The sequence below is a fragment of the Eriocheir sinensis genome, chromosome 63 (genome assembly GCF_024679095.1).
Source record: "Eriocheir sinensis breed Jianghai 21 chromosome 63, ASM2467909v1, whole genome shotgun sequence".
Taxonomy (NCBI): domain Eukaryota; kingdom Metazoa; phylum Arthropoda; class Malacostraca; order Decapoda; family Varunidae; genus Eriocheir; species Eriocheir sinensis.
Window position 1 is genome coordinate 4,169,905 of NC_066571.1, and position 144,179 is coordinate 4,314,083.

Sequence of the window (144,179 nt, forward strand, 5' to 3'; positions counted from 1 at the left end):
CATTATTAGGTCTCCTCTTTTTCATCTCCAATTTTGGCCCCATGGGCGAGGTAATGGTAGATGCCACATGAACAGTTTGAATACTGGCTGGGTTATTTCAACTCCTCATATGTTGAGCCTGTCAAACTTGGATTATTATTATTATTATTATTATTATTATTTATTTTTTTTTTTTATTTATTTATTTATTTTTTTTTACTATTTTTTCTTTTAGGGGACCACAAAATGACTACATATTCCACTTTTGGTCTTATCATTGTTGTCATTTTCTCATGTCCACATAATGAAAAGCAACCCTCATAATATGTAAACATTTTGTACGTGGTTCTGAATATGCTATCAATATATTTACCCAATGACAGTGTGTCCAATACTACTGAAATGCCAGACTTTTTTCTTTACTCTACTCCCACACGACCACCGTGTGTAACGAAACACACAAGAAATTAATCCAGACAAGGAAAGGTTTGCCAGCGCCGGGGATCGAACCCACGACCAGCGTAACGAGAGAGCCACTCCTTTACCAGTCGGCCAAAGAGGTACCCCCTGGCTAAGTGGGTTATGGGAGGCTCGCCCATCAGGCAAGTCGTGTCACTACACAGCTCCCCATTCCTATTTAGATTAATTTCTGTGTGTTGAGTTCCCGTTTTCTATGAACTTAGGAGAGCATGGGCCATCACTCTACCTGTTACCCTCTCGGGGTGACACAACAGAACCACAGGAGAAGATGCCCACCGCTCTTGCCACCAATGAAAAACCAAACTTTTTTCTTTACTCTACTCCCACACGACCACCGTGTGTAACGAAACACACGCGAAATTAATCCAGACAAGGAAAGGTTTGCCGGCGCCGGGGATCGAACCCGCGACCAGCATAACGGGAGAGCCACTCCTTTACCAGTTGGCCAAAGAGGTACCCCCCTGGCTAAGTGGGTTATGGGAGGCTCGCCCATCAGGCAAGTCGTGTCACTACACTACCACTCCTCAGTCTCCTTCTTCACTAGCTTTCTTTACTACTTCTACTACTAGTGTGTAGTTCCATCCAGGCCAGTATTTGCTCTTTCCCAGTTCTAACACATGACCTTTCTTTGAATTAAACTTCATATCCTACTTTGACTATTTAAATATCTTGTCAAAATTCCCTTGTGACTCTTTACAATCTCTTCTGTCTTTCACTCTCCTCATTAACTTTAGGTTTTCTGCTAATAGGTGGATGTAGTGACTTCCTTTGTCCATCATATCATTTACATTAATCAAGAACATCATTGGGGTCAACACTGACCCCTGAGAGACTCAGTCTATGACTTCCCACCATTTAAACTGTTCATCCCCAATGTCCTCATTTACCTTCCTTGTACACATTTCATCCATACATCTCATTCCTGTATATCTGTCACTCGTATAAAAACACAATAAGTTTACCTGACCTCCCTGTGTGTGTCTATGTGGGTGTGGATGTGGTGGACACTGAGCATGATGATGACTAGTGAAAATGTAGTTGAACAGGTGAATTTAATCCCTTCACTACGGCCGGGCCAAAACAGCGCCAAATTTCAAATGTCGCTATTGAATATAACAAGTTTTCAGCCATAAACTCAACATAATCATCATGTATTATATATGAAAACATGTAGAATTAAATGGTGCACATAAAGAAACATAAATTAATTGATCATTTTGAGATGTAAGCATAAATATAGATAAAATAACTTGTATATTGGCTAAAGCGAGCTAGGATGCAATATGCACGTCCTCGGATATGGTACGAGGCATGCAAGGATGCAGTATACGCGTCCTCGTGTTGAAGGGGTTAATAAAGTACATTGAGGATAATTGATGTCCCAAGTTGAGTGACAACTGCTTGTGGAATAAAAGTACGAGAGTGAGAGTGATGACATACATGACTGAAATTGAAAAGAAGGTATTAAGATTTTTTAGGGTGATCATTGGTTTTCCTTGTTACTAATGCCTGTTTCTTGAGTCTGGATCCCCAGCCCACCTACATTGTAGGGAATGGGCCAGAAGATAATGATTCTATAGATTTGTATTGTATTCTTAGGCCTGGAGACATTGATTAAGCTCAAAGCAGAATCAGAACACCTAACCCCACTGCCATTAGGTGCTAAGTGTCTGTGAAGTGCCTTTTTTATTTTTTAACAGAAAGCAGATGACAGCTTTGTGTTATTGTCTATTAGGTGGTACCTTGTACATATTAAGGTAGAAACTCATTGCATGTGTGCATCACTGTATATTAAATTAATTTCAGTCCTTTGCCATTGTGTACATATGTTGGGTAAAAGTTAATGGTTTTATGTATTTTGCTGTAAAATATTTTGAGTGAAGAACTTGAGCATGACTGCATAAAAAACTAAATTGTTATTTTAAGTTGTGAATTTGAAATATTTTATCAGTATGCCATATATAGTTTTGATATTTTAAAGTTCTTATGCTTGCAGAGGGAGGCACTGAAGATCTTCTGCAGGAGAACATCAACTGGGAAATGTTTGCTCCCTCTCCCAATGCCTATGAAGAAGGCTCCTTTGAGTCTTCCATTCTAGATCACATGAGGTAAGCTTTCCATTTGTTCTCTGATATTTCTTTTTGGTTTCATCATACTTTGTTATTTTTTACCTTAGTATGTAACCCTGTTACTGGCTTGGGCAGATGTGTTCATGTTGAGGCCCATGCTGCTCACTCCACCTCTCTTGACATGCAGCCACAGTGGAAGGTACAGTGTGATAGACAGCATAGAGGTTTTCCTTGAAAGTATCATTTGGTTAGTATACTCTAGCCGATCCACATAAGGGATGTTGCTTTTTGACCTCATTCATCATTTATCTTCTTTTATTAATTTTTCTCATTTGTAAGAAATATTTCCTCCTTCAGTAAATGGAATACAGGAGACCCCTGTGATTCCACAGGGTTGTGTCAATAGAAAGTGGTCAAATAACAATATTATTGAATAACTAACTTATTTCTCCCTTAGTTAAAGGTAAATTTGAGGGCATATGCTATAGAAGCGCATGGCCTTGGTATTCCTCTCTTTTCAATGGCCCTTGAGCCTGTGGTGGGTGAGAACCCACTACCTTAGGTTTTCTTGAGCACTTTTGTGGTCAGCCAAATCACTTACGGCTCACCACACTTCCCACCATCACCCAACGCACCTTCATACTTGCAGTAACCATGCTAGTGGTTGCTGTAAGTATGTATCTACAGCAGATTTGCGCAGATCTCCAACATTCACGGGTGTGTTTGTTACCTAACCCTCACATATGTTGAAGTTTGACACACACACACACACACACACACACTCTCTCTCTCTCTCTCTCTCTCTCTCTCTCTCTCTCTCTCTCTCTCTCTCTCTCTCTCTCTCTCTCTCTCTCTCTCTCTCTCTCTCTCTCTCTCTCTCTCTCTCTCTCTCTCTCTCGTCAAGACGCAGATTCGTAAGGTGCGGTTTCCTATGACGTGGTATGGTTTCAAAACCGTATGTTCAGATCACGCGGGTAAAACCATTTATGACGCTGTTCATGGTCTCCCCTGCCAGGACCACTCTGGGTCCTCTCAAACGCGTGACGCCGCAGCCCGAGTTGCCAACTCGGACCGCCCACTGCAGCTCGGTTTGGAGAGGTGGAGCACTTCCATGCTGTGATGACATCATCAGCAAATATGGTGGCCCAACAAACACATATAAGTGCTTCCATTGCATTTCACCTCTCTCTGTGCCACCATAACCACTGCAGCTTCCTTTTCATCCTCGGCGTCACGCACACTACCTTTAAAGGTAGTATCACACTGGATGTTTTCCTCCAAACATTGTGGCTATGGCAGGAGAGAGAGAGAGAGAGAGAGAGAGGGAAAACGGGAAGAGAGAAATGGTCGTTTTGAAGCTGCAGTTTAAGGCGGCTGCCTTACGATTGGCTGACAGTTCTGAAAACACGCTTGTGATTCGCTGAGTCCGATGACGTCATCGCCAACGCTCACCCTATCAGTGGCTTCACTGCCTTAAGGCGGTGTCACAATGGCCGTTTTCGTCCAACTGTTAGGGCTACGGGCAATGCCCGTACCCCCAAAGAGGAGCGAGTTCACGGTTATCCATACGCAGGTGTCACACAGTGCTTTTCTCTTCCCACTGTGTTGGCGCCACCTAGGGCAACCAGCAACTCCAACTTTTCCTGGTGTGCATCACACACAGCCAAGGTCGGTTGCCTGTATCCACATCCACAACGTAAACAAACCACTTGCCTTGTTTCAACATGGCGTCATCTGCTAAAGTAAGGGCTGTCGCGGCTTGTGCTGCCATTACCCAAGTTATGGACTTCAGCATAAACAAATTCAATTTAACGGCGTGCTAATTCAAAAAATCCCTTGTCGACTGTTGTCGACACCCGAGGTTTAAGCTCAGACACCATCTGTCGACTATTGTCGACACCCGCATTTTAAGGGTAAAGGATTATTTCGCTTACTTTAACACTGTAAAGTTCCGTTTGGGAGAGAAAGAGATGTAAAGTTATTCCAGTTTTATTAATTATGTTTTCTGTGTCCCAGATTAATGAGTTTTCACTACAGTGCATGTAGGATAACTGTGATTCTTAACCACCATGATCCTGTCAGCCAAACGTCAGACCCACGGGGAAATACGTAGTGCAAATAGCACTGCGGCCTTCCATGCATGAATATGACACTTATATCGAATTTTGACGTTTAGAAAGCAAAAATAAGTAAGTTTCCTTTTGCAAGAGAGAGTCCCGTACATTCAGCCCAAGATCCAGCCCCGGGATGGTTTCTTTATTTACATTGTGCAACGTTCGAGCTGGGTGCTACAGACCGTGTATACGCGAGTTTTCATCCGCGTTCAGCGGGTGGTGTCGCAAATACCCTACCCACGTATAAGCGAATCCATGAACAGTGAGGCTGTGAACAGCGGGGGGCTTCTGTACTCTCTCCTCACTGATGTTCATCCTTCTCATGTCTTCCTCCACAGACCTTCTCCAAGTCTTCTTCAGACTTTCACCTGGTCTCCTCCCTTTTACCTCTACCTCCACAGCTCTTCTGTGTACATGGTCTTCCTCACTCTTGACATGTCCATACCATTTCAACCTGTGCCTTGTCAGCACACTCAGCATGTTCTCCACACCATACATTCTCATCACCTCGTTCGATACCTTCCCATATCCTGCTCCTCCATGTATCTCAACCTTTTGTAGTCACTGCTTCTTATCATCCTCTCCAACTCTATTTTCTAGAGTAATGAGTTGTAGATAACAAATAGAAATGAAATTGTTTAAAACTCCAAAAGTATAAGTACACACTAGACGCTTCCCAAAGAGGTACATAAGAAACACTGCATGGGTTAATTATGATCTTTCGCTAATGTCTGATGATGGTGACTGGAGCCTGAGCAGGGGGACGAAGATAGTGACAGTGTAGGCGCCACAGGTCTTCACACAAGTAGAGTCAGCTGGTGGGGAGAGGAGGAGGCAGCTCAGCTGATAAAACATACATATGCACATACATGACCATGTGCTGCCACAATTGTCCATAAAATACAAATATAGCTTTGTATGTAAATCAATAGACAGAGATTGCATCATGATGTACATATCCAGTCAGATCATACCACCAACCAGAAGCCAGTTGGAAGTTTGATGCATGGGTTGAAATGTTTGTGTCAAAATGGCAGAGACTTGAAATGGTGGACAGGTGTGTGTATTTACAAATGTCAAAATAATAAATGTTAAATAATGAACAATTGAATAACGGGTTTCCTGTGATAGAACAGTTTCAAATTAATATTTGCATGGAGGGGTCAAAGGGATTGCAGACTACTCTGATATCAATCCAGACCCTAGGAATGTATTTGCAACAAATTGCTAAAGATGTATCTAAACTTGTAATTTATGGTAACTGTCCTTGAGAGCATGTGAAGCACTTGTTTTAAACACAAGAATGTAGTAAATAAGAATCACTGAATATTGTAAATGAAGAAGAGCTTTAGCTCTCATCTGAGTATTTGTGTGTAGGGCATCTATAGTCTTTTGGAATTAATTTCACATTTTATGAATTAGAATCTTTATTGGTTGTGAAAGAATGATCCACGAAAGTAAATAACACAAGAATCCCTTACTGAATGAGCTTTTATTTTACAGTAGGCTGGATGAGAATGAATTGGGCATGATGATGGTGGACCATGGATCTGTGGACCAGCTGCTAGTGGACCAGGAGACAGAGGAGAGCTTCCGCAGAGACCACCGTACCACCTCCTCCACCACCACTTCAGGGCCATAGCCTCCATTCCCTTCTCTTTGGGAGGGAGAATGACTCGGAAGGGAAAGAGGAGGTAACCAATGGAGCCACAACTCCCACAGCAGCTGGTATTTTTGTTTTACTGATCACCTGAAGCTGCCACCCACCTGCGGGTTGTACAGTAAGCAGCTGTCGAACTCCTTTCCCGGTAAGCCCTCTGTGTTGGTGCCTCTGGTGGGTGCAGGAGTGACTCTGGTGCTGTGGTGGCAGCAAGCCAGCTATATCCTGAGAAGGTGGTGATATTGGTGACGTGTCATTTGAGCTCCTTCCAATACCAGCTCTTTTTGCAAGTAGACTGTATTCTAAAAAGGTAATTTTTTCCATCTTGTAGCAAGGAGAATCATTCATTCTTGAAGTGATAACGGTGCTTATTTTCCCCAATGCAATAACTTTTGACTACAAAATTAATTGTCGCTTGAGGCGTCCCTTGCTAGGTGGTGTCACTTTTACCTTATACTGTTAATAATGTTTCTCTTCTTATTTCTGTATGCTGCCAGTCATTTCTGTGTGCATAAGTTTAGAATTGTACTTCAGAGACACCCTAAAGGAAACTAGAAAACACTGTCTGCATTCACACACACACACACACACACACACACACACACACACACACACACTGCTCCAGTAGCTCAATCGGTTAGAGTGCCGCGCTGCAAGGTTTCACGGCCAAACAGGCAGCGGTTCAAGCCCCGCTCAGGCCGGATTCTTTCCGTCGACTAGGAGTGGTTGCTGTCCCCCCCTTGAGCAAGGGGGATGGGGTGTGTGGTGTGTGAGGTCCTGGCAGTACCCAGAGATCGACAATAATGACCACTTGCTCATGTCGTGAGGGTACCTTCTGGCGAAAGCGAGTCCAACTCGTGATTAGGCTGTAGTAAATTACACACATACACACAGCTGCTTGCACCAACACACTGTTTACACATTTAGTAAGAAATCATATAAAAATAGATTTTCAGCTTTTCTGGTCTTTGGGCTTCTTTGTCCTAATATTTCACAGTAGTTGTGATTCTCTTGAGAAAATTTTTCATACTTCTACTTGACCCAGTTTGAAGACAAGTTATCATTTTAGGATACTCATGTCTAGTGAGTGGTGATAACAGTACTAGTTGGTACTAAACTTGCTGACACCAGTCCTCCAGATCACCCTGGCTCAGCCTGGCAGTGGTAAGGCCCTGGGGTGGAATAGTTCCCCTTGTACACAACAGGTTTATGCTTTATTGGGAATGAACTGTACTTAATGGCCAATGCTCTCATTGATAAACTTTGTTTTAAGTGATATCAAAATCTTAGTGAATATATTTGCCTCTCTGTGGCCATATTTCTGAATTTGGATAGAATAATCCCCTGATTTTTTCAGATATGTGTTATAATCAAAATATTGTTAAAGTTTTGTAATTTTGTCTTTTCTCCATTAATTTTGGAGGAGCTAAGTACAATGAAATATGTTTGAGTGGTTTTTGTGATGTTCACAATGCTTTGGAACACATCACTTGCTTAGCCATTGTCGTAACCTATTTCTAAATTTCATTGAAAATATCTTTAGTTATTTTACTTGTGTTTTCAAATGAGCTCTTGTATGTTGACATGTGGGCTGAGGTGATGATGCCCTGGGGAGGAAATGACTTTTCAGAATGTATACATTCAACATTAACACCAATGAAGAGCTGCTCCTGGAGGCCACTGGCTAAGCAAAGTCATCAGGCTCGTTATCACCTACCCAAATTCAGTCTGTACCTAAGGTTGTAGCTCTCTTGAAATGCAAGTGTTTCAGCTGTTACTAGCACATCACTTTTAATCCTCAGATACTTATTCCTGTTCCTCACAAACACCGCACTGTCAAGAAGAGGCTTTTTGTGTAGCTCCCTTGCAACTCCCAAGTACCAGCTGGTCAACAATGAGGCCATTCGGCCACCAGTCACTATGGTTACTTTTAGCAAGGTGCCGCCGGTGTGTTGGGTGCTGTAGCTTTCACCTTCTCCTGTTAGAATTACTCTCAAGCTTTGGTGGCAACTTGACTCCATATTGTCATGTTTATCAATTTCTTCACTGTCTTCATGTATTTGAATGTGAAAGTTCTTAGTGTCTTATCACTGTGTTGACATTAAGTGTTAACTTACAATCATTCAAATATTTATAAAAGAAAACAGATCTCATGCAAGCCCCAGCCAGAAGCAGATTCACTAACAGAAAAATTGTTTAGTGAAACATTAGTGTGGCAGAATTATCTTGTGAACTTGGTTAACTCCCAGAAAAAAATCCATAGGAAGACAATGAATGCATAGACATTTGTCCCATATACAGAGAAATATGATTTTCCATGGAGCTGTGGTATTAGCTGTTTGTGTTCCCTTGTGATTGAGGTCATGTTCCTCATGGTTATATATATATAAATATATATATTCTTTTTTCCCTCCTCCCAAAGGTTTATACATCTTATGAGGGAGAAGTGAATCCCAGGCTGTGGTATGTGCTGTCTGAGGGTCCGTGGGTAGCTTTGCTGTCCCAGAACTATAACGAGGTGTGTGGCGAGTGCAAGGGAATGGCACCACGTGTGTTCTGCTTCTCCTCCAATACCTTACACTTGGGTGTTCCCATGCCCTCCTCCCTCACCCAGCAGAGGGCAGGGGAGGCAGTAGGTAGTCCTGCTGTAGACCTTCCCCAGCATTGTTGTTGATCAGGAAGTTTTATTGTCCATTGGTTGTTATAAAGTGACACTAGCACAAGAAATCTATATTAATTTTAAGCATGATAAGTACAAATTTCAGTAGATGTATATATTCCAGAGAAATACTATATAGATTATACTGTGTAGTGTGAGGAGGTGGTGGTGACCATGACCAATATCTTCTGCTGTGATGAGTGGTGGTGTCGAGTATTGTTCTTTTCTGTTCCCCACTGTGAGACCTTCGAGCACAGTACTGTACTACCTGCAGCACACATTGCATTGATTCAGCCTTGGCTGTAGATATTTCCTTTATTTGGTTTTATACCCTTTCTTCTTCAGATTTGAGCTTTTTATATATAAACTCCTCACCCATGCTGGTAACACAGAGGATGGCAGACAGGCAAGGTGGTACACATCACCTTCCCAAACTTCAGTATTAATGCGAGTGAAGCAGCGGAAGGCATTAACCCAAGAGATACCAAGTTTATATTAGGCTTAGGAATGTAAATGCTCTTAGATTCTTTTTATATTGTACATAAGAGAATTAGATAAGATAGTTGGGTTGTGTTTTGGGGTATGCATGTGTGCCTACTTGCATATGTATGCATGTATTCCAGTTTATTAGTGTATCTGTTTTTGTATGCAGTATGGATGAATGTTTTGCAGTACTGTAGCTACATTTAATTAGGTTGCCTCGTAATGAGCAACAGACCTTGACCTGCAACAAAAGCCAAATGCATTAAGTAAAGTTTAATACATCCTTCTGCATTAAACAAGAGAATCCCAAACTATTTCTCCTCATGATTAAGTATGTATTCTTAAGTCTAAAAAAATTGATCTTTTAATGTAATAAATTTTCAATTTATTAGAAAATGAAACTTTCATTAAAGTACAAATAGTAAAGTTCTTTTTCTGATTGTCCAGTAATGGAGCAATTAGAGAAAATATTTCAGCAATCTGGAGTTTCAGCGACATTGGATGTACTTTGTTTAGTGATAATTTTCTTGTAACTTTGCTGAATAATTTTACATAGACCTGCTTATGGATGCAGGTTCAACAGTTCTGTAAAAAAAAAAAACACAAACAAAACATATAAAGGGAAGAATATTCTTAGTTTTCATAAAGTGGCAAAGAAATATGAAACAAAATCTCATCTTGTCTAGCAGCCACTTACCAGCCAGCTGTGATCGTAAGGCCCATTTGACCACTCAGTTGGCTGCATGATTTTATTATATTTCTTCATTTATTTATTATCATTTTTCTTTGCATGTAGTTTATATGTTGAATACAGTAGCATTGGATAATGATGGGATCTACTAACAATATTTTGGCTAACAATGATAAAATCCAGTTTGGGTAATGATGGATTTAACATTAAGTCCACCTTCCAGCTCATTTCTCGTTCATGTGTTTACCATACGGTTGGCAAGACTGCGGTAGTCTTAGCATGCATCAGAGCATTTGTGTTATGCTCTTACCAGAGCTACTAAAGCTACAGGCTGTTATGTAATACTTATGCCAAATTTATAGTTACTCTTGTGGAACTTGAGGAATTTTACATTTATGATGAATTTCCAAAACTTACACATTAAAATGAATTAACTACATGAATTTTCACCTAATGGCCATCCCTTTGGAATGAATTTGGATTGTTTAACTAAGACCCTATTGTATTTGGTTAGGTTCAGAGTTTTATAAATAAGATTAAAATTTAAAATATATTTTCCCCTCTGCTACAAGGTAATTGTGACTTCATGCTTTTTTTACTTCAGTTTTTTTCCCCAAATTTTGACAGTATTTGTAGCATACAGTGAAGAATTTTTATACCTTACAGTGTTTTCATAAACCTTAATAAATGAACTTTTAAACAGAAGAAAATAAAGTAAATCACACAAGGTCAGTTATCCTATATTCAATTATATTATTGAACAGTAAGGCTCAGCTACTGAGACCAGATGAGAACTTTACTCAAGTGATGAAAGTTACACTATTCAAATATTTACTAACATTTTGTTAATCAAGTATGAATACTAATGCATCTTAAGAACACTTTTGCATTTAACTCATAATCCTGCCTTCTCTCTGTCAGTATGGAAGAGAGAACTGCTCCTTGTAGACTCCCATTCCAGACAAGACCCCCACTCCATTCCCCTCCATTACCACCCACATAATAATCCTGTACCACACTTGTGTATGTCCCTGGAGTTTAGTACTATGATATGCATTCATACTGGAATTGTTTTGCCATTTTATTTCAATTTTCAGTATTTAATCATGTTTTTAGTGTGTGTGTGTGTGTGTGTAAAGGTATGAATTTAGTTTTGAAAGGCATATTGATTAGAAGTGAATTTTTCCTTTTTTTTTTTTTTTTTACACATCATCCTTCTTAATATCATCACTATTTTGTAAATTATGAGTGCATGGAAAGAGGGAAAAAAAGGCACCAGTCATTTCTGTACTTCTCTCCATTTAAAGATATCAGATTGCCTAAATTATGAATAAAATTTAATATATAATAATATATATATATATATATATATATATATATATATATATATATATATATATATATATATATATATATATATATATATATATATATATATATATATATGAATAACAAATTATTTCAACTAAATATTGTTGTGCCTTTCCTTTCAAGATTGGCTAAAGTGTTTAATTTTTGTAACTTTTTTATCCAGTTGAATTTGGCACAAGCCTGAGGTTCCTGCCCATGCAGAGGGGAGGGTGCGAGCCTGCATGAACCTAGGACAAAAGTACAAAATTCATCCACATGACAATTCAGATTACAATACCTATGCTCAACTTGAAGCTGGATGTGAATTTTGGAGGCTAACGTTTTTTTCTTTTACAGTCTTTTTCAGTATACTTTACAACAGTACTTCTAGCTACTTATTTTTTGTTTGTTTTTTGTTTTGGCAAGTAGATGAATAATGATATTGTTCTACACAAATCAGGCTTGCACCATAGCTACTAGTGTAGCATTGGTAGAGGATCCGTGTACTTATGAGGGAGTTGTCTTAAAATCAAAATTGTCTTCTATAGCCCCATATTTTTCTCTTATGTAATCTACATCACCATAATAGCTGAGTCTCCTCACCCCAGAGCCCAGCACAAGATGCAGTTCAAACTTGTCCTCACATTTATAACTTCCATGTAAAGCTACAAATTAAAACTTATAGCTTTATCTTAAATTTAACTTCCTGTAAAGGCTCATTTTATGTTAAGATTTTTATATATTGCTGTCCTCTGCACTTATCTAAATCCTTCTTAAGCATCAAGTAGATACTAGTATGTAGAAAATACCTGTATGGTGCTTCCCACACCTGTGTGATGAACAGGTGAGGGTGCCGAGGGGGCAATGCTGTACGTAGAGGCTAAGGACACTGCACAATCATAACACACGTGGTGGCCATCAGGGGTGAGTGACAGTGGCAGGGAGTGGGAAAGAGTAGCTCTCCATATTTTGTAAACTTACATGAAATTTTCAGCAAGAACAAGTGTTTTTATGTCTGTAACACTGATGCTTCTACAGTTTCAAGAAATTAATTCATAGTTATAAATGACACCAGAATTACATACTTTAAATTCTGGCCGTCATAAAACACAGTTTCAAGTTCACATAGTTTAACTATGTTTGAATTGTCTCTGTGTTGGCTTATGACATTTGGAAATCACAATATTTACCTCTCTGGTTGATGTATGAAGTGTGTATATGAAAGATATTTTTTTATTTTTTTAATGTTGATAGATCTACGAGAGTTAATGTATCATTATTATCTTTGTTATTATCTTTGTTATTATCATTATTATTATTATTATTTTTATATACATATATATATATCAGAATTTTGAATTTGTTTGGTCCCATTTAAGATGGAAGGGCAAATGAAAGAAAAAACCTGTTACTGATTTTCATACTGGGTTGAGAATTTTGTCACTGGCTGCTTGTTATTAGTCTGTCAACAGACAATGATCTCTTTTACATACTAGAAGCACATTTTATTGTGGTCAAGTTGGTGGCAATGTTCAACAAGGGTCATAGTGTGTGTGACCCTTTCTAGTTCCTTTCAAATTTTCATGATAATTAGCTTGTATTCTCATGAATGGCTGACCACATTTCCATCATTTCTTTCGATGAGAGGTTTTAAGACACTGTTTAGGTCTGTGAGTATTCATATGGAATTTTATGTAAAGCATATATATATTTTTTGTGTGTTTGTGTGAGAGAGATAGAGTGTGTGTGTGTGTGTGTGTAAGCAAGGGACAATCCTCACCTTCATGTGTTCTAGGTGACTTTCAGGGAAGTGGTGTGAAGTTGATTAATTTCTAAATTTACTCAGTGCCGTATATTAACTTAAGGGTTATCTTATTTTGTCTTACAAAACATTTTTGATAAATTGCTACTTGTGTATAACTATAATTTACCATTACTGGTCTTGGTGAGGAGCATTTTAAACCTATGCCAGCATCAAGAAAGGCTGGATATGTGCTGTTAAGACAAAGTTTGACCCACATCTTCCCATAGAAACCCCTGTTGTAGTGGAGGCTATGGCTGCTGGACCAAACTACCTATTGGGCATTATGTGACTGGATTGTTGTCTTTACCAGTGTTTCTTACACGGCTAGTCATGCTGTTCTAATTTTGCATTGCTTTAAGTCTCATCATGGATACAGAAGCTGCACTGTGATTCACCAGCTTTGTGACTTGGCTTTTTCAGTCCAGTGTGAGTGAAAATGTGACTGACTACTGCTTAGTAAAACCAAAGAGCCACACAGAGCCATAGACCTCTTGTAATGTCCACGCCACACTCTGCCTCCCTTCTTGTGTCCACCCTCAGTCGTGTTCAGTATTTTGTTGGTGGCGAAGGCATCCTTTGCAAATTATTTTTCTTTTAAATATATAAGAAGTGTGAAAGATGTCTGAATCCATCGCAAAAATCCAGCAAGATTCACCAATAATTACACTAGGAGGTCATATATATATAAATATAAATACATAAGATATAGAATGATACAGCCAGGCTTTAGATGTCCCCCTCCCCCATATGTGTGTGTGCAATGTCATGGTGGTGTGACAACTGTCCCCTCGTCAGGCATGGTTTTGTATTTTCCTTCATGTAGGGAGTGATGCTTAGGTGACAGTGGCGAGGTGATTGGTGCCACCCCACCCAGGTAGAGTAAGATAATGACTGTAGTGTAGAGTAGATTCTCTAATGATCATTTTGTTCAGACATCTTTTGACATATTTGCAAATTTTATTGTTATGTCATTTTCAATAAAGATTTTCTTGTATTTTATTGAAATCATATTTTTACAGCACTGGGGGAGTTAAATTAGTCGGCAATGCTTTAGTTCCAACTGGACTTCTTCCTGAAGTATCATGCATGTGTGGACTTTTGGAGTTATGCCTAATCCTGAGGGCAGGCTGGTATGCCTTCCCATATGTTTGCCACATGTGGTGTCCCTGTAAGACAGGCAGACAGGAGTTAACCCTCACAGCGTCAGCGTCGTACATGTACTACACAGGCTGAGTCACCTTCCCAGCGTCGGCGTCGTACATATACGACGCGACAATTTACGACACACACCGTGACTCAGATGTCATTTTTGACACTTTTCATGACTTAAACCTGTTTTTTCAGCATTTCTGACATAATGGGAGAAAAAAAAAATTTGAAAAGTGCCGACGCTGGGGGGGGTCACGGGTGGGAAATGTTCCGACGCCATGGGGGTTAAGCAGGTTCAGCGATGCTGTAGTTGTATGCTGTGGCCAGCAACACACCTCTTTGGTCCCATATTTCAGCTGAGACAGGCAGCCTCTCCTGGTTCTGAGAGGTCAATCAGCTAGTCTGCATGACCATGAGCCAAGCAGCCACCACTATGTCAGGTGACTGCAAATACTCTCCTGCTACCCCTGGGGCTGTGGGGCTCATAAGCCCAACAAGCCTTCCCTTGTAGGGATTTGTGGTGGGTTGGGGGTTGGGAGAGTGATTTTAAACATCCATATATATGGCATTCAATACTTTTAAAGGTCTGGTCGGGGCAAGAGAGCACCCCTGCCCCAAACACACCCATCCCCTTTTCTTTGGGGACCACCAGGTTGGTGCAGAGGCAGCACAAGCTCATTGAGCTAGGCGGTTAACCTCCACCAGACTATGTCTGGGTGCCTGGAGCATCCTGAGCCTCTCAAAGGATTAGCAGCTATCCCATGTCAGATGAACTCAGGAGGTTGAGAGTGAGATTTGAGAGACAAGGGTACCTTGTAATGGAGAAATCAGTAGTGGGGATTGTACTTACTACTGGTCAGGCCAGAGCAACAGTGCTCATCGCAGGGGAGTAGCTGTAGTCATCTTTTGTTGGGGTTACTGGTTGATGAACATTTAATGCTGAAGAGGTTGAAGCACACCTTGGGCTTCATATCTTATTTCAGCGCATGTGTGAACTTGAGGAGAAAGGGATGTTCTATGCCTTGGAATCAAGCTATCAAAAAATCCTTCGAGCTGGTCAAACTGCATTGCCAAGAGGGGCTACATGCCAAATTACAGCCTTCTAGAGGCAATAGCAATGCCACACTAGACAAAAACGGCAAAGTGTCTGGAGTTTGTCAAAATCGCTCTCAAAAGGGTTTACGTTTTGAGCTCTAGCGACGAAACTACTGGGAGTAGGGAAATGTTATACATCATATTGGAAAGCACATTGGTAGGGCTAAATTATTTGTTAAATAAGTTTTTTGAAATTCTCAAAAAATGAGTGGGTTTCAAGGTTGGGAACTTAAAGTTTTTTTTTTCAGTCGTTTTTGTGCAAATTTATTAATTTTTTACCCTTTCGAGTCGGTTTTTGAGCACGGTCGCTTATTAAGATTAAATTAAAAAACGATTGATACCAAAAACATTTATGTAGCTCCAGAAATAAGGGAGTTGTGGTGATTCGCACCAAAGCGGTTGATTTTCCAAAATTCGCGGCTTAATGACAAGGGCACCGCAAAATCAAGAGTCCATTACTTGAGATGTCACTGTCTAGTATCATGATAGGTACTACATAGTTAGGAATTTCACATGCTTTAATTTTCATCACTTTAAACGATATGATTCATATTACTTTGAATACAAGTATATATTACTTAGTATACAGTATAGCCTTTGGTACCGCGGACGCATACAATACAGGTTTAGTAACTTCAGCGCGGGATTGGCGGAGCCCCTCCACTCGCCTCATTTGCCTGCCTCAGTCAGTCAGACAGTCGCCCCACAACGGGGCACGCTGGCAGGGCTGCCTAAATGTACGGCAATTAAGGTAAAGCTAACCTAGCTGAGTCAACTAGACCTCACAAGGCGCCTCCTCCCTCGCCCCTTGTCGAAACTCGGGGGTGGGTGTTAACACTTGGATTAACCATGCACTGTTGCCCCGCCGCGCCGTATAGGGTTAATATGCGCTTCCGTGGTGCAGTGGTCAGCACATCTGGCTACGAATCTATGGACACCTTTTTTCAGGACAGCACTGATTGCTTTTTTTTCTTCTTCCCTTCCATTGTGGAACGAGTAGTGGGTCTTTTTTTTCTTAACATTTGATATTGCCCTTTAGCTGCTGGAATTGTTATATATATAAAAAAAAAAAAAAAAAAATCAGCGCACAGGTATCGGTACAGTCAAAATTATGGTATTGGTACATCCCTAAAGGGGATGCCCACATAACAAATGGCTGAGGCATGCTGATCAATCCTTGGAGGGGCTTGGGATGGGAAGGGAGGATGCATGGAGGCTTACTCAGAGAGACCTTCAGGAGTGGAGGCAGCAGGTGAGTGAAATAATGCGGCTCCTGACGTATGCTTCCCATTAATTAGTTCTCAGTTAGCAGGGGCAGTGGGCTTTTTCTTTATATAGTTGTGCCCTCAAGCTACATCCTATGCTGTAAAAAAATATATATTATGGGTCATATTGATCAGAATATTTTGGACTTCTCACCTGTCTTCGTTAATTACCTGTTTTAATAAGATGAATTTTTCATGTCATGTCTCCATGATCAATGGCACCATTTTGAATACCATGAAATTCCGAGGCATTCCAGTCATATTCCATTATAGTCTATCGAATCTAACTTGAGCCTTTAGGCACGGCTCCCCTGAGCCGCACTCTTGCCACATCACCCCATCACTCTCCTCAGAGGAGCTTGCTATCTCTCTCTCTCTCTCTCTTATTTACATTATATATAATATATTTTGCTTGGCTGTCCAGGACGCGAGAGTGAGACCTACACGAGTCTTCCGTGGTGGCGGATGGGTGAATGGTACGGCCTGGCGCCTGTTGCCAAGGTCCCTCAGGCGGCACCGTCGCATGAGCCACGTTGCCAAGTGAAATGGAAGGTTTACAGAGTCGTCTTTCTCTCAAATCCCAAGCCATTCATAACACCATGCAGTCGTCTGATGAATATATATATATATATATATATATATATATATATATATATATATATATATATATATATATATATATATATATATATATATATTCCATAAATAGATAACATACAGACTAACAAAGAGACAGATCGCCATGCGCAGGTCACCGCTAGATGTGTAAACAATGGGGCGTTCTCCGGGCCAAGCCACAGGGCTCAAGTAAGATTCAATAGACTAAAGTTACATCACCATATACTGACTGACAGCATGACACTAACTGAAAAAATTGATGACAAGTGTTGCCATATGAGTGAGAGGTAAATTTTCATTAACTTTTCATAAAGCATCCAGTACATATGGTATGAAGTTGAGGAAATGCAACATATGTACCAAAAACTTCAGGTGTGAACTGTTCCATTATTCTAGTAAGAGGTTTAGTGATGCTGAAGCACACCTTTTAATAGCAGGAAAATTAAAAGCTCATTAAACTCATTCTACACATAAAGCAATATAAAAGCAACCAATACTTTAAATTTTTGTCTGCATAAACACACACAGTGCACAATTTGGTTCCATTCAGCTGCCTCAAAAATGTTTCCTGGCAGTCACACCACCACCCTGAGTGCAACACACAAACACTTCCAAGTTGCCCTCCGGAGGCTTTCTATGCCCAAGAGCACATGGGTTCACACCATCCCTTGCCAGATGCTTACCTGCAATGGTACATGCACTATTTACTTAACAATGAACACTGCAAATCAAATGTTCAAAGCAGAGAGGAAAACAACACGACTAAAAATGCTAAAGTAACAGGAAGTTACTTCAACATCCTCAGTCTTACACACAGCCATAGTGTGGAAATGCTGTGCGTCCTTTGACTGGGCCAAACAAATGCCCATTGCACCATTCTATGAATAAATAGATCACACCACAGTAAGTAGCAAAGGACAGTGCAAACCCAAGAGTTCCCAAATGTGAAAAGTTGATAAGTCAAGAAAAGAACTCTGTTAGTGCATTATGGAGTGACAGAGTGGTTGCCACCAAACAGCTGATGCAACCAAGAGGGAACATTTTGTGCCCCACATGGAACAATGCTAAAAAAAAAATCGGAAAACTACTAAGGATGGCTGCCCCAGTATCACTACTCAAAATGCATTTTTTAAACTTCAAATTCTTTGTTTTATATTTCCCTGCCCTCTCAGAACACAACCACATCTAATATTCTCATTTCTCATGGAAATATTAAATTTAATATAGAAAGAAAAAAATTGCATAAAACACTACTTTTAAAAATTTAAAGATCTTGCACATGAAGAAGCTTGATGCTAAGCTTATAAACACCGTTACTAATTTATAGGTCACCTGATTGAGAGAAGTGTAAGACTTTTCCTTTTATTCTAATCATAAAATGAGTGACAAGCTGGGGCCACAGAGGGTAACTCTTAGCAACCCCAAATGGCCTGGACCTGGCACTTGGCTATTGGGAATGATGGGTCCTGGGTAGCAAAACACAGAGTCAGAGTACTTGCTATTTTGTCTTATAAGTGTAATAAATATAATGCCTATGTTGGTGTGGCCAGACTGGTTACAAACTAATTAATTTGCTGCTTTGTACAGTGAATAAATTAATCCTGAACTTTAGAGGGACACACCTGACCACACACGGTGCATTATTTTGTCTTGGTGACCAATCTGTTTAGAGTACTGCAATGAAGACCCCATAGTGTGATGCACTAATACACCATACAAAAAATATAAACTATCTATGTATCACCTCCTCCAGTCCAAAAGACTTCAAAGAGACCAATCCATACCTATCCACTCTTAAGCTTAACACAACGAAGCTCTTTTCATGGACATACTTTAACATGAACATATCATAAAAACACATAGACCATCAAGATGAAATGCAGGTGCTTGAGAAACATTCCTACCAACTTCAAACTTAGAATCCTTCTCTATACTGCCTAGACTCAAATCTTGTGATGATGTTCTCCAGCTGTCTTCGGGCTTCACACTGAGGAAAGTTCTGCATGTCATAATAGTTGGGAGCCACTTTAATTAGCCAGTCAGCTGAAAAAAATAAAACAAAGATTATGAAAGTGCAAGGGGGAACTTGATAATTTTCTTAGAACTAAAGTCTTCTTTAAGAAAATAATGAGTATGCATGGTGCAGCACACAAAAAATATTTAAGTACTTATTGGCTGCCACCATGGTTGCTTTGAGTCTGGGAAACTTATCAAACAGTTAAAGGGCATCTTCAGCACTGGCTTGATGCTTATGTGGTACAGGTAAAGCTAATGTCACACTATCCACTGGTATCCCTGGGCTAGAGTCCAGGCCAGCCTTGCCAACTTAAAAGTGGTCAACCTGTAGAACTATATATCCAGTCCATGGATGATCCTGCCACCACCATCAAATCAACAATGAAGAGCCATTGACATCCTAGGGAGTGTGTATAATCATGTCCTGATAGGTGTCACAATCTCAAACATATTTTTTAAATATTTTTTCCATGACACTTGAATTAATGAGTTCCCTTAAATAAACTTCCAATGGACACTAAACTCAATACCTTCTTGCCACCCATGCTTAGTGTAATGGCACGGCATGCAAGGCAGCCAGCCCCTCTCCCTGCCACTATGCTAATCACAAAATGCTCTTGAGGTAGCCAAGCAGCTGTCTTTTTCCTGAGCAATGAGAAAAGCTTTCTATTTTTCACCCATGCATGTAGTCTGTCAAGTTTAGAGAGGTCACAGTGCATCATCGTCTAAGTTAAGGTAAATATCATATCTCCTAGGTGAGAGCTGTGTCACATGCTCCATGACTGTCTCTTGCCTTTGTAGAATAAATAGCCCTATTGAGTTAATTTTATGATTTTCAACTTTAGCCATGCAAGTCTAGTAAGTAGTATTTGTATTATATACTTAGACGTGAGTGATAGAGCTGAATATTGTACTATAATGAAATTACAGATCAAATTTGTAGAACCTACAGCAACTGCAATCTCTACTTTAGGTTCCTCCTGGGTCTCAATGCAGACACTAATGAACTCATGACTCACAGCACTTCATGTCGGTATGCCAGAGAACATGGTAAAACTTTATGTAAGTAGGGTGGCATGCACTAGCCAAGACCTAAGAGTACAGAGGCACAGCAGATGAGTCCATGGACACCAACTCCCCATGCACCCGACACCACACGCTGCTCTCCATCTTCGTGAATCCCTCACATAACCCATACGTTATGCTGATTTTTATAGTTTTGTGCATAGTTCACCCCACTGTGAGTTTTGCACATGTTTCAATGCAGATAATTGCACTGACAATTACACCTTATGACAATACAGTGACTGGTTTGTAGCTTCAAGTCCCCTTGTATATTATATTGCAGATGCGGATAACTGAACTTTTACTGTAATAAGATTTGATATAAATGTGGTAATCCAGAGACCTGTGTTCAAGTCCTGCCCACCAGTACAAGATGACAATTTTCATCTATTGCTGAAAGACTGACTACAACCCACATATCATCCTAATGAAGAACTATCACCCCAGACTTTAGCGAAACTCTCTCAGAAGAATCAAGTGGAACTCTAGGGGGGTAGAATGAGCCAAACATAAATGGTGCCACAATAAAGTACTTATCTGCACCATTAACAGGCCAAAGTCTATAGTGGACAGTATCTGTGGTAGCAATGAGGAAGGATATCTTGTAGTTTGTGTGACAATGACCTATTGCATAACTAGTTTGTTATACAGCCCACCCATACATAATTTGTTCCTAAATGTTGTTCTAAAATTATTTATTTGTAATCTAAAACTAATTTTCCCATGAGAAACAATGTAAAAGGAATTAATCCGTTCCTGACTCCCAGTAAACATCAACGAATCTAAAGAATGACCACTTCTTTTTAGAACACCGATCACCTCTAGATCACTGATCACAATGATAAGGATCTGAATTTGATCTGGATTCGCTCTGTGAAAATAGAATGCCTGAAGGCAAATAATCATATCAAGATTACAACAATGGCAGGGTAGGACTTGCGGATAATGTGACCGGCCGCATTTCTCCACTGGATCTGTTGCTCATTACCACTATTCTACATCTTTAGTGCCTACAAACACATTTCTGCAACTTAATCTCAGCTGAGCTGCTCCTCATACATTATGGGAGGCACTTTTGTGTGTGTGTGTGTGTGGGTGGGGGGCAAGCAAAGTGAGCATATCAGGGGATCCGCAAGAACAGCTGTTTATTAACAAGTCTTTTTGTTTGTTTATATTCACTTCTGAGCATACACAGTTCAGGGGAAGACACTCAGGGCGAGGATGCACAGAAACATGACACCGGTATCTCTGCTTTATCCATTTTTGTGTTTTACATTCTTTTGAAACTTCTCTCCTCATCCCTCTCTTCAAATTCAGAAAGTTTTCGCTTAATATTGTGTGTGTGTGTGTGTGTGTGTGTGTGTGTATGAGAGAGAAGGAGAGAGATTTTTGAGAACTGAAGTTTGACCTTCAAACAAGTTCAATCATGCAGTACAAGTCAGTGTTGCCACCTCTTCCATAGCACTTCCTGCAGACCTTGCCCACACAAGCATCCCGAAGTAGCCAAAACAGAGCAGGAAGCACAGTAATAAGTACCTGGAATCTGGCGGCCACTCAGAGAACTAACCTCCTACCACGAATTTAAGGTTAAGATTTGTTTTAATAAATGTGCTGATATCTCACCTCCTACTTCATCAACTGTTCTTCTGTTGTCATATATGCATTCTACTAACCTTTAAATTTCCTGGAAATCAATAGGAAATAGTGTAGAGATCAATACAACTGTGAAAATAACCATAAAATGTAAATGGGAACCCATGCTGTCAGAGGCAGCAAAGCCCATAGTTACCACAGGTATGCCTGGTTAGGTAGGTTAGGTTAGTTATTTTTTACGATAAGTACATGTGATAGGGGCTGCATAGTTGCTATTACTGGCAGCAGAGTGGGCTACAGTGGTGAGCAAAGTCTTGAAGCCAGCCGCAGATGCACAGGTTCCCACTCATACTTCATGGCTATTTTCACAGTTGTTTTAATCTCTACATTCTTACTGATTGTTTGTGAACCAAGATTTCATTAACTGGTGCATTTTTCGTTCAAAAAAATATGTTTGTGAGCCGATTTGTTTGAAAAGAGAGTGGTTCAACAACTGAGGTCTGTCTGTACATCTTTTCAATACAAACTAATACAAAACTTGGCAAGAGAGCGAAGAGAAGAAACCATTACATACGTTTGATGTCTGTGACAGTCCTGATGTAGTTCTTGGTGGTGAGGACGAACTCGTTGTACAGGACCCACTCTGGCTTGTGGTCTAGGCAAGTGGAAGGGTGGAGCTGCACCACTTGGTTGTCCTTGATGGTCATATAATGGCCTGTACGTTCCAAGTGAGCAACCTGGAAGGGCAACATTCTCAGAGTCCATGTCTCAAGCCTTAAATGGGCAAACAAGTCATAGTTTGCAATGAATGTTTTATGTGGCAAGAATTTTTTCAAATTTTACCAACATAGGAAGTCATTCTATAAATAACTTACTCAAAATATACCCAAGTTATTTGTAAGCCTGATGGACTGAGATGTCTGAAACTTCTTTGAGAACTATAGCCTTCCTTACCTGCATGAAGAACCCTGAAACAAGGGCTTTGCGGATGTTCATATAGTAGTCCCGAGAGTTGAAATCTGTGGAAGTACGCTTAAGGCTAAACCTGTCCATGATGCGCGACAGCTGCTGTCGTACATTGTCTGCAGACTTGAGTGAGCGATAGTTGACAAAGTTGTCGTAGCACCACTGGACATCCTCCATATCTACCAAAGTACAAAGGATCATAGGGGAAAAAAAAAGTGAGATTAGTATGGGTCCAAAACTGGAGTGAGGAGGAAGTGAAATCAATAAGAGAGGACATGAAGATCTTGGCCAACAACTCCATTTCTTCACTGGATGACTTGAACAAGTTGTACTTATTCTATCTATAAAGTATGTTTCCACTCTAAGCTCATAATGCCCAAACAAGACAAGAGGCAGCCAAACACTCACTCTGTTTGAAGGCGTGGTAGACGTTCAGCAGCGTGAGGTGGTCCCCATCAATGTGCGCAAATCTCATCTTGGCCTCGTCTGCAGCCTTCTTAGCCTCATTAGGGCGCACAAAGCACTGCGGTACTGTAGCGAGAATGGGGAAACCGACCCGGCCCCACCACAGCCGCGCATGACGGCGGGAGAGGGAGGGTACGGCCCGAACATTAAGCCTCACCCTCCTCACAGGGCGAAGGGCACTGGCCCTCCTGGCTTGCTCAACACTTTACTTCAGCCACCTAAGGGGAGCTACACCAGATTAGAACCACAGCCTCCAACCTTCCCACCACAGTCAAGCCTACTGGGCCATCAGTCTCCACGAAGAAAATAATAACGAGCAAAAAGGTGCCACCACTCGATGGGACTCTTGACATCTTAAGACACCGACTGGTTTCAAAGTTAACATCTCTACCTGGGAGGAGCGGTGGAAGGATGTGGTTCTAACATAGCGCTGCTCAGTGTAATGACACCCGCCTGATGGGGGTGTTGGTGTTACAAAGTGTACAGCTGATCCAGGAATTGTGAATCTGATATAAAGACTCTCCATTCAAAAGAATTAATTATTGTCCTCTTTGACACTACTCAGTATTACATAAGCTCAACATATGAAAGTTGTAAATCTGCTTAAAACTCATGAATTCAGATACCATTTAGGAGGATGAGAAAGCCTACATTGACAATATAACACATTGACAGCTCCAGCTACAAAGAAAAAGATTTATTACCTTCCTTAACTAACCTGAGAGCATAGCAGTGATGGACAAGATTTCATTGGAGCAATTGAAGTCACAAGAGGCAATCACCATCTTTGCCAGCTGAGGGTCAAGTGGAAACTCTGCCATGATTGCTCCAAGCTCTGTTAGGTTACCTGCAGAAGTGTGTGTTACCTTGAAATTTTACCAATTTAAGTATACATGGGGAAGTTTCACATATATCTCCAACAAATATAATCAGTTATATACCATGATATTACTGACATGCAACAATGTGGATAAATAGAATAAAAATGTGGTTTGTGAGCAGTACCATCATCATCAAGAGCTGCTAGGTAGTTGAGGAGCTCTAGGGCTCTCATGAGGGTCTCTGGAGCAGGAGGGTCCATGAAATCAAAGTGAACCAAGTCATCAATGCCCAACTTCTTGAGCTGCAGCACTACAGAGCCAAGATTGGATCGGAGGATCTCAGGGTAGGTGTTGTCCTGTGAACAGCAACAAACATAACTGAGGCTCCTATTCTCCCCGTAATGTTAATAACTGCAAAAACTAATATCATCACCATTTTCCTATATTAAAAAAAATAGGAAAGGCACAATTAGACAGAAGAATGGTGACAGTAAATCATTTGCACACAAGCAATTCTTTATACAAGTAAAGAATCAACAAAAAATATTCATGTCTACTGGTTGCCAATACCTGCATCTCATTCTTGAAAGCCTTTTCTGTGTAGAGGCGGAAACACTTGCCAGGCCTCGTTCTCCCTGCACGACCAGCTCGCTGCTGGGCTGATGCCTTACTGATGGGCGACACCAACAAGGACTCCACACGAATACGAGGATTATACACCTGTTGATAAAACCACATGTTCTATCACCATTGTTCATAAATGATACCTCAATAGAGCTAAGGTTAACATACCACTGAAACAAGCCTAAATATCTTAACAAAAATGAAAATAAGTTATCATGAATTATATAGCATAGCTATTATTTTATTCCAACTTACAAAAACACAGCTTCTGTGGAGAGATGTTACAACTAACCTTCTGTTTAGCAAAGCCTGGGTCAATCACAAAGACAACTCCATCAATAGTGAGGGAGGTCTCAGCAATGTTTGTAGACACCACAACTTTCCGTCCAATGGCTCCATTTAGCTTGTTGGGTGGTGGAGCTTCAAAGATGCGCTGCTGGAGATTGGGGGGTAGTGTGGAATATAAAGGAATGCATTTGAGGTCCCCAACATCAGGACCCAAAGCATCCACCTCCCTCTTGATGCGCTTACATGCCTCCTCAATTTCCTCTTGACCCGTCAGGAAGAGCAGTACATCGCCTTGTATCTCCTCACATATGTGTATCTGAAGAATGAACATGAAAAATCAATCAGGATATGGTACGAGAGGGCAGAAAACACTTAAGGTAGAGAAAGACAGTCACTCAGCAGAAGGAACAAGGAGTAAGAGGCATTCAGGTTCAGTACAGTGAAATGCTTGTCACTTGCAGAAATGGCAAGTGTTTCTTTAGTATTTTTGATATAGTAGATACTAAAAAGAGGACTGGAGTATGCAACAATTAGAATGTGTGCAGCTTCAGATAAAAACAAGCGACCCTATTCAGTAAACTCTTAAAAGACTACCCACATGCTGTCCAGAAGACCACCCATCAACCCAGACTCTAGAAGAAACCGTCCAGTGAATCAAGAATGAGTTCCGGGGGGCAGCATGAGCCAAGCATATCTGGCGCCACTATAAAAAATTGCCTGTGCCACGACGGGCATGAGCTGACCATCTTGCCCCTGAAGAAAGCCTACCGGTGCTAAGGCAGGAATAAAATAAAAAAATAAATAAATAAAAAGCACAGATGAACAAGGATCAGTTTAAATGTGTTTCTGGCTTCCTTGTCTTACCTGTATGACAGTCCTGATGGCAGCTTCTAAGTAATCCCTCTCTGGTTCTGGAGTGTAATAGATTTCAACAGGGTGAGTGCGGCCAGGAACATTGAGCAGTGGAGCCTTGTCAAAGTAGTGCTGAAACTTGCCAGCATCCAGGGTGGCTGACATCACCACCAGCTTCAAGTCATTTCTCTGTTTCAACACCTCTTTCAGCACCCCCATCAGGATATCTGTAGCTAATGTCCGCTCGTGAGCCTCATCCAGTAAGATGACCTATGGATAAAGGACAGTTTGGAATGAAGGTTCAAAGGTGATGCAGACACAGGCACTGCATACAACAAGGTCCTGGGGAAGCTCACCTGGTAGTTCTCCAGCATAGGGTCACTCATGGCTTCACGCAGCAACATACCATCTGTCATGTACTTGAGCACTGTTTTGGAGGAGGAGCAATCCTCAAAACGGATGGAGTAACCCACCTCCTGACCAAGTGCTACATCCAATTCCTGCAGAAGAAAAAAAAAGTTTTAGGAGTACCTTTACAAATTCAAACAAGCTCTATCACTGTACCAGCAAAATTAAGAAGCCACATCAACCTGCAGCAATTAACCCGTAAACGACAGCCACTGTTTATTCAAGTAAACTCGCAATGGTCCACTCAGCCAACCATCATTTATTAAATCAGACTCCTGCGTGCTATGTTTTGAATGTTTTACATGAATTTCACATCTTCCATGATTTGTCCTGTTGCATGGCATCATATCTGACCCTCATGGATGTGAAATAATGTCATTAGTCATAACTGAGCCACTACGAAAGCTACACCAAGCATTACCCCCCAACCTACATGCTTAACCTCCTACAACTGCCTCATGATCATCTAGGCAGCTTCCCATTATCCATCTCTATGGTTTCCACCTGAAAGCACCAACAGTACAGCATGCTTTGGTAAATGTATGCTGCCTAGTATTTACATCAGACAATTTTAGTGTCACACCATTAATGAAAACCCAGAGCTAATGCTCTGTGCAATTTACACCATGTTAAATTGTTGACCCGGTAGCAGTGACGGGCCAAATTTGTTGTTTTACTGTGTAGCAGCGACGGGCTAAATTTGTTGCTTTACCATGTAGCAGCGACGGGGCAAATTTGTGCCATGATATAAACCCCTAAAAATAGATGATGCATAAACTGATCACAAATGATTTGACATATATTTTGAAATGGTTTTGTGGGTGATTTTTTCTCATTTTTCTCACTTAAAGGGACCATTAAGAAACACAATCCCCGCTGCTACCAGGTTAAATTGTAGGGATGAAAGTGGTGAGGGATGGAAAAAGAAAAGGAAATTCATGGTGGACAGAAGAGATAAGGAGAATAGTAAAAGAGAAAAGGGAACTTTTTAAGAAAACTCAAGAAGGAAATGTGGCTGAGCAAGTAAAAAGGGAAAGGAAAAAGAAGTATGGAGAATGCAAAATGAAATTAAAACAAGCAATAAAAGAAAGTAAGAAGAGAGTTGATGAAGACTTTGGAAAAAGACTACAGTCAGTAAAAAATATTAAGGAAACAGAAAATCATATTGGAAAGAAGTAAAGAATGAAAGAAATGCAGAAAATATCTCCCCAAGTAAAATAAATTAAGTTATGGATGAAAAATGAAAGATGTTGAAAGACAGGGAAGCTGTGAAAGAGAGATGGAGAGAATAATTTCAAAAACTTAATGAATTGTGAAGATGGAGGTCCAGCAGTTGTAACAGCAGAAATTTTGAGTGGAGGTAGAGGAGGAGTATATAAAGAAGAAAGTATAACATATGAAAAAGTAAATCAAGCAATAAAAAGATTAAAAAATGAAAAGGCAGCAGGAACTGATGGAATTACAGCAGAAATGTTAAAGTGTGGAGATGTAGTTACTAAATGGATGGTTAAGATATGTGGAGTGGCATGGGAAGGGGGGGGTGCCAGCAGACTGGACAAAAGCCATCATGAATTTAGAAAAAGCTTATGACTGAGTCGACTGGCTGGCATTGTGGGACGTTTTAAAGATATATGGTGTGGGAGGAAAACTGTTTAATGCAATAAAGTCTTTCTATGAGGATGCATAGACATGTGTCAAAATTAGTGGAGAAACAAGTGAACATTTTGAGATAAAAGTGGGCTTGAGGCAGGGGTGTGTCATGTCACCATGGTTGCTCAATATTTATATGGATGGTGTTATGAGGGAAATGAAAGTCAAAGTTGGGGAAGTTGGAGTAAAAATGTACGCTGAGGGAAGGAAGTGGGTGCTGAATTCAATCTTATTTGCAGAAAATGAAAGTGACTTACAAAATGTGGTCAGTGTTTTTGATAGTGTATGTAATAGGAGAAAGCTGGAAGTAAATGTCAATAAAAGTAAAGTGATGCTTTATGAGTGGAGTAGAAATGAGGTTGTGAATTTTATATGCCCATATAGTGGGACTTGAATGTGAAAAAGAATGCAAAATAATTTTGAATGGTGAAGAAATAGAGGAGGTAAAATGAGTTTAAGTACCTTGGTTCAGTTATGTGTAGGCATGGTGGTACAGAAGGAGAGACAAGAGAAAGGGCATTGCAAGGAAGAAAGGTGGTAGGGTCTTTGGGACGTATCATGAATGGCAGAAGTGTGAGCATGGAGGTAGAGGGATTTGAGAAATACAGTAATAGTACCAACCCTCACATATGCAAGCGAAACATGGGCCTGGAATGAAAGTCAGAGGTCTAGAGTGCTGGCAGTGGAAATGAGTTATTTGAGGAGTGCATATGGTGTGAGTAGAATGGATGGAATGAGTAATGAAAGTGTGTATGAGGATTTTGGAATATGTCATGTGGGTGAAGGAAAGAAGTGAAGCGACAGACTTTAAAATGGTTTGGCCACATGGAGCGAATGGAGGAGAGCAAGATGACCAGGAGGGTGTATATGAGTGGGATAGAGGGAGGGAATGTTAGAGGACGACCTCCTGTGAAATGGAGGGATAGGGTGCAAGAGTATGTCAGGGAGAGGGGTGAAAGATCCTTGAGAAACTTTGAGCAAGCAAGGAGGGAGTGTCTGGATAGAGAGAAATGGAAACTCTTCTGCCGTGGCCATCCCCTGGCGGGAGCTCCTAGGAGCAGGCGTCAAAGATGAATGAATGAATGAATGAATGAAAGAATAAATTGTACCTAAGATAATCAACAAGGCCAAAAAGTTATATTTTAAAGTCATCATGGAAGATTCTCCATAACCACAAAGAAGAAAGCCAGCACCTCCCCTGCCTCACCTCAGCCACACGCTGGGCCACAGACATGGCTGCCACTCGCCTGGGTTGAGTGCAAGCAACAGCTTTCTTGCCTTTGGAGCGGGCAAACTCGACACACCACTGTGGCATCTGTGTAGTCTTGCCTGAACCTGTTTCGCCCACCAACACTATGGTTTGGTGGCGATCCAGCAAGTCAAAAAACTTTGTTCTGTACTCCCATACAGGAAGCCCAATTCTTTTCCTGTTAAAATAATTCACACATTAGATTATCTTACAAAAGTGTCTCAATTGCATTTTTCTCACAAAATTCACATCTATTCATAGGAGTAATAATTCTGTATAATCAACAACTCTGCTGTGAGAATATGAAGCAGTGATGATTTATAAATAAGTGAATGCATCTCCATTACCAAAGTACCGAACTGACACTTCAAACTGTTGCAGAACAACTTTACACAAAAGCTTTAAATTCTAATCAGATAATAAATAAATGTTATCCTTTACGATAGAAAGCCAACCTTTCACTCACCTATACAGCTCGTAGTATCTTGGGGTGTAGGGCAGGTTTGTGAAGGGGTTGAGCGACATGGCCACAGCCCCTCGCTGCTGATGAAGGCTGTTGCCCATCATACCCAGACCACCACCCATGCCGCCCCCACCCATACCACCCCCGCCCATGCCGCCCCCGCCCATGCCGCCCCCGCCCATGTTGCCCCCACCCATGTTACCCCCACCCATGTTACCCCCACTCATGTTACCCCCACCCATGTTACCCCCACCCATGTTACCCCCACTCATGTTGCCCCCACCCATGTTACCCCCACCCATGTTACCCCCACCCATGCCACCCCCACCACTACCAATGCTGCCTTGGTATGTGTCTGATCGCTGGTAGTCACTGTAATTCATGCGGCCTGAATTGTAGCTGTAATTGCTGGAGCCGCTGAGGTAGCTGCTCTCTCGGTCCATGTCACGGTCATTGTCAGGCATATATCTGGGGAGAGAGTTTCAAAGATAATATTTGTCTACCTATTTATCAAAAAATAAGAAAAGGCAGTAGAATATACATGACATTGCAATTTATTAACTCCATAAAAGTCATCACCATTTTGCTTCCTGCATAAGCAGCCATGGGGTATCGCTGAAACGACTTTGTCGAACCAGCAACTACTCTGTGAAACTGAATCTAGGTCTGTTTCCAGCTTAGTTCGTTAATGCCAACTCCAGCTTATGGGCATGTGGCACGACTCCCGGATGTCGATCCTGCTCACAAGGATGTTTCTGTACCAGACAACCCAGAATTAAGGAGACCAAGGGGACACGGGTCCATAGAACTCATGGCTGGGGCAAGTTAGCCAATCCTGCCGGGAAGGACTTGGGATGGATATGGAAGTTGTGTGGGAGTTTGCCTGGGAAGACCGTCAGGAGTGGAGGCAGCAAGTGAGTGAAGCGATGCGGCCTGGGCATATGCTCCTCATTAGTTGTGTTAGTAATCAGAATTGCATGAGGGTATATTCCGTTACAGTTTACATGGAGTATTAAAGATTAACCAGCCAAAGCAGTGACCAGGCAGCAGTAACTCACATAGCACCAGCTCCATAGATTACTTCTGCTGCAGAGATTGATGCAAAACTATTGTTATTAAAAAAAACAGCTGATGTGGAGCAAGAGGTTATGTAAATACAACTTTTTATATCTTTAAAAATAATTATGGTTTATAATAACCATCCTCATAGCATCTGAAGTAATAAACACAGAAGATACCATGTAGTTGAGATTAATAAATAGTATATATCAGCAGCAGTAGCCATTAATTGTTTACTAAAGGTGAAAGGCCTTGCCCAATGCCCTTCACCTTCCCAGGAAATGCTCTAATTTCAGTTCTATCTGTTTTTTGTTGCTCCTGACTTCTACAATTTCTGGGTTGCCAATCTGTAAATTTTTCTGTCCATCTGCTATCCATTGTATGTGTAGGTATGTGACGTGTGCTGGACCCCCAAGTTATCATTCAATAAATCAGTCAATATGGGCATACACTGGAGGTCACGTTACCTCACCCACCCAAGATGCCAAACCCAGGGGTTCCTTCGGGCAGGTCTCCATGTAGGTTCACTTCCCATTATGGTAGGGTCTATCAACTTGTTCAAGCCAGAAACTCTGAGGGTGTCCCCTTAGCCTCCTCAACTCAGGATTGTCTCTTAAAGAAACAAGCCAGACAGCAGGGTCAACTTTTTGGTAGCGTGCTACATGCCAGTGTAGCCAGAGTTGCTGTTCACAGACTATGCAGGTAATAGGACTTGACAGCCTCATGGAGTAATCGACAACATCCTATGATTCTACAAAGGCACTTATTACCAAATGCATCCATCCAGCTCTCCAGTCACTATTCAGTGTCCATGTCTCCCAGCCATAGAGTTGGCAATGGACATCATCAGGCCATGGAGGCAACAGAAGCTCAACACTCCTTATCTCTTGTGCAATGTCCTGTCACCTGCCCAGTGTTGACATACAGCAGAGCTCCTATAGTGCGGTGCTCAGTGTGTCACAGAACCACCGAAAGGAAGATCCAATACAGGTGCCACGCCAGTTGCTACCCTGTGTGCCTTCACCATAGCAAACCTCTATATGTGGACTGTACAAGATATCACAGGTACGAACTTGGCAATCAATCACTTAAATGTTCATTTACAACATTGAAAAAAAAATTTTTTAAATCCATTGCCAATATATATAAACATCTTATGTTTCACAATAAAAATCACCTTTAAAGTGAGCAAAAAGAGAGAAAAAGAAAAAAGAAAGACTGTGGCATAGGCAAAAAACAGATGAGGCAAGAAGAGCATACCAGGAGGCAAGAAACAAAGAAAATCGGCTTGTGATAAAACGGAAATGAGAATACTATCGGAATAAGGTTGTGGAGGCAGGGCCTAACATCAATAAATTATATAAGGTGCTTGACAGTTTTACTGTAAACAGAAAGGTTAACAAGTTTCCGGATGGTTTCTCGGATGAAGTGCTGGCAAATAAGTTTTTAGACTTTTTTGACAAGAAAATTGAGTTATCATGAACTTTAGAGGTTACCATGGATCCGCTGTGGAAACTCCAGTCCCTGAAATAAAGTTAACAAGCTTTCAACAAAAGGATGTGGCTGTAGTGAAAACTATCATACACAAGGTGAAACTGATGTACTGTGATAACGATCCCTTGCCGATACGTGACATCATTAAGAGTGAAAACTTTAGTGATTTCTTAAATATTATGACTGTGATGGTTAACATTAGTATCAAAAACAAGACTTTCCCTAAAAGTGAGAAAGCGGCGATCGTGAAACCTATCATTCAAGGTAAACTGGACCCACAGTATTTAAGTTCCTTAAGACCAGTATCCAACTTGACGTTTCTATCTAAGATGCTTGAAAATGTGATCTTAAATCAGCTAATAAAGCATTTGCTAGTGGTGCAGGCTTTACCGGATAATCAATCTGCCTACAACTCAAATGAAACTACTCTTTGTTTGGTGGTAAACAGTTTGCTTGTGCTTATGGATGAAGGGAAGTGTAGTGTTCTGATTTTGTTAGACTTGAGTGCTGCGTTTGACATGGTGGAGCACAGTCTATTGCTTCAGGATTGTAAGAATATTAGAATTGAGGGTGGTGCACTGGATTATCTGAGGAGTTACCTTGAGAACAGAACTTACTGTATGCAAATAAGAAAATCGTTCTCTACTCAAACTTTTGCAAAGAGGAGTCCCCCAGGGAAGTGTACTGGGTCCAATTTTATTCTGTTTATACTATCGGTCTTTCACATTTGCTAAGGCATGAAGTTGACTTTAAACTGTATGCTGATGATACACAGTTCTATTTGTTGCCGAGTGATGTGGAAAACACTGAAGATAAGCTGAGCAGAATTATGTATGATGTTGGGAAATGGATAAATTCTAAGCAACTGAAGTTGAATGAGGATAAAACTGAATGCTTGATTGTCAGGAAGAACAAGGATCTCAGGAGGCTAGATATTTCCACTCTTCGGATAAAAGATGACACTATGACTGTAAAAAAGTCAGTCAAAGATTTAGGTGTGATACTTGACTGCACTCTATCATTCAGAGAACAGATCAATCAGGTGGTGAGAATGGCAGGCTACCATCTGAGAAATATTGCATTTGTCAAGAAATACCTGGATGATAAGACTATGAAGATGCTTATATATAATCATGTAACTAGTAAGCTGGATTATTGTAACTCACTTTATTATGGTCTTCCTAAATATCTGCTGAAGAAACTACAACTTGTTATGAACAGAGCTGCAAGGCTAATAAAGGGTCTGCTCCCCCGTGAGAGAATAACACCTGCACTTATAGATGTGCATTGGCTACCCATTAAGGCACGAATAGTCTACAAAACATGTCTTGACTTATCAAGCAACGCGACTTGGTAAACCTGGATATTTGAGAAATATACTACAGGATTTTTATTTGGACACAACCATGTCAGTGAGACACAGTACAGAACGGTATAGACTCTATGAGCCCAGGGTCAACCTGGAACTGGGTTTCAGAGCAGTTGAGAAGAGTGCCCCGCGGCTCTATAATGAGTTACCCAGGGATGTTAAGAACAGTGACAGTCTGGCAATCTTCAGGAAAGCGCTGAAGACTCACTTATTCGCTAAATCCTACGACTTAACAAATATGAGGATTGAGGACAACTTTAAGTGCTAATAATACTGTTATGATGATAGCGGCCCTGTGGAGCGCTGCTACGGTGGAGGACCGGGGCCTGAAACCTCATCAATGGTAAACGGTAAATTTATTGTTCATTAACAGGGGTAAATATATTTGAAAAAAGTTCAAACATAATTTTTTGAATCGACATTAATGATTTCTGATCATCTAAATAGGTCATACAGACAGCGGCAAGTTTTTCTTTTTGTATTTATTGTATAAATATCCTAAAAATATACCTCTTTACAGGCACTCTCCCTGACAGTTCCAGGTGTTACCAGGGGCTCGTCCCGCGCTGCATATTTCTGCCGCCCACACCGGATGCCGAATAAATTTAAGAAGGCCTTAATAAATAATTGATGTGCGAGGCGGAGGCGTCTGCCCGTGCCAACAAGAGCCACTCGGAATTATTATGGCGATCGCCGAGCACCTGACCCCAGGCCGCCAGGCCCCGCTGCACGGCACCCACAGCCGCCACGCCCGACACGCGGCCCCTTGGCCCCTAGGTGCAGCAGACATGTTCGGGGCCCTGGTGACCCGTAATGGCGCCTGTGTGCAGGGAGGGCCTAAATAAACACTCCTGGCGGTGGTGAGCCCGCCGCCCCTCCCGCCCCGTGCTCCCCGCCGCCACTCCCCCCGCGGCCGCCTCCCACCTTTTCCTCAGCGCCGATGGGTTGATATCTATTTTCCGCTTGGACATGTTTGGCCGGGGCTCGTCGCACACACGTGGCGGCAGAGTAAAGCAGAAATGATGGCCTCCTCGCCGATGCTTCCTCCTCTTCCTCCTCTTCTGCCCACCAGCCAGCCGCCGCAAGGGAAGTTTGAGCCGGGACGTTGGTTCTTATCCACTTACCTGCTGGAACGTTTTAATAACGATATAATTATATATTCGGTATTCATATTATTTCCACTTGATGATTGGAGTTTTAGAGACGTTTATTTTATACCAGCATAATGAAAAATGCGAGTGAAATAGGTGATATGCATATTGAGGTGGTATAATGCAAACTAAATAAAGGATTTGTCGATGACCGAATGGGACAAATACGCCATAATAAAATGGAATATCATAAAATATTTGTTCTGCCTGAGTTATTTGCTATTCACAAATACTGCTACACCTCGAGGGCATTTTCCATTGTTCTCGAGAACTGTCAGTGGTGGCATTTATCCATCGGATGATATTATAAGAAAATTCCTGCTGGAACCATTACAATAATTAGTGATGACTCTTCTATGTGCATGAGACTAATCAATAACTTCTCAGTACATTAACCCGGGAACTCAAACCTTCAGTTTTTGTCACACAAACACAAACCTGGTGTGTAGCTAACCCCATTTTCGGATCGAGAAAAAACACGTTTCCTTTCAAACAATTTTATTTTTGAAAAATTCCACAGAAATTAGCCTCCTTCCTCTTCATTTTGGTTGTTAAAGTTACTTAACTCACTAAATTCTTCTGGTCTAAAAAAAAATAAAGGAAAAATACTGAAATTTCAAATGTTTTCCCAAAAATTCAAGATAAAAATTCAAATTAAATAAAAAAAATTTCTTTAAAGAAACAGGCTTCCTGCCATGGCGAAATGGGTCCTCTTGCCATCCCCTCATCAGCCCTCAGCTCTCTGGCACCACATCTCACTGTAATATGGAGATACAAATATGGGTCAAAATTTAGCACAGTAAAATGACAATATTTTGAGTTTATGTTTTTTTATCACTCGTTACTCCTCTGAATACTTATTAATTGATGTTCAGAGTATGTATTAAAGATGTGTGATGATATATATATATATATATATTTATATATATATATATATATATATATATATATATATATATATATATATATATATATATATATATATATATATATATATATATATATATATATATATATATATATATATATTATTACTGCAACCAGACTATCTCTGTTGCTAACTACTGAATTATCAATTATTGTACCTGTTGCTCCCTGAGCTAGCTTCGGCTAAGGCTTTAGGCTTATCAAATAGCCTTGGGCTATTTCAGAGGCATTGTCGAAACCTCCACAAAGTGTGAGAGTGAGTCTCATCTCAAAGGCCAAAGTGTACTCATCTCCTGAGGGTTCGGCTAGCAGCAACAACAACTCTCACGTCATCAGCCGAGTCAGTGAGTCAGTAACCACTTACAAAGTGACCAGTGAACTATAGGAGGTGAACAATACTATTTTTCTCATATCTCATCATTTCTGTGTCCATCTTATCTTTTCATTCATCCATTCATCAGTGATTATCATCCATTTATTCATTGGTGGTGGTTATTATTATCTATTATTATTGTGTGTCATTGTGTGGGTTTCTTGTTTTCTTTTTCTCATTGTTATCTGTCATTTTGTCTTTGGTTTAATCTTCGTTTTGGTATACTATTTTGTGCTTAATGACCTTCACACCATTTACTTGATTTAAACGACCATAAGGTCTTAAGAGCAAGTAACGTAATTACTCTCACTTGCTACAGGTGTTGTTAATATTGTTGTTTCTTACTTATACATTAAATTTATGTTAAGGACTATCTTCGTATTTTCATAACCTCATTTAATGTTCGGGTAACCAGTTTCTTAAATTATCACCCTAGACAAAACTACTGTCGCTCGTAACATTATTGGGGGCCTGTCCGGGATGATATGCAGTGGATTATTATAACTAATTCATTGTTATTTTCCACCACTTCATCTTCGCTAATCATTTATTGTTTCATGTATGTTCGTTCACCCCTAGTATCACTCCTATTACTTTTGTAATCACTGTGTCACTGTGTTTGTTGGTGCTGTTTCATGTGCAACGTGATTGAGTGTAGGGATTGACTGTGCCTTTAATAACTAACCACGCAAAGGCCTAGCGTGGAGACTTTATCAGTTCCTCATACTCTTAATTACGTTTTGCTCTGTTCGAATCTTTCCTGTGAGACACTTTCTCCCCATAGCCTACGAGACTCATTTTCTTTAGGAACCACTGACGTTCCGAATCAATTCAATACTTCACTCGACTCATAACGTGACCAGCTCAAACTCATACTAGTACTTAATGCCAGATCCTGTTTGCAGATGTGGGTATTGCATTCTATGGTCATTCTCCACTGGCTCGTTATCTTCGTCGAAGTGTTATCTCTTCAGGGGTCGCTCCCCTATCAATTAATCTCATGCCAGGATTGTGAACTAGTTAATAGTTCAGGAGATTACTGTGTCACATTCCAAGCATCACTTTTAACCATTAGTGGTTACTAACAACTTTCGTACAACCGTTAAATCGACTTGTACATCAATCAAAATGGTGTTCAACGTAGAAGAGTTTGTCGGTAATCCCTCTGTGGAGGAACTTAAAACAGCAACTGTAACTGTGGAACAACTTAAATATATTGCTACAAACTATAATATTCCCTTCACTAGTCAAACAAGAAAACCCGAGTTGATGTCCCTAATTCTAGCTCATCTGGGTGACCCTGAGGAGGAGGCTGACCACCTCATGGAAAGTCCTACCTCTTTGGGTTCTGCAAACCCCGCAATCGCCCTAGAGATAGAGAGGGTGAAAATGCAGGCACTCCAGATGAAACTAGAATATGAAAAAGAAGCAAGAGCACTTGAACACGAACGAAATGAAGAAAGTAAAACACGTGAAAGGGAAGAGAAAGCACTTGAACGCGTACGAGATGAAGAAAGTAAAGCACGTGAAAGGGAAGAGAAAGCACGTGAACGTGAACATCAACTCAGCGTGCTTCAGCTGCAGTCCTCAGACGGGGGGACTCGAACCCCTAATAGGTTGCAGATAACCAAATTTCTTCCTCTTATGCCTCAATTCTCGGATTACGATCCAGAAGCATTCTTTCGGGAATTCGAATCCTCTGCCATTCACTTCGATCTACCTAAGGAGGACTGGACATGGCTATAGTAAAGCCCAAACTCAACGGTAAGGCCTTGGCAGTCCTAGACAATATCGAAGACAACTCAGATTACGAGGTAGTAAAAAGCGCTATTTTAGCAGCTTATGCAGTCACCACAGAGAGATATCGACAAACCTTCCGCAACATGAACAAGACATCTGGTCAAACATACTTGGAGTTTGCATCAGAGAAACTCCGAGCTTTGAGACACTGGCTTAAGTCGGCAGCTGTAACCACATATGACGATCTGGTAAACCTTGTAGCTCTAGAGGAATTCAAAAGGAAGATACCATACTCAATCATGTTGCACATCACTGATAAGGATGAGACTGAACTCTTAAAAGCCGCCAAATTGGCGGATGTCTTTTCACTAATACATCGCTCTATGCCCTCAGGAGACAAGAAACTTCAGCCTGTGGGTAAGTCAGGTGCAAGCTATAGCAAGGATGTAAAACCCGCAGAGAGTAGTGGTAGTGCCAAGTCTTTTCTCTCTTGCAGTTTTTGTAAAAAGGTGGGCCATCTCATAAAGAATTGTCCTGATCCTAGGTGTAAAGTAGCAAAGACCTCTACATTCTCTAAACCAGTCGCCTCTCTCAACACTCCTTCAGTACTTCCTCCCACTGACCCTTTTCAACCCTTCAGGTCTCAAGGTACTGTGGCTCTCAACACGGACTCTGAAGGGCACCCTCTCCAGATTATGCGGGATACTGCCTCTGCCCAATGTATCATTTTAAAATCCGCTCTTCCAGGGATTGAGCAGCAGTACACGGGGGAGAAGGTACTCCTTAAAGATTTTCATCAAACCTTTCCCATACCTCTGGCTAGGGTGCACTTAAACTGTCCGTTGGTTGTGGGAGCAGTTACCATTGCTGTCAGTGAGGATAATTCTCTTCCTATCCCTAATGCTAATTTCCTGTTGGCTAATGATCTGGCTGGGGGACTAGTCGTTCCACCTATCATAACTAATGTCTCCCCATTGCATTACAACCCTACAGCTGACATGGAAAAGGAGCAGCCTAACATTTTTCCTGAATGTGCAGTCACTCGAGCACAGTCTGTTGCCGCTGCTCCAGAGCCACCTCAGCCCTTACCAACCACCCTCCATCCTACGCCTCACGTTGGGGTTGGTAAGGTATTCACTGACCACTTACTTGCTGAGGCTCAAAAAGACGATACCACCCTGTCTCGATTTCATACCCAAGCTATACCTAAAGACCAGATCACTTCCTCACCTTCTTTCTATTACCAGGATAAAATTCTTATGAGATTGTATAAACCACCTCAACTTTTAGATGATGCCACTTGGGCTGAGCTCCATCAAGTAGTCCTACCCGTCACCTTAAGAGAGCCAGTGATGGAGATCGCTCATGGGAACCTAGCCGGCCATCATGGAATCAGATAAACTTGTGAGAAGCTACTTAATGAGTTTTATTGGCCCGGTCTTAGGAAGGATGTTGCCTCATTTGTTAATTCTTGCCACACTTGCCAGGTAATGGGGAAACCCAACCAGAATATCCCTCCTTATCCTCTTCAGCCCATCCAGGTGCCTGAAGAACCATTCTCAAAAATCATCATTGACATCGTGGGCCCATTACCCAAAACAAAGAAAGGTAACCAATACATCCTCACTGTCATGTGCCCTACCACCCGTTACCCAGAAGGTTTCCCTATCAAAAACATCTCTGCCAAAACTGTTGTATCCAAACTTACACACTTGTTTACCACTTTTGGCATCCCCAGGGAGATTCAGAGTGACCGTGGCACTAATTTCACGAGCGATCTCTTCACGGCAGTTCTCACCGAGCTTGGCATCACACAAACTTTATCTACGGCGTACCATCCACAGTCACAGGGAGCTTTAGAAAGATGTCACCAAACACTGAAGGCTCTTCTTCGTAAATTTTGTCACGATCAGGACCAGGACTGGGACGAGGCTCTACCTTACGTCCTGTTTGCCATAAGAGAGACCCCTAACGAGTCCCTTGGAGTCTCCCCCTTTGAGTTACTGTATGGCCATAAGGTAAGAGGTCCCCTTAAAGTCATCAAGGACCAATTGCTTAATAACACCTCAAGCAAACTTGTCACTGTCACCCAGTATTTAGTTAAACTTAGACACACTAACCAAAGTTCGCTCCTTTGCCCGTGACAACCTCAAACAAACTCAAGGAGACATGAAGAAACACTTTGACACTAGAGCTAAAGTTAGAGAGTTCAAACCAGGTGATAAAGTCCTTGTCTTTATTCCAGTCCCAGGATCACCCCTGCAAACTAAATACCATGGTCCCTATACAGTCAATGAGAAGATCAGTGAACAAAATTACATTATAGACACTCCTAACCGCCGGAAAAGTACCCAGAAAATACACATTAACTTACTTAAATTATATAAAACTAGAGCTGGCCTTGCACCTGGCTCACCAGAGAGACCTGTATGTTCTATTTCGTTAGAAACCACCACCACTCATGCAGAAGGGACAAATAATTCATCCATATTATGTAACCCATCTAATTACCTGTCCCATCTCTCATCCTCTCAATCAAAAGACATCCTATCCATCCTTCACCAGTTTAATGTGTTCAATGATCATCCAAACCTGTGTAACCTCACCTCTCATGACATCAAGCTCCTCCCCGGCACCTCTCCTCTTCGTCACCCTCCATATCGCATAAGCCCCAGGAAACGTGACCAGATGAGGCAAGAGGTGGAGTATCTACTCGAGCAGGGGCTGGCGAAACCCAGCCAGTCTCCTTGGGCGTCACCTTGTCTACTCGTCCCCAAGGAAGATGGACAGTTGCGTCTCTGCACCGACTACCGCAGGGTCAACGCTGTGACAGTCCCAGACGCCTACCCCCTGCCACGGATAGACGACTTGATCGATGAGGTGGGAAGGTCCCAGTATATAACAAAGCTGGATTTATTGAAGGGCTATTATCAAATTCCCCTCACAGAGAGAGCACAAGAGATATCCGCTTTCATCACTCCCTTTGGGCTCTACCAATATAATGTAATGCCTTTTGGGATGAGGAATGCCCCTTCAACCTTCCAGAGAGCCATGGATTATCTGTTACAGGATCTTATTGGAGTGTCCGTTTACCTAGACGACATTCTAATTTTTACAGAGCATTGGGAGCAGCACCTTAAGGCGCGGCCACACTTGCCTAGAACATTGCCCGAAACACTGCTCGACGCATGAAGAAAACATGTTACACGCACGCTAGCAACATGTCACTGACAGTACTGGGACAGTGTTTCGGCCACTGTTTGGGGCAAAGTCATGGACATGCTGGAAACAAGAGGTGAAATAGTGAAGTGGTCCACACTTGCCTCAGTCACTACCCAGCACCATGGCGACGAGGGAAGACGCGCTACTGGCCGCTGCAGCTACGGTGATACTATTTACACAGCAGAGACAACGGGGAAGATATCGTCGCCGATTTTGGATGCGTCCAACGCTTAGAGAAAAAAACACTGGTGAAAGGAACAATATCCTCAATGAGCTGATGGGAGATGACGTTGGATTGTTGCCGGCTCAACTCGGGGACAGTGCATCCTTTTCAAATTTCTTCAGGATGTCGAAGGCAGACTTTGAGCACATACTCAACATAATTGGACCTACTATTACCAAAGTGGAAACCAGGCTCAGAAAACCAATTTCGAGCACTGATCGGCTGGCAGTAACACTACGATATCTGATAACAGGCGATTCATATCGCAGTCTCAGCTACCTTTTCAAAGTATCCAAGCAGAGTATTTCACAGATAGTGCCAGAAGTGTGTGAAGCACTTATGAGCGGCCTCAGTGAATACGTGAAGGTAAGGATAATGTAAGGAAGGAGTAAGTACCAATTTACTTATTACAGTGAAACAGGCAGGTGGTGCATAAGCATACTGTCCCATTAAGACATACCATATGCACGTACGAACAGTTGCCACCAGAATGTTTATTCCACCAATAGTAAATAACAATCTTGAGTAAATATGGTGGTGATGAATAAAACTAAATTTTTTTATTAGCATAAACATATCTTTAAAGGCACTTAAAAAATAATGAGGTCTCAGTGTACTAGTAAAATCTTACTAGAATACCTAATCACAAAGGGTAAATTTTCAATTAATGAGGGCGACTGTACTAACAAGTACTGATCCCATATAGTGTTATTCAGAGATCGTGCATTAGTTCATGTATTGCTGTTGAGTGGTGGGTGTTGGTTTGTCATGCATCCCTTGCTCTGCATTGTATAGTGTGTTCTGTATTATATTTTGAACCGTGTTCCTTGCGTGGTGACAAGAAAGTGCCCTTATTTTACATGCAATCAGTTCCCCAAAATGGTGATATTCGTCCCTGCTCTCATACCCCTGCCGCAGTGTTTTCATAATGTCATACGCCTCCTCCGCCATGGCGTCCTGTCTCCTTTTACGATTTACACGTACGCTTGTTGAAGTGCTCGGCCCTACGGTGTCTGCCCGTTCCATGATGGACACTTCTTGTTCTCCCTCGGGCGAGGATCCCGTGGCGGTGTCCTCCGTATTTTGAGCAACAGTGGATGTTGACGGCTCATTACCTTGAAACTAGAACAAAATAATAATAATAATAATAATAATAATAATAATAATACCGGTAGTAACTATATATGTACTAAAATTATTATTCTTATAGGAGTGGTTTTCTTTCAGTTGCCAACAACTGCAGATGGATGGATCAACATTTCACGAGAGTTTGAACGTTTGTGGGATTTCCCACAATGTGTTGGAGCGATGGATGGTAAACATATATGTGTGCAATGTCCTTCGTCAAGGGATTTTTTAGCATAGTTCTGTTTGCTGTTGTTGATGCTACATACAACTTCACATATATAAATGTTGGCTGTCAGGGTCGTATATCAGATGGTGGTGTATTTAACCAGACTATCTTCAAACAATCACTAGATAACTGTGCCATGAACCTTCCTACCCCTACTCCGCTTCCTGGTCGAGAAAAACCCATGCCGTACGTCTTTGTAGGAGACGAAGCATTCCCATTACTGGAGAACATTATGAAACCATACAGCGGCCACCATGATAGGGGGTCGAATAAGAGAGTTTATAATTACCGTTTAAGCAGAGCAAGACGAGTGGTCGAGAATGTATTTGGCATATTAACTGCTCGATTTAGAGTGTTACGCAAGCCTATGCTACTGAAACCTGACACTGTAAAAAGTGTAACTACGACATGTGTGTATCTACATAATTACCTTAGGAGTAGTACATCATCAAGAATAGCATATTCACCCCCTGGCACCTTTGATGTGTTCGATAATGACAGCGGTACATTCATCCCAGGTTCATGGCGCAATTCTCATAGTGAATCGTGTATGCAGCCTGCACAGGGAAGTACCCATATTTCAACAATGACTGCACAGGATATCCGTACAGAGTTCAAAGAGTACTTTGTGAGTAATGTGGGACGGGTGCCCTGGCAGGAGTTATTAACTATTGCTAAGTGCAAGCAATCTGTATAAACAAGTACGCCGGGGCACTACTGATTCTTCAAGAGTGCAAGTGATGAAGTTATGGTATATGGTAGTAAGAACATTTTAACATAGCATTTATAACTAATGTGATTGTCTCTATGTTAAATGAGTAATGCTACGATGAATCTTAAGTTTTATTCATTATTATGTGTTGTGTACAGTTTCATTATGTTGACATTTGTACAATCCTAGTAAGAAATTGATACTAGGATGCATGTTAACTATACATGTTATGTCATTCGTAAATAAACACCTCAGGACGTATATAGGAATATCACTGCTTACCCTGATACCACAGTCGTTTGTGGGATGTGGTGTGTTTCTACTTAACAGGAACTTCATGCTGTTGAAGGCAAACCATGTGCTTATATATGCATCGCCCGTTCCAGCTCCAGACTTCGTATTCATTTTTTTCTGCTCCCTCCGGAACTGGCCAATCAAAGTTTTCATCTTCTTTTCTACCTCGGCTCGTTCTACTGCCAGGGCCTGTGAGATGCTTCTCCAAGCGTCTAGTTTTTTCACTTTGTTCTTGTATGTTGGATCTGTTGGATCCCATAACACTGGGTGTGACTGATACAGTTCAATCAACACGAATGTCTGCTCCTTGGTCCACTCCATTGTCCACACCATGCACTGCCGTCGCTTGAATGGTGTGGATGATACATGTCAGCAGCTCGAAGCCTCGTCCACACCAGTGCTACCACCATGTCACAGGCAGAGCTGCCAACATGATGTGGACGCTAGTGCCTCGAACACGTCCGTGACAAAGTTAGAGACATGTTTCCTTCATGCGTCGAACATTGTTTCGAGCAATGTTCTAGGGCAAGTGTGGCCGCGCCTTTACGAGACTCAGGGATGTGCTGACAAGGCTGCAGGCAGCCCACTTCACCGTGAAGCTGGCTAAGACTACCTTCGGCCGAGCAACGGTGACGTACCTGGGCCACGTGGTGGGCAATGGCAGAGTACGACCCAAGGAAGCCAACATCTCTGCCATCCTTGAATACCCTGCCCCCACTACTCGGAAGGCCCTGCGGCGCTTTCTGGGCATGGCAGGGTATTACAGGAGGTTCTGCCCTAACTTCGCGGCCGCCACTGTCCCTCTCACACGGCTCACGAGTGGAGCCGTACACTACCTGTGGACAGAGGATTGCCAGGCCGCCTTCGACCAACTCAAGAACTTCCTGGCCCAGGGTCCTGTACTCATCGCCCCAGACTTCACTCAGCCCTTTGCCCTGCAGACTGATGCCAGTGATGCCGCTCTTGGTGCTGTATTACTACAGGAGGTGGAGGGTATCCTTCATCCAGTGGCGTACCACTCCAGCAAACTTAATATCCACCAGAGAAGATACAGCACCATTGAGAAAGAGCTCCTGGCCATCGTCTCAGCAATCCAGAAATTCGAATGCTACATACAGCCTGCTCAAGAACCACTCCAAGTCTACACAGACCACAATCCATTGGCCTTCCTCAATCGCAGCAAGTTTACCAATCAGCGACTTCTCAGATGGTCCCTGTTTCTCCAGCCCTACAACCTGAATGTCAACCACTTAAAAGGGAGGGAGAACATCATCGCCGACGCCCTATCTCGCATCTAAAACTCGACTTGACCAGAAGTCAACCACTACGACTCCACTGGGCAACAACGGCTACCTACAACTACAAATCAACCCAGTGGTGTCGTCTTCAGGGGGGAGGTATTACTGCAACCAGACTATCTCTGTTGCTAACTACTGAATTATCAATTATTGTACCTGTTGCTCCCTGAGCTAGCTTCGGCTAAGGCTTTAGGCTTATCAAATAGCCTTGGGCTATTTCAGAGGCATTGTCGAAACCTCCACAAAGTGTGAGAGTGAGTCTCATCTCAAAGGCCAAAGTGTACTCATCTCCTGAGGGTTCGGCTAGCAGCAACAACAACTCTCACGTCATCAGCCGAGTCAGTGAGTCAGTAACCACTTACAAAGTGACCAGTGAACTATAGGAGGTGAACAATACTAATTTTCTCATATCTCATCATTTCTGTGTCCATCTTATCTTTTCATTCATCCATTCATCAGTGATTATCATCCATTTATTCATTGGTGGTGGTTATTATTATCTATTATTATTGTGTGTCATTGTGTGGGTTTCTTGTGTTTTCTTTTTCTCATTGTTATCTGTGTGTCATTTTGTCTTTGGTTTAATCTTCGTTTTGGTATACTATTTTGTGCTTAATGACCTTCACACCATTTACTTGATTTAAACGACCATAAGGTCTTAAGAGCAAGTAACGTAATTACTCTCACTTGCTACAGGTGTTGTTAATATTGTTGTTTCTTACTTATACATTAAATTTATGTTAAGGACTATCTTCGTATTTTCATCACCTCATTTAATGTTCATATATATATATATATATATATATATATATATATAACCATATATATATATATATATATATATATATTTATATATATATATATATATATATATATATATATATATATATATATATATATATATATATATATATATATATATATATATATATATATTGCATGCAAGAGAAGCCAAAGGCATAGGAATGCCAGCAAAAAATGCTTCCCTTGACAGGAAAAGATAGGAAGGTTACATATATAAATGTATATGATATATATACATGTTTACTTACCACGAGCTCAATACACTTGGTACAAGTAGGGTAGTAGTGGGACTGGCACACGGGTCGTTGACATTTCAGGCACCTGATGCGTGTCTTCCGGTCTGTAGAGCGGGGGCACTCAGCACAGCGTACCTGACGGTATGTGCACTGGGCAAGTACTTGGCCAGTTGGGTATTGTGTGTTGGCTACTGATGGGAGGTTACAGACAGTAGATATCCGTGTTTTTAGGGGCCGTGGGAGAGTGTCAGCCGACAACCTCTTCTGAGCCCATGGCCGTATGAATGTTCTTGCAAGGTGTAGCCTGAAACGACGGCGTTTTGGAACTTTGGTACCTCCTGTCCTCTCTAGGTTTGCTGTGTACACTACATTTGCATTGATAACAGCGACATTCACCATCCAGTAGAAGATACAAAGGGGCCATCTTTTAGTTTTCCGGTTGCAAGAGTACAGTTCACACATCTCGTCAAAAGCATCCACTCCACCTTTGGTGCTGTTGTAAAATTCTATAATTTCTGGCTTTCCTTTCTCTCCTATGGTTGGCTGGCTGTGCATAGATGAGAGCAAGAGGACTAACTTCTTGGCCTTGTTTCGCACCGGAGGCAGATATGAAACCAGGGTCATCTCTTTTGTGAAGAGAAAGGCACTTGATCCAGGTTCACGATCTTCTTTGCTCTTTATCTTATCTGGAAGTTCTCGCTTGTTTGCCTTCAATGTTCCAACCATGGTCATGCCACAGTTCTCTAGAAGATCAGTGACTAGTCCTACAGAGGTAAACCAATTATCTGTGGTTACATTTCTGTTTGTGTGGTGGTATGGCTGTGTAAGTTCCTTGGTAAAATAATGTCCCAGTCCTATTCCAGGTGTGAGCCGTGTCTGATCCTTTCCGAGGTATGGCATACATCCTAGCAGGTATTTAGTCTTGCAGTCATTTATGAGGATCATCTTCATGCCATACTTGGCTGGCTTGCTTGGGATATACATCCTGAATGGACATCTTCCACGAAATGCAAGCAGCTGCTCATCAATACAGAGATGCTCACAGGGTGTGTAGTGCCTTTGACACTTCTCCATAATGTTATCAAACAGTTCCCTGCAAGGTGCAAATTTGTCAGTCTCTCTTCTCGTCTCTCTTGTCTGTGGGTCATCAAACCGTAAACAGTTGAGTATAAACTCAAAACGGGCCTGCGACATAGCAGCACGGTACAATGGCACACCGATGTCAGCAGACCACATGTCACAGGTTGACATATGGCCATCCTTCTGGCATCCAGAAAATATTAGCACCCCAATGAATACCAAAAGTTCCTCCCGTTCCACACTTCTATGTGTTGCTGTTTTCTTGGTGTACCTACTGGCTTCAATCTCAATCCTCTTGTTTGTCCACTGACAGACTATATCCAAAAATGAATCATCAATGAATAAGTTAAAGCACTTTTCCGGGGAATCACAAGCTCGCGCTTCGGCATTTGGTCCGAGGTTACCAGTGACAATGTTTCTGGCTACCCGATTGGTACTGGACTGTGGGCGGGTACACCATCTGAACCCATACTTGCCAGCCAGAGTAGTACTATCAAACTGTACTATAGCTGGAACATCAACTTGAGCTTGTCTCCTACGTCTCCCATGTCTCCCACCACTACTGGCTGCAGAGGGAGAAGGGGCAGCAGCAGAAGAGTTGGCTGCAAGAGAAGCATCAGCAGCGGTCGTGTCCACGTGGGAAGCAGCATCATTAGGTCCAGTTATAGGGGAAGGAGGAGAAGGTACATCAGCTGAAGTGGAAGGGATACTATCACCTGGATAGTTCCCAGGGTGTGGTCCAACAATACTTCTTTTTTTCTTTGGGGTCGATGTGCGACGTGTTTTCTTGCCAGTTTGCTTTCTTTTCTTCTTCTTCTTCCCCATCTCTTTTTCAACATCCTCTGGCACTTCTTCATTTTCGTCACTACACGATGGGACATAATCCTTATCATCATCACTATCATACATCAACTCTTTCTCTATTTGATCCTCCTCCTCCTCATCACTAGCTGACATTTCAGCATTATCTATGTTGGTACCAGTAAGTCCTTCATTATGAGCCTCACCATCATCATCTAAGTCTGACAAGTCACCAGTCACACTCATCATATATGATAGCTCCTCATCCGTTAGTCCTTTCTTTGACATTTGCACTACTTTTATTGTCTGATTGGTTTCTTATATATGTTATTTATGATAATAGAACCTGGAACACTTTCATTACGCCTGCAAAGAAATACAGAAAATTAGAACTTTTTCTTTGACACTTTCACTGCTTTTATTATTTTTTTGTTTTCTAATAAATATTATGTCTGTCCATAGAACCTAGGACACTTTTATCTGACACTTTCACTGCTTTTATTATCTTTTTGTTTTCTTATAAATATTATGTATGTCCATAGAACCTAGGACATTTTTATTTGACGCATTCACTGCTTTTATTGTATGTTTCTTTTCTTATATATGTAATTTCTGTAAATAGCACCTGGAACACTTTTATTCATGCCTGCAAAGAAACCAAAATCATTAGAAAAGACAATAACACAAACATTTCCCTGTTCCTAAACATTATAGTGAATTTGAAACAAATTATTTTATACCTACAAGGGGAATTGTCATAAGCAATGCAGTACAGCAATACATAACTGGGGTTCAATGGACCCCAGTATCCCGCCATATAACACCTAACTGGGGTCTGATGCACCCCGGTAACTCGCCGAAGAACACATACCTGGGGTGGTATGCACCCCAGCATATCATAAAGTGGGGTGTTATGCACCCCAACATGTACCAAAAACACATATATACCTGGGGTAGTATGCACCCCAGCATATCATAAACACCTTTTCCTCAGCGCCGATGGGTTGATATCTATTTTCCGCTTGGACATGTTTGGCCGGGGCTCGTCGCACACACGTGGCGGCAGAGTAAAGCAGAAATGATGGCCTCCTCGCCGATGCTTCCTCCTCTTCCTCCTCTTCTGCCCACCAGCCAGCCGCCGCAAGGGAAGTTTGAGCCGGGACGTTGGTTCTTATCCACTTACCTGCTGGAACGTTTTAATAACGATATAATTATATATTCGGTATTCATATTATTTCCACTTGATGATTGGAGTTTTAGAGACGTTTATTTTATACCAGCATAATGAAAAATGCGAGTGAAATAGGTGATATGCATATTGAGGTGGTATAATGCAAACTAAATAAAGGATTTGTCGATGACCGAATGGGACAAATACGCCATAATAAAATGGAATATCATAAAATATTTGTTCTGCCTGAGTTATTTGCTATTTACAAATACTGCTACACCTCGAGGGCATTTTCCATTGTTCTCGAGAACTGTCAGTGGTGGCATTTATCCATCGGATGATATTATAAGAAAATTCCTGCTGGAACCATTACAATAATTAGTGATGACTCTTCTATGTGCATGAGACTAATCAATAACTTCTCAGTACATTAATAGAGGTGTGAAACCCTCAACCAATACTTTGACACTTGGCAACGCCGCGGTGATGTACACTGAGGAGCTGAAATAAATCTTTGCTCTTTTTCACACCTCACTTCACCTTTTGATCGTTCCATCTCGTATTTATCACGGACTAGAAGTTAGAAAGAAATGCTAATCTGACTGACTCACATTATGTATTAGGTAACGAGGTAAATCTAATTGGCTCTACCTTCCATAGTTGATGTAAATGTAGAGCTTTTGCGGGGGTAGCTCTTGATATTCTTACTCCTATTGATGTCGTTCTTTTGTTTATTTGAATTCTCCTATCAATCAATCAATCCTTTTCTTATTGTCATAAATGCACTTTTTTATTGCTAGCTTCGGTTTTTCTGGCTTGGTCCTGGTCTTGGTCTTAGTTTGAGAGTTTGGCAACGTCGCGTCGATATGGGGCGCCGCGCTGATTGGCTGATAGGCTCAGCGGCGCCTATGATTGGTGGCCTCTGCAGTGACGTCACGACCCAAAACAAAGCTGGCCCCGCCCCCTGCCCGCGTCCAACGCTCAGAAAGCTCCTGAACTCCGTTGCATGTAGGTCGGTTGAGACTACATCCGTAACTAACACCACCACCATTGTTCATCCCAAGTAACATCTTAAAACCAATCCTCTTACTCCCGCGGTCTCTCTCGAACGATCCCTCCTGCGTCCCCTTGTTGTTAAAAGCGTGACCGCGAGGCGAGATGGGCGAGGTGGCTGTCAACGGTCGTGGGCCGGTCATGGCGGGCGACCCTATTGAAGAAGTTATGCTCAACGGCACCGTCTCCGAGAGCAAGGAGAATGTCGAGGGATTCATCAACGGTGCCGTGGAACTGACTGAGCGTGTTAAGCGCCGTGCCAAGCGTCCTTCTAAGTTTATGACCAAAGAGTTGAGTCGGGCGAACTCCGACACCCAGGTGATAGCCCCGCTGCGGGCCCTTAAAAACTCCCGCAAGTCCCGTAATGGCTTCGGACGCGGCCTGCCCAAGAAAGGTGAGTACTGCTGCCGTGCCCTTGTTGCTCTTGAATAGCTGTGAGGTTGACTGTGTGTGTGTCATGAGGCTGAGATGTTTGCAAGATGATATCTGAAGAGCTTTTCCGCCTTAACGATTGTTGGTTCCTCATGGTTGTTACGTATGTGAACTTTCATATGATGTGTCTGCCTGTCACACCCCTCATGACAGTGTGTGTTAGGGGCCTGAGATGTTTGCAAGATGATGGCTGAAGGGCTTCTCCGCCTTTACGATTATTTGTTCCTCATGGCTGTTAGGTATGTACATACACTTGTCAATATGACGATCTGCCTGTCACACCCCTCATGACAGTGTGTATTAGGGGCCTGAGATGTTTGCAAGATGATGGCTGAAGGGCTTCCGCCTTTACGATTATTTGTTGCTCATGGCTATTACGTATATACATACACTTGTCAATATGACGATCTGTCTGTCACACCCCTCAAACCCTTTGTTCTGATCTTTTGTGTGTTATTTTATGTGTATCTTAAAAGTTCGATGTTCTGGAGTTACTTTTTTCAGGTGACAGGTGTGTGTTTGTGTGTGATACAATGGTCTTCCAAGTATATATCGGTTTTATATCATTATTGTATCCTGATATTGTAGTACATGACTGATTATACTATATATATGTCCATGAGAAAGACTTTTGCACCTGTCATTTACGGCTTCACGGCATTAACTATCAATACTTTGCGTCATTTAATTACCCCATCACTGCCCACCACCACCGCCCACTCCGCTATCCATTCTTGGCACCCTTCCACATTGGCACCGCTCCACCCCTTATTGCCTCCCCCCACCTCGCTATACGCAGCCCCGTCCCATCCTTCCTTGACAGTGGTGCCACCTTTCCCACGCCCCCTTCCAGCCACTCCCTGTTGTGATCGGCTGCAACAACGCCTCCCACAGTTTCTTCATTCAACCAGCACTCCTCTGCCATCACCACTCCTATTCCCCTCCCATCGTCCCCTCCACTACTCCATAGCAACTGTCACCCCACCTCAACGTTGCACTTCCCTCCCTCCCCCTCCCCATTTCCCCCCTCCCCCCAAAATCAACTCCTTTCCCTCGTCACTCCCTCCCCCCTCTTCCCCATTTATCTCCCCTCCCCCACTTTTTTTTTTCACCGGCACTGCTCGCCTTGGTAGGGTCGTTCACCTACGCCATGTAACTCTCTCTCTCTCTCTCTCTCTCTCTCTCTCTCTCTCTCTCTCTCTCTCTCTCTCTGGGGTGTATGTGTAAGCTGTCGGTAAATATTTGCGTGCTTTTTTTTTTTTTGTGTGTGTGTGTGTGTGTGTGTGTGTCTACGCCAGTGATTCATACCAACTTTCTATGGCCTTGGAAACGTTGCTAGAATTTCTCTCAATCTCTTGCCCCTTTTTGCTGCTGCTGCTGCTTCTTGATGTAACAGGAGGCAACTTGTCGGATAGAACGTAATGGGGTTAGTTAGAGCTTGTCTTACTTGCTCGTTTATTTAGTCAGTATGTATAATAATTGAATAATCGTTAATATATTTTACTTCGCTCTTAATATTACGAATATGAAAAATAGTGTATTTAGTCAGTATGTAGAATAATTGAATAATCGTTAATATATTTTATTTCGCTCTTAATATTAGGAATATGAAAAATAGTGTACGGTAGTAATATAATGTTGCTTGATATCAATTCATATAGTATTGATAATAGATGATGAATTAATTACCGTAATATCAATTCGCCCGCGCCACAAACGTGTTTGGTCGTCCAACAAGCCCCACAAGAGCCTATTAGCGCTATGGGCAGGAAATAAAGAATATAAATATATGTATAATGTGCACATTCTATACAGTCAGAATGCCAAGCCACTCGCGGCGTATAGATCCGCACACAGGGCTTTGTTTGATGTATGTAGGTGATTGAGTTCTCAGATTGCTTCACCCTACTCATCACACTACACGGTGTGTCGGCGCAATACATCCACACAGGTCATCCATCCCGTGCCTGGTTAATGCCAGGGATCAGCTCCTCCACCCAAAGTCACCCTGTGTGTGTGTGTGTGTGTGTTGAAGACCAGTCGGGTCATCTGGATCAGCATAAAAAAAAAAACAACGAATAACAAGTCAGTTATCGATCACGCCACGAACTACCTTTTCCAGATATAGATAAAAGCTGATGCGTTATACAAGTTTACAGCTGATGAGAGAGAGAGAGAGAGAGAGAGCGCGCGCGCGCAAACAGTTTGATGTATAGCAGCTCCCTTTGCCGCGTAGGGCCAGATGTTGTGTGTGTCCTTGAGCTCAGGCGTTTCATAATATTTAGCTCACTTGCCGCCGCCAGTTGGTTAGCCTGTAAATACCCAGGTAGAGGCAGGTGAGGGGATGGAAGAAGAGGAAGTGGGGGGGAGGGAGCGCAGAGGAAGCGGTCATAGAGTACTACATATGGTTTATTTTTTCTCTTTGTGTGTGTGCGAAGTTGAGGGCGATTATATAATAGTTTAAAATCGTGTGCGTATTTGGTAGTATGTATGTTGCTACCAGAGAGAGAGATAAATATTTGAGGGTAACAAATTATTGAGTTTTATATTGTTAGTCTTTATAATAGTGTTGTATGCTTTTTATAGGTTACGGGTTTCTTTTCATGTGTGTGTTCGTGATCCGTGGAAACTGAAGATGTAGTAAATGTTAAGCTATAAAAAGTAAACCGCTTTAATTCATCAACTTCAATCTACTTATCATCTTCCCCTTCGTGATTCCATGTTTTTTATTAATATTTTTTTTCTGTGGTGGTGGGTGAAGTCTATAAATGTTACTAATCTGCCAAAGTTCAAAGTATCGTTGCAAACTCGACCATACGTTTTAGTTTTATCTTTTTCGTTAGTAGTGGCAGTTAGTAGTAGTAGAATTTAAACGCCGTGCTTGGTAACTACTCAATGATATTCGTACCTTACATTACATTATTATTATTTTTCTTTTATCTTTATCAACGCAACGGCAAATTTGACATTTTTTTACGTCCTTGAAGTTTTTTTTTTTTTTTTTCTCTCACCTTCAACATCGCTACGTTTCTTTTCTTTTGTTTCCTTACATTTTCACTTTTTTTCGTGAGTTTGGACGCGCAATGGGGTCCGTTTTTATTTATTTATTTTTATTTTTTGGCGCGTTGGTAATAGGCTGCCGTGAATGAATGAGCAGGGGAGAAACGTGTGAAGGAAATACTTTTTTATTATTATTCACTTATTTGCTTTATTTGATGTGTAGATGTTTTATTTTTCTTCTCAGACGGCTGTTATAATTTTGTTTGAGGGTGGGAACAGGAATAGAAGCAGCCTGTATATAGCGGTTGGGTGAACACACACACACACATACAGACGTGTTGGTGTATGCTGACTGGAGTGCAATAGTAAGCGTGTAATGCGGTTTGTCAGCTTACGTTGTTATGTGGTTGTGGTTTCAAGAATTGCATTGGTAGTGATGATGGTGGTGGTTCTCTCTCTCTCTCTCTCTCTCTCTCTCTCTCTCTCTCTCTCTCTCACACACACACACACACAGCAACAGATGTGTGTGTTACTGTTCCCACCATTATCACCACCACCTCCATCATTACCTTTTCTCCCCGCTAGTCACTATAACCACTACCATTACTACTACCACTTATCACCACTAACACCATTTCTACTACCACTTATCACCAACACCATTACAAAACACGCACTTTTTTCACCCTTATCAACACCATACTCTCATCTAACCATCATCCACCACGACCACCTACTACTACTACTACTACTACTACTATATACTACTACTACTACTATAACCAGACACGCACCCCCCCCACTATCAGTCACGCACCACTCCGTCACCACACCATCATTGCCGCTCCAGTCATGCCTCACCACAGCTCTCACAATCAGCACGCCTTACTCAGCATATTCGCCCGCACACGCACTATCAGCTACCAACTGTTGTCAGGGGCCTGGAGAAACGGGGAAGGGGGGGCAGAGAAAGAGAGAGAAGGGGGGAGTGGAGGGGTCATGGATAAGCAAGAGCGAAGAAGAGGGAGGAAAGTGGAAAGGGTTCAGGAGGAAATGTGAGAGTACGTGGTTTGGAGAGGAAAGAGAAGGGCAGGCAGAGCGGTGGGCAAGGGGCAGCATGATGGGCAGGAGAGGACGCTTGGAAAGGAAATGAGGGCAGGAGCGTGGCCGAAGGGGAGGAGGAGGAGGGAGAGAGGAAGGAAAACATGGGGGCACAAAGGATTGACAGCAGGGAGAGAGGAGGAGGGAGAGGGTCAGGGTAAAGGGGAGGGAGGGCGGGTTAGGGGAAAGAGAAGGGAGAGCGGTTGGAAAGGGAGAGGATGAGTGAGGGAGAGAGGAAGGGTTGGAAACAAGGGAGGTCGTATATTGGGAAAAGGGGAGCTGATGGAGAGAAAAAGGAGGAATGGAAGAAAGGGGGCTGAAGAGGGAAGTGTTTAGCATCTTCACACCCGTAAGCAATCGTTTTGTTTTGTTGTTTTCCATGCAATAAAAAAAATTAAAGTAACTTGATTATATAAGTATTTGAGTGACGGAAAACGGCGTACGCTCCCCGTTAGATACTTTGAAGACGTCGTAAAGTTAAAGAAAGGAACCTAGGGGAGATAAGGATAAAAAAGGGAGTCCAAGTACGATAGCGTCCCTAAGTCTCTATGGTAAGATATGAAAGTAATTATTGATGATTAGATTGATGGAAGACGGCGGAACGTTTTAAAAAAGGGAACTTACGTAAAAAACTCAGGTGAAGGTTTTGATTGCACTGATGAAGATGCGGGTAAAACGGGACTCGAATATGATATTGTTCTTGAGTGTTCTTTTACGGTATGATTTAAGAAAGGAACTAATATAACTTCTATAAAAAAGAAAGAAGAAAAAAACATTATCTGACGAAGGTTTTGATTGCAGTGATGGAAGATAATGATAAAAAGGAACTCGAGTGTGCTAGTGATCTTGAGTGTTGTTGTCAAGGCTTATGTGGCAGTGTATGTATGAGTCACGTGTGTTATCGTTGGAAGGGGAGGGCTGGTGGCCTGGCTGGGGAGCGGGGAGGGGACATGAGGGGGACAAAGACCGGTGTTATGGGTAGATGAGTCACGTGTTTGTTGGTAAATTTAGGATAGGTTGACTTGCTGCGTGGTCTGACATGTTAAAATAATAATAATAATGCCTAACCTCGTAGTTGTATATAGTTTTCTGAACTCAATAAGAAAACTACCACGCTCAATAATACTGAAAATAATAACAATTGCTGTACAACTTTCAGCATTATATAAACCAACTACAACTATCGCTATCACTACTATTACTACAATTATAACAACTACTACCATTACCACACTTACTATATATTATCTATACCACATTCATTACCGCCATTAGAGTTATTTTGGTGATGTTTTGGCATGAACCCCCCCCCCCCCCCCCACACACACACACACATATACATACATACACTTTCCCTACCCACCCTCCCCCACCACAGCTGCCACCACCACTACACTATCATCACCAGTGTCTGTTTTCATGTTTGTCTGTCTGTCTGGGTGCCATGTTACTGCGAAGGGATGGAAGGCAACGCGAACCAAACCTGTCTGGACCGTGTACGTATATAGAAGTCAATACGTATACTCGTCTTGCACGGGATCACGACAAGAATATGACGCCCACTGTCCTCCATTTCCCATACCCGCAGTGTACATGATCAATACCAGTTTGGCTTATGTGGCCTTGCCTTGGTAGTAACATTCAGACAGACAGACAGAAGCAAAGATGATAATAGTATAGTTGTGCTGGTTGCTAAGGTGTGGGTCGGGGTAAGGGGGGGAGTTGAGGGAGATAATGCTAGTGGTTATGTGCTTTTACACCAGAATAACTACAATGGAAGCAATGCAAGTAATAGTAGTAGTAGTAATAGTAGATGTGGTGTCGCCTTGAGAGTTGAAGTTCTTATGCAACGCTGAAAGGACGGAAAGGAAATATCGTTTTATTGATGCATACGAGACGGGAAGTTAAATTGAAGGAATACAATACCTTATGACTGGGTACGAGATCAAAGGGGAGTGAAATATAAGAGGAGAACAAAGTCGAGATGAAAACAAAAAAAACTAACTAGGAGAAACAACCCTAAGGAGAAAAAATGGGAGTAGGAAGATAAAAATTAAACGAGAACATGAGAAGAAACACATAAAGAGAAGGATAAATATGAGAATAAGGAAAATGGGAACTAGAACAAGAGGAAGAGAAGGAGAACCAGGAGGAGAAGGAAATTAAAATCGGAAACGAGAGCAAGAGGAGGAGAACGAACACAAAGAATGGAGGAGAATGAAGACGGAGGCGAGACCAAGGAAAAGGAAAACTAGGAGGAAAAGGAAATCGGGGACGAGGAGTAGGAGTAATCTTGTATTGGGTGTTTGAGGTGTTGGCACTGATGTCCTTGTAGCAAAGGTGTCTGAGGCCACGTGCAGGGGGGAGGACACGTGGCCCCCTCAAGTTGTTCGATCAGCCTTGGCGGGGGTTACTTGGCTCAGGCGTCAGTCCTAGCCAAGAATGTGTGTGTGTGTGTGTGTGTGTGTGTTCACCTATTTATATATCAAACAGGATAGAGTAAACCTCCTTATGTTATTTTATTTAATCTTTTATCTTTAATTTTTTCTGTGTATGTGGACTTGAAGTTACATATTCACGTGTGTGTGTGTGTGTGTGTGTGTGTGTGTGTGTACTTGAGAGCTACATATTCACGTGTGTGTGTGTGTGTGTGTGTGTGTGTGTGTGTGTGTGTCAGAGCTACATATTCACGTGTGTGTGTGTGTGTGTGTGTGGTTTTGAGCCTCGCAAGAAATAGCTTTGTAAACAGTGGCGTGGTGAGAGGTGGTGGTGGTGGTGATGGTTGTGGGTAGTTGGCAGAGCTACGACACGTGCAAGTTTGGTTTTGTTATTATTAGTTTGCAGTCATGTGTGAAGATGCACGTCAGTTTCACCGTATTTAGATATTTAACTTGTCTGAAGCACATATTAAATACTTCGATGTGTGGAAGTTATTCTAGATCAAGTTTATAAATATGTTTTGCCAAGGGAAGTCAGTTATACACATGCTTTCATATTTTGCACTGAAACACCAAGTAATACCGTCTTCTAGGAATAGCTTTGAACTCTCCCTTTGATGTCTGTCGTAAAGTAGAATAACGAGTAAGACGGGAAAGACTTAAAATGTTCTCCCAAAGAAAATGAGAAAAAGAGAAAATGTGATGCACGAAATATATAATAGAAAAATAAATAAGATGTTTACAAAGCTTGCTGAAAATGAAATTAACGATATACCTGGTACTGGTAAATATAAAAACTTGTGAGATTGAAATGCCTGTCTCCTCAGTCTATCAATGTATCTTTATTAGCTTATTATGTAAATTTTAGTATCAGAATTAATAGCATATTCTCATTCGCACACTTTATTTATGTTGATTATATGCCGCTGGGCGAATTAGATCTGTTATTATTATTATTATTTACATGGTCAGCTTGAGTAAATACAACCATAGCCCGGGACTCGTCACCGCCGATGGCTGTTGATATGTCCAGGACACAGTTGACACATGTGATGTTTTTGTTAGGGTTATCGCCGATCTTATCGCTCCCTCGCCTTATCATCACGTTGTTTGTTGTTTTGCTCCATCTTCATTCCACACGAGACCCAGAGAGAGAGAGAGAGAATTTCCTGTGCCCCTGTTCTTAAAATACGTATTTCTTTGTTTTAACATCCTGAGAGAGAGAGAGAGAGAGAGACGGGGTCTGGCAGAACTTCCAGAATTTGCATTGACAAATATTTGAACATTGCCGGAGAGAGAGAGAGAGAGAGAGAGAGAGAGAGAGAGAGACCTTCCAGAACCGTTCAGTGGTTGCCGAATCCTCCAGCAAAGCAGAATGGGCCAGGCGGTAGAGGAGACTGGGTGGACCTTGATCCTTCCCTCCTTATTCTTCCTCAACATCCTCCCTCCTTACAAACCCCCTTTCCTCCCTCTCCTGTACAGACCTGTCCAGACAGGTCTACTCCCCCCCCCTCCCCATCGACCTTTCTCCCTCTTTCCTGCGTCTCCCAGCTCCACTCTCCCTCCCGGAGAGTGGAGCTGGGAGACGCAGGAAAGAGGGAGAAAGGTCGATGGGGAGGGGGGGGGGAGTAGACCTGTCTGGACAGGTCTGGACAGGAGAGGGAGGGAGGGAGGAAAGGGGGTTTGTAAGGAGGGGGAAGATTAAAGGGGTGGTGGGGTTCGTGTGGAAAGGAGAGAGTTGGGAAACGCAGTAAAGGAAAGGGGGAGATAAAGGGGGTTAAGGAGGTAGGAAGGGTGATGTGGGTTCGTGCGAAGGGGAGACTAAAGGGAAATAACGGGTACCTGAGGACGAGGTTAGAGGGGCGTAAATTATAGGGGGAAAAGGTGTAAGGGGGATCAAGGTGAGGGAAGGTGAAGGGGGACGGAGGTAGAAAGGAGGGAGGATGTTGAGGAAGAATAAGGAAGGAAGGATGGGCAAAGTGATAGATGAAGAAGGGAGGGTTTAAAATAAAAGGAGAAAGTGAGAGATGAAAGGATGTGAATAAAGAGGAAGTGGTATAAGGGAAAAGCGTAGGGAAAGGTGTGAAGAAAGAGGAGGAGAGAGGGAAAAAAGGGGAGGAGGGAGAACAGGACAGTTGAAAAGGGGTTTGGGGAGGAAAGGGAATTTGGGAAGAGGGAGGGAGGGTGGATATTATGATGAGATGGTGTGTGTGTGTGTGTGTGTGTGTGTTTAGGGGCGTTGGGTTCAAGCTTCACCGAATCGAGCTCCTCTCTCTCTCTCTCTCTCTCTCTCTCTCTCTCTCTCTCTCTCACACACACACACACACACACACCATTTGCCTGTCTCCTTTGTTTTTCTTCATTTTATCGAATCTTCCCTCCATTTCTCTTTACTCCTTTCCTCTGCGTACCCTCTTCCTCTCCTGTCTCCCTTCGTCTTTCCTCCGTTCGTCCTTTACATCCCTCCCTCCCTCTTTCCCCCCTTTCCTCCCTCTCCCCTCTCTGTACCGCCTTAGTATTGAACGGAGTCTCCCTGCTTACTCTCTCTCTCTCTCTCTCTCTCTCTCATGACAACAAAGCAACTACCACCAACCAACGTTCGCTGTCACAACCACTGCTACCACCACCACCACCACTACTACTACTACTACTACTACTACTACTACTACTACTACTACTACTTTTGTTTACACGTCTACGACTATTGCTCTCGCTCCTCCTACTACAGTTACTACTACCGTTACTACTACTACTACTACTACTGTTGCTCCTGCTGTCACCATACGCCCCATCTCCCCTCCATTCCCCTCGTAATTCGACCTTGACGCGGGTGCTCAGTGTCAAGGTCGGGGGGCTCGGATTGGTCGATTGGGCGGAGGGAGGGAGGCCTGGGATTGGTGGAGCCCTCGACCCACCCACTCGCCTGCCAATCAGCTCGCGCCAAGTCGTAACTGTCGATATTTCGTTATGTAACGCAGATGTGTGGGCGAAATGCGATATTGGGATGAAGGCGTGAGCAAGGGTATCGTTTTTCGGGGATATTCTTTTGTTTTTTCAATCAGTTTTGTTACTTGCATTTTGTTAAAGGTATTGTTTGGGGTGGTTCAAGGGTCAGTGAGACGGAGATGGGCACTGAGGCCATGCGTAGCCATGCCATATACCCATAACTTTACCGTATCTATTTTGTTAGGTCATTGTTCTTTTCTTTATCGATGTGAAATGCCATATTAGGATGAAAGCACTGAGCACAAGCACTTTTTTTTTCATATATAATCGCAAACTTTACATGTTTTCGTTCTTTGCCTATAATTTCTAGCTGATTATTTTCCCCCTTGCTATTTTTTGTCATGTGATTTATGTTATGAAAATTAAATAAGTGGTATATTCCATTTTGTTTGCTTATATAAATCTTTTCCTTTAAGTTTGATCATATTTTCGTTCTTTGCCTATAATTTCTAGCTGATTATTTTCCCCCTTGCTATTTTTTGTCATGTGATTTATGTTATGAAAATGAAACAAGTGGTATATTCCATTTTGTTTGCTTATATAAATCTTTTCCTTTAAGTTTGATCATATTTTCGTTCTTTGCCTATAATTTCTAGCTGATTATTTTCCCCCTTGCTATTTTTTGTCATGTGATTTATGTTATGAAAATGAAACAAGTGGTATATTCCATTTTGTTTGCTTATATAAATCTTTTCCTTTAAGTTTGATAATATTTTCGTTCTTTTACCGCCCATAACTTTACCTTAACTTATTTTTTCATGTAATTGTTCTTCTTTATCAGTACAGTACAATATTAGGAGGAAAAACTGAACACAATGACTTTTTCCTTTCAGTAATCACAATCATTTCCTTCCAAGTTGTATCACATTTTCAGTCTTTCCCTTGATTTCCAACTGATGATTTCCCCTTCGTGTGATAGAGGAATCCCTGAGAGTCAGAAAGTGTTAATACAAAGCTTCTGGCGTATGTTAAATAATGAAGACCGCTGCCTGTCTGTTGCTAAGGAAGGGAAGGAAATAAATAGACGTTGAAGCTTGGAAGTATTGATCAGCTGTGTGGGATGGCTGCTGTGGTTGTCCGTGGCAAGAGGAGGAAAGAGAGGGAGGGAGGGAGGGAAGTGGAGAGAGTAAACGTTAAAACAGCTGCGGCCGACCCTCTTTCCTCCTCCTCCTCCTCCTCTCTCTCTCTCTCTCTCTCTCTCTCTCTCTCTCTCTCTCTCTCGAAGCTTCCTCGGCAAAACGTTACAAAGGAATTTATTTTTTCTATCTTTAATGAACCTGTTTTTGGATGCTTTCGGTTTACTTATCTCTTGACGTATAATAGAAGCAATAGACAATGATAATAGTAATAAATAATAATAGCCTTCATATGCCTATCGGAGTTTTCAATTTTAGTAGGCCTATATGCTATCAGATACGCCTTGAGAACTGTGTTAATCGAAATGTCTCTATTATTATTATTATTATTATTATTGATGTTTTTGTTGTCATTGGTGTACGGCTTTGTGTTTTCCCCTTTTAGTAAATTGACTGTAAATCGATACTGAGAGAGAGAGAGAGAGAGAGAGAGAGAGAGAGAGAGAGAGAGAGAGAGAGAGAGAGCATTGGGGTTGCTGACTGGCTGAAAAATTAGGCCTCGTCGTGTGTTTGTGTGTGTGTGTGTGTGTGTGTCGACAGGTGAAAGGGGCGAGGCCAAAGGTTACGGAGTACTCACACACACACACACACACACACACACACACACGGATACGGATACTGTTATCTTTTCCTTCCTTTATCGATTAGCTCATTCTATTTTTCCTCCTCCTCATCATCATCATCACCATTGGCGTATACCTTCTGACCTGAGTTTATTAAAGCTGAATATCTCTCTCTCTCTCTCTCTCTCTCTCTCTCTCTCTCTCTCTCTCTCTCTCTCTCTGTTAGGGCCGCACAATGACGTCTCCCATCTGTCAATTTGGAGGATTTCATTTGTGTGAAGAGAGAGAGAGAGAGAGAGAGAGAGAGAGACCGATAATTCCCATCAATAGCCAACCATTTCCGGCCTAAACAAGGGGGAAAGGAGGGTCACTTAGACCACTGACGGGGAATCGTTAATGGAAACAAAAGAAAGTAGCCAACCATGTAGAGTTGAAAGGGAAAACATACCAGGAAAGAGGAGACGAAGACATATAAGTAGGGAGCAGGTAAAAGAATGCATGGAAAGAAAGTATATCAGATGAAGGAGAGGAAAAGGTAAAGCGTAAAAAAAATAATAATAAATAAATAAATAAAAAGAGGAAAGGGAAACGAAGGCATACAAGAAAAGTGAGGCAGATAAAGGAATACATAGAAAAAATATATGAGAGGGGTTGCAAAAAAAAAATGTAAAAACTAAATAAAAGGGAAACAGGAGTAGGAGGAGGCAGATGAAGGAAAACAAGGAAAAAATGAAGGGGAAAGTTTGATTGGAAATAGACGTGAAAAAATAAATTAAAGGGGAAGAAATTTGAGAAAAAAAATTGCTTGCAAAAAAGAGCTTGTTATTTTTAATAAACTGAATTATAAGAAAGAAAAGTGGAAATAGTGTTCTAGTAATGTTTATTCCTCCGTTTCTTTTTCTTGAACATCTGATTATATATTTCTTCCTTTTACACTTCTTTGTCTTCATCCACTTCGATTTCCTTTTCTTTCTTCCATTTATTTTTCTTTATTTCCTTTTCTATTTATTTATTTATTTATTTATTTATTCCCCTTTGTCTACGTCCTATCGATTTACATTCCTTCCTATTCCACCTCTTTGTCTTTATCCTTTTCATTTATATTTCCTTCCATTTTTCTTCCTCTATTTTCTTTTGTTTAACCATTTTTCTTCCTCTATTTTCTTTTGTTTAACCTCTGTTCTTTCCCCGTTACCATAGAGAAACTAAAGTCAGGTACACAAATATAGCACGCCGCCTACACACACACACACACACACACACACACACACACACACCTGTACACATACCCTGCTTGCCTCCGCTCCCCACACCTGTCCAGCGTCACCTTGGACAAGCACGGGGCTCAGGTTTCAAGGCCATGGGATCCTTTCTCTTGATATTATTAAAGAAATTATTATATTGCTAAGGTTACTAAAATTCTCTCCGCTTCTCTTCCTCGTCCTCCTCCTCGTCGTCGTCGTCGTCGTCGTCTTGTTCTCCGTTTCATTCTCCTTTTTCTTATTCATCACTTTTTTTTTTTTTTTGTTTTTTTTTTTTTTGCCTTTTCATTTTAGGCCTATATACCTTTTTTTTCCTCCTTCCTTTACTAAGGCTTCCAAAATACACGTCGTCTTCCTCTTATTCGATGTCTTCTTTGTGTTCTATTATATTTTTCTTCCATTCCTTTTCTTCATTTTCCGCGTTCTTTTTTAATATCCTTTTTTTCACTTTCTTCCTCCTCTCATACCTTATTGATCTTAAACTCCTCCTCCTTGACTTCTTATTTCTATTCTTCCTATTGACCTCCTCTTCGACCTCTTCTTCGTCTTGCCGCTGCCAACTCATATTTTTATTCTTCATCTTTTCTTTCTGTTCTTCCTCTTGTGCTATGTGTGAAGTTGCCGCGTTTTATTTATTTATTTATTTTATTTTTTATTTTATTATTCTGGCGCCTCATCAGTTTGTTCACAATTACTGCTAATGGTCTGATTGTGAAAGCCGTGCATATAATCATTATGGATAAGTAACAAGTAATTAATATTGCACGTGTGTGTTTAATTGGCTGGCCTCTCTTGCTTAACGTTAATTGCTTTAGTTATTGATATATACCTGGCTGAGTGCTTGTTTTTATGTAGTGTTTATTTATTGATGAAAGAGATAGTAGTATGTAAACAATTATTCTCAATCTGTATTCTTTTGATCGTTAGTAGTTAGTTTGATTTTATTTACGGTAGAGGAGAATAAATAAAAGGAAAGCAAAGACCTAAAAAAAATGAAATATGAAACTTATCCCACGAAAAATTAACATAAGTTTACATGAAGTTGGTTATCATTATTTTAGGGTGGAGAAAAGCAAAACAAAGAAGAAAGAAAAATAAAGGAAACACGAAACTGATCCCACAAAAAATAAATAATACAAGAATATATACGTGAAATTAGTTGTAAACCTTATGTTCTTATGTTTAGGTAAAAAGGTGTCTTGCTTCTTTACCCCCCTACCCCCACGTCAGGCAAACCTTTCTTAACATAAGAACATAAGAACATAAGAACGTTTTTTTTTTCACCACGATATTTATTTTGGTAGTATTGGTGATAGGAACAGAGTGACGACGATGATGATGATGATGATTACGAAGGGGAAGAAGAAAGTCGGTACCTAGTGATGGTGATGATGGTGAAGTAGTGATAGATGTCAGTTGTGGTGAGAGAACATAAGAACATTTTTTTTCACCACGATATTTATTTTGGTAGTATTGGTGATAGGAACAGAGTGACGACGATGATGATGATGATGATTACGAAGGGGAAGAAGAAAGTCGGTACCTACCTGGTGATGATGGTGAAGTGGTGATAGATGACAGTTGTGGTGAGTTAAGTGGTGAGTGGTGGTGGCAGTGGCGTAGCTCTTTTTAGGGGGGAGAAAAGTGGTGGTAATGGTGGACGATGGAAGAAAGTAGAGATGGTGGTGATGGTGGTGGTGGAGGACCTTTGGTGGTAGCGGTGGTAGTAATGAGTGAATTGATTTGTATGTAGGAAACGGCGAAGAGGGGAGGTTAGAAAAGAAAGGAAAATGGAGAGGAAGAAGTGTAATGGATAGGAATGGATAGTAAAAGAGAGGGATACGAAAGTAGAGGAAAGGAAACAAAGGCGAACTTGGAGGAAATAGAGGGAGGAGATGTTAGAGGAATCAGAAAGAAGGAAAGGAAACGGCAGGGAAGAGAGAAGAAAATGAGGAGAGGAAAGAGTTGAAGGAGAGAAGAAAGAAAGGAAGTGGAATTGGATGTGAGAGGAAAAAAGAAAGAAAGGAAAGAGAGGAGATAAAAGAAAGGAAGAGGAAGTTTACTGTAGGGTCCCCCTCGACTGCCAGGCCTACCACCTTCCAAATACAACTCCGCCAGGCTTCCTAACCTTCCGGCGGCTTGAAGGTCACTGCCAACTCCGTCGTAGTAGAAGTAGCGACAGTAGAAGTAGTAATAGTAGTGTGGTTGTGAGGGTATTAGAATCCACAATGTCGTTAATACTTTACAGTTTTGATAGTAATAGTAGTAGTAGTAGTACTGTAGTAGAGGAGGAGGTGGAGTGGTAGATATGTGGGGGATAGGCTTCGGAGTGGTGTAGAATCGATCTGCCATCTTCTTACTTTACATATTTTCTACTGGGTATTTAAAGTAGCTTAGGTCCTGTAGTAGTAGCAGTAGTAGCTCAGGTCACCGGGTACAAACACAGACGCTTATAGCAGAGTAGAAATACATTTGTTTACATGTCTGTTGTTTCACCCGTCGTAGTGTAGGGGGGAGCGGTGTTGTTTACGCTGTACTTGTTTGTGTGGTAGGCCTAAGTGGGCGTTGTTGTGGTTGGCTGGTGAAGGGAGGGTATTTGGCAGAGGCATGGTGGTGGTGGTAGGTGTTGGCAGTGATCGTGGAAGAGAAATGGCCAGTTTTATATCCTCTTCCGCCTTCCTTTCTCCTTCCAATTTAAGCTTTCTTCTCCTCTAACTCCTCTTCCTCCCCCTCTTCTTTAGTCATCTCTTCTTACTGTTAATATTCTTCTCTTTATCCTATTTCTTCTTGGTTGGAGGGTTTTTTATTATTTACTCTCGCCTTCCTTTCTCCTTCCAATTTAAGCTTTCTTCTCCTCAAACTTCTCTTCCTCCTCCTCTTCTTTATGCATCTCTTCTTACTGTTAATATTCTTTTCTTCATCCTATTTCTTCTTGGTTGGAGGGTTTTTTATTATTTACTCTCGCCTTCCTTTCTCCTTCCAATTTAAGCTTTCTTCTCCTCTAACTCCTCTTCCTCCCCCTCTTCTTTATTCATCTCTTCTTACTGTTAATATTCTTTTCTTTATCCTATTTCTTTTTGGTTGGAGTTTTTTTTATTATTTACTCGCCTTCCTTTCACCCAGTTTGTTTTTTTATCCCCCTAAGTTTCTTTCTTTTCGTATTCCTCCTCTTTCTTATTTTTCTCTTCTTGCTGTTAACATTCGTCTCTCTCCTTTTTCTTTCTGGGGCCTTTTTATCCTTTTTTCCTTTCAGTTTAAGCTTTTTCTCCTCCTTGAACTCCTCTTGCTCCTCCTAAGTTTCGGTCTCCTCACATCCTTCCCCTTTCTCTTCTTCATGCTGGTAACAATCTTTTCTTTCTACTTATTCTTCTCTTCCTCTCTCTCTCTCTCTCTCTCTCTCTCTCTCTCTCTCTCTCTCTCTCTCTCTCTCTCTCTCTCTCTCTCTCTCTCTCTCTCTCTCCTCCTCCTCTCCATCTCGTCTCTTTCATTCTCCTTCATCCTCTCTTCATTCTCCTCCTCACATCCATCTAATTACTCTTACTCATTCTTATTCCTCCTTCTTCCTGCTCTTTCTTATCCCTCCTTCTCCTCCTCAGGCTATAGTCCATTAGTCCCTCTTGACCCTGCCTCACACAACCTCAAATATCTAATCTGCCCCGTGTTGCTATGGGTTCCCTTCTTTTTAAGTGTATACGACAGTCTTCTTCCGTGTATGGTTAGTTTGGGTCAAGAAGCTTAGAATGCTTTCATGGGTACAACGTGACACTGCGGTGATACATGCTGGTTGTCTGTGGTTTGTTTATCTGTGGTTCTCAAACATTCAGGGCTCATAACACCCACATTTGATAAGGCTTTTGTAGAATTTCTGGGTGTTTCCATGGGAACTTTAATGATTCTTATGGTTGTTTGACAAGGCCTCTGCATCATGAACGTGGAAACAAAGCCCATGAGAACCCGACTTATCTTCGTTGTAGTCCAGTTCACTATGTATTTTCGTTTTTAATTTTGGGGGATTTGCTAAACTATACATTTTTGGAATCCTTAGGATGCATAGAATACAAAAAACATTCTTTCCATTTTTTCCCAGGGGTCTGTGGCAGCCATCTTGGATTTTTAAATAAGAGCGTCAAAAATGAAGTTTTTATCTAATCATGGCCTATAAATCTTCACTTTGAAGCATTACATTGTATGATCAGGCACCAAGATTCAATGGAAATGACAAAATTTACCTGTTTAATATGTAAGCAATGTATACATGGTATATCCAGTATGAAAAATTATAAAATTGAGCATCAAACGATTGATATCTTAACATGTAACCGACGTAAATCTTTGCTTATAAATGTGTCATTCGTAAAACACAATTTAATGTCTGAAATAGGAACAGTATAGGTAGTCTTTCCTGAAAGTATAGTCTCATTCATCATTATCACTATCACTGTCATCTGAACCATGAATATCAGCTTGTGAATCTTCATCATTTTCACACTGGTTAGTACAGAGACAAAGATCAGAGCACCGCGAGTTCTTTGATCGACAGGAGCATCTCTGTGAAGAACAGTCGCTCTTGCAGTGACATCTCACCATCTCAATAATGGCCTCGGGTGCAGGAGGAACTTCTGTGGTAATGGGTTTCATCATACCTGTCAAAATATAATAGTATGACATCATACTTGTTATCATGTTCCGTAAATATAATAATATACAATGTATATAAACTCTCTTGAAAGGCACAATAGTGTAAAGTAGCTGTGAGATAACTATGTATTGTATTCTAAAAGGATTTTTTTCTATAAATAATAAATTAATAAATACCTGTGTTATCTTTGTAATAGCCATTCTCTAGTGGATCCAACAGTTCTTGTTGTGGGATGGCTGCCTGGTCCCAGACACGAGCCTGAGCATGGGCCCTCAGAATGTGTTGCTTGAGGGCACCAACTGTTGGGGGAAGCTTGTCACTGTCTGCCATGTATTTGCAGAACATGTGCCATCTCAGCTCTGGAATACTTCTGATGTTGATTCCTTTTGGAGAATAAGCTGCACACACAAATCTAGCCAAACTCTTCTGCCATTTCTCTGTAACTTCACTGTCATTGCCTAGCATCCTCAGAGCTTCAATGATATCATCATCAGCTAATAGATAAATTTTCAGCCATGTGGCCTTGCCTATTCCTGCAAATCTTCCTGTATTGTCTGCACCAGAAAAGGCATGGAAAGCTGGTAATGCCTTTGCCTTCTTGTTACCAAGAGTATCCCAGAAAGGCTGGATCTGTAGGATCCCAGACACCATTGAGATAGATGTATACTTAGGCAGCAAATCATAGTTGGCAATTGCCAGTACAAACACATCAGTGTCAGGGGAGAAGAATCTCAGCTGTATATCACCTTGGTTTCTTCTTGATGCAGATACTGCTAGACATATCATTAATGTGTCTGCTTCCTCGTGGTTATTGTCATCAAAGATTCCAACATCTTTGTTACTTCTGGTTACTCCAGATGCTGAAGTGATGATCAGCTTGGAAGAGTCTTTGCTGTAATCAAGTGTCTTTCTTGCCAGGTATTCTGTCAGGTCAGCCTTCGTCTTGTCATGTGATAGGAACCTACTCATGGGTATGTGCTTGATGCTTGTCTCATCTCTTACTTGGTACTGAACTGGATCCTTCCCTTGGAGTCTCTTCTGTCTTGTTGCATTCTTCAGGGAATTTGACTTGTATGTGTCGAAAACCAGAATGATTTCATCAAATTCCTGTGTAAGGGTCATCAGCCTTTCATAGAAACTGAGGCTCAGGTCTCTAACAGTGATGACTGTTGAGGGTTTCTTAGTCATCTTGTGCACAAGCACCATTCCATCCACAACTGCAATCTTCTTGGTAGGGCACATACTTTCCTCCTCCATGGCTTCCATTTCTGGCTGTGAACCAGTTTCAACAGCTCTATCTGACACGACCTTCTCTAGAGCATGGATGAGCTTTGACTTGTCAGTGCATGGCAAAATTGCCCCATCTGGAGCAAAGAGTGATCTTGGCGTCAGGGTGAGTTCATAGTTGCCAATGGCTTCTTTCTGATCTACATCTCTGTTTGATCTGGCCAAGACCATAAGTCTGCCATATAGGTCTTTTGTTTCTTTCATGTCAATGGTTTTGTCTCGAATCTTGACCATCTGTTTCAAATTGCCAGATGTAAACATCTTATTGTTCTGTTTCTTTAAATTGGCTTGCTTCAGTATCATCTGGCTTGTAGTAACTAAACTTCTGGCAAGGCCCAGTCACTTGAGGCTTCACTCCTTGATATATGAGATGTCTTGGGATCACAACAGCCATGTAAAAAAAAACTTTCATGTGTTGTGTGTTAAAACCTGCCTTATCTAACATTATAATTGTGAACCGCATGGAAACTGGTACTCATTCTGCAAGAAAATTACATTTTTTTACATAATTATCAGATATTGTAGGCATATTTAGAGTCTTTTTTTTTCTCTCAGGCCATTGGAGATGACTTTACTGCTTCCATGGATGCTTAAAGGTTTGCATTCATTGCTGGCATTGGAACCATAGCTGATGCAGCATTCGAGATCCTGCCAAAAATACTAGGAATCGGAGTGACCAGTTTGACGTCCATTTTGACCACCATAGCGATTTAAAAAAAATGGAAAGATTGCTTTTGGGATTCCTCTGGTTCTAAACTTTCAAAAAATGTATAGTTTAACTAATCCCCCAAAAATTAAAACGAACGTGGTATCTACGACATAGCAAACTGGACTATTGTGGCCTTAGGAAGTATTTGTTGTGAGAGTCGACAGTGTCTTGAAAAAATACGGGTCTTGGCAGCAGGCAGGCCATCACTGAGAGGGTGGAGTGTTTGCCTGCCTGTTAAATCTGCCTGGCCAGTGTCGGTTTAAGATTGCATTGAGAATATTACGACATGTGGTGGGGAAGAGGAAGAGGAGGAGGAGGAAATAGGAAATAAGATGAAAGTAAGGGAGGAGAAAAAAAAAGATATATGAAGCATGAAAGAGGAAGGAGAAAAAAGAAACATACTGAAGAGGAGGAGGGAGGAAGGAAGGAGAAAGAAAAGAAGTAGATGAAGAAGAAGAGGGAAATGAAGAAAGGATAAAAAAGAAACGATGAGGAGGAGGAAACATGAAAGAAAAGGAAGAAAGGAGAAAAAAGAAATGATGGAAAGGAGGAAGGAAAAAGAGAGCAAGTAAGGAAGGGAGGAGAAAAAAAAATAGATGAAGAAAGAAGGGAAACAGACGAACCAGATGAAGGAAAGAGAAACATGAAGAAGAAAACGGATTATACTTGAATACTTACTTACAATAATAGGCCTTGCTTTGTTTTGTTGAGGTATATTGACAAGTTGTAAAAGAGGACTGAAAGGAACCGACGAGCGGGTGCAGCTTGGGGGGGAAGGAGGAGGAGGAGGAAGCCCTAGCGAACATGTTAGAGCTGGACTTAGGATTATATATAAATAACCACCTCAATGTCACGGCGTTTCCTGTTAGGTATTTGTTTATTCAAGGATAGTCTTTTCTTTTGTCTTGTTTTTATTATTTTCTTCCTTCTTTGTCTTCTATTTTTTCTTCATTTCCTTCTCCTTTGTTTTGTTTTAGTTTTCCTCTTTTACTGTTTATCTTATTGTCCTTATTTGTTTATTCAAGGTTAGTCTCTTTTCTTCTTTTGTCTTGTTTTTCTTCTTTTCCTCCTCCTTTGTCATGTTTTTGTTTTGTTTTCCTCCTTATCTCCTCATTGTTGTTATTTGGTTATTCAAGGATAGTCTCTTTGTCTTGTCTGTTGTTCTTTTCTCATTCCATTTCCTCCTTTTATCTTATCGTCTCCACCAGTCCATTTCTTTCATCTCTTTATTTATTCAAGTATATTCCCTTTTCTGTTCAGATTGTCTTTTTCTCTCCTCGTCTTTACCAGTTGCTTTATTTATCCACTTTGATTGTTTATTTATTTAGGTATATTCCCCTTTTTTCTTCATCTCTTTCTTCTTTACTCTTCTCGTTCTCCTCGTTTTCACTACCACATATAGTTATCTTTCACCTCTTTTCATTATTTTTTTCCTCCTCCTCCTCCTCCTCCTCCTGCTCTTCTTCCACCGCTTCTCTTTTACTTTTCACGACTTGTCTTAAAATAACGAGAGTGGTGCCCGTATGGTTTCTTTCACTATCTATTCCCTCCAATCACTCCTATCCTTCCCTTCTTCCCTTCCCTTCCCTCCCCTCCTCTTCCCTTTTCTCCAATCATTCACTTACCTCCCCTTTGCTTTTCTTCTCTCCCTCTTCCCTTCCCTTTCCTTCCCTCCCCTCCCCTTCCATTTTCTCCAATCATTCACTTTCCCTTTGCTTTCCTTCCCTTCCCTCCTTGCCCTTCCCTTCCCTTCCCTCCTTGCCCTTCCCTCCCCTCCCCTTCCCCCTCTCAACCCCTCCTATTACCCTTCCCTCTGTCGCTACGTGGTGCCATGCTGGGGAGGGGGCGGATGGAAGAGCCAGAGAGCTATCAGGCTTCTGTGGAGAGGGTCAATGAGTGGCGTCGCTCCTCTTCCCCCCACCCCCATCCGACCACACCCCACCCCACCCCACCCCACCCCACCCTTCTCCCCTTTGCTGCTTCACTGAAAAGGTGTAGGTATAAGCAGGTGATCGGGACACCTGTGCGTTGATGTGTCACAGTTGGGGTAGAAGGGGAGGGGGGGGCACATTTGGGAAGAGGGGAGGAATGAGGGGAATTGGAGGAAAAGAGGTAGGGAGGAGTGGGGCATGTGGGGATGGGTCGTGAAGGAAGGGAAGGGGAGGAATACTGATAGGTGATAGGAGGGATGGGGTGAGGAAGGAGTGGAAAGTTACGTAAGGATGAGGGGAATTGAAGTGGAGGAAGAGAGATAGGGAGAGATGAGGAATGAGGGTGTGGAAGGGAGAAGGTGAAGAGTATGGGAATAGGTGATAGGAGAGGGTGGGTGGTTGAGGATGGGAAGGGAATCTGAGGAGTTGGGTGAAATGAAGTGGAGGAAGAGAGGTAGGGCTAGGGAATGAATGTGATGATAGGCGGTGAAGAAAGGGAAGGGGAGGAAGGAAGTGAGAAATACGGGAATAGGTAATAAAAGGGGGGAAGAATGGAAGAAGGGTTCTGAAAAGGGGGAAAAGTAAGGGAAGGAGAGAGACATACACAAACAGACAAAAAATGAAGATAACAAATTAAAGGTTTAGGATGGAAGGATTAAAGGAACAGGTAAAGAAGGTAGAGGTAAGATGATAAACGAAAAGGAAGGAAAGAGGATTAGAAGATAGGACTAGGGTTAACAGATGAAAGGAGTGGAAAGGAATGATTAAAACAGGTAGATAACATGAAGGTTAGATGATAAATGGGGGGAGAAGGAAAGGGAGGAACACACAAGTAAAAGGTGTTGGAGGAAGGGATTTGAGGAACAGGTAAAGATCGTGAAGGTAAGATGATTGATGGGAAGGAAAGGTAAGGGGTAAAGGAGGAAGGGAAGGGAGGACTAAGGCAGACAGGTGTAGAAAAGTGAGGTAGAGGTGACAGTGATTAATGGAACAGGTATGGTTAGTGATGGGCTTTAGAGGGAGGAAGGAAGGGAGGATGGGCGAGGAAGGGAGAAGATGGATATGGGCAGTGAAGGGAAAGGGAGGAAGGGAGATGAAGGTATGGGCAAGTGATGGACGAGAGATAAAGGGTAGAATGAGGTGTAATATGGTCAGAGAGAGAGAGAGAGAGAGAGAGAGAGAGAGAGAGAATCCACCTTCCACTGTCTCTTCTTATAATATGAAGTAACCAACACATCATGACCTTTTTTAGTGTGGGGGGTTTCTCATACATTTTGTCCTTGAACCGTCACCTTTACCCGGAAAAGAATGGACAGGTGATGTGAAAGGTGTAAAATATGAAGCAGGTGAGAGACCGGCAGGGCGTGTGTTGGGGTGATGGATGGGGTGAATAGAGAGAGGGAAGAGGGACACGGCATAACAAGTAGAGCTAAAACGAGGTGGTGTGGAAGAAGAAGGATAAATAGTGGAATAATAGGAAATGATAGTGAAATAATAGGATAAATAGTGAAGTAAAAAAGATAGGAAATTTAAAAGAAGGAGTAATAGGGCTATATAGTGGAATGATAGGAAATGATAGTGAAATAATAGGATAAATAATGAAGTAAAAAAGATAGGAAATTTAAAAGGAGTTAGAATTGAGGAAGCGTGGACGAAAACTTAGAAGAATGAGAATGTAGTGAAATATAAAAGATAGGAAAGTGAAAAGGAGATAGCAACAAAGTAATATCGATGAAAACGAAGAGAAAAATTATGGAAATGTAAAGAAATGGAACCTAGATAAATTAGAAGGTAGAAATGAGAATGATGGAAAATACAAATAAATAAGAGGTTAGGAAAGTTTAATAAAAGAGTTAGAAACGAAGTATGATGTCTGAAAATGGAGGTCAGCGAAGTTAAAAAGAAGAAACAAGGTGTGAGGAAGAAGGAGAATTTCACTGAATATATTGAAGTAGATGTTAGGAAAGATTAGAAGCCCATGGAAACAAAGCATGGTGGGTAAAAAAAAAAATTATAAATACAAAGAGAAAAGTAGAAACGTTTAAAGGAGATAGGAAATATTAAGCGGACGGAAAGAAAATAAGGGAAGATAAGAAAAAAACAAAACAAAGCCAAGAAATAAATAGAAGAGATAACAGGCAGAAACGAATAAAAGGGAAAAAAATGGAATTAAAAAAAGCAGGGTAAGGGAATGTTTTAAAGCAGGAAATATGATTGTAAGAAAGATTTCGATGGAGGAGGGGAGTGAAGGACGAAGCGAGGTGAAGGAGAAGAGGGAGGGAGAGAAAAAGAGGAAGATGAAAATGGGAAAAAAAGAGTATAGGAAGGTGAAGAGGTCAGGGAGATGAAGGCCAATAGGAAGGAAGATGAATGAAGATAAGAAAAATGTGAAAGTGGAGGAGGAAGAAGGAAGAAGGAAGGAGAGAGGAGTGACAGATGTGTTAGTGGTATCAAAATTGTGGAGAAAAGAAGTGAGGTGAAGAAGATGAATAAGTACGGATTAAGGAAGAGGAAAATAAGAAAGATAGTAAGGAAAGGTAAACATCAGGATTGTGAAGGAAAGGGGGAACGGGAGGAAAACTAAAGTAAAGAGGGAGGAAATGAAAATAGGAAAAGGGAAAGTAAGAAAAAATAAATGTCAAGATTGTGAAGGAGAGGAGAAAGGAAGACAAAGAGGATGGAAGGAGAAGAGGAGGAGGAGGAAGAGTATCGGGATTATGGAGGAAAGTGAAAACAAGGTGAAAGGAGGAGAAGGAGAGGACAAAGGAAGAGACAGAATGGAAGGAGAAAAGGAGGAGGAATAGTATCGGGATTATGAAGGAAAGTGAAAATATGGAGAAAGGAAGAGACAGGATGGAAGGAGATGAGGAGGAGAAAGGAAGACAAAGAGGATGGAAGAAGAGGAGGAGGAAGAGTATCAAGGTTATGAAGGAAAGTGAAAACAAGGAGAAAGGTAGAGAAGGAGAGGAGAAAGGAAGGGACAGGATGGAAGGAGAAAGGAAGACAGGAAGAGAAGGAGAGGAGGTGGAGGAGGAGGCAAAGGAGGACAGGTATGAGGGCGTGACACAGGTATAATATGTTAGCCAAGCGCTTTACCTGTCTCTTCCACATGAGAGACTTCTGGTCCCTTTACCCTCCTCCTCCTCCTCCTCTTCCTCCTTGACAGGTTTCTAAAGGACAATGCGTGTAGAGTTCTTGAGGTGCATTTGAGAGAGAGAGAGAGAGAGAGAGAGAGAGAGAGAGAGAGAGAGAGAGAGAGAGAGAGAGAGAGAGAGAATCATTACGTAATTTGTCTAGCTGATATTGGGTGGAGGAGGAAGAAGAGAAGATCGTTAGGTCACTCGTGGTGGTGATAATAGTGGTGTGTGTGTGTGTGTGTACTGGGGAAGACAATGGAGGGGAGAGGAAGGGGAAGAGGGGGATGTTGGGGGAGGATGTTTTTTCCCCTATGTTTAAAGTTCACAACCCCAACTTAGGTGTAGCACGAAAAACGGGTTGTGTGTGTGTGTGTGTGTGATGGTTTAAAGTTCACACACACACACACACACACACAGCGTCCTCCTCCTCTCTCCTTATTCGTTCTCCTTCCTTGAATGTGTTTCCATCCTTCCTCTTCCTACCTCCTTTCTCTTGATCGCTTCCTCCTTCACTGATGCCTCCTGCCATTTACTTCCTTCCACCATCTCTTCCCTCTCTCCTTCCTTCGCCCACATGCCTCCATTTCTATCTCTCTGCCTCTCGTAACATTTGTATATTTGTGTCCGTGAATGTGAATGAAGAACTGAGGGAAATGTATTGATAGAAGCGAGGAGAGACAGTATGCAGGTGCACGAGAATAGAACAATATGGTGAAGGGAAATTAAGAAATGTAGATAGAAATAGATTATGTTTAAGTTAATATGAAAAGAACTTAGTGAAAGGTGTTGAACGAGTGAAATGTATAAAGTATGTAATAAATACTGTAAATATGAATGGAAATGAAGTGAAATGTATATAGATAGAAATATATTGTTTTAAGATGAATACAAATATAACTTCAAAAGGGAATGAGTAAACAAAATAACCAGACAGACAAATGGGGGAGAGAGAGAGAGAGAGAGAGAGAGAGAGAGTTAGGAGTCATAAATAATGCCACAATGCAAGGGAATATAAGGAAAAGGAGAGCTGACTAAAGGTATTTATGATCCAGCCGAGCGTAAGAGGTGGGAAGTCAGTTAGTGAGAAACGCAATCTTGCAAGACAGCGAACAACGGTTGCTTTTCGTTATCCAGTGTACACCAGTTATAGCCTGCGTGTGTGTGTGTGTGTGTGTGTGTGAGAGAGAGAGAGAGAGAGAGAGAGAGAGAGAGAGAGAGAGAGAGAGAGAGAGAGAGAGAGAGAAGGTTGCGTCTGAGTTTTTTCCTTCCTTCCCACCTTTCCTCCTGAGAATGGTATTTGTAAATCATAAGAAACATTAAATAACAAATCAGTGTGGGTTGGCTCCTGTTTTATGCTTCATGTTTTCCCTTCACTTATAATAATGCACGTTGTAGAGAATAATAAAGATAAAAGAATGTAGTAAGTTGTAAAGTAGAATAAAACGAAATAGATGCATAGTAGAGTAAAATAAGTAGAATGAGAATTGAGATGTAAAATGAAAATAATGCAAGTTGAAAAAATTGCGAAATAGTGAAGTAAAACCAAGTAAAATAATAAAACAACGGAAAATATAAAGTAAAATACGAAAAGAATGCAGATTGCATAGCTAAAAAAAAAGTAAAAAAAAAAAAAAAAAAGAATGCAAGCTGTAGAGTAAGATTTTTTTCCCTCGTCATTGCTCCCCCTCGACCCAAGAATATAAATTGTATTACGTAAAAGAAAAATAAGAAATCAGTGACGACGGTTCTCTCTCTCTCTCTCTCTCTCTCTCTCTCTCTCTCTCTCTCTCTCGACCCAAAAAAGGAAGTTGTTTACAGTTACTTCAGTGGACTTTAATTCTTTTTTCCATTCTTTTGCGTCGTCCTTGGGAGTGTTCAATCTCATTACGCACTATTTTCAACCTTTTTTGTCTCACTACGAGGGGAGACTGTGTGTGTGTGTGTGTGTGTGTGTGTGTGTGTGTGTGTGTTGGGTTGATTTACGGCCACGCCCTCTCTTCCATGCTCACACCTCTTCCATCTTCTTCCTCCTCTTCTCCTCTTACTCTTCGTCTTTCTCATTTTCTTTCTGCTCTTCCTCTAATTCCTCCTCATAGCATTTTTTCACTCTTGATTCCTTCCCATTTCACTTTCTCATCCTTGCCTCCTTCGCCTCCATGTCACTTCTACACCTTTTTCCTTCCCATTTCCCTTTCTCATCCCAATCTCTTCCTTTTCCTCTCCTCTCCCTTCTCTTTTTCTCTTATTGCTTCCCATTTCCCTTTCTCATCCCTGCCTCTTCCTCTTTCTTGCCACTTCTCTTCCTCCTCCTTTCTCCACAACATACCACACCCCATCACCTCTTCCTCTTCCCCTTCGCCTCCCCATCATCACACCCTTCCCTCACCTCCCCCTCCATTCATCTTCCGCTGCATTAGGTAACAACAGTATAAAGAAAGCCTTGACTTTTATATGCACGTTCTATTGTAAGGGAAGGAGAGGAGGAAGAATGAAAACTAAGAAAAAAAAACATGTAATCAAGTGTCAGTTTAAAGAAAGTTTGAACGAAGGAAAGATAGTGTGGTGGAGTGAAGGAAAGATAGCGTCTCTCTCTCTCTCTCTCTCTCTCTCTCTCTCTCTCTCTCTCTCTCTCGAAGTGATCAGAGGAGAAACTTGGAGGTGGTCGCCGTCATTGGTAGTTTAGTGGTTGTCCGCCCCGAGGCTCTCTTGTCATTACCCGCTACAGTTTCTCCTCCGTACTGCCGGCGCCTTACAGGTCACCCAGAGAGAGAGTTTGGGGAGAAAGAACGGTTCAAGAGCGCATGTGCGTATCCGTCGTAATGGGGAGGGTGAATGGGCGGTGTAGGTAGACAACTGCGTAGATGTGGGAGGTGGCGCTGGTGGTGGTGGAGGAGGAGGTGATGGTGTTGCAAGGTAAGCAGCTGCTGGACTCTTGGGGTGAATAGGAACGACTAGATGCGTAGGTGGCAGCAACAGTAGGGAGAGGAAGACGAGGGGGCTATCTAGGTTGGTGAATGTGAAGAGTAAATAGTGGTAGTGATTGTAGTAGACTTGGGTAGGCGGGGTAACCTAACTGCGTATGCTAAGTAGGCTAGCGGGGATCGGAGGAGTCGTAAGTAGGTGCATGGGTAGGCCAGGCTTATGGTAGGGGTGGGTTGGATAGAAGGAGGGGGGTATGGATCGTCTGCAAGGTAGGTTGGTAGCTGAAGAGAAAGACCAGTTTTGGAGTTGTGTAAGAGCTGTTTACCTCCTCACCCTCCCCCCATTTCTTCCCCTTCCTCCCTATACCCACACTGTCTTCCCTCCCCACTCCGTCTCTCCGCCGTCATGACTTCTGCAACCTTGTATTAATCTTGTTGCTGCTGAGAGAGTCGAGGGAGAGCGGAGAGGAAGGAAAGGGAGGAGAGGAAGGAAAGGGGGCGAGAGGAAGAGGGGGTGGGGGTTGGAGGACGAGAAGAGTGGGGGTGAGGGAGAACGCCTGCGTCTTACAGCCTCTCCCTCCATCCCTCTTCCCCATCCTCCCCCGCTCCCCTCTCACAGTTCCCTCTCACTCGCTATATATGGAGAGGAAAAATGGTGGCGCTCTCTCTCTCTCTCTCTCTCTCTCTCTCTCTCTCTCACACAACATCACGCCACTACTTTTCAACATCCGTGTAAGTAGTGGCATGTGTTGGCTTCCCAGTTATTACTATTTTATTCGACTAAAAGTAACGGCGATGCTATCTAAAATTGTCCATCCATAGTAACGTACCGGCCTAGTCAGTATGTTTGTTTGTCTGTTCGCGCCCTGTAGTATGGTCTATTTTTACGTGATTCAGATTCTTGTTGCCAGTTGCTCGTCCTGTCACCGAATTTAGACTTGGCGACACTGATTGTGAGTACGATGGACGGGGGGGAGGGGAAGAGGAGAAGGTGGAGGAGAGCGATATGATACTGGTCTGAAGTGGGAGGTGGGTGCAATGAGGAGGATTAAGAGAAGTGTGAAGGAGTTGACGTGAGTTTGAGGTCACGTAATACTAAAGATACTTTGAAGGGAAGGGGGGAAAGGTTTCGAGTGAGTAATCTAGGCGGCTTAGTAAGTGTTGAGAAGGAAGATTAAGCAGAGGGGTGAAAGGGAGGGAGGTGATATTGAAGTCGCAAAGTACTGGTATGAAGTTTCAGTGACTGGAGGAAGAGGGACGTCAGAGTGCAATTCGGGTGGTTGAAGGAAATAGGGATAGGGAGGAGGATCAGGAGAAAGGGGCTGTTGTAGTAGTATGGAGGTTCAGTGATGGAAGGAAGAGGGAGGTCTGATGCAATTCGGGCGGCTGAAGGGATAGTGAGGAGGAGGAGGTAGTTGCTGTGATAGTGAGGCTGCTTATGTAATGCCATTGAGGTTCTTTGACAGGAGGAAGAGGGACGTCTGAGTGCAATGTGGGTGGGTGAAGTGAGTTAGTGGTGAGGAGAGAAGCAGTGACGTGCTGGTCCAGGATGTAAACAATAACAGTGCCACGTGGTGCAGTGGGAGGACGGGCGGCGGCGGCGGTGGCGGTGATGGTGGTTGCGGCTGACAGAAGGGGACCCGGCCGCCGCCACGTGGTGCCGCCCGGCTGGCTTTGCTGCAACATAACTGCGTAGTTGCCGGCCCCACTCGGGTGATAACGGGCCCCCCTTCCCCGGCCGGCGCTGCTTACCTCCCTCCCCCAGAGTCCCCCCTTTCACACTGTCACGCGGGGAGGAGCGAGAGTCGAGGAGGTGGGGGGGGGGGGGTAAACACACCTCCGTGATGCATTTCGTCCTCTGTCGGGGAAAGCATTGATCTCGCTCATTGCACGTGCGTGGAGGGGACTGTTCCCTGATGCTGCCGTGCTGCCCATTGGTGCTGCTAGAGGCTGTAGGGCATGGCAAGGGGCAGAGGGTCCGTCCACGCTACCCGGGCGAGGAGAGCGTATCCCAGCGACAGGTGACTAGCGGGCATTAGTAGGTGGCCTCAGGCGTGGGTGGCGGCGGTGAGTGGAGGTGCCCCAAGCCTCCCTCCCTCCCTACCCTCGCCAGGCGCTCAATGCTTGCCGGGTCACGTGAGACGCCGGGGAGGAGGAGAGGGAGGAATGAAGGTAAAGGGGCACTGGGAGGCTGGTCTTGTCTGGGTGATTCATGTAGCATTTTAAATTCTCAGCCAGCTTTTGCCCTAAGTTTCACCATCGCTGTATTATATTATTTGTAGTTTACTTTTTTTGTCCTTTTTGCTTGGACTTCTGAATTGCCAGCCTCGCCATTGTTACAGAAAGTGGAAGGCCGCATCGGCAGTTGATATACCCGTTTGTCTGGTTCTTGTAGCCTTGTAGCGGCATGTGACGGCTAAAGGTGGTGGTGGTGCGGGGCAGGAAGGACAGCCTATACGTTTCTGAAGCAATGGAAGTGGTCGGTGGGAAGGATCCGAGCGGTGGTGTCGATGAAGTAAGAACGTATAGCTCTTTACTTATATCTCAGGCAGGGGAGTTGATCCACTTAGTCTTGATAGCGATGAACTTGATGGTTACAGCTGGTTACTGAAGCGGTGATGGCGGTGGCATGGGTAGAAAAGGAAGGGGATGCTTAGCTGGCTGCTGAAGTTGTTGTGGATGATGATTGTGGTGGAGTCTACTTTGGTTGTGGTATTTTGGCAGTGGTGGCGTTATGGGGGGCGTTGCATGGAGATTGTATAATGTTATGTTGGCAGTGAAGTTAAAGGGGCCCTTCGCGAGGTGGTGGAGGACGCGAGATGGAATGTTTGGTGAGGTGGTGGTAGGAAGGGTGGAAGTGGTCTGAGGGGCGGTGGAGGGCATATGAGACGATCGTGTGATTTTTTAAACGTCATATGAGTCTTTATAGTGACGATAACGTGGCTGAATTGTCTTTCTGAACCGTTTTTCAAGGCATGGTTAGTTGATTTTTACGAGTTTGCAATATGTCGACTTTAAAAATTCAACACTTTTAACTTCGTCCCAAAAATGGAATTAATAATCCAAACTTGCCATTAACTTAAATTCTAATACGACATTTAAACATTCTTTAGCGGGTGTGTTGGTGTTGGTGGTGGATGTAATAACAAGAAAAGTGGAATGTGGTGTGAGGAGTGGCGGAGGGCTTGGGAGACGCCATAGTGTTGGTAAAGGTGGAGGGCGTGGTGGCGGTGGGGAGGGTGAAAGGCATTTTGGTGGGTTGGAGGGCATGGAAGACTGCATGCTTCAGCGGTGGATGGTGTGGCGGCGGTGCGGAACATAACATAAGAACATAAGAACGCAGGCGGCGGTGTACGGAATCTGCATTGATGGAGCGTTCTGATTTGCTTAGGTTTCTTGACATTCTTCCAATTAAATGTTAAATACGAGTAAAGTACAAGAGAACATTATGGAAGGAGAGGAAAAGAGGTGCAGCATATTAAATACTTGCCTCAAATCCTCCCTTACCCCACAAAATGGCAAGAAGTAAGGAACGTACTTGGTTATTAATTAAAACGTGTTAAAGGAAAATAGTTTTGGTGCTGAAATGTGCTTGCTGCAGGGAAGGTACAAGCTGTCTAGGGAAGTAGTCGTGTCGATTTTAAACCTAACCGAAACCTAACCACAGTTTTATACACACACACACACACACACACACACACACACACACACACGTCGCGGTTCTCAGTTGTGTTGCGTACGTAGTTGGAAGGGTTATAATTATGTAGGTTATATAATACTGGCTGACTAGTACCAAAGCTCACCCATTCACACGTCACAGCTGCCACCCAAGTTTCTAGACTCCTTGGTTGCCACAGTCTGGGGGCATTGAGTCATGGACGCTCAGATGGGTTATATGAAGGTCGTGAGCAAAGTTCGTAACGTTCAAAGAGCCACAAACCAGCCAGTGAGCCAGCGGGAAAATGCTCCTGGGTCTCTTTGCTTCCTGGTTCACGGCACGCCCACCCACGCCACCGCCATGGCCGCCAGACACAGCCATGCTCGGTCCTTTATGTTCCTTTTCTTTTCCTGTGTTACCCTCAAATGACAATGGCAGTCAAATTGGAAAATAATATATATTAAACAGTCAAATAGAAATATAATATATACGTATAAAGCCATTGTGTGTGTGTGTGTGTTCCGTCACGTCGGTTTCCATGGAGAGCGAGCTGGGTGAATGAAGAAAGCTTTTGCTGAATAAGAAAATACGTAACCGCATTGAGTGAGATGAGGGAAGGTGCCTTTGCCGGCCTGTCCCCCCGCTCTCCACTTCCCATGGCAACAGCACCGCCGCTCTCTCCCTCTCTCCTCTCTCCAAATAGCAGAAGCTTCAGACCGTCAAATGTTGCCGTCTTGACTTTCTTTTCCCGTGAACTGAAATAAACTGAAGGGGCTCTTGATTCAGACACGACATTGACAGTTGACATGCCTCCGTTGATCGCCGGGCTGCGAAACGTCAATACCGGGGAAAAAACAAAACAAAAAAAACAGCAGGTGGTGTAGACTGAGCACGATCTCGAATACGTTTCCCAGCAGTGTTTACAATATACGATGACCTTGAGAGGAGAGACGCACGCCGTAGTAAAGACGTGGCCAAGTCAGCCGCCGGCAATGGTGTCTCGAGCCCCTCACACCGCCAGTGAGAAACCATCATTGCCAGCTTTTCCTCGACAGATCCCATATTGTAGGTTAGCTTGACACGGGGGAAATAAGAGAAGCATCCTAATAATTCCAGTCGAGCATAACATAATGCAGATAGTGGGTTGTAGTAACAGGTGAAACCTCCAAATACGCTGTTTCGAACGTTTTAAGAGACGCTTGTTGTGGTATCGTGTTTTATAAGATTTCCTCCCCCTTTCTCCACCTCCTCCTGCTTGCCCCCGCAGCTGACTGGGCGTCCTGGCAACTCCTCCCCCTTACTCCACTGCTTGCCGGGGTCCGATGTAACGTTCACCGGCCATAAGATTTGCCATGTGGCTAATATTAAAGTGCCTGCTCGTGGCTGCATGATTCAGCCTCCCATCAGTTGTGAAATATCAACGAAAAGGGCCTGAAAAATCCTCTACTTTTCGGGTTAGCTTATAAAGTAAAATAAGATTGAGTTGGCAATGTGTACTGGGTTTATAGTTTACCTCTGTGTGTGTGTGTGTGTGTGTGTGTGTGTGTGTGTGTAAACATCCAAGTGTGCTCGTAAAGCATGGCATAAGTAACTGAGCCTCAATTACTGAGGCACCTCGAGACTGTCTGTGTATGTCATGAGTGTCTGCCCTGGATAGTAATGATTGCTTTGCCTGCTCCATGCTCTAATTTCACTCCAAGTTTACTTTTTTTTTTTTTTTTTTTTTTTTTTTTCAAAAGCCGCTATTGTTAAAGTCTTCTTGTCACCCATTCAATTCCTACCTCATGAACTGTTGACAGCAAATAAAACATGTGATATATATGAAATGTGTAGTATCCCCCTTCAGGAAGACATGAAGTAGGCTGAGTCAGTGTGTAATGAAGAATGCACAAGCCGGACGCCTCCTAACTTGAGTGTTACTGCTTGCAGGTGGAGCGGGCGGCAAGGGGACATGGGGAGCGCTGGGGTCCGAGCTGGCCGAGGAAGAGGTGGATGGAGCCATCGACTCCAATGACCCCAACTATGATGAGGCCAACCCTGAGAACAGGGAGTTTAAGATTAAAGTGATTGATCTTGATCGCTCCAATGAGGAACTGCAGGTGAGTCCCTAAAGTCATGACATCAGAATCCTACCGCATTTTCATATCTATCAGCCAATTTGGGAGGCAAGAGCGATCAGCTGAGCCCCTGCCCCCTGATGATGGCTGGCCCGTGCCTCCCGTCTTCATGACACAATATAAGTGAATATGCAAATAATCTGGACAGTGGGCTAGGCTTCGTTATATAACTATCCATTAGGCTGCCAGATGATGATGGACATACAGTATATACATTTATTATCAAACTTTAAGATATAATTGGTGATAAGAACGATGAATATATGACTAATTTAACCCCGGGCATCCCCCGGTGTTTAGTAAGAACATAACATAAGGGGCTCGCAAAAAGCCCACTGACCTATACTTGGCAGCCCTTGTCACCTATCAGTAACAGTAATAGATGGGCCACTAACACACCCACCCACGCAGTAATAGATGGACACTAACACACACAGTAATAGATGGACATTAACACCCACCCACCCACACATTAATAGATACACTAACACCCACACCCACATAGTAATAGATGGGCCACTAACACACCCACCCACACAGTAATAGACGGACACTAACACCCACACCCACACAGTAATAGATACACTAACACCCACACCCACACAGTAATAGATGGGCCACCCACACCCACACAGTAATAGATGGGCCACCCACACCCACACAGTAATAGATGGACACTGACACACCCACCCACACAGTAAGAGATGGACACTAACACACCCACCCACACAGTAATAGATGGGCACTAACACACCCACCCACACAGTAATAGATGGACACTAACACCCACACCCACACATTAATAGATGGACACTAACACACCCACCCACACAGTAAGAAATGGACACTAACACACACACTCACACAGTAATAGATGGACACTAACACCCACACCCACACAGTAATAGATGGACACCAACACACCCACCCACACAGTAACAGATGGACACTAACACCCACACCCACACAGTAATAAATGGGCCACTAACACCCACCCACACAGTAATAGATGGGCCACTAACACACCCACCCACACGGTAATAGATAGGGTACTAACACCCACACCCACACAGTAATAGATGGGCCACTAACACACCCACCCACACAATAATAGATGGGCCACTAACACACCCACCCACACAGTAACAGATGGACACTAACACACCCACCCACACAGTAATAGATGGGCCACTAACACAAACACCAACACAGTAACATGACGGGGAAAAGCTGAGGAGCATTCTTGCAGTAAATATTTGCTTCCCAAAATGGCGGGCCTTTGTGGGGCAGCTGAGAAGTGATCAGCTGATAGCTGATGATGATGTCACATGCAACCCCTCTATACTCAGAAAAAAAAGTACTATTATAACATCTCGTCTTTCATTACCACTGATCTTCACAAAACCTTTCAGCCCTCAAAAGTTGTTCACTCAATTTAAAAATCAATAAACATTATGTAACATCTTTATCTATCCTGACTAATTATTTGCTTTAAAGGCATTGAATTTAGTTTCATAAATTCAAAACAACCATTTTATATTAATTAAAATCTCATAAATCTGTCACAGAAACAAATATCGTCCCTTGTGGCCGAGTACTTCGACCATGGGGACACGCAGGAGACTTACTTGTCTCTGGAGGAGCTTCAGGTGTCTACCAGGGCACACCTGGTACTGGTGACAGCGGTGGAGTTAGCCATGGACCACAAGCCATCCCACCGGGAGATGACCAGTGTCCTCCTGGCGGATCTTTATGGGCACCTCCTCTTTGAGCCCCACTATACCAAAGGTATCCTAGCTGCCCCTGCCTATTTCTTAAGGACAGAGATAGGCTCAAGGATGATAACTGGAAAAAAAGTTTGCTCCATACTTGTATAAGGATTCAAAGACATAATTGCTGGCTTGTATATAGCAAACAGTTTAGACAAGCTGTCATAGAAGAGTACATCATTATATGATACTGCTATCTAGAGGGTATATGTTAAAAAGAAATGGTAGAGAACTTTACTTGTGGCCATTACCTTGAAGAGGAGCTGCAGGAGGGAACAGGACATCAGATATGGACTAATGAAAATATTCAGGGGCCAACAACACCATTATGGTGACTGCATTATCTTTTGAGATATTTGCTTGAGAAGTCACCAAGTGGTTACTAATTTCCTCTAGTATTTATGTTACTGGGTCTCCAGCTAACACGAGTATGATGTTCCCCAGGTTATGATACGCTTATTAAGAACCTAAATGAGCTTGTGCTGGATACTCCAGACGCTCCAACCATTCTGGGCAACTTCATTGCGCGCTCCATTGCTGATGATTGCATCCCTCCCAAGTTCCTCCAGAGTTACAAAGGCAAGGTAAGGTGGCCACCCACACTCATCTGTAGGGAGCTCTGAGCTTCTGGATTGGTATTGATGTAGACCAATAGTTCCCATGAAGGAACTTGCTTACTCCTTACTCCTTATTCCTGTATTCATAAGAAACCTGGTTCTCATTTTATAAATGATAAGTATTTATTGAATTAGAACAGCATGAAAATGCATTTTTACAATATCTAGTACACAATAAGACATTGTAGACTGAAATTAATCATGTTATTGCTCTTTAATAATTTTAATTTGTCTCATGTAGGTTGACTGTGAGCATGCAGTCGTGACGCTGGCAAGATCTGACAGCCTCTTGTCAATGCGTCACGGGTTGGTGAGGCTTGATAATGTCTGGGGAGTCGGGGGTGGGACAAGGCCTGTCAAATACCTGGTGAAACAGATGGTTTTGCTGCTGGAGGAGTACCTGTCCTCCTCTGACATTAATGAGGCCACTAGATGCCTTCAGGAACTGGAGGTACCTCACTTCCATCATGAACTGGTAAGTCATCTCTTGATGGGAAGTGTAATACATTGTAGCTGGGTAATAAAATTAGCATCATCATCATTATCTCCATAATTATTGCTGTAATCCTCATTTTCATTGGCATTGTTATCCATATGAATGCTAGGGAATCAGAAAAAAAAATATTTAAGTGGAAAAAATGATTAATTATTACTTGTATGGTTTCTATATTAACATGAGATCATGCCAACTAACCTTGTACCTCTGCTCATAGGTTTATGAAGCTGTTGTGATGGCAATAGAAAAAATGGACACAAGAACTTCCAAGATGATGATTGAGCTGCTGGGCTCACTCCACCGTGCCATCATCATCACCCCCACACAGATGAGGGCAGGCTTTGTGAGGGTTAGTGTCAGTCAATGTGATGTTGTCTTAGATTTAAGGGGGTTATAAAGTTAAAACCAATAAGGTAGAGGTAAATTTGAATGCCTCCAGCTTTTAGGACAAGGGAGATTAATATGAAGAGTTGGGAGATACTTCAGAGATTGCCATGTGTCTCCCAGCACCGCTAGGCTGCACCGTTTTTCAGTGCCTCATCAGTTTAGTTTGAATACCTTTCCAGCACTCAAGATCATTGTGTAACATTTTTTCTGGACTAACTGATTTGAAACTTGTCAGGTGGGTGTGCATATGTCACGAGGAATGAGTCTTGGACTTGGGACGCCTTGTTGCGGTGGTGTCGAGTGGGAGGGAGGCATGCAGGCCCAAGAGACAGGACTTAGTGAGCAGTTTTGCCAAGCTGAACCTGATTGAAGCTTCCCATGTAGATTTTTACAACCTATTTGGTGGATTTTGAGGGGAAATTGTTTGTGCTGAGCTAAGCAGGATTCTTGATGGTGGTAATGATTTTTAAGGTTTGTATGTAAGATGGGAATGTCACATGTGCTGGCACTCCTGCCTAGTTGCAATTAGTCATAGGTCTAGATTGCCTTGGGAAATTGTTAGTATTACTTGATAACTTTTTATCTTTTCATCATCATGCCATACACTACAGGTGTAAGCTACTTATAAATACAAAAACTACATAGTAATATGTTTTATCTGTGGCATGCAAAAATCCTATAATGGTCCCTTCTTTTTGTGAGACATGCATATGTCTCTTAAATGTAAACATGACTCATTTAATGTTTGTATATCCTCTAATGGCTGATTGTATAGTCAGCCTAAAGTAATGTGATTGAAGGGGACTTATCTCTAAATACATAAAAACACTTTCAAAGTATAAGAAACACCGAGAATTGTTGTACTAACGAGGCATTCCAAGGAGGTTTGTGCCACCCTCAAAGATGAAGCTTCTGTGAGGAAAACAATAAAGGATCTTCTAACTTGTCATTTGATTTAACTGGCATATGACAAAAGTAATAATCACAATATAATTTATTTTCTGTATAATTGGCACTACCTTCGAGCGAATAATTAGAGGTGTGGCATCTCTTTCCTGCATACTGGGTAATGTAATACCTTAATTTTAACTGAAATGCATTGATAATTATCATTTTACAAATGAAGGATATGTTCTCTTCCTCACCTTTATATTGGCACAAAGGAGAGCCTATCACATAAGCTTCATTCTTGTCTTTGGTTCTCAGGTACTTGAAGGAACTTCATTCATGTTATATATGCTGGGCCAGCTAGTTTAAGATACAGGAGACCAGTATTTTGCAATTGTGTTTCATGCATAACAGAATGTATGTTAATGATTGTGAGCTTGACAAAGCATTTTTGGTTCAGTAGAGAGAGAGACTATAGAAGTGAATTGCACAATGGTAATATACGGCAGTGGGAATGTTAGGTAGTGATAACGATACTTATTCAGTTTGAAGGCAAAACAAGAATTTTAATATTAGGCACAATAAAGTTGGAGGGGGAACAGAGTAGAAGGAATATGCCATGAATCCTCCAGAGTGAGGGCATGTGTCCAAGGCAGAATTGTGTAGGGTATTAAACTAATTGATTTAAATCATTAAGGTGAGCAAAGTTTTAGGTTTGTTCACTAGGCTGGTCAGTGAAAGTAGATGAAAGCCAGAGTTGCTTCAGTGGTCTACAGTGAAATTCCTAAAACAGATTTCAGTGAAGGGAGAGTGAGTCTAGATGTAGAATTTTACATAGTTGGTAGAATTAGGTAAGAGATAAACATTACAGTTTAGGGAGAATGACAATTAAGTCATGGCCAAATGGTAAAAAATTCTGAAGAATCTAGATCATTGGCACAAAAGCACATATTAGAATTGTGTATTTAGATGTGACATCCAGCTGTATACTGCAATTTATGGGAGAGAAAGTAGAGAGGAACAAAATAGTGATTACTGTCAGCAGTAGTAGTAGAAGGTGAGGTTTAGAGAAGAGGAGGTGTTCCACAGGGTTTTTAGAAGTTTAGAGTAGGGGAGAAAGTTGAAGGAGCTGTCAACACCTCTTTAGGCTGTCCCCAGAAGTGGGGTCCAACCTGTGGACATTTCTGGTTCCCTCAGCTCACCCAGCTGTTGAAAATGAATATCCTTACACTTAATGAAGATACTTCCTCCATTTGTGTATCTCTTTCTTTTGAACCAGTGGCTGAATTTTTTTAACAAAGCAAGATCTTAAAATTTTATAGCATGGAAGGCTGAATAGCAGGGGTTTCCTATCAATGTACACACACTTTTGTGACCAGGTAGAAGTTATGTGCCACAAACTTACAGTGCCAACCTTATTTTCTGGCAGGTGTATGAAGATATGCCGCAGATTTGTGTGGATGTGCCTCCTGCCTATACAATTCTGGAAAAGTTTGTCATGCAGTGCCAGAGCCAGAAGGTTGTTGGGGACGATGTGGTGAAGAAGCTGCCCGTGAGGTGAGTGAGACGAGGCACACATATTGCAAAATTTCAGTTGTTGAAACCCTACTCTTCTAAGTGGCAAAATGTGACTGATGATGGGGTCAAGAAATTAAGGCAATACAGAAAAACTTTTCTGCTCAAAATTTTCAAGGAAAATTGACCTTACATTAGACAAGCATGAAAATATTTGTTTATGCATAAGGTCAAATGGTGATTTTCTATTGTCCTGACAGGGGCCGCAAGCGCTTTGTGTCTGAGGGTGACGGTGGCCGCGTCAAGGACGACGCCTACTTCTGAGCAGTCAGCACACATTCCCGGGATGCCACTGAGGAGGGAGATCAAGTGGAAGTTTTAGTTGGTGTGTGAAATTTTTTTTTTTTAATTATTATTATTTTTTCTTGGAATGCATTTCCTAACATGACAATATTGTTGGTCTGTAATAATGTTAGAGTAAGACTAAACTGTGGGCCCTGAATATTATTATTTTCTTACATAAACTTCACACACACACACACACACACACACACACACACACACACACACACACACACACACACACACACTAAATGACAACTTAATCCCAGGCATTGGTTGGTTTTCTTTTTAAAAAATTCATGACTCCTGTGTGGCATCCTAAGCACAGTTCTTCAGGTGAAAGGAGATTGCAATTCCTCCTACGATTTGCCAGTGAAGGTCTCCTCTGCACACTAAAGACTGTTGCTGTGTGGACTGAGTTTCCACATTGTTTACAAGTACTTGTCCTTGGGCTTGAAATTTTGAGTTTTCTGCACTCTTTACTGTTTGATGAATATCTTGTTAAATTTCTGTACTGTGTGATACAGAAGGTTGGAAAAGACCATTTTGTATCGTGTGCATCTTTTCTATTTTCTTGTGTACTTGGGCATCAACTCTGTGTGTAAACAAGTGGAAACTGCTTGTACTGTAGACAGGTAGCGCGTTGCTTTGTTAGGTCCCCACACCTTATGCTTACCACCACTCCCTTAGCTGAAGACACAGGGACATGGATCTACATTTAAATTGCATCAGGAGGTGATGGAGACAATGTGTGCACAGAACCTGTGATCATTTGTGATTAAAAAGTCAGTTTTAATACTGCAGGTAATTAAAATAAATCTGATAGTGATGTAATGTAATCCATGGACTGCACTTTGGCCAAAGGAATGGTTGAGTTGGCTTGCTCCTGACAAGTCCCCTGCTGACGTGGTCGTCTCAAAGGATTGGCTGGAAGATTCGTTGGGATGTGGTCAGCCTAATTCAAAATTGGTTAAATTTTGACGATCAAGTTGGCTCTTCTCAAGCTTTATAAGTCCCTACTGAGCTGTACCTGTGTATTAATCATGCATATACTTGTTGTTGCAAATAGCAAGGGATTCATTGCTCATTTGTGAATACTATTTTTTCTATTGTGACTACTATAGGGAGGAAATATGTAATGTTTCTTCATTATAGTGTTTCTTTTGTCTTATAAGGTTCTCTTGCCAAGTTGAGCAAGAGCTGGAAGTACAAGAGTAAGTTTAGTTTTGAAGACTGCCAAAATACTAAAAATAATGAAAAAAAAAAAAAAGAAATGAGGTCTGGCCTTTCCAGAGCGAGAGGGGCCTGGGACCACTAAAGAGGATTGGTGTCAACACTTGTCAAGGTAGATGCATAGTGAGGACAGTGTGCCTGAATTGCATTCATTAGTAATCCTTTTTGTAGTAATTACAAAAATTATTTATTTGTTATAAATTTAACTTATTTCAATGAAATAAGTTTAGTTTTAGTTTATTTTCTTTGTTTCAAATACAACTGGCCTCAGAGGCTGTCAGTATGCATCTGGTTTTGACAAGGTATTATAATAATCTTGGGAATAACTGAACTGATTGTAACTGCACATGAAAAAGTACAAAAAAATGGCAAAAAATGGAAAAAATCTTAAATAAAAATTGCAAAATCAAGTAGTTTTATAAAATGATAAACCTTTATTTACAGTATTATGATCCCACCATGTTACCTACATATTTTACTCACTTAATATCCCAGAGTAGAAACAATATATTTTACTTGCTCTTAATATCCCAGAATAGAAACAGTCTTAATATATTGGTAAACTGCAGTGAGCAGTACTGCATAAAAACAACAACAATGATTACAAACATCAAAACAGGAAAGAAGGTTGCATTTACCTGATATTTAAAGAAGGTTGATGCTTTTATCAAAGACGATCTTTACATTAAATGCATCCAAGTGAATCAAGAATTAATATTTCCCATTACCCATCCTGAGTTTGGTGATGTGGATGTCTATTGCCTTGGTAAGTTATGTTTTGTGATGTCCATGCAGCACGGGAAACGGGAGGTGAACAAAGTCAAAAGACCAGATTTTGATCCCTCAAGCACAAACTTTAAATTCAGAAATGGAATGTCTTCACAAACACCCATCCAGGTGATGGGAAACTGCCCTAAACAAACTACAAATTAAGTAGATTTTTGATAACCCAGGACCTGCCGCTTCCGTGTACACAAAACACTAACATAATTGTCAGTCCTAGTTTTCTTGAAAACACTTATTTCTCCAAACTGCAACAGTACTTTCCCTTATCAATCTTACTTCATAACCCCCAATCGTCCTTGACATCCTTAGTAAGTCACCAATTTCCTCAGCTGGTGCTATAACGTCATTCCTTTAGTCTACATAATTTCTCCCCAGCCTCCAGCACCAACTACCCCATTTATAACATGCATTATGGCTTCCATCTTTCTCATTTCCTAATTTGTAATTTAGGAACATGGTCTTCTAATGCCTAATGTTAGGCTCAGGATGTGTTAATGTAATACAAACTGTGCCAACATGTGATGGCATTAATGACTGGTTGCAGAAACATTTTACGAGTGACAGCCATAAATTGAATGGCAGAAATGCACCATTTACATCATTTCTACCAATCATGTATGCATACTTTTATGCAAATATAAACACATCAACACACTATTACCATACAAAGTATGAAATGAAGTAAAAAAGGATGTCCACAGTTTTCTGACTGTGGAGTGATGGATGGTGGGGTGAGAAAATTCCCACTGCTCTGCCCTCGCTCCTGATGACTTTTGTAATGCATGTAATGTGGAGATGTATTCTAAATTCCCGTCTTTGAACAAGAAATTAATATGTTACAAACAAAAAAATTCCCAGTTCAACTCATGCAAAGTTATAATATATCACAAAGTCTCGTGTCCTCTCCATGGCTAAGAAAATGTCCTTATTTACCATACCTATAAGTGTCTAGTCTAGATATATATTACTCTGGAAAAGAAAATCAAGGGTAAAACATCTGACCCTTGAAGTTGAGCATCCGGGTGAAGGGAGGATGAGGGCAAGAGAGCAAAGAGTAACTGGCTGCTTTTGTAAAGTTTTTGTAACTGTTGAGGTCAATGGTCAGTCTCTCCTTGAGGTCAGCCAACACAAACTCCTTCTTGATGGGCAGGCTGGGGGTCTTGGGGGTCCTGGGGTTGGGGATGATGCGAGCACTGCCCGTGGAGGTGCTGTACTTGGAGCTGGAGACACTTGGAGAAATACTTGTGGCCTCCATACCCGAGGTGTTTCCCCCTCTCTCTGCTGCCTCACTCAAGGAAGAAAACCGCGGCCCCACACTATCCTTCTTGATTATCCCTGCAGGGCCACTGTCACCATTGACCAGAATTTCACTGTGTGAACTATGCCTTTCCTTGCCTTCAGTTTCTTCCTTACTATCACTTTCTGGCCTATAGTTACTGCTACCTCCTAAGCCACTAGCCAAAGGCTTCTTCTCACTCACTTCTTTTAATTTTTCAAGATATTTGTCAGCATAGTCAAGGATCACACTTGGGCTCTCCTTAACATCCTTATCTGGAGAACCTGATGCACTTGGTGACGGGGGAGGCAGGATTTTTTCCACTTCACTTCTAGATCCTTTGGGGACCTCTGTGGTTGCCACAATTTTACCATTACCATGTAGTATCACCACACTGCCCTCCCCAAGCTGGGTGTTGCCTACCACTTCCTCCTCCATAGCTTCCTCCTCCTCCTCCTCCTGACTAGCTTCCTGGTATGAAGGTTTACCATTACTACCACAGTCTTCTTTTTCTTCTTTCACCTTGTGTCCCATGTGGCCCTTCCATGGTGCCATTGGGTCCAGGATGAGGGCCACTTGATCAGCTAGAGACAGGGACCAGTCCTCTTCTTTCATGGAGCAGCAAGCTAGAGCACCAGGGTCCACTGGGTGAGCCTCTGTGATGTGGGAAGAAACAGGAAAACCTAATGAGTAAAATGATCACACAGTCATACTGACTTAATTGTCAGATGCATTCTCAAAATTCTAAATGACCAAAGTCAATATAATCTTTTTTCCAGAAAATCTGAACTACACTAGTCGTACAATGGCAACAATATGGTCTACATATCCCTTGCTTTGCGTGAACCTTTACCCTTTATTATTTATCATCTGGACCCTGCCTGTTAGGATGCCCTCGTGAAGAGTTCCCACTATGATCATCAGTTTTAGTACCCAATACTTCTTAAAATTACTGTATTGCTATTCCCTTCACCTCCAGATTGAGTTCTTTCAAGTAGCCAAAAGAAGGTGCAAGTGATATTGAAGATTAATTTAAGAATAAAAAGCAGTTCAAGTAGAACAAAGAAGCAAGTACATATTAGATAAGCTTAGGCTTCAGGAAACAGACAAACTTGTTTGCAAATAAAAAATAGAGTAAAAATAAAAGTGCTGAGAAAAAAAAAACGGTATACAGGTTTAACCCCATAATGACGATGATGCCGCTGGCGTCATATAGTTCTAGCAGATGTGGGCAACGAGCATGACGCCAGCGCCAGAGAGCGAGAAGCTATCTGGAATTTGAAGGCCACGCGTAACTAGGTCTCTGTCGATGCTAAGTGACTAATTGGCACCTCTTTTGTCCCTTCATCAGTAAAAAGTTGGAATTTGAGGGAATCATGGAATTTCAGCCAAATACTCAGTCCAAATGAAAATCTGATTTTACAGTAGGGTTATAAGGATGCTTTCCTACAACTTTTATTCAATGAGATTCATTCCAAAATAAATCAAATAAATAAAATAAAAAAAAGTTTTTTGAATTTCACTGCAGCTTTGACTCTCTGTAGGCAGTAAATTTCTGGGTCAAAGATTATAAACTATAATTTACAGACTCCATCGTGATAAAATGAGCAACTTTTCTTCAGTAAATTTTTCTGTACATCACACCGGTAAAAAGTTGGAATTTTGGGGGAATCTTGGAATTCCAGCCAAATGCAACAACCTAGAAAAAAACGGATTTCACAGCAGAGTGCGGCATAAAACTTTCTATAAAACACCTTTTATGACGTTTTCTCAGTTTCAAAGTTCATTTTCCGCTGACTTTTGCGTTCAGGGGGATCTCCCAAGAAAAACTTTTGCGGTCAAATAGGGTTAAAGTAATCAGCAATAGCCTTGCAGCCTTGGCTAATACAATGCACATAACCAAACATGACACCTTACCTGAATTGAATACATATCCCCCCGCTTCCACTACACACTGCCGGCCATTGGCAGTGAGGGTGTGTCCACTGCTGCCTGTGTTATGCATCCAGTTGTCAGGATCAAAGATGAGATAGAGGTACTTTGTAGTCTCAGCTAAGAAGAAGCTCTCCATACGATTTTCTATTGTGTGGTCGTTGACATTTTTCACCTGACGGAGAGGAAAACTGTAGTAAAATATATTGCAGCAATGGTAAGTTATTCAGTAGACACTATTAGATCATAAAAGGACACATGTTTGAGTTCTACCCATTTCAATACAGTTAATGTTACCCTTGTCAAGAAAGGAACATTGATTCCAGTGCAGCTTCAAGCTACTGGAACCATTTTATACACTATTGGCCACTACAACATTTAGATATGTTGCTGTAATGACACAAATGCTTCCCTTGTCCTCTCTTACTGTTGCATAACCACACTCCGTCTTGGCTGAGTGTTGGATGCTGACCACAATGTCAGCAGCCATCTCCAGCAGGTTGTGGTCCCTGGTGGCCTGAAAGAGGTACATCAGGGACTCCACCAGCTCAGGACGCAGTGGATAGCCTTCACGGTTATTGGGCGCCTCACTCTGTAATGCAATGGCTATGAATGGTTGCAATGTTCAATTTTAAGAGTAGGTATGGCACCATATTCATTACTGTCATGTAAATGGCACCATTTATACCTGAGGAATGTTATAAAATTCAGGTGTGAAGCCAAACTGTTTCCACACTTGGTGGTAATTGTAGACAATCCTTTGTGCAGTATTCACATCTCCTACAAGTGAAAAGTTCAAGGTGGTTAAGGAAATTCTTTTTATAAACTACTTCCAATGAAGAAACCATGCATGAAGAAAATATGTTTCATTGTCACAAACAGAAAAAAATAAATGTGACATGTGTAACACAGAATGAAGCAACTTAGTAACACTGAAGGGCATTTTGATAGAGGGTTGCCAACGCACCTACAAGCGTAAGAACCCCCGGCCAGTAGGCTTCAAGGGACTGAAAGACGGCCATGGTGACGTAGCCTTTGGTCATGGTGGCCCAGAGGTACCAGTCCTCATGGCGCAGGTGCTTCTCAATGGCTGCCCACGCCTGCTTGAAGATGGCCATGAGCTCCGGCCGTTGCAGTAGTCCTGCGGCCTTCACCAAGTACTCAAAGTAGGAGTCAATGCCAGCACCTGCCAGGCACCAAGGAATGTTAGTGACAATTTTCACAGAGATGATCCGAGCACTTGTCAAACATAATGTGCAAGTAATAGTGAGGAAACCACAGCCAAACGCCACCAGCACACAAATGCAAGTGCTGGATTATATTAGTGATACATAATTGCACTGTCTTTCATGCACTCAAGTACAATATTATTAGCACAAATGTATCTGAGTGCAACTATCTAATATGCACCCCTTCGGCCCTTCCTGCATCCTGTGAAAAGTCTGTAACCACCAAGACATTTATTTGAAGGGCTCATTTTGACAAAGTTTCCAATGCACACTGCTGAGGGTCACTACACTTGTGCTTTCCACTCTCCTCACCCTCTTGCTCATTATGAGTGTGTTATGATGATGCTTGTTTACTCAGCCTTAACAACACTCAAACCATAAGCAGTCTCAGCATTAACAAGTTTTTAACAGCCAAGGGACGAATCAATTTTAGGAGTGATATGGTAGAGTCATCATCCAGTATATAGATTGATGACTTCAGCACTTACCTATGCCTGAGTCCTGTGCCGTCCATCTTCCTGTCAGGACGTCAATGTGGTTACCTACAAGGTTAATGGTTGACCTGTGATTCCAGACCGCATGCAGTGCTCTTAATGCCACCTGGAAAAAGAAAGAAAATCAATGAAAGCAAACAGATAACTTATAATGTGGAAGAAATATAATATTGTTATGCCACCCCCCACAACACGCCAACACCGGTCAGGCAGGCGGCGTGCTGAAAACACAGGGTCGTGAACCTAGAACAGCTAGGAGGGCACCAGACACCGACAGCGGCCCACAGAACATTGAGGAGGGAACACTAATTCCTCGTTGAATGACAGGTTCCATACATAGTACAGTAGTTCTCGGGGCACAGGACAGATTATCCAGGGTACAAAGGGGCATGACCTGGGCACGCACAGGCACGCAGAAGCACATGAACAGGCACAGCTCAGTCAAGCGTCTCCACCTTGGCTCGTCACGTACACAACTCTCCTGCTCCCCAAGCCATCTCCCCTCTCTGTGTCTCACTTCCCCACATCCCCTGCACTTCTCACCCCGACTCTTGCACCATGCTAGTCAACACTTCATCAAGCTACTCACGATTTCATCATGTTACACATACAAACAGACACATACAACACAGACAAACATGCAAACACACCCACTGGTGTAAAACTATACAGCTTAAGGATTTAAGGTCAGTTTTGTATCAAAATGGAACTGTGAGAAAAAAATATACATAGTTGCATAGATCAGAGAACACAGATCCTATTGTCCAGTCTGGGTGATCTGTCCCCAAACCTAAGTGAAACTACATTTACAGTCACCAGGATACTGAATCCTTGCCTTAGAGGCGAACATTATGGTGAAGGAAGTGGTGGTCAAGTTTGTTTTCTAAATGAATCAATCACATTGCACTAATCTACTGAAGAAGGGAGCTTGTTCCATTTCCATAAAACAACACTGGTGAATAGAATTTGAACTGAATATCTCCCTTATGCTTTTCTTGAATAGTTTAAGATAGCTTTGTATTATATGGTTATGGAGTTATATTTGTTTCTTAAATAACCTAAGAACCTTCAAAACTTATTCAGTAGTTATTTGAAAGTTGGGTACAGTATGAACAGGGTTTTTAATACCAAGTAAAACCCCTCAAAAGAAAAAACTGTGAAAGGTTACCAGGTCATTGAGGAAATGGATAGGAATATACAACGCAGAAATGTGGCTGGATGAAAAGATTGGAAACCTTTTTTATGATAACCTGAAAGGGAGTTCATGCAAGATTATGAGGTATCAGGAAGATAGAAACAGATCCTTCACCTTGGCAGCAAAGTGAGTTGTTTTGTTTTATCTACTTCAGAAGCAGAGGTGTGATCATGCCATGAGTCTGAGATTAAGATGAACACTTAGTGCAGTGGTCCTCACCTCTTCATAGACAGGGTCACCAGTCAGTCTGGATAGCGTGCCAAACTCCACTATATAAGTGCCCACACCTGCTGTGCAGGTAACAGGTGTCTCACCCTCAGGCACTCCTTCACGCAGGTTCACCGTTCCATATGGCATTCCTGTCACCCAAGCAAAGTAAAAAAATATTAATGCAATATCTCAGAGATATAGCATGTATGTACTATTTCCAACAGTATTAAAGCAGCAGTAAATCCTGTAGCATTTCTATAGCAAATTGATATACAAAATTGACTAAAAGTAGGCCCCAAAGAAATGGATAAGACCTTCAGTACAAAAAATAATCACTGAATACATTGAAAAGATGATCTAAAAAAAAAGGCTGTGGAGTACTGCTGTTGACAGGTTAAGGATGTAGATCATATATCACAGCAACAAGAGGCGGGCTAAGAGGGAATTGCCAACTCTGGATATGTAACAAACATCATAGTGAACGGCTCAACTTTAGAAATGGAGGTAGTAACATCAAACTTAACAAAATATTGAGATGAATTGTTAAGAACTATTACAGATGAAGAAAGAATGAGGAATATGTGCTTCCAGTGTGGATATAAAGAGTTTAAAAGTTGAATAACATAAGGTGATTGTCAATGTCTGGTGATGTCCCTGACCTGTGGGAGTGTCAAAAGCTGGGAGGAGCCGGTCTGCTACATCCTTGGCCACACTCAGGAGAGGTCCAGAGCATGGCCAACCCTCTTCCACTTCAAGACCCATTCTGCAAACAACAGTATTGATTAATACACCATAAAGTTATTCAAATTAGACTGAATTATCAAGGAAAATCCTTGGACATCACAACAAAATTTAAAGTCATCAAGCTGGACATTTCTCAGCATTTTCTAAACACAAAGTGGCTTTCAGAATACCTAAGTGATGCTCTGTTTCACATTCTAATATCAAATAGAAGAAAACTAGGAATATTCATGGAGTTTCACAAAACTACAATAAACAGCAAGATGAATGAATGAGCATGAGCCAGCACCTTCTAGACATGAGGTGGCCACTGAGGAGACCGCCCAAGATCCTGATGTTGGTCTCAAAGACAGACACATTTATGTTGACATCAAAGTTGGCACGCTCAAGGATGAGACCAACGACTCGTTGGAACTCTGTCTTGTTGCCCATGACGGCCAGGGTGTCCAAGGCATCAATTAGTGTCAAGGAGTAGCTGTGGGAAACACAGGAGAGATATACGTGATGTGATTCATGTAAATTTGATTGAAAAAACTTGAGTTACATAAAATCAAATAATGAAACAAGTAAGAAATGCAAATTACATACTTTACTAATTCAAATTAAGGAGTTGGTCTGATATGGTTTCAAGCTAAATGTCAAAATTGTAAAGGCAAAAAAACAGCTCACCTAAATAATTTTAATATGATTTATACAATAATTTGGCAAATGGATGATTAGCAGAAATGGTCTCTGAACATCAACAAGCTGTTGCATTTTTAATTTCCATTACACTAACTCTGGACTTAGGCACAAGTAGTGGCTTTCTAGACCATTTTGTCCTGACACAATCAGATGCTTTTGTGGCTAGCAAAGACCATAGGGCAAATGGCAGATGGAAGAACACATAAACCAGCCATCCATGTGTATAAAAAAAAGTGAACAAATAACACAGTAACAATACTAGAAATTCTGGAACTATGAAAATAAGGCTGAGAAACATACCTATCATTAGAAATATACAAATTCATCCCCCAAAGATGCCTTAAAGGTAGATAATGTCACTTTCTAGTCTATTAATATCTGACATGTATTCCCAAACAACTGATTCCTGGGCTTAATTTATACTTAACATTATTTAATTATAGTGTAAATACAGAGCATATGGCAGAGAAAAGTTCCCGCTGTTCTCCGATTATGACTTTACCTTCCCCAAGTGTCGTGGCCGTCACAGGAGAGGGGCCGCAGCTCATCGTAGGGGTAGGCGTGATGCATGTAGCCGTCATAAGCATGATAGAACATTCCCCTCACCTCCTCCCTAAAAAAAGAGGCATTATGTTATCTCATGACAAAAAAGTAAGAACTGTATTGAGCCCAAGTAGCACCACACTACCAAGTAAGTCTGATGCACAAGAAATTGCAAAAAATTTACTAACATCTTGATGACCACTGAGGGTAAACCAACTTATTAACAAAGCTATAGATGTTTTTACACAAATCTTAGTTGTTCATTTCATTCTTTTGTGATACTTGAAATTAGTTTTCAATAATTAACATAAGTTGTACCTGCTCATCCATTACCATAAATTTTCATACTTTCTATGGTAAATTTGATTTGCATACTTATATATCTACTGACTTTCCAAGAGATTAGAACTTCTCTAAACCTCTTTTTCAGGGCAAATATCTCCTTTAGCTTTAAAAGAAAATGGTTAATACATATGCAGAAAATAACCCATGTTAATGGTTAGGGAAAATTCCCAGAATGAAGCCTGTCTCACTACGACAGACATGACATTTTTTTCAAGCTGTGGTATGCTTCTCAATGACCGGTAGCTGTTTGTCTATGACCACTACATATTCTTACCTCCTTTGCCCATCACTTAAACTGTTGGGCAGGCAGCTTTGGCGAATTCCATTTTCTTATCATTTTAGTTTTTAGTTTCATTGGCTACAGAGTTACAAATTCAGCAGCAAAGGTTACCATCCCTGGCTAGGTTACGAGACAGGAAAGGTTGGTTAGTTTCACTCCCACAAAATGCCAGTCCACGTAATTTTTTTTTTTTTATATAGTTTCCTTTTGTTCCTGTGGAATTCTTTTTTTTTTTTATAGTTTCCTCTCATTTCTGTGAAGACCTGAGATGGATCTTATCACGTAGCCATTCCTCGTCACCAAAACATGAGGTGAAGCTTGTGGGTCCAGGGATTGTTTGCATTCGTGATTGTTTAGGCTTGTGCTTGTAACGAGGAAAGGAAACTAACTATTCATAAGGACACCTCTTCTCTCTTTATCTCTCTCAAGGTTATCAAAGCGATTACAAAGGCGTTGACACATACATAATACACTTCCAGGCAGATTATTCCACTCTTTACCTTCATGATACCTGTGACTGCTAAAAGACCAGGTAAGTACTCATAAAGCCACCTCATCTATGTACACCTCCTTAAAATTATCATAGCAATTTATAAAGGCGTTAACACTTACATAATACACTTCCAGGCAGATTATTCCACTGTTTACCTTCAATTATTTACCGGTACCTGTGATTGCAAAATGCCCAGGTAAGTACTCATAGAGGCACCTCATCTATGTACACCTCCTCAAAGTTATCATAGCAATTTATAAAAGGGTTAACACTTACATAATACACTTCCAGATAAATTATTCCACTGTTTACCTTCACAATTATTTACCTGTGATTGCAAAATGCCCAGGTAAGTACTCATAAAGGCACCTCATCTATGTACACCTCCTCAAAGTTATCATAGCAATTTATAAAGGCGTTAACACTTACATAATACACTTCCAGATAAATTACTCAACTTATTTCACACCCCAAGACCACCCCCCGCCCCCACACCCCCCACACCCCCCAAAGGACGCCAGCTGTCACCTTAATCTCCTTATTTCCTGGTCGGACATGCCACTGGAGAGGGACACGAGGAGGCATATCTTGAGGAAGGCCGCGGGGAGGATAAATCTGGTCCTTGTTAGCATGTTTATGGGGCTGTTCTAAGGGCCTCCTCCTCTTCCTCATGCTCGCTGGCTGATGATGATGGTGATGGTGGTGACAGCTCTTTGACAGTTCCTCCCTTCTTTCAGTGCCTTATTTCGATTTATTCTTCCTCTAATTATAGTTACTGGGCACATATAAGAGAGAAATGACTGTAAGGTAATTGGGATGTGTGGGACTGTTAAAATCATGCCATACTTTATTTGACAGTTCCTCCCTTTCTTTCAGTGCCTTATTTCGATTTATTCTTCCTCTAATTATCGTTACTGGGCACATATAAGAGAGAAATGACTGTAAGGTAGTTGGGATGTGTGGGACTGTTAAAATCATGCCATACCTTATTTGACAGTTCCTCCCTTTCTTTCAGTGCCTTATTTCGATTTATTCTTCCTCTAATTATCGTTACTGGGCACATATAAGAGATAAATGACTGTAAGGTAGTTGGGATGTGTGGGACTGTTAAAATCATGCCATACCTTATTTGACAGTTCCCTTCTTTCAGTGCCTTATTTCGATTTATTCTTCCTCTAATTATCGTTACTGGGCACATATAAGAGAGAAATGACTGTAAGGTAGTTGGGATGTGTGGGACTGTTAAAATCATGCCATACTTTATTTGACAGTTCCTCCCTATCTTTCAGTGCCTTATTTCGATTTATTCTCCCTCTAATTATCGTTACTGGGCACATATAAGAGAGAAATGACTGGAAATAAGGTAGTTGGGATGTGTGGGACTGTTAAAATCATCCCATATACCTTATTTGACAGTTCCTCCCTTTCTTTCAGTGCCTTATTTCGATTTATTCTTCCTCTAATTATCGTTACTGGGCACATATGAGAGAGAAATGACTGTAAGGTAGTTGGGATGTGTGGGACTGTTAAAATCATGCCATACCTTATTTGACAGTTCCTCCCTTTCTTTCAGTGCCTTATTTCGATTTATTCTTCCTCTAATTATCGTTACTGGGCACATATAAGAGAGAAATGACTGTAAGGTAGTTGGGATGTGTGGGACTGTTAAAATCATCCCATATACCTTATTTGACAGTTCCTCCCTTTCTTTCAGTGCCTTATTTCGATTTATTCTTCCTCTAATTATCGTTACTGGGCACATATAAGAGAGAAATGACTGTAAGGTAGTTGGGATGTGTGGGACTGTTAAAATCATGCCATACCTTATTTGACAGTTCCTCCCTATCTTTCAGTGCCTTATTTCGATTTATTCTTCCTTTAATTATCGTTAGTTAGTGTGTATAAAGGTAGTAGGATGTGTGGGACTAAAAATTATGCCATGCCTTATTTGACAGCTCGATCCTCCTTTTCCTTTAGCCTGTTCCTTTTATTTATTTACTTATGTTCATATTCTTGATCTTCTGTACTTGCTTTTTTTCTTTTCTTCCTTCTTTTCCTATAATAGCCCCTCCTCTTAATGCTTTTCTTTCTCCTCCTAGCTTCTTCCACTTCTTCCAATTCTTTCTTCACAGTCTTTATCTTCTTATGTTTATATTCCTACATAAATAATGACAATGTGAGACTGAAATAGTTGCTGACGTATCAAGTAAAGTCTCAAAATACAAGACACAGTGGAGAGCTGAGGAGGGATAGCAAGAACGTATACACCGTTGGACTTTGAGCAACAATTACGTGGTTTGAGAACTCAGACGTTTCCAGTTACATGTTCAAAGCAAAAACAATCAAGGGACACCCAATCAAGCCTCGTGAATGCTACAGGTTATTCATGCAGTTGCTTCTAGCTTTGGCGGAAGGTAGGCTACATATACGATTTTGATTGATTGATTGATAGTTTATTGTTGCAGGTAAACAAGGGAGAAGGGAGGAACATGCCATCCCAACCCCCAGGCAGGACAGAGTGTGATTATACAACTATTAATACATGTGTAGGGAGCACCATGAAACTAAAAAGATACAATGGTAGGAAGGAAAGCACAACAAGGGAGGGGGTTGCTTCCATCTTCACCCTAGCTGCTCTTCACCAACCACTATATATACTTTTCCCTTGGTCAGTTCCCCTCCTGTCCATATGCACGGAATTACTTGCACCCCATCTACCACGTTTACTCTTGCATTTCGATTGATTTAAAGTCACTAAAAAAAAATGTGTTACTGTATAATTCTTCAACCCACCCCTACGGTATTACTCAGTCTTTTACCAACTCCACTCAGGTGATGGATACTATTTATCTGATAGATCTCAATGTCCGCCAGCCTCGAGGACAAACGTAACGGGGGTGACCACTATATAGGCCACGCACAGCTTTGGCGCACGTCACCACCAGCTTTGTTTCACCGCCACCTTCTTTTATTTTCCCCAAAAATATCAATCAACTTTATTTTTTTCCTCATGTCACATATACCTCCTCAGTCACTTCAAACCTTCCATATTCTCGTTAACCGACATCTCTTCCCCCTTAAACATTTATAATCATAATAATGTACATATTTAGACATCACTGTGCCCTTGACTGTGTCCATATATCCCTGAACACCTATTCTGATATCACTGCTGAAGAAAGAACATAAGAACATAAGAACATAGGGAAACTGCAAGAGGCCGGGTGGTTGTTGTTATATCTTTGTTTTTTGCCCTTGAGATGTTGTCTTTTCTGTAAAAAAAAAAAAAAGAAAAAAAAAGTGTAACTAGAGAGGAAACACATCACGCTGGTGGTCAATGTACTGTTAGCGTTACTCCAGGGAATGCTAGCTACTGCCGGGTATTTGTTTTATTTATTTATTTATTTTTCTATATAATTTTAGGATGAAAGGAATCGTGCATGTGTGTGTGTGTGTGTGTGTGTGCCAAAAGGGGAAAATACTGACACATATAATCTTAGGGGGAGGGTGGACCTTTTGTTAGGTTTTGTTAGGTCCCACGGCAGGAAGAAGCGGAGAGCAGAGTGGGTGAGTCAGCGGGAGGAGACAGGATGAGTCATGGCCCCGGGGCAGTTTTAGTCAGTTGCTGAGGGACGGGGGGAAATAAAAAAATGGGAAGATCGGAAAAGAGGGAAAGGAAGGGAAAAACTTTATTTTGAGGAAGGATGGGTTGGGGGAATAATGCGCGCGGCGGGTATCCTTGGTGGTATTGATCGCTATATGTTTGAATAATTATTAGTTAAGGAGCGTGTTACGTCCCATGATGCAACCAGTGTATATTCTAATCACGGAATGACTCACCAAAAAAAATGCCGGAACAATTACTGGACGCTTTGTTCGACGCCAATGCCAAAACACAGCGCAGGTCTAATAAGGGTGAAATCAAAGGAGTTAAATAAAAGTATGGATGAATGGTCATTATGCTTATTCATGAAGTTAGAACATACAAAGGTTTATGATATACTATTGACGATTAAAAGTAAGCAGTGGATTTAGACAAGTCAAAAAAATGCGTAAAATGAATAACAGATAGAAGGATCGACAATCAAGGTTCCGAATTCAAGGAGGGAATGAGAATCAGATGGAGCGATGAAACTGGAGCATTTGTTGTGGCTAAATTAATCAAAACATCAGAATGAGGTCGGTATTCTTTTTAGACGCTTTCGCCTCTCACATCAACTATCCCTAAAGGCCGAAAAAAGAGATTAATCAGGTTGTCATTAGCTTTATTTCATGTCAAGAGTACAAAATCTTCGTCAACCACCGCCAAACTCACAAAACTATCCATGGGAATGCCCGCAACTCCTACCAAAGTCTTGCCAGATGTGTGTGCTGGGACGCCGAATTGCTTAAGAATATGACTCAGAGGAGAGCATTGTGGACGGCATTTATCTTTAATAAACACCTAATATATTCTTGTGTATTTGCGTTAGTGGTTTAGTCGACAATTCAGCGGTTTATCTTTTCGCTTGTCATTGGGTACGCAGGCAGCAGTAAAGAAGCAGTGTGGAAATGATTACAGGTTCCTCGTGTACAATCCAGCAGATTCCTTCCGGTGTGTTGTGTTGATCCTGTCGAGGGAGAGGTGGAGGACGGGGTGGGGGAAGGTCTGTAGGGGGATGACGCAATAGGAATTTCCCAGAGAGAGAGAGAGAGAGAGAGAGAGAGAGAGAGAGAGAGAGTTTGCATCATCGTAAATTTTTGTTTTCCTCCGTCTTCTTTTTCTTTTTCTTCTAAGATTATCATTAATTATTAGCTATTATTATTTTTTTATCATTATTAGTATTATTATTACTATTATCATTATAACTATATGTCTTTTTTATTCACTTTTAGCCACAACTGTATACGTATAGCTACATTATAGACTATCCCTGTTTAGCTTGAAAATGACATTGTTTCTTTTCATCGATAACAGTGGCGAACTCCAGGATATGGTAGAACTATATAGGTTAGAGGGAGTCAAAAAGTAAAACTAATTAGGAAAAGGAAAAAAAAACAAAAAACTCCAAAGGTTATGTTCAACGCCCATGTTCAAATCAAACAGTCATTCAAGTAGAAGCGGCGGGAGTGGCTGGGCCTTCTGTACGTGTAGTGTGTGCATAAGTGTGCCGTGCACACGCATATATAATTATAAGCATTATGTACCTCGTTCGATCTCGTTCGTTTTCTTGTCATGTTATATATATATATATATATATATATATATATATATATATATATATATATATATATATATATATATATATATCTATATATATATATATATATATATATATATATATATATATATATATATATATATATATATATATATATATATATATATATATATATATCATTATTATTATTATTATTATTATTATTATTATTATTATTATTATTAGTAGTAGTAGTAGTAGTAGTAGTAGCCTAGTAGTAGTAGTAGTAGCAGTAACAGGAAATTATGTATAAGCCTGGGCTGGAATGTTTTCGGAAAGCAAGATGAGAAGTTCTCCACCGTTGTGTTTGAAGGTAAACGTAAAGTTGGGAGTGTATGCTGTAGTTGCGCGTGGCGGCGGTGCTCATGCATCTCCGCCCCGTTGGCCCTTTTTATAGGAACCTGTGATGGGAAAGAACCCTTAACCCGACACAGGGCTAGTGTAACATCTGGATTAACACAGCTAACCTTCCCTAGGTTTCCCCAAGTACCCATTTATCAACCATCCTGATGAACAGCTTGGTGGGCTGCACGCCTACTGCCCATGCCGGGATTCGAACCCAGGGGATTCGTAGTCAAGGACGCTATCCATAACACAGCGGGGACAACAGAAAATGGCATGATAAAGGCAATTAAAATCAAGAAATAACAATGGTCAGGACACACGTACGTAGGACGAAAGGCAACATCGGACAGAGTGTCAAACTGGGAAATAACTGAAGTAAAAAGATGCAAGGGGAGGCTGTTAGCAGATATGTATACGTATCATGTAATGGAATGAACACGGAACGTTTTTGGCTCACGACAGTTTCCACTAATATATTCTGTCTGGAAAGCTTAATATCCTCACATGTTTATTTCGTCTTTTCCTATAAAACTTCTTGCTGTAGCCTTCTGAAACTGACTGTCTAGTTACTTCATTAATGTCAATACTTTCTCTTCCATCAAGACATTTGTAGTATAGCATGGTCATATTTTCTATTTCTTTCTTCTCTTCTTGTGTGTGTGTGTGTGTGTGTGTGTGTGTGTGTGTGCGTGAAAGGTGTTGTCAGACGTATCACCACCACCACATCACCACCAATGCCATCATCCAACCGAAAACTAGCGCGTTCGCTCTCAGTAAACAAACCTCAACTTTCTTACCGGAGGGACAAAACTTGCAACACTAACCAGTCATCTTAACCCTCATACATCCATACACATCCACAACGCAGCCACAACACACCTTCATGCACCCAAAACACACCCACGTGCATCCCATGAACTCATCCTTACATACCTACAGTCAGTCCATCCACATTCCCGATAGCCCTTACAGCTCGCCCACATGACACCCATACCACTTACCAAAGATTCTCCACTAACTTAACTTCTAGACTCCTTGCCCATGACCTACCAACACCTCGCCCAGTCCTCACAGCACATTCACTTCCATGCACATGCAACACGCTCACACTCCACTAAATATATAATGTTTTGTTAATCATAATAAGAGGACCACTTCAGAGGCGTAGCTAGAGAATTAAGAGTCCCGACCACTCGAGGGCCCCACAGTTATGAAGGTAAGACCGTAAGGGCGCCCAAACACACATTTTGACAAGGCGATCGTAGTTGTAGACATTTCCATGGGAGGTTGTTTTATGACCCTGTTGGTATTTTGACAAAACTTCTGTACCATTAACGAAAAGAACACTCATGAGAATGCGATTAATCTCTTCGGTCTTAGGAAATAGTTAATGATGAGATGAGGCGGAAGCGGCTGAGAATACCGACTTAATTAAAGATTGGGCCCTCCAGTGGTCTTTGAATTTAAGTCTTATACAAATACCCATCAAATACCCTCTTCCCATGCTCCCCCTCAGCCACGCCACTCCACCCCCCCTGCTCCCCCGTGTCCTGAGTTATGGCAAGTCATCTCGTGAGACTGTGTTCATTCATTGGTCAATAACAAACATTGCGTGATATTGTGTTACTGGATCTACACTCTCTCTCTCTCTCTCTGGTATTTTTCAAGAAGAAGGATAATTTTGTAAGCTTAAGCATTCCAATAATATCCAAAATCCTTCCTAGGGCACAAGATTTGAACGAAAAAAAAAAAGGAATGTCCGGGGAAATCCGATTGTATGGTAGACCTTCATTCCACTCACATTCCTCACAGCTACCACAGCCCACCCACGTTTTTCACAGCCCTCACAGCCCACCCACATACATCAACATGCATCCAAACACACCCACAACTCACCCACATCCACCAGAAGCCATCTAAGCACATCCACCACTCTCCACATTCTCCACAACCCACCTAGCTACATCCATCTACATCCATCCAAATATCCTCACCACTCACCCACACTCTCCTCAGCCCTTACACCCCACCCACACCCGACCAAAACCCACCCATATCTACCCATTTCCATCCACACAGCCACAATTCCCAGAGCCCTCCTACAGCCCACCCACATCCTACCCAAAGCCATCCACATTCCTCACAGCCCATGCATTCCACTCGAGTTCTCCACACCCCACTCTCAGTCCACTCTCATCACCAATAGGCTATTCATAACACACACACACACACACACACACACAAACACACACGCAACGAAATTCCGCAGTCCGACTTTCTGCACCCCCCCCACCCCCCACCCCCGCGCACGTGTTCCACCTTCCGTGAACTCATCTTCACATACCTGTACACTCCACGTACCTGCGCCGTCTTCCACACCATAGGTACACACGCATAACCCTCTCCACCTCTCCACAGATTTACACTCTTGCAGACATAAACGAGGGTGTGAAAGAGGATGCCTATGTATTACGGGGGATCATGTAACAATGTGTGCTTGTGTGTGTGTGTGTAGGGGGTATGCACAGGTCCCCGTGTGTTGGGTATTTGTTAAACGCGTGTGTGATGTGTGTGGTATGATCCGATTCTGTTTTTGCAGGTGAGTGGACTCAGTGGAGGTATGGCGTCGGACCAATCAGTTTAGTAAAGGAACTGCCATATTATCGTTTTTTCAAGTCTGAGTTGACGATAATATCGCAGGTCCTTCGCCATACTGTTTGCACCAAACTTTTGTTCACACTTGTAGACTAATCATTTATACATAATGACGGTTTTCATGTAATAACATAATAGATAGCTTCATTATTCCCAAATATATACAAATCATGTGATATGGACACGCATCTTTGAGATCTTACATTGCTAAAGCAATTAATCAATGTCAAATTCTCTTTGCAAATTGGCGTTCAAAAATAGTCAAGTCACTCCTCTGCCCAAGGATGTTAAGAGGAAATTAAAAATTTGGTGGTAGTAAGCAACTAAGTATCAAAACGCCCGTCTGCGAACAGGCCGTGTCAGGACTGGAACACGTTTTATACAGGACTACGTACGGTTCGATAACACAATATAGTTGCCTCCCCTACCGCCATCTCTCCGTTATCTTATTTCCTTCCTCCTCCTCCTCTTCGTCCTTGTCTTCCTCCTTTTATACGTGTTTTGTGCATATGTATTTGTTCATTCTTTCCATTGCTTCAATATAACTTTAAAAAAAGCCTGCCGACGCCATAGGCAAATAAATAAATAAATATAAAAATAAATATATATATATATATATATATATATATATATATATATATATATATATATATATATATATATATATATATGTGTGTGTGTGTGTGTGTGTGTGTGTAGCAACCTCCTTTTTCAGCATTCTTGTTAGTACAGGTTTAATTTAGTCTTCTGGGGTCTTTAAACGGGGTTATGTATAGGTACGTATAATTATATTATAGTACCCTCCTCTTCACATGTGGAAACTGAACTATCTTAAAATACAAATCATTAATCTGTTCATCTTGTATTACGGTAGTAGTTTAACAAGACCTCGATCTGCGCTACGGACGGGAAAACACTCATGGGAACACGACTAATCTTCTCTATTGCCTTCGAAAATGATCGTAAGGAGAGCCCCAAGCTAACGTGCGACCTGCAGCGTGTGTATACAGGTCGCGCAAAAGGTCGATAGGCGGGCAACGGGGACGTGATCGGGCCGTGCCAAGAATGAGTGCCAGTGTTACATGTAAGCGACAGGACTTCCACCGGAAATATATACGTACCGTTATTCAGTTCCAAATGATGGGATGACGAAATATGCCCTATTGTAGTTGCTTTTTCTAGCATTGAAGATAAATTTTTTTTTATATATATTATTGTTGATAGCCCCCTGGAACCCTTAATTGTATTTTTATTTTACTTTTTAGGGGGTTAGGATGGCAAGCACTTTCTCATATTCTTGGATTGATTTTATGATTAGAGACCAGTATAATTGCTTAACAATATCCAAAGTACGCTGCCCACCTCAAATAGATTTTTATATATTGATTGATATAAGGCCTTCATGGTTTGCCTATGTCTATGTACGTGTAAGAAAACATATATAGCCATCCCAATTACAAATAAAGGCACATATGCACATAGAGAGATGTACATGTACCGTGGATTAGAAATAAATAAATAACATTGCGAAGACGTACACGTAACCTACATGTGAAGGAGGAAGAGGTATTTTAAACACAAGTCGCTACACGTCTCGGACCGGTCGGGTTTATCTGGTACCAGTCTCGCCGTCTCATTTATTTACAGCACCCTCGCCTTATCGAGCCACGTTGGCTTCATTCCTTCTAGATAAGCAAAGATAAGAAACGTATTGATTCGGTCCCGCCTGAACCCGATAGCTGGGCTGAGATAATGTGTTTGGCGCCTATAAAAGAGCAAGGGAAGTAGTGTGGCAACTGTTACGTGGCGGTGGGGAGAGAGAGGCACACACGCCCCTCTTCGTCCCCAAGCCTTTCACGCGGTGGCTCGCGCAACGGTCCCTCACTCTTCCTCCGTCCCTCGGTGGAGTTTGGTCGTTGATCTTGGTTCGTTCCTCCTTCCGTCGTTGGCTGGTCGCGGTGGTGCTGGATGGAAGGAGGTGTGGTGATTCATAGTCAAGATTATAGCCTCCACCACTCCCTCACCACCGTCACACATCACTGCCCGCTCGGAGGACAGGCTGGGTAGTGGTGGAGGTGCAGTGATGGGGTGCGCTTCTCCACTCACCCACCCCCACCTTCAGTGTTACGTCACTTCCATTGTAAGGAATGGTACCGATGCAGGTATTGGGTACATTCACACCAGTCTAGTCCACACCTGGCCTCACGTAAGTACGTTTTGGAGGAAGGGTTATTACTTTGGTGTTGGATGTGTTATTTCTGGTAAAATCTGGTTTTATTAACGGGCCCATTTATCGTTTTCTACCATATGACCTACTTCTCGGTTGTCATGTATGTTCTCTACTAACCATCAAATCTCCTAGGGAAGAGCGCAGATTAAATGAAGAATGAAAATAGTAATAAGATGTGCAAACCCCTTCAACCGCGGGGGGCGTACTATCCCAAAGCGCGCCTGAGGCTTATCAAGAGAAGATAGTTAACTTTTGCCTGTGCCTTCGACCTACCTTACGATCACTATAAGACTGGTGAATATATGTTTAACCTTATGGGAGGCCCCTCCCCTTTCGGTACCCCATTGTGCACATATCGTCGTTTGCTACGCTTTTGGCCACACCGCCGCTAAGGTTTAATTGCTTATTTCAGACATATAGTTCGTCATGTATGGTATAAGAGATATGGGTTTGTTAAACATTATCTGATTTTTTTTTTCTTTATTGTGTGTGTGTGTTAGGAAAGGTCTATAAAATTGCACGACGTGACTTTACGGAGCTGCTCAGTATAAATAGCCTCACCCATATTAAAGCATCATAGGTTAATTTTGTAAATGTTTGTTATAGATGTTTGCCTACAAGTATTGATTAGCTTTAAAACATTCTTACAAAAGAGACCCCTGTAACATCTAGTGACGGAGCTAATTAAGGAAGGTCTCCGGGGAGGGAGGGGGGGATTTTTTTTTTCACCTATCTTCTCTGCCCCCCTTTGATCCTCCGTTAATTTTGACATTGTTCCTTTATTTTTAAGAACAACCTCTGCCAGCGCCCCTCCTGCACTGAAAATGATCCCCCTGAAAGGAAGAAGGAAAACGATCTGGCGCCGACACCTGTGGCACATCGGTGCAGGTGTGTCTTTATTGCCCTAGCTAGGTAAGTATGCAGGTGTTGTAAGTGCACGATCTGCAGCAAGGGTTTGGAAGCAGGAGGAAATGTAGGAAAAAACGAACCCCATACACTCTGCCCATCCTAGCACGAGTGGACACGGAATGGAATGTTTGTCAATCGTCACCAAGGTCCATTATGGGGCCGTATTCTTAAAAATTTCGGCGCTAAAGCATACAGAAAAGGCTTTCGTACGAGCTTTAGGGCCTTTCCAGGGGTAGTTTAATGACCCCTGTGATAGTTTGACCCTTCTGTACTGTGAACCTAAAAAAAAAAAAAAAAAATGATACCCTTTTCGACCTTTGGAAGTAGTTGACGTGAGAGGAGAAAGCGTCTGAATACCGACCAACCATATTCGTGAACGTGTCGAACTCTTACTACTACTATTTTCTAAAGCCTCGGAGGAGATTAACCGGGTTTTTATAGGTCAGCTTTCCCGTTTATGGTGCAGAAGTTGGGTGAAACTATCACTAGAATCGCAAAACTCCCTGAATAACCCAGCTACTTCTACGATAGGCTTTTCAAACAGGCGAACCGAGGTGCCGACACGTTTAGGAATACGGGCCATTGTTCGCCACTATTTTCCTTGCGTAATGGCCGGTCTCTTGTAGCATAGATAACTCTAACATGGTGTTGGTGAGACACATGTATTATCAACTTAGCACCAGCGTTTGTTTGTGTATGTTGCTGCCTCGTTTGTTGTGAATAGTAATTATTTAATGATGCTCGTTAGACTATTGAATAACCTTGTGATTTTGCTGCCTCGTTTGTTGTGAATAGTAATTTTTTAATGATGCTCGTTAGACTATTGAATAACCTTGTGATTTTGCTTTTGTTTCACCATATCCACTTGTTTTAAGAGATTATTACTTTGGTATATCAAGGCTTTAACGTTTTGTAGCCCTGGTGAGTCGTGACTAAATTAAATGATGCTCCGTTAATTCTGCCGTGTTCTTACGCACCAATTTGTGGTAAGCATCGTTAGTGTGGAATATGTAGTGTTACTTCCAAGTTATTATAATTTTCCACTTAAGTGTTGTAAAGATATTACATTTACTCCTTTAGTTGTGCAATGTAGCCTAACCACCTCAAGGATTCTCAGGTCAGTATTCTCAGACGCCTCCGTCTCACTAAAATATTTACAAAGGCCGCAAAGGATGTTAGTCGGCTCTCAACGTTCATGGTGCTGAAGCCTTGTAAGATTACCACTAGGATCATGAAACTAGCCATGAAAACTCCTACAGCAATGATTTGAAATTATCACAAGTCCTCTCGCCTCCATTCTGGTTATTCTCAACCTCCTCGGCCCTCCTGCCTCAACACACACTGCTTATACTTCAGATACGATAATTTTTCTCTGAAGTACGAGTAAATGCAAAGGACAAAAACTCGCCGAAATAAAAAATAAAACTGGCCAAACCTCGGCGAATTTTTGTCCCCCTATGCAATGAATCTGTGTTTGTCAGGTGAGTTTTTGTCGCTCCCCGTTTTCTCATGCCACTGATACTTAAAAGAACGAGGGATGTGTGATAGGGCGTGATGGTCGGCTCTTTTTTACGTTTTCGCCTATTGCAAGGGAGTGTGCCGGTTAACTATCCCCTACCTATTCGACACCTTAACTCGGCAGTGTCGGAGAAGAAATCGAGGAGGGCGTATGCCATTTAACAAATCTGCCTCCTCTGTCCTCACCCTGTTCACTACCTAGGAATGTACAATAATAGACTTCCTGTTGGCTACCCAGGCTGGTTTTATTGATGACTAACAATACTTTTTTTTTTTTCGAAGCAGACCATCAGGATGCCCTTGAAGTCCTACAGGTCTTACAGGGGAAAATAACTTCAAACCAGTGGAGTCATCATGCTCCTCCCTACTCTGCTGTCACGCTGATCCTGTGACTAGCAGTGCCTCCTCTCTCCAAGACCAACAAGACCCGCTCAGCACCGTACTAGATGATCGTAAGTGTCATCACCTTCCACTTACGACCATCTAGTACGGGGTGGGGCGGGCCTCCAGCATGCAGAACTGAGCCTCCTGTCAACGCGAGATAAGGAAACCACGTTGAAGAGCACTTATAGCACCTGTTGAATAGTTAAAATGTTAATCGTTTACATAGGTATTTGTTCATTGTTGAAGGGCGATATTATCGAGTAGTTGCTAAGCTATTCAGATTGCCAACTCCATCACTATATATAGACTACCTTTGTTGGTGGGAGATGCCTCAGGTGATCAACTGACTTGCATTGCTCAACGAATGGTATATACTTTATGATCTAATTTGAAATACTTCTGGCTAACTTTAAGTAGATCTCTTTACTTGTGTTATTGTTTTCTCATTGAATAAACTGGTTTCCATAGCGCTTAATATAATAAGTTGTAGCTGCATTAATGAGTATTTACATGTACTTTCTCTGCTTGGAGGAGGTCGGGGGTAGGCACTGTATCGACCTCCTTCATTGTTGCATTGTTACTTACAACAATAAATACTAAACAATACAACGGAAGCTATTCACACCTTTGTATTGAAGTAATGGACTGTGTGTGTGTTCAGTCGATGTGTTATTAAGGAATTCGTTCCATATCGGTTTCTTGTCCTGCCAACGGATTACTAAAACGTTTCCCTTTTCTTTGTATTCATCTTTAGATCTACTAAATTCGGACCGGCGTTACACGCACGCACGGGTGTTCCACATTACTCTCATTGTCTCGTTGTCTAGCGACGTACGTACAGATACTGTAATCCCTCCCTTTGTGGGAGGAGGCGCGGCTTGTGCGTGACGCTGCTTGGTGCCAAACTAGCGAATGTAAAAAGATTTGGAGAAACTAAGAAAGGCGCACTAATTTTAATCAATTCAACATAGCCCCCTTACACCCCACACAGCCGTACGTTTGTAGGGATTGGAATTGCAGTCACGCATAGCACAATAAAAAGGCGTATTTTTTTCGTCAGTGACTTTGCTTGCCTGAACGCGCGGTGAAAGAAGGCGAGCATCAAGGGTGGCACTACGGTACGGTACGGATGAAAATTTTGATAAAAAGTACCTTACGAAATTATTGTACGATATTTTTCCGGTATGATATAGATACGGAAAACTTTGCAGAATTCTGAAACGTACCGTGCCACAGGGTTAAAACAAGTGATCCTAAGATTTTATTTTTTATTTATTTATTTATTTTTTTTACTTTCCCATTAGCACCTGGTAGGCTATATATTTATGAGGCCTGATACATGTTTAGTCACTTCGCAAATGTGCTTCTTGAAATTTATTGACATATACCATAATTAATTTTTCACTAATATTATTTTACGTCAATTTTCCTAATGGTACGGAATTTCGGTAGGGTATTTATACCGTACAGACGGTACGGAAAAAGAGCTGGGGGTACGGTACGAAATTACGCTACGGTATTTTTTCAGGTACGGAGTACGGTTATAAATTCCGTACCGTACCGTACTGCCAGACTTGGCGAGCATACACGTCCAAATAAGTGCACACCAGGCCGCAACTTTGTGAACTGGCGGGTATTTGGTATAAAGTGACGTCACGTCATCCCGGCCACTGCTCCGCCCCAAACCGCCTCATTGTAATAAGTGAGTTTGCCCTCCCGTATTCAGATATCCTGTATCCGAGTTTTCTATATCGACCTAAATTTTTTTGGTGGATTTTAAATGTTTAACTGAAACTCGAGACCAAGGAACGCAGGCCGTAGGTAGGCCCTGGATCTGTCCGGATCGGTTGTTCCGTATCCTATCCGTATCCGTATTTCATCCATATCCTAATGGTCTGAGAAATGCATCTGAAACAACCACATTAAGATAATCAAGTGATTGCAGAGTCACTCCCTCGTATCACTCTTAAACACATGTATCCTTAGTTGTATAATCACACTGTACTGCCTGGGGGTTGGGATGGCATGCTCCTCCCTTCTCCTTTGTTGTTTTACTTGCAACAATAAACTATCAATCAATCAAATCATCAATATATAAATACAAGAGAACAAACCCGTGTCAGTAAAATGAGACGGTCCCTCAGGGCGCCGCGGGACGTAAACAGTGAACAGCTGATGCCCTGACAGTCACGGCGGCTCGGCGTCTGCACCGTCCACCGCCCACCATGGACAGCAAGGACAAGGATCACGTTCTCAGCCTCAAAGGTGACCAACAATGAACTGGGCTGTGGGTGGAATATAAGCCCAGAGTCACTGGGCTCATGAATCGAATTATTTTCAGACTTGCCTCTGACACCCCTGGTTGATTCCCTTTTAAAGTGCAAATTACCACTCAACCAATCAGTTTCATGGTTTTATGTAATCTGATAAAGTTTAAAATTTAAAGATAACCAGGGAATCAGGAAACCCAGCCAGGCTTGGGGACACTTGGGTTGTTCACAGGTGGGCGTATTGATGCCTATCATTACTGCAATTTCTATTTTCTTTTAACTTCCTTGGGCAGAGGGATGAGTTGGCAATTTTGTAATGCCAACTTGTGAAGAGAAATCGACATTGATTGTCATAGCACTAAGATAATATTAAAGACATGTCCATATAACGTGATTTGTATATATTTGGGCATAATGAAGCTATTATGATCATGTTATAAGATAAAAATACATTATTACGTAGATGATGATTCTGCGACGCATTTCATGTGTACCACCACATTCCCCGCAGTCTTAAAGGCCCCCTAGCCAATTTTGGTTGCAAGGGGTGAGTATGGGCAAACACTAGAATAATACCCAATAATCATTTACGTAACGAGTTTTTTATCTTATAACATGATAAAAAAAGCTTCTTTATGCCCAAATATATACAAATCATGTTAAATGAACATGTTTTTAATATTATCTTACAAATCTATGACAATGTGTCAAATTCTCTTTGCAAGTTGGCATTGCAAAATAGCTAAGTTACCCCTCTGCCCAAGGAAGTGAAGGGGAAATTGATACTCCAGTGGAAACATGCATCAAAATGCCTGGCTGCAAACAGGCCAGTTGACTTACACTTATTGTTTCTTGTATCTGTGCATTTAACAGGCAGCATTCCATGGGAATTTCAAATATACCTTTTAAAAGATATTCAGATTAATTTTTTCTTTTTTCAATACGTATGAACTGCAGTTGGTTGAAGACGCGAATAATAACAGATAGAAGTAATGGGAGTAAGTGGGGCTGACCAGATATTAAAGGAACAGTCCAGATTAAATGCTTAGGAGACAAAGGGAGGAAGTTAAGATAGATGGTTTGGATATGAGCAGAGGAGAGGCTGAATATTAAACTGCCAGGCAGGAGGAAATTAGGAAACCCAAAGAGGAGATGAAAAGATGTGGTGAGGGGAAACCTACAGGTGGTTGGTATGACAAAGGAAGATGCAGAGGACAGGAAGAGATAAAAATAGGTGATCTGCTGTGCTGAACTTCCTGGAAACAGCTGAAAGAAGGGACTCACAATATCAATTATTCTTTCAGATTTTAGTTAAGGGACTAATACATGTCCATTGAACTCTAATGGCTAAAAACTATTTTTATTCATTCATGCTGGAAGGCTGTAATCCCAGTAAAGATAGGTGATAACATAATGGCTGCCATGTTTCCTGCTGTCTGTGAGAATAAGTTGTGCCAAAACTTGCAGTGATGATATAACTTATACACTGATACATTTTAGTGGCAATAGGTTACTAACTTTGTAGTGAACGTAGCCTGATGGGTTGCTAGCATGGATGGTTAGCAACTTAATAGCAATAGGTTACTGTATATTATGTTACATTAAGGGAATTTTTTTTTATTAACCATTTGTGCCTTCCAATCTTTGTTAAGGAACATGTTTTTTATCATTTAACTATTATATTAAGGTGGAAAGGTGAGAGAAGAGGCCATTAGTGATAAGACAACTGTCCCAAGCTATATCTAAGCCACTATTCACCACTTTCAGTCATGAGGCTCACCAGACCATCACTGTTCACTGGTTTGTCTGTTGGCTGTGATGCCCGAGACTTGCCGGGGGAACACCTCAATGCTGACGTGCGGGCAGATATCGCCATCCCCCAGGGGCTCCCCAACACTGGAGTGGGACACATGCTGCTCCTTCCACAGAGCTTTGGGTACGTACTGTGACATGAGAGAGAGAGAGAGAGAGAGATTTTCAGATATTTAGGATAGAATTATAGTATTGTACAGTAATATAAGAATTGTCCAAAGAATCCCTCTTTCAATTTTTCTGTAAAATTTCTCTGTGTGTCATATTGTGGTTATATTTCATCAGACTTACTAAATCTTTTTGAGTTCTGCAGTTACTAAGATTCAGGCTAAAGCAAGACACATAAAATATTAATAAATTCTTAACAGAGACTTACTGTTGGCTCCAAAAACCTTTCTAGGAACATATACTTGGGTGAGACCTTTTCCTGCTGCCTGTGTGTCCATAACGATGGGAAGGACACGGTGCGAGAGGTGTCCATCAAGGTGAGGAAGAGATATGTTCATGTGATGCATATCTATAGAAAGGGTGCAGTAGATTCCATGTGTGGAGGTACTTGCCTTAAACACTCAAAGCATATTGTTAATGCCTTATGTTGGCAAAGGGTTGTAGGAAAAACAATGGTAATGATGAGGTTTATAAGATCAAATAAACTAGCTCTCAAATCATTAACCCGGTAGCAGCGGGGATCATGTTTCCTAATGGTCCCTCTAAGCGAGAAAATGAGAAAAAAATCATCACTTACACATACCATTTCATAATATATATCAAAGCATTTGTGATAAGTTTATGTATCATCTATTTTTGGGGGTTTATATCATGGCACAAATTTTGCCTGTCACTGCTACACAGTAAAGCCACAAATTTGGCCCGTCGCTGCTACCGGGTTAAATAATATACTACTATAATATATGTTACAGCAGAAAGACAAACAAGTTAGTCTTTGTGTACTAGTAAAAAAATACTAGCGCTTGTTCCCATAGGAGGGTTTATCAAAGGAGCTTTCCACTACTTTGACAGGCTGTGCTTCAAATGAGCAACCAGCGAGTGCCTCTGTTGGGGGAGGATGACAATGAAATGCTTCATCAGCTGGAGGCCAACGAGACCATCAATGAGGTGATCCAGCATGAAGTGAAAGACATTGGCACCCACATGTAAGTTGGAAAGGACCTTCTGGTTTTGGGAATTGGTGTGTCTTCTTCTTCTTCTTCTTCATTTATAGTCCATTTCTCCCATTCTTGGAGTTATTGGGGCATGTGTGTTGATTTATTTATGTAGTCATTGATGTACTTATTTTTTAATTTTTAGTTTTTATTGTAGTAAAGACTAAATATTCAGGTTTAAGAGAGTAACTCCTGCCTCCCACCCTGTCATAGATTGGTGTGTGCTGTGAGCTACCTCGCGCCTGCAGGGGATCGGTCAAACTTCCGCAAGTTCTTTAAGTTCCAGGTGATGAAGCCGCTTGATGTTAAGACTAAGTTCTACAATGCTGAGGTATGACCTAATTAACCATGAGTATTGTTTTAAAGTTAAATCACTCATGGTTCAGTTTTAGGGGTCAGGGTCAAATTTCCAGTGAGGTTCAATTCATTCAGTCAAGATCAAGTTCATTCATTCATGTATCAGTAATTTTTGCTTTAGATGTTTTTTCAGGCCTAAGCTCATTCATTATTCTGTCTAGTGTTTAGAAGTCAGTCAAATGAGACACCTGAACAAGAGGGTATAATGCAGATCATTTTTACCTTTACAGATATTTGCTTTAATTTATCCTTTTTATTTTTACTTAATTTATTATTAATTTTTATATATTTTTATATTTTCATTCATACATGTTTTTATTTAGTCCTTGCAGTAAAAGTCTATTAATCTGAATTTCACTGGTCTCAAAATCCCTGTAATTTGAGTTTAGAAGGCAGTAAGTTTCAGTTGGATAAGCCCAAAAGTTCTAATTTCTATCCCTGACCCTACACCCCAGCTGCTCAGATTTGCTCTATATCACATGCTTCCTGCTATCAGTAAGAAAAAAGGAAAAAATGCAACTGTAAAAAAATCAGCAAAGCTGTTACCAGAGAGCGACATTTTTTTTTGTTTCAGTTTTGTCACACTGAAGTGAAGATATACAGTGTATTTCACCTATATGGAAAGTTGACTGAGCTGTCGTTTTTTGAGTGTGTGCACAGTCAGGAGTTTGGCTTCTAATGTCAGCTACATATGCATAACATTTGTTTATTGCCTTAAACAATAAAAATGAAATATTCATGATTATAGTAACTGATCAGCCAGTTATTACTTTTGGAAGTGTAATAGTATACTTTCAGTTTATTATGAAAAGAACTGTAACTAGAAAAGTGAAAATATAGAAAAGTTTTTTCCCTTTATCTCCTCTCCATTCTGGCCTGTCATTCATCACCTTTATACCCTGATTATTGGTTCCTTTTTTCCCCCTCATTTTCTTTAATGAGGACAGAATACAGTCAGCAATGAATTTAGATTGCATTTGCATTATGTTTATGCTTCAAGAGAAGCTGAGGGCCATTTTGAGGGTGTATGTTCAATCGTTATTCTGCGACCACAAAAAAGTTTCTGTAGAGCAGAGCCAGGCCTGCAAAAATATAGAATAGTCTAAAAAATACAATAAATGTTTGAATACTGGATGGCAGGAAGCAATAACTTTAGAAACACATTACACACAAAAGAATCATAAAGATCTGCAAGTCGAATGTTAATTGATGTTTTTTGTTTTGTTTTGAGTATGGTGTCACAGTGACCTCCATTGTGCTGTTCTTTTTACATGGAATTTTGCCTTGCCCAGTAAATCAGTCACTCAGAATATGGAGTTCTAACAGTTCCAAAAGGCATCTCTGTGCACTCAAGGGAAGTAAACAAACTGCCTCATGATTAAATTTTTTATATTTTTTTATATAGTCTAAAAAATTACATACCTGAATGGGCGCTGGTCCACGGTTATTCAGATTAAAGTACTTTTTCTGTGTAGCTCTGTGTGTCAACCAAAGTAGTAATTGTATTTTGTAGACGTATATTTTGAAAACTTATGAATGGTTATTATTTTTCATCAATGTTAATATGGCATTTAATTTTATTTTTTACTTTTGTAAGTGATGTGTAAGTACATAAGTAGTTCAAATTATAGTTATCAGATCTGAAGCAAGGATCTGATTTAGTTTGATTAATTTTTATGTTATTGTCTTGTACTGTAAGTTACATAAATTTAGTCTGCTTGAATTTCCTTTTTAGGATATTGCTTGAGGTTTAGACTTTATTTTCCAGGTGTATTCTGTCTCCCTAGGGTCAGGTGTGTTTCTGGGTTGGTATGGAATAGTGTGCATGTGTTAAACAGCAATGTTGATCCAATTGTGACAGAGACAAAAAGATTTCACACTGATAAAGATTTAGTCATGTAAACCAACCTGATGTGTACTGACAGGTCATGAGAGCAGTGCATCCAGAGGGCATCTAGTGAATGACGAATGTGTCTTCTAATCTTAGAGTCTGCAAAATATCTTGCCTTTCACTCAACGGCAGTAAAAATTAGTGGTCATGAAGCCCACAAACTTGTTCACCAGTTTGCTGTAATCTATACTTTTTACTTTGAAAGATCAAGGCTGGATTCATCAAGTGAGCCACAAGATGATGTGTTTCAGCATAGGTGTACAAACTTACCCTTCTTTTCATCTCCTCTCTCCTTTCCTTTGATAAAGTAATTCTTTCTATCCTTCAGAGCTTAGACAGTCTCTAGCATATGTTGTCAATGGAAGATAATTATGTTAAGTCACTCACTGCACATTCTGTCCTCATAATCTTATGAGAAAGCCTTCTTAAACTCTAATTATGCTCAAATAAGGAGGAGTTTGATGTAGCATTTCTTTAGTTGGGTTTGCTTAAAGACCTACAAGCACATTCTAACATGTATTTATGAAGGTGCTGGTGGAGGGCACATATATGGTATCACTTGGGTTTTGAAAATAATTGTAATGTGGTTTGCAGGTACAGCATATATTTACTTTTTTATTCTGAGATTGCTTTTTTTCTGAAAGGCTTCAAGCACCACGGGTTAAAGGTTTTAGAATTGTATAGATCGTAGCAGTACTAATATGTGTGTGGGGTGGAGGAGGTGGTGCATGAATGTGTGTGTGTGTGTGTGTGTGTGTGTGTGTGTGTGCATGAGAGAGAGAGAGAGAGAGAGAGAGAGAGAGAGAGAGAGAGGAGAGGAGAGGAGAGGAGAGGAGAGGGGAGAGAGAGAGAGAGAGAGAGAGAGAGAGAGAGAGAGAGAGAGAGAGAGAGAGAGAGAGAGAGAGAGAGAGAGTTAATAATTCTATAGAGAAACCTTACTTGTTTTGATACATTTCCTTTTCATGGTGGCCCCCTCAAGGCTCAGGTGTACATTATTACCATGTTTTATTGACCTTCTCAGCATGTATTTGCATGGCCATAATGCTTGCTTCTGCATGACTCTGCTGCCTCTCCACCCATTGTTTGCAGGACTTTGTTGTAAGTATGGAAGGGAAACTTCTCGTATATTTGTTTTATGAGGTCTTGCATCATATCAGTAAAATAAGTTACTACCTCACGATGAAGTTTTTATACATCTCAGGTTTAAATTTACACTTAATTTCATTAGACTTACCTAGTTTGCCATATGAATGTAAGTTTCTTGGGTAGTAAAGTAGTATAAATGTTTTAGTTTGCTGTGGTTTGCAAGCATATTCAAAGTGGTACCTTAGTCTGTAAATTTGTTTACCTACTTAACTTATTGTTTTGAGGCATATATTAAATACAGAGATTGGGACATTGGAGGTGAAAGTTTTTTTTTTTTTTTTTTTTTTTTTCTTAAATGGATCATATTTTTATGCTTTGCTGGCAGTAAAGGGACAGTTTTTCATTTGTTTACATGGACTAGAGTAAACAATATTTACTTTCTCTTGGTAGGTTGTGATTTTCAGCATATTTTTGGTGCAGTGAGCTTGTTTTGATCTGTGAAAGGTAATAGGAAAATGGAAGCTCTAAATTAAAGGATACTTCTAAATTTTCCCGTGAAGCTTAAGTATATGATTATGTATATTTTAAAATGAGTTATTTTTTCACCATTGAAATGTTGGTTATTTTTAAAAGGATCTGCAATGCCTGCTTTACACCAGCCATGCACCAAAGTATTCATGCTATGATTACATAACAGTTGCTCCCTTACCTGTTGTGCTGCTTGCCTAGGCCTTGGTCAGCTTAATGATGCAGAGAGGCTGAAGCAGCCAGTTCACAGGCCTTTACTTTATCTTTCACAATAATGTCACATTTATTCTACACCATAAAGCATTTATTCTACACCATAAAGCAAGTAATATTTTCACTACTGACATAGTTTAGAAATATTCCACAATTTTTAATGACAGCTTAGACAAATTTATTCCTGCACCACTTTTTTCTAATCTCATTGATGATATATTATTTATATGCATGAAGGATTCCATCCTTGAACAAATATTTGAATTATCACTCAGAGTTCATTCTGTAATCAATTAACCTTAAAGAATCAGTTCCTCTCACTTTAAATCTGTTAATGATACATGATATTGTATTTTTTGTGTTCTTAATATTTGGCACATAGACATAAGTAATTCATCACATAAACTGCTGGCATTAAAAGATAGTAATATGAAAAAATATGCTTTTGAAAAAAGGAGATCAGTATTTCACCAGTTTTTCACTGTTGGGGTTGACTGAAAGATGTGTGAGTGTCAGAGAAAATAGCACATAACATGAATCTTACTGAAATTCTATCTTGTCTGTGTTTCAGACACCTGTAGAGTAAACCTAACACTTTGTTCATTGTTTTCATTTAGTATATAGATTTAAAAAAATGTCTAGAAGTACATTTACAAGTTAAAACTGGAAAATGAAATCAAATAAGGTATATAATTACCTTAAATTCGTTATGGCATGATCTTTCATGTTTTATTTTCATTGAATACCCACACTAACAGAAGCACCTCATGTGAATTGGTGAGTTTGATTTTGTGTGTGGGTACAGTTGGTGATGTTGCTTTTGTGCTGCACCAGTCAGATGAGGTGTACCTGGAGGCCGGGGTGCAGAACATCACATCGGGGCCGCTGTGCCTGGAGAAGGTGGAGCTGGAGCCGTCCCCTTACTTCTCAGGTGAGGTGTTAAGTACTACCACGGAGCTGTCCTGCTTAGCTCTTTTCTGTTACTACAAACTGTATCAGGAGTAGCTTGTGATTATGACACCACTGCTGGAAGTTCAGTGATATCCATGAAGGAGGTCTTGTTAGGCATTGAATGTTCAGGAAAATTAATAATGAATGTAATGATGAAAGACTTTACAAAATGTAAAAAACTGACTGTTTTATTCCAGCAGTTTGTATGGCTGAATTTCTAGTGATGTCCATGAACAAGTTATCAAATTAATCATGAATGTGATAGTGTTAGATTCCTTTCAGAACTTGGCGTCATTTGATTGTTATGGTTGCTTTAATTTTTAGTGACGTCGATGAACAAGATTTCACCGTGTTCCAATACTCTGGTCTTTGGGAGAATGAACGTGGTGAACCCGCACGACACCCGACAGTACCTCTACTGCCTCAAGCCAAGACCTGAGGCCCGCAGCAACCCAGCGGCACTACGTCAGGCCACCTCCATTGGCAAGCTAGACATTGTGTGGCGCACCAACATGGGTGACAGAGGCAGACTGCAGACCAGCCAGCTACAGAGGATGGTTGGTAGATGAGACTTCTTCATTGTTTAGGTCAATGAGTTCTGCTAACCTCTATTTTCAAGGTGGTGAACTACTATTTAGTACTAGTATGTGGGTGAGAAATGTTGAGGCATACCAGACTAAGCAAATAAGGGATGTGTGCCAGTTTGTATTCATTATTCCAGTTAGTGTGTACAGTTAATATCAGGAAGAAATGTGCTCTGGAATATGGAGCTGAAGTCTATAAAGTAAGAGGTATCAAAACAAAGAATGCTCACTATTTTGACAATATGTAAACTAAACCACATATCAGTTTTCCCAAGTAGTACTTTTTCTTTATGAGTTCTGATTGGAGTGATTAATACAGAATGGAGAACACCCTCTACCATCTTAAAACATCATTGCATCCAGTCTGGTCATCTGTGTTCTTGACTGCAATACCTCTGTTCATCCCCCTCACAGGCACCTCAGTATGGGGATGTGAGGGTGACAGTTGACCGCATCCCCAGCGTAGTGCGACTTGAGGACCAGTTTGAAGTGTGTCTGTCTATCACCAACATCTGGTAATGCAATTTTTCATTTTTCACTTTGTAATCTTTCTTTATGTATCAGGAAATATGCTACTCCATTCATCACTTGTTTTCAGTAATTTCCTTATTATTTTGTACTTTATTCATGGCTACTATTACATAGCTATTGTTGAGTTAGTTTATTACATAGTCTTTGTTAGCTAGTTAATCTCTTGAAGCTTATTGTTTCTGTAGTACTGTTTGTGTTTGAAGGCTAGGGACAGAGATATTGGGATTTTGAGATTTTTTGGCTTCAAATATATATTTTGTCTCTTCATTTCTTGACAATTGTACCTTTTCTTGATTCACATTATCAATATTGCATCACTTTCTCCTAGGTAGCAACCAACATAACTAGTATACTGTGAATCATTTGAAGCTTTGTTTATATGACAACCATAAAAGTATTTAAAATTGTGTTCTATTTGGAAAGAGGACAAAATCTCTGATAGCTACTTAATCTGATGCCCCTCCTGGGAAAAAAAGGGCAGGAAAGAGCCGTCAGTAAATGCACTCTTCTTTGCCGCACCAGTGAGCGCACCCTGGAGCTGCACCTGGACTTCCTGGGCGGCGGCGGCGGGTCGGTGTGGAGCGGTGTGAGCAGCAAATCCCTTCCCTCTCTTCCCCCCGGCCAGTCCATCAGCCTCTCCCTGCCCCTGGTTCCTTTGCAGACTGGCCTTCAGGTAGGCTATCACACTGATGTCAGCTATTTTTCCCATCTCTAACTTTCTCTCACTACTCATGTATTTTCTGTCTGTCCATATTTATTATTTTCCATCTATCAATCCTTCCTTCATGAGCTTTTCCATCCCTATAGGGGCCTTCGAGTGTGTGTGTATGTGTGTTTGGGTGGGTACGTGCATATAAAAGATAGCAAGTGAGAGAGACAAAGTTCAGCCAACACACCACTTTTCCTTTACAGACCATTGCTGGAATCCGCCTCACTGACACCTTTCTCAAGCGAGCGTACAACTATGAAAACCTTGCCCAAGTGTTTATCACCAATGAGAAAACTGAAGGCCAGGATGTGTTTCTCTCAAAATGGGTGAACAATCTGACTTAATGCCATTTTTTCAATGGTGATGGAGGAAAACAGAACCCTGCCTTCACTTCATTACACTTCCTCCCTGTTCTTCCCTACCTCCACTTATCTTCACCTTTTCTCCTCTTTCCATCCCTGCCATTTCAGCCACAGAATAAGTATATATATATATATATATATATATATATATATATATATATATATATATATATATATATATATATATATATATATATATATATATATATATATATATATATATATATGTATAGAGTTTATTGTTTCTGGAGTTATGTATACATTTATGTATATGTAAGTATGTTGGTGAAAATGTATGTATGTATATGGGGAGTTGTCATATCCATTCCTTGTTGACAATAATAATGGTGGTTTCTTATATGTGCCTTTCTGACACCTCATAGTGTTGATTTTGCGAAGGTTAATTATCTGAGAAATTTATGCCTCTAAAGGGCTTCTTGGACTTGGCTTACAATTGATCCAGGGCTGCATGTACATCATTGGCCTCCTCAAAATGTGGTTGCTGACTTGTGGAAAGATAGTCACGTAAGGGAAAATATAAGATATGTGTTTATTTATTGTTGTAAAGAAAAATAATTCAACTTAAGAGAAGCTCCACAGATATCAATATGTTCTCAGGTTTAATATATCATTACACTGACTTCAATCAATGCTGAAGGGGATGTGGGTGACAGTTCAAAATTGATTTATTGTGTGTATACCCTTCTGCCAACTATAAATAAGCTGGCTTCCCTCTGTGACGAGTGTGCCCTGGTCAAGGTGCCACTCAGCAGGGATTAAACAAGTACAGCGTATCCATAACAAGGGGAGATATGCCAGTCAATTGCACAACCAGAGCCTAAAGAAAAACTGATTGAACCTCCTTCTCAACCCTCACATTATCCTCCACAACCTCCTCAACCCCCACAACCTCCTCCTTAACCAACACATTATCCTCCACAACCTCCTCAACCCTCACATTATCCTCCACAACCTCCTCCTCAACCCTCACATTATCCTCCACAACCTCCTTCTCAACCCTCACATTATCCTCCACAACCTCCTTCTCAACCCTCATGTTATCCTCCACAACCTCCTCAACCCACACATTATCCTCCACAACCTCCTCCTCAACCCTCACATTATCCTCCACAACCTCCTCCTCAACCCTCACATTATCCTCCACAACCTCCTTCTCAACCCCCACAACCTCCTCAACCCTCACATTATCCTCCACAACCTTCTCAACCAACACATTATCCTCCACAACCTCCTTCTCAACCCTCACATTATCCTCCACAACCTCCTTCTCAACCAACACATTATCCTCCACAACCTCCTTCTCAACCCTCACATTATCCTCCACAACCTCCTTCTCAACCCTCACATTATCCTCCACAACCTCCTTCTCAACCAACACATTATCCTCCACAACCTCCTTCTCAACCCTCACATTATCCTCCACAACCTCCTTCTCAACCAACACATTATCCTCCACAACCTCCTCAACCCTCACATTATCCTCCACAACCTCCTTCTCAACCAACACATTATCCTCCACAACCTCCTTCTCAACCAACACATTATCCTCCACAACCTCCTCCTCAACCAACACATTATCCTCCACAACCTCCTCCTGAACCCACACATTATCCTCCACAACCTCCTTCTCAACCAACACATTATCCTCCACAACCTCCTCCTCAACCCTCACATTATCCTCCACAACCTCCTCCTCAACCCTCACATTATCCTCCACAACCTCCTCCTTAACCCTCACATTATCCTCCACAACCTCCTTCTCAACCAACACATTATCCTCCACAACGTCCTCAACCCTCACATTATCCTCCACAACCTCCTTCTCAACCCTCACATTATCCTCCACAACCTCCTTCTCAACCAACACATTATCCTCCACAACCTCCTTCTCAACCAACACATTATCCTCCACAACCTCCTTCTCAACCAACACATTATCCTCCACAACCTCCTTCTCAACCCCCACAACCTCCTCAACCAACACATTATCCTCCACAACCTCCTCCTGAACCCTCACATTATCCTCCACAACCTCCTCCTCAACCCACACAACCTCCTCAACCAACACATTATCCTCCACAACCTCCTCCTGAACCCTCACATTATCCTCCACAACCTCCTCCTGAACCCTCACATTATCCTCCACAACCTCCTTCTCAACCCCCACAACCTCCTCAACCAACACATTATCCTCCACAACCTCCTCCTGAACCCTCACATTATCCTCCACAACCTCCTCCTCAACCCTCACATTATCCTCCACAACCTCCTTCTCAACCCTCACATTATCCTCCACAACCTCCTTCTCAACCCTCACATTATCCTCCACAACCTCCTCCTCAACCCTCACATTATCCTCCACAACCTCCTCCTCAACCCTCACATTATCCTCCACAACCTCCTTCTCAACCCTCACATTATCCTCCACAACCTCCTTCTCAACCAACACATTATCCTCCACAACCTCCTCCTCAACCAACACATTATCCTCCACAACCTCCTTCTCAACCCTCACATTATCCTCCACAACCTCCTCCTCAACCCTCACATTATCCTCCACAACCTCCTCCTCAACCCCCACATTATCCTCCACAACCTCCTTCTCAACCCTCACATTATCCTCCACAACCTCCTCCTCAACCCTCACATTATCCTCCACAACCTCCTCCTCAACCCTCACATTATCCTCCACAACCTCCTCCTCAACCCTCTCATTATCCTCCACAACCTCCTTCTCAACCAACACATTATCCTCCACAACCTCCTTCTCAACCAACACATTATCCTCCACAACCTCCTTATCAACCCTCACATTATCCTCCACAACCTCCTTATCAACCCTCACATTATCCTCCACAACCTCCTTATCAACCCTCACATTATCCTCCACAACCTCCTCAACCCTCACATTGTCCTCCACAACCTCCTATAAGAGACAAGTAATCGACATAGAGAAAAAGAAAGAAGGAAAAAGCGTGCCGTAAAAAGCGGAACAGGTCTAAAGAAGAAGAAGAAGAAGGTCAGGGAGTCAGCTGTTCCCCGCCGGCAGCCGAACTTGTCTAGCAAGCAAGAACAGGAACCCTGGAGGTAAACGGCAGGAACAGGGACGGGGGAAACCAGGACTGTAGCTGTAGGACGGGGCAGATGGAAACAGTAGAACACCTAATAGTGGAATGCAGCAACTATGAGCGGCAGAGAGGGGAGTTGGTGGCAGGAGTAGTGATGGTAATAGGCGGAGAGGAGTGGGCTAGGAGGCTAGAGGAGGAAAACGGGGCGATCTGCACGGTGTTGGGGCTGTATGGAGACAAAAAGGAAACGGAAAGAAGAATGGTAAAGTTGGCAAAAGTGTTCCTCGCGCAGTGCTGGGAAAAAAGGGCACAAATGTCCGTATAAGTGAATATAAGTGGCTTTATTTCAGATTAGAAAATTACATAACGCTGAAAAGAAAGTTGTGTGAATAAGAAGGGAGGAACGAGAGGAGGAGGACCTAAGAAGCGATACAAAGCGTTACAGGTCAAAAGAAGAAGAAGAAGAAGAAGGGTGTCACTAGAGGTGAGTTAAGTGAACAAAACTAGAAGACAACAATGCCAATCAACAGTCAAGAATAAGTCATAAGTGGGAGCCGTTACAAAGGCAATCCCACACCTAATACTGGACTGGACTGAGTTAACCCCAGCTACAGCCTCGAGTGCCCCATTGTCACTGCTGGCCGGGCTAGGTTAGGCTAGTTTTTGACCTTGTATTATGTTTAAAAAGCATGTTCTGTCACCCTTTTGCCATAATATCAAGGCTTTCATGGTGTTTAGAGGTGGCAGAGTTTAACCCCGTAGCTGCGGGGGTCATGTTTCTTAGGTTAGGTTAGGGTAAAGGCCCCTCTAAGTAAAATAATGAGAAAGAATCATCACTCACGCAAACCATTTCATAATATATATCAATGCATGTGTGATCAGTTTCTGCATCATCTATTTTGGGAGGTTTATATAATGGCAGAAATTTGGCCCATTGTTGATACACAGTAAAGCCGCAAATTTGGCCCATCGATGCTACCGAGTTAATTACACATTTACCAGATAGTAACCTATTACTACTATTATAGGAGCCATTTGCTGCTAAATAGTAACAGTATTATTCTAGTGTTTGCCCGTACTCACCTCTCACAATGGCATATGAAACTTATATGAGAGTAAGTTTTACTGTGTTTTTAATTAATTAGCTAACTATTCCCCCATGGAAGTCACTAGTGGCCCGCATTTCCTTCCCTCCTCCAAAAGGGCTTAAATAGTTGAATGTTTGCCAGAGGTGTCCCAGACCATTGTCATTTCTTTGCTAGTAACCAAGGCTGTGTCAGAAAAAATTCCAGCACTTATTTTTATTTTTTGGTGTTAGGGTAACATACTGATCCCAAAAATGGTTGTAATATTTTCCATTCACTTCAAAAGTCCTTGGACTCCTCCTCCTACCATTTTGCAGTTGTGAGTTCTAACAATAATCCCCAACAATAAATATGTCACTGGTCTAAAGTGTTGGCAATTAGTCGCTCCTGATGATGAAAAAGGGAAAATGTGTGCTAATAGATTTGAAAATTGACCTAGCAGCAATATATTTGGTAAATCTTAGGAATAGCGGCTCCTAGTGGGTGCGCATTTAGGGCACGGTGTGGTGGTAATTACATCATCTCTAGCACATACGACGGAGTTTTGACAAGCGGACAGGCGTGTTTATGTCACAAGGGGTGTATTTTTCCACGCTGGCCTCACGATTTCTTCTAAGTTGATGGCCGGGGTGAAGAAAGGGAAGAGCCCGCGCGGAAAAATACATCCCTTGTGACATAAACACGCCTGTCCACTTGTCAAAACCCTGTCAAACGTGCTTGAAATGTTGTAATTACCACCACACCGTCCCCTAAATGCGCACCCACTAGGAGCTGCTATTCCTAAGATTTACCATATATTTTTTTAATTTCTGCTTCAGGCTGTGTCATCTAGGTTAGAAGAACAACTCAAGAAGGAGAGGGAGAGTCTTGCAGTGCAGTTCTTAAGCAACATGACGCAGGAGCTGAGGAGGAAGGTGAGTTTTCAGTGTTCATGACATTTGAATCTACTTACCATGTATGCATGTATATATCATCATCAGCAGCAGCAGCAACCTCTTATCATTCCACTGCAAGCCATTGGCCTCTCCTATGCATATCAATTTATTTCTGTCCTGTGCCTCTAGTTTTCAGTTTCAAGGTAGACTTAATATCATCACTCTGTCTGTTGAATGGCCTCCCCTTGGGTCTTTTCATATCAGTTATTTCCCAGTCTATCTATCTTCTTGTCCATCTGTTGTTCTCTTTCATACATGTGTGTCCTGACTGTTTCATTTTTTTTATTTTGATTGCCTTTATGATGTCATCTACTTTCATCTATTCTCTTACTGCTTTATTTGCAGGCTTTTTTTTTTTTTTTCCCCTTGGCCTGTTTCCTTTGCTATAAAAAAACTTACTGTCGCTCTTATCCTTTATAGTGATACCCAACATTGATCCCCCATCCCTCTTTGGGCACTTGCCAGTACCCTTTCCATGTGCTTGACCAGAATCCATGTCTCTGATCCATATTTTATTACAAAAAGAACACATTGCCTCAAGCACATGATTACAGCCCCTCACAGTGTTGCTCCGTTTTCTAAAAGTACTCCAGTTCAGTCATGTGTATCTTACCTTTTTATTTCCTTTTCTAATGAGGAATATGTTTGTATCAGTTGTCCCAAGTATAAATATTCACATACATACTGTTTTTAGAGCTTCCTCCTAAATGACTGTTTGATTGGAGCATGACTTGAAGTCTTTTTCTTGTTCATCTTCAGCCCTACTTGTAGACATTGCCTGTTTAGTTCTCCTGTCACATGCAGTAGTTTACTACTAGTCTTGCTCTGAAGAACAATGTCATCTTCAAATCAAAAGACCCTTGGTCCTTCTATGGAGGGGCCGAATTATTGACTGACTGACTGAGTACCGGCAGGGAATAGGAATATGTTTATGAAGTAGTTAATGTATACTCCTTGAGATAAGGATAGGTCTCCTGTGTGATTGGACAGTGTTGAGAGTTAAAAACAGCAGCAGAAGCAATAGATGTATCATTTTTCATAGCCTTAGGTAATATAGTAGCAACTTTACCTTTTGGGTATTGCATTGGGAAGGTACTGTTTCTGTTGGTTGCCAGAGTGACATGAAACTTTAGATGTTTTTTATCCATGCATTTTACTCCATCACTGTTTCAGGTGTTGGGGTGCTTCAAGCAGCTTCACCGGACACGCCTTACTGTCTTTGAGGGAGATACCACGGCACTGGCAGGTGAGCTCTGGGAAGAAGAGGTGTGTGGGAGACCAGAAGGAGCTGCACTTTGAACACAAAAAATCCCTCCTTGCTAACGCAGGCTTTGTCCTCTAATTGTGTGCATCCATCCATTGACTGCTTGTATTAGGTAGAAATAACTGCTGCAAAACTGACATGAGGTATGAAGGTAAACTGTTGATAACAATAAAGAAGGCATACCAACCTTAATTCTTCTTCCATTCAGTACTTATATTAGGAAAACAATAAGGCTGGAAAACTAATATGAGGTACCTACAAAGATGAACTGAAGAATATGGAATACTCACCAATCTTTACTGTCATATGAATTTTTGTACTTCATATCAGTTTTCCAGTGTATTTTTTTCCTGCTTTGAGTACCAATTGGAAGGGTAAGTGCAAATTGATAAACATGGTTTACATGATTGATAAAACATTTCATCGCATATATGCTGTGATGACAACAGCACCCAACCTGTTGTCAGTGGTGTTAACAGTTAGCATAGAGTTCAATCTGCTTATCATCTCTTTTAGAGTCTTTTAGAGAAATTTAACTAATGTTAGATTGCGAAACCTGTTGCCACTATTGTGCATCTTAAGTGTGTGTTTTTTTTCTGCCTGTTAAGACCCATCTTTACTACTATACACAGACATTTTATTGTGCAGTCTACAAATCACAACTAAGACCATTCTTCCTTGCAGTGGCTCGTGAAAAAATCAACGCAGAATTCCACAAGAACAAGAACGTGTCTGACATGGCTGCAGTTGAAGAGGTCAGTGTTGAGTTTTGCTGCTGTCCTTGAGCTGGCACTGTTACGTCATGATTACTCACACAACAGGACACACGGGACAGGAAGGCAAATGGATGTGAGGGGAGGGGTGAAAGGAGGGATAGGTTAGGGAGGGAAGGAGGGAGAGAGATTAACAATTTAGCGGTGATCTTTTATCTTGGAAGGCCATCGCCAAAAGCCTATAATTGGGGCAGCCATCATAGTCACATGTCCTCTACCTTCCCCTTTGCCTAACCCACCCCTTCCCCCTTCCCCCTCAGCATTCTACCCATACCACACTATTTGTTCCTCCCCACTTCCCCTTCTATCCCTACCCCACCCTTTGTGCCTCCCCCATTCCCCTACTCTGCCTCCTCTTCCTTCCCCCTTCCATACTTGATCTCTGTTGCTTGATCCACTTTTGCTCATACTCATGAGTTGAGTATCTTAACATTACTCTGAAAGGTCTTTTCATGATGACTTCCACATCAATTTATGATCTCAACCACACCTTAACCCATAGACCACTGTATTCCTAGACTACATGCATGATTTCTGACCCATTAAGTATTGGCCAATAAAATGATGAACCTGTTTCCAGCTTCATTTTTTAATGTAGACTTATTGTTTGATAATTGGCATATCGGATGCAGAAAATGCTGAGAAATCCATTTTCTGGCCTTAGAATAGTGATAAATTAAAAACTAGAGCTATAAATAAATTTATCTGGCAACAAATGGAGCTTTGGGACAATAATAAATAAGGTTCATTTCATTTGCCCCTCACCCTGCTGTCAGCTGAGCACCTACCAGCTGGTAATACAGATGTTTGTACTGTACTTTTCCTCCCTATTACTGTGTTACAAATATACAACTGTTATGTAGAATATTTCCAATGGGTTTGTGACACCAGAAAAATGTTGAATGACAGGTGTGGTCACGATCCAGGGCTGGGAATTGCTGCCTCATATCAAGTTCTAAAAGAGTCCTAATCATCCAGATTAATCATTGTCAAATATAGAAATGACCTGTTAAGCTATGATTTTATGAGTTGTTTGTTTTATTTGTAATTTTGTTTAGTGCAACATTTCCTCTGACTTCCAGATGTTGGAGCTTCTGTTTTAGAGCAAGGGACGCATTTCTAAAAAAAAAAAAAAAAAAAAAAAAATGGCTCACTATCCACAGCTCTTGTAAATAGGAGAGGTTAAAGAGTGTCAGATTTGGTCAGGATGGTGTTTTGATATTCCACTTTTGAAATAGTTGAAGTCGTTTTGCTTGTCAAATTTGAGAGACTTTATTTCACTATTTTATATAAATTGGTGGATGTTACTCAGCTTGGTGTAACATTTTATTTTGACCTGCAGCTCCTTACCCTCGGAAGACAGGTGGAAGAGGTGCTGAGGACTAGTGTGCTCCAGGTGGCCCAAAAAGAGGATGGTGTCTATAGTAAGTTGATACAAATTTCTTCCTTTTATTGTTTTCACATTTAGTTTTAGAGGTATTGAGGAAAATAATACAAAGAATGAAATAACTGGAATGGTAGCTCTCCAGTAATTTTATTAAGAGACAGTTTTATCATTTTCTATAATCTTTTGAGATGACATGTATTTCATATTCATACCATCAAACCAAATATAAATTGTTCATTATCCAAATAATACTAATATAAATAATAGGAAAACTTGATTATTACCTAAAGTAAGAATTCTATAGTTAGGATGTTATTTTAACAAGAATCAAGAAGAGTAAGAAAGGTGGGTTAACATGAATAAATGAGCTGGAACACACATGCAGTAAGATATTTCTGATGGGAAAGTTTGGGATGGAATGGACACACACAAAAAAATAGGGAGAAAGACAAATGTGAGTGATAGGATGTGGTATGAAATTATTTATGGAATATGGGTGTAGAAATAGTAGATATGGTCAAGTTAAATAAGGTTTAGATGTTCAGTGGACATAAGTCATGTTGAGAGAGGGAGTCTCACGCAGTGAAATGTCAAATACAACATAAATATTGAATGGTGCTCAACAGTTCAGAACATAAATATATTGTTATGCCATCTGTGTCGTGTCTGGTGCTAAACGCACTATATAACATGTAGCTTGACAAATCTAAGGAAGAAGTGTAGGTTTTTTGTTACTGCAAAGGCGTCTTGAATGACTCGTAAACTTCCACAGGTGCTAAAATTCGGCCAGAGGTTACCAAGATTGACACCAGCAAACCATACACTCCCATGCCAGACAACATGATTGGCCCATTCAGGAGAAAGAAAACTCCATGTACTGATAATTGATAGAGTTTGGAGGTAAGTGCAGTACCATTAAGGCTTAGTAAATGTTTCTTTACCGTTAACTCTCTCGCGCACGATGACGCGTTTCGCGTCATCAAGGGTAAAAGGTCATGGCGCATGATGACGCGAAACATATCATAAAAGTTAAAAAAAATTGATTAAAAATTCAGTTTTCGGTGAAAGTGTGTCAGATTTGGGAGCGTCATTTGTTGGGATAAGTTTCTTAATGGTAATATATGGCAACCTTTCTAAGGAGCGTAAATGAGGACCGATGAGCGTAGATGAGGAGTGTTAACTCTAGATTATTCAGAAAAAAATAGTTTTCTTGGTGTAATTCAGGAACTAATAGGCATATGAGGATTTTGAGGATACCATAAGAATCCTCTCTAAATTCTGTTTCGAAACATATATTCGGCAAAAAAAGTTGGTCCACAAAATTTCAAGCTAGCGAGTGGGGAAGAGTTGGTACTTGGGATTTGTTGTCTACAATACTCTATATGGAGACTTGAAATGAGTTTGTATTGTTTATTTTCCTCTATTTTTATTTGCGCATGTTCTAGTACAAGTCTTTATGAAGCCATTGGTACCAAATTAATTGGGGTACGATATATCTGTGAGGGTAAAATACGTCCGGGAATGTAGAGTATCGCGGCGGCAAAATAAGGCCGGTCGGGCCCAAGAAATGCATGGTGAGTGGAACAGAAACTTATTGGAAACTTGCAGTGCACGAGAGGGTTAATCTTTATGTATGTTCAAATCTCCATACACGGAGTGCACACAGTTGGTAGCTTGCCTCCTACAACCCTTTACTCCTGTGCTATATGGAATGTATTATGACTGCACTCATTTGGACAGTTAGTTGCCCACATAACACTTTCCTCTCACAAATTGCTATAAATATGGCATCCCCTACAATAATGATATTTTTTTACAGCATAGAAGGCAGCCAAAAGTGAAAGGTCAAGCAGAAACAAAGCTCTCAAAGTAGTTGCTCCCCCAAAATGGACGGATACAAATTAAATAGAGAAAACAATAGGAGAGATGTATTGAACAAGTAGTAGGAAAGAGGAAATACAGATTAAGGAAGACTGTTTACCAGTGACAGGGCTGAAAGAACGAAGATGCTGGTTAACTCTTGCATAATGGATTTAGGCAGCATAGGAGTGGACTGGAGTAGAAGTCATGTGCAGCAAGGCTTCATGAGAGGTGGAGGCATAGTTAGTGTGAAAATACCGGTAAAAGATAGAAAAGCACCATGGCAGCAGAAATAATGAGGCAGAAGGCAGTCAGTAAAAGGAGGGGAGCTGATTCATCTTATAAGAATTGGAGGCAGTTCTTCACTGCTGCCATTTTATGCCAACAACTGCATCTGTTGCTGCCCTCGTAACAAAACCATTTTGTTAGTCATGGGTATTATAAATACATTATTAGCATCTCTCATGTATCTCCTTAGAACTGAGGGACTGCAGCTGCACTGTCACCCACACTGGGATCAACTGTTAATATTTTGTAGCGCTGCTTGGTCTAAACTGTTTCATGTTGCATGGTGCTACATGGCACAATGGTATGTCTTGTTCAGCTGTGCACTTTCAGTTGAACTATACAGTCTATCATACCAAGTTGAACAATGCAGTGTTTGACAGTCTGGAGCAAGCGGTGCTACCATTTTTTAACCATTTTATTCAACTGAACACAGACCAAGAACAAGATTTGAAACTAATGTTTGTTTGCTGTGATGTTCTCAGATTGCAGCATTTGGTGGCCTCCTATTTGTGATATGAATGTATGGGACACTAATTTACAGAAATTTTCTGGAAAAAAAATCTTAATAGGTAGGCAAATACACCATAAAACTCGATAAGTTTTTAATAACTTTTATTACAGTTTAGTCTAGGCTTCCCATTATTATATTTTTCCCCTTTCTAATTTACTATCAGTCCTCTACCTGCATCCTTCATAGTAATACTATCCAGCAGTTTCTTGAAAGCCAGTACAATTCTTTCTACCTCCTATTGGGATTCCGAATAACTTGTGTCTAAAATTGTCAACAGTTGTATACCCAAGTAGCCATTAGACTCCCCAGAAGTCATAGGAATGTATAATTAAATATCTAAATGATATATATTATAAAATGTTATGGTTTTATCATTGCTATCTGATGCTGTTAGAATTTTAATATTAAGGCCTTCCTTCCCTATGACCTGACAGGAAGATAGATCAGAAAAATCAAAACAGGGATAGTCATGTGCTGCATTACAGTGCCTGTTAATGAAATCTACACATAAAATATGCAAAATACACTAGAAGAATCTGTATGTGAAAGTGTGTGTACAGTCATACCCTGCTTTACACCATTTCAATCAATCAATCAATGGGGGCATACGCCGGGGGGCACTACGCCTCGCCCACCCTATGACACCAAGCCTGGGGGTCTCTTTGGGCGAGTCTCCATACAGGCCCCCTTCCCAACCTGAGTACCTCCCGGTAGGATCTATTGACTTGTTCAAGCCACTAACTCCATGGGCGTCCCCTTGGCCTCCTCCACTCAGGATTGTCTCTTACAGAGACAACCCGATGAGCAGGATCATCTTCCGGAAAATGTGCCATGTGCCCGTATAGCTAGAGTTGGCGTTGACGGACTAGGCGGGTAATAGATGTCGAATCAGTCACACGGAGTAGTCGCTGGTTTGACACAGTCATTCCAGCGATATCCCATGAGTCTGCGTAGACACTTATTACCAAAGGCATCAATCCGCCTCTCCAAGTCTCCATTTAGTGTCCATCTCACAACCATAGAGTAAGACAGGGAGCACAAGGGACTTGAAGATCCGGATCTTTGTCCTTCTGCACAGGTATCGACAACGCCATATACTCGTGTTGAGCGAGTCCATAACACCGTGGGCCAGACCGATCCATCATAAGACTTCCTGGCCAGACTCACCGTTGTTATGAACTATGCTACCAAGATACGTGAAACTTTCTGAGATCTCAATGTCCTCGCCACATGCATGAAGAGACTGTACTGTGTCATCCAGCAAGCCTCCAAACACCTGTACCTTGGTCTTGGCCCAGGAGACCTGGAGTCCCAAGGGCTTCTTCACCTCCTCGTGCAGTGCCTCGAGAGCCATCACCAAAACCTCCAGCGACTTCACTAGGATTACTGCATCATCAGCAAAAACAAGGTCAGTGACCCTGGTATTGCCAATAGATGCTCCGCAATGACTCTGGTCCACAACTCTGCCCAGTACCCAGTCCATACAAGTGTTGAAAAGTGATGGGGCAAGGACACGGCCCTGCCTCACTCCCGCATTCACGGGAAAGAAGCTGGACAAGCCCCCCAACACTTCACAGCACTCTCTGTCCCAGAATACAGAATACAGATGTCTTGACCTGACATGAAGCTTGAGTGTTGCAACAACAAGCCTATGGTCAGTTGCAAAGAACTCAGCATTCCGGTAAACCCTGCAGTTCTGAAGGATCCTCCAATGAGTACTTACGAGAATGTGGTCGATCTCCTTAGCTACCCCTCCGACATCGCTATACCAAGTCCAGCAGTGCAGCTCTGGTCTCTGGTACCAGGAACCCGCAATTCTCAACTTTCTGGGTTTTGCAAAATTCAGGAGGAGAGAGCTGTTGGTGTTCCTGGTACCAGATCCATGGGGATCAACACACAGCATGTAGCCAACCCTGTCAGTGCCAGTAGTAGCATTGAAGTCACCCAGGACAATGAGTGTGTCCCATTTCAACTTGTGTCAAATTAGACTTTATGCCACTTTTCTAAATAATTTTTTTTATCTGGTGAATGCCATTATGTACAGTACGTCACTCAGCAATGTAGCCTATGCCAGATAACCAAGACCAAGAGTTGGTCTGAACTAACACTATATTTAATATACTTTTCATACAGTAAACACTTTGCTCCATTCTGTAACAACATTACCCTGTGGAAGATGATCTGCTCACTATTAACCTGTAAGCTTCAACAAGCCTACATTGTGGCTTTAATGGCGCCTCAACTGGCTTCATCTAATGAGCATAATCACATCATAAATATGCAACTCTACTGTAAAAAATATTTTTGGAGGCTGCATAAAACTGAGATGAATATGATGATATACGTTTCAACTCCTTTTGGCTTGGTAAGTTTGAGTTAACCCCTTCGTTACCGGGACTCGCCCCCGCTCCCGTGCTAACCCCCACCCGCCGAACCGGATTTTTCTATCCGCGCAACTTGAAAATAGGGGTGTTTGTCATTCAAGATTACATTCAGCCATGTCTGACTCGTCAACCCCGCTCTCCTCACCGCTGCTCACATCAGGATCATTTTCCAGCAAGTACCCCTCATCACTATTGCTTACACTAATGTCTTGTCTGTGTACCCTCATCGTCCGAGCCCTCAAATTCTCTCCCTACACCATCGTCTGAATCACAGGCAGGAGACGCCATAGTTGAGATAGCCTCAGGCAGTAACACGAGTGTGACGAGTACTGAGAGGGGCTGGCAAGGCCACATGGCTTGGGTGCCAACAGCAATTTTTTTTCCAACATACTGTATTCTATATGATACAGACAAAGTTATGTATATAGAAACAAAAAAAAAGTTAAAATAGCCAAAATAAACAAATAGATGTAGTTGGCACTTATTAGTGCCTCTTTAGAGTGCCATATGGGATGGCATGACATCATTGCATGGATGCCATAGGCCACAATATGAGGGCTTGCCTATACATGCCGAACCGAGTTTTGGTAAGGCATTTTGTTTATTTATTACTTCACACACACACAAATTACCTTTTTGGGACATGAAATGCCACTATCAAACTGACTGGTCATACTGAGCGATTTCTGCTGCTCCTGTAGGGAGTTGTGTAGTGCTTCTATGACTTCTTTGTTCACGTACTCACTGTACCTTTCAGAATTATTAAGAATTTTCTCAACTTCCAAGTCAGTGAGTATGTCTTGCAGTCTTCCACTGAGAACATAGATCTCTTTCAACTTAGTAAAGTCCAAACACTCACAAACCTTCATCATTGTGCTCTGTTCTATGCTCATCTTTTCATCACTAATATTTTCTTCTTTAGGGCTCAAGAGGTAGCCTTCGGCATCACCGTTTGAGCTGGCATTTGCGGCTGGACTTAGGTGTGGACGAGGTGCCCTGAACATCTACCACGGATTTGCCTCTTCACTCCTTTCATTTGACAGATCACCAATTATATCTGACACATCTCCAACTTCATCATCAAGTATACACTCAATTTCCCTCAAGTCTTTTGCAAATGCTCCTGTCATCTCACTATTCATGTTGGACTGAGTTTCCTGGGCGCTCTCGTTAAGCTTGGAGGGGCTCTGGCCATTTTTGAGAACTATGTTTGGCTCCTCTGGCACTATCTTCCTCCTGATACTTCCTGATACTTCAATCTTCTCCGCATCAGGTGAACCTTGCGCCTAAAACTCTTGTGCCTCACGAATACGTTCTCATGAGAGTTGGACAGGTGGTACTCCTCAAAGTAATCCTCCTCTAGGTCACTACTAACTTCAAAGCCATTGCCTTGCTTAGGAGAGTCATCATAGGACAAAATCATCCGTCTTGTAGTTTGGCGTGAAGTAGTTCGTGGTGAGCACCTCGGCGGTCTCCAAGAAGCAGACTCCCTCGGCGCGACGGCCTCCACCCTTGAGCGACCACGGGCTGGTCGGGAACTCAACTGTCTCCGCCGTGTGCTCTTCAGGGATGGGCAAAGTGAGTACGGGTGCCACCAGGCCGAAGGAGGAGGCGGGTCTGACGGGGATGGGGACTCGGGGGTCAGGTCCAGGTCTGTGGCGGGAAGGGACATCTGTTCTTGTTTGTCTTGCTTAACCCCTAAAGGGCTGGAGGCGGCTATAGCCGCTTGGAAGGGCGTATAGCCGGTTTGCTTTTTAAATTTATTTACTTTTCGGTAATTTTCGATGACCATTCGTTGGCAACACTGCCAGAGATATGTTTAGGCTACTGCTTCAGAATCTTGCCCGCTCTCACGATGGACAGGCGCACTGACACGGATTCTGACGCGTCCGATTTCCTGCCAGACCCTGCCGAGCCCAGCAGAGCAACACGAGAATGAGAAGAGTATGCTACAATGACTCCCAAACCACATATCACAAGACTGTGTTACATAGAGAAAGCTTAGAGTATTGACTATAGATAAGAATTAGAGCATGGGGCATCCGTTTCATTACGCACTAGTCAAGGCCAGCGGGCAAGAGCCTCGCTAACTCCAAAAGTCTCTCCTCTTCAACTCAATATTTCTCCAAAACCACAGCACATAGAAACGTTTTCATGCAATAATTAAAAAGAAGAAGAGTTGATGATGACTATGACGACAAAGTAATTTGTTATTGCATTGTAGTTCAGCAGAATCAAGTGTGTGAATATAGGCTATTTTCGGTGTTTGGTGCTGAGGTGCCGGTCCTGTGGATGTTGTAGATGACCACCCAGGCCGGCCCTTTAGGGGTTAATAACCATCGAGGCCTGGTTCTTAGTTGATACCTTAGGTGTTAGTCCAATATGAAACTCTGGCACCCTCAGCAGAGAAGTGGTGGGGGTGCCTCCAAGGTGGAAAACTGGCACCTTATGGACTGAGGCATATGTCTTACTACTTTCATGTTGATCTTCAGACACAAGAAATTTTGGAGGGCTTGGGTGGTATACTCCTGTCTTGAATTATGGTATGTGCCTTTTCTTTTCCTTTTCCAACTGCTTCTTTTTCATTTCCTTCCACTTTAAGAGATTCTGATACTGCTCCAATTCGGCGACTAGGCCTGATAAGGGAGCCTCCCATAACCCACTTGGCGAGTAGGGTACCTCTTTGGCCGACTTGGTAAGGAGTGACTCTCCCGTCACGCTGGTCGCGGATTCAATCCCAGGCAGCCGGCGAATACCCTCTCCTTGTCTTGATTAATTTCTCGTGTGTTTCGATACACGCAGAGGACATGTGGGGCCGAGAGAATAGTAGAAAAGAGAAAATCAAATCTCGGGGCATTTCATATACAATATATACTACATATTACATATATGCATAATATGATATATATTATCTTACAATATGGTGCTGGTCCAGATCGAGTCTTGGTCTTGTTCATCAGCTGTAAGCCATCAGCCAAACACTCATTCACCAGAGGTAAACAAACAAAGTGAGCAGATCATCTTCTACATGATGCTGCTGTTACAGTAGGATATATGTGTGTATTGTATGGTATGTAAAAACATACACACTAGTTATAGTGTTTTGGTTTTTAGTCATTTCAGGGCATTATGTTCGGTTTATATAAAAAACGGATTACGTTGTGGCTTTTAGAACCAATTAATGGCGTAAAATGGGTTATGACTGAACTATACACCTGCGTAGCCACCACCTTGTTTGTGGTAAGGTTTAATCTTATGTTTGGTAGCTGACCAGCTAATTATAGAGGGAGAAGAGTGTGTGGGACAGTCCGTGCTCACTGAGCTGTTGATCTAAGCTGACGTACTGTTGACCACTCATTTGACCCCTATGCCAATTGAGCTATTACATTACATTTTCTGTTTGGGGCACACATGAGATGCAGCAAGTTTACTAATGGAAGAGGAAGTTTGTCAACAGCTGGAACATGTTTTTGTGATACATTGCTGCCCTCTATCAGTATGTCTTGCATGTATAACTATTCATCATTATCACACAAAGCTTGATGAATATTTCTATGTTATCTGATTGTGAATACTTAACTTTTGAATGAGTCAAGAATGACAACTGCCTGCCTCATGCACAACAAATTATCTGCCTGAGTTGCAGGGACAGTTTGTAAAAACAGTTTAACAAAAAAATACCAAATAATTTAAATTGTACATAGAATTATCAATACAAATCAATAAACATACTTGCAGTGCCCTCATGTTATTTTCCTTTCTTTGTTCTTTGTCAAATATTATCAGATAAATTCTCTAAAATTAAGCTCTTCATGTTCCCTTAGTGATTAAATGGA

At 41.6% G+C, this 144,179-nt stretch overlaps 5 protein-coding genes and 2 long non-coding RNA genes across 14 annotated transcripts in view; 4 read left to right on the forward strand and 3 right to left on the reverse strand.

Moving 5' to 3' along the window:
* The window catches only part of LOC126986875 (putative uncharacterized protein DDB_G0291608), a 53,674-nt gene extending 39,386 nt beyond the window's left edge, over window positions 1-14,288 (forward strand). For 4 of the 6 annotated variants that reach the window (XM_050843346.1, XM_050843347.1, XM_050843344.1 and 1 more), the window contains 2 exons: window positions 2,456-2,567; window positions 6,146-14,288. In XM_050843346.1, coding sequence (XP_050699303.1) covers window positions 2,456-2,567; window positions 6,146-6,284 — 251 coding nt within the window. In that variant the 3' untranslated portion in view covers window positions 6,285-14,288. The remainder of the gene's footprint in view (window positions 1-2,455; window positions 2,568-6,145) is intronic. The other 2 variants (XR_007740013.1, XR_007740014.1) reach the window with 2 other exon arrangements.
* A 4,476-nt stretch (window positions 14,289-18,764) lies between these two features.
* On the reverse strand, window positions 18,765-49,368 carry LOC126986877 (putative pre-mRNA-splicing factor ATP-dependent RNA helicase PRP1). Its single transcript, XM_050843348.1, has 15 exons — window positions 48,997-49,368; window positions 46,145-48,379; window positions 34,723-35,707; window positions 29,880-30,344; window positions 29,372-29,591; window positions 26,463-26,606; window positions 26,119-26,376; window positions 25,259-25,570; window positions 24,913-25,062; window positions 24,527-24,698; window positions 24,240-24,368; window positions 23,465-23,587; window positions 23,045-23,235; window positions 22,665-22,827; window positions 18,765-19,459 (listed from the first exon to the last, which is right to left on the reverse strand). Exons 3-15 carry the CDS (start codon window positions 34,767-34,769, stop codon window positions 19,332-19,334), a joined length of 2,502 nt encoding a protein of 833 aa, XP_050699305.1. The 5' UTR covers window positions 34,770-35,707; window positions 46,145-48,379; window positions 48,997-49,368; the 3' UTR covers window positions 18,765-19,331.
* LOC126986880 (uncharacterized) lies at window positions 30,351-34,716 on the forward strand. The gene is made up of 3 exons (XR_007740017.1): window positions 30,351-31,925; window positions 33,843-34,148; window positions 34,319-34,716. It is a non-coding gene; the product is annotated as an uncharacterized LOC126986880 (long non-coding RNA).
* A 785-nt stretch (window positions 49,369-50,153) lies between the features above and the next one.
* Window positions 50,154-89,836, forward strand: LOC126986879 (programmed cell death protein 4-like). Of its 3 annotated transcripts, none has more exons than XR_007740015.1 (8): window positions 50,154-50,631; window positions 83,387-83,556; window positions 85,143-85,362; window positions 85,788-85,927; window positions 86,202-86,435; window positions 86,674-86,805; window positions 87,079-87,314; window positions 89,161-89,288. XR_007740015.1 is itself a non-coding variant. In XM_050843351.1 (8 exons), exons 1-8 carry the CDS (start codon window positions 50,343-50,345, stop codon window positions 89,568-89,570), a joined length of 1,377 nt encoding a protein of 458 aa, XP_050699308.1. In that variant the 5' UTR covers window positions 50,154-50,342; the 3' UTR covers window positions 89,571-89,836. The 3 variants fall into 3 exon arrangements, 1 of the variants encoding a protein (XP_050699308.1); XR_007740016.1 differs by having other exon boundaries at window positions 87,079-87,299; window positions 89,161-89,280; XM_050843351.1 differs by lacking the exon at window positions 87,079-87,314 and adding an exon at window positions 89,507-89,836.
* On the reverse strand, window positions 89,778-101,734 carry LOC126986878 (ER degradation-enhancing alpha-mannosidase-like protein 2). The gene is made up of 11 exons (XM_050843350.1): window positions 101,558-101,734; window positions 99,871-99,981; window positions 98,974-99,159; window positions 98,603-98,706; window positions 97,953-98,092; window positions 96,533-96,644; window positions 95,783-96,001; window positions 95,504-95,595; window positions 95,243-95,407; window positions 94,801-94,990; window positions 89,778-93,539 (listed from the first exon to the last, which is right to left on the reverse strand). The coding sequence occupies exons 1-11, from the start codon at window positions 101,659-101,661 to the stop codon at window positions 92,590-92,592; spliced, it is 2,373 nt and encodes a 790-aa protein (XP_050699307.1). The 5' UTR covers window positions 101,662-101,734; the 3' UTR covers window positions 89,778-92,589.
* A 10,500-nt stretch (window positions 101,735-112,234) lies between these two features.
* LOC126986881 (trafficking protein particle complex subunit 13-like) lies at window positions 112,235-127,125 on the forward strand. The gene is made up of 11 exons (XM_050843352.1): window positions 112,235-112,411; window positions 116,455-116,575; window positions 118,348-118,516; window positions 118,793-118,877; window positions 119,413-119,546; window positions 119,769-119,886; window positions 124,465-124,561; window positions 124,906-125,138; window positions 125,580-125,680; window positions 126,219-126,369; window positions 126,609-127,125. The coding sequence occupies exons 2-11, from the start codon at window positions 116,536-116,538 to the stop codon at window positions 126,747-126,749; spliced, it is 1,269 nt and encodes a 422-aa protein (XP_050699309.1). The 5' UTR covers window positions 112,235-112,411; window positions 116,455-116,535; the 3' UTR covers window positions 126,750-127,125.
* Window positions 127,126-127,751: 626 nt separating this feature from the next.
* LOC126986797 (uncharacterized) lies at window positions 127,752-129,204 on the reverse strand. Its single transcript, XR_007739944.1, has 3 exons — window positions 129,055-129,204; window positions 128,017-128,148; window positions 127,752-127,806 (listed from the first exon to the last, which is right to left on the reverse strand). It is a non-coding gene; the product is annotated as an uncharacterized LOC126986797 (long non-coding RNA).
* Window positions 129,205-144,179: the final 14,975 nt, after the last annotated feature.

What these genes read in the sequence shown, in the direction of transcription:
- LOC126986877 (XM_050843348.1), bottom strand. Translation starts at nt 34,769, where the DNA reads ATGTCCAAGCGGAAAATAGATATCAACCCATCGGCGCTGAGGAAAAG. An exon ending in CCATCGGCGCTGAGGAAAAG is followed by an intron (nt 30,345 to 34,722) that starts GTGGGAGGCGGC and finishes CTCTCTCCCCAG; the next exon opens with ATATATGCCTGACAATGACC. An exon ending in CATCACTGCTATGCTCTCAG is followed by an intron (nt 23,588 to 24,239) that starts GTTAGTTAAGGA and finishes TTCTCGCTACAG; the next exon opens with TACCGCAGTGCTTTGTGCGC.
- LOC126986879 (XM_050843351.1), top strand. Translation starts at nt 50,343, where the DNA reads ATGGGCGAGGTGGCTGTCAACGGTCGTGGGCCGGTCATGGCGGGCGAC. An exon ending in TGAGGGCAGGCTTTGTGAGG is followed by an intron (nt 86,806 to 89,160) that starts GTTAGTGTCAGT and finishes ATTTTCTGGCAG; the next exon opens with GTGTATGAAGATATGCCGCA. An exon ending in GTGAAGAAGCTGCCCGTGAG is followed by an intron (nt 89,289 to 89,506) that starts GTGAGTGAGACG and finishes TTGTCCTGACAG; the next exon opens with GGGCCGCAAGCGCTTTGTGT.
- LOC126986878 (XM_050843350.1), bottom strand. Translation starts at nt 101,661, where the DNA reads ATGCTAACAAGGACCAGATTTATCCTCCCCGCGGCCTTCCTCAAGATA. An exon ending in GGCCACCTCATGTCTAGAAG is followed by an intron (nt 98,707 to 98,973) that starts GTGCTGGCTCAT and finishes TGTTGTTTGCAG; the next exon opens with AATGGGTCTTGAAGTGGAAG. An exon ending in GGCACAGGACTCAGGCATAG is followed by an intron (nt 96,002 to 96,532) that starts GTAAGTGCTGAA and finishes GGTGCCTGGCAG; the next exon opens with GTGCTGGCATTGACTCCTAC.
- LOC126986881 (XM_050843352.1), top strand. Translation starts at nt 116,536, where the DNA reads ATGGACAGCAAGGACAAGGATCACGTTCTCAGCCTCAAAG. An exon ending in AAAGACATTGGCACCCACAT is followed by an intron (nt 119,547 to 119,768) that starts GTAAGTTGGAAA and finishes ACCCTGTCATAG; the next exon opens with ATTGGTGTGTGCTGTGAGCT. An exon ending in CCAGCCAGCTACAGAGGATG is followed by an intron (nt 125,139 to 125,579) that starts GTTGGTAGATGA and finishes TCCCCCTCACAG; the next exon opens with GCACCTCAGTATGGGGATGT.